The sequence below is a fragment of the Chelmon rostratus genome, chromosome 15 (genome assembly GCF_017976325.1).
Source record: "Chelmon rostratus isolate fCheRos1 chromosome 15, fCheRos1.pri, whole genome shotgun sequence".
Taxonomy (NCBI): Eukaryota; Metazoa; Chordata; class Actinopteri; order Chaetodontiformes; family Chaetodontidae; genus Chelmon; species Chelmon rostratus.
Genome location: NC_055672.1, coordinates 25,668,634 through 25,812,812, shown reverse-complemented (window position 1 = coordinate 25,812,812; position 144,179 = coordinate 25,668,634). Strand labels below are relative to the sequence as shown.

The 144,179-nt window shown below is 41.5% G+C and overlaps 3 protein-coding genes across 7 annotated transcripts; all 3 read left to right on the top strand.

Annotated features, from left to right (window-relative positions):
• Positions 1 to 4,075: 4,075 nt before the first annotated feature.
• On the top strand, positions 4,076 to 16,889 carry kcnk5a (potassium channel, subfamily K, member 5a). The gene is made up of 5 exons (XM_041953866.1): positions 4,076 to 4,517; positions 12,805 to 12,916; positions 13,391 to 13,557; positions 13,668 to 13,836; positions 14,114 to 16,889. The coding sequence occupies exons 1-5, from the start codon at positions 4,332 to 4,334 to the stop codon at positions 15,067 to 15,069; spliced, it is 1,590 nt and encodes a 529-aa protein (XP_041809800.1). The 5' UTR covers positions 4,076 to 4,331; the 3' UTR covers positions 15,070 to 16,889.
• A 5,309-nt stretch (positions 16,890 to 22,198) lies between these two features.
• Positions 22,199 to 57,557, top strand: rab3gap2 (RAB3 GTPase activating protein subunit 2 (non-catalytic)). 4 transcript variants are annotated; one of them, XM_041953868.1, is made up of 36 exons: positions 22,215 to 22,292; positions 22,451 to 22,571; positions 23,998 to 24,083; positions 24,172 to 24,286; positions 24,371 to 24,452; positions 24,755 to 24,802; positions 24,968 to 25,043; positions 25,213 to 25,314; positions 25,917 to 26,016; positions 27,720 to 27,818; positions 28,650 to 28,798; positions 28,978 to 29,057; positions 29,572 to 29,664; positions 29,786 to 29,925; positions 30,224 to 30,419; positions 30,648 to 30,791; positions 31,205 to 31,287; positions 31,399 to 31,463; positions 31,571 to 31,661; positions 33,189 to 33,310; positions 33,509 to 33,722; positions 34,035 to 34,132; positions 34,289 to 34,397; positions 34,527 to 34,687; positions 34,935 to 35,109; positions 49,692 to 49,871; positions 50,118 to 50,224; positions 50,533 to 50,599; positions 50,856 to 50,926; positions 51,030 to 51,065; positions 51,643 to 51,771; positions 53,678 to 53,893; positions 54,684 to 54,773; positions 54,902 to 55,126; positions 55,281 to 55,445; positions 56,973 to 57,557. In XM_041953868.1, the coding sequence occupies exons 2-36, from the start codon at positions 22,463 to 22,465 to the stop codon at positions 57,123 to 57,125; spliced, it is 4,176 nt and encodes a 1,391-aa protein (XP_041809802.1). In that variant the 5' UTR covers positions 22,215 to 22,292; positions 22,451 to 22,462; the 3' UTR covers positions 57,126 to 57,557. The 4 variants fall into 4 exon arrangements, with proteins under 4 accessions (XP_041809805.1, XP_041809803.1, XP_041809804.1 ...); XM_041953871.1 differs by having other exon boundaries at positions 22,199 to 22,571; positions 33,512 to 33,722; positions 51,643 to 51,717; XM_041953869.1 differs by having other exon boundaries at positions 22,199 to 22,571; positions 33,512 to 33,722.
• Positions 57,558 to 78,902: 21,345 nt separating this feature from the next.
• Positions 78,903 to 143,536, top strand: gabrb1 (gamma-aminobutyric acid type A receptor subunit beta1). 2 transcript variants are annotated; one of them, XM_041953259.1, is made up of 9 exons: positions 78,903 to 78,982; positions 79,076 to 79,167; positions 79,268 to 79,335; positions 104,773 to 104,993; positions 122,590 to 122,672; positions 130,015 to 130,158; positions 134,816 to 134,968; positions 141,387 to 141,634; positions 143,195 to 143,536. In XM_041953259.1, exons 1-9 carry the CDS (start codon positions 78,903 to 78,905, stop codon positions 143,534 to 143,536), a joined length of 1,431 nt encoding a protein of 476 aa, XP_041809193.1. The 2 variants fall into 2 exon arrangements, with proteins under 2 accessions (XP_041809193.1, XP_041809192.1); XM_041953258.1 differs by having other exon boundaries at positions 141,387 to 141,640.
• The last annotated feature ends 643 nt before the right edge of the window (positions 143,537 to 144,179 follow it).

Here is a 144,179-nt window from a genome sequence, read left to right as displayed (position 1 = left end):
AAGCAAATTTGCCGTCTGATTGTGCGGGTTTCCTTCCCACCGAGAAGCTCGGAAAGAACCACGACACAAACATAAAACAATGGGACTAGGAAGCATGGTCAAATCACTGTACACACCTTCACACGCTAAAAATAATCCTTTACAAAGAGATGGCATACAATATTACTTAACAAACAGGAAGCACGCACTATAAACACTTAGACATTTCAGTGATTGAGAGAAAACAATGACTATTATTGGCTATTTAAATACGAGGTATTATCAATGGGATCAGGGGCTTCTTTTTTAGCAAAATTTACTACAGTATAAATTCTTCATTATCATAATATCTCAAAAGCAAGATTTTCTCGCAATTTCTCACTACCTGTGAGAGGGCAGGCCCAGAGAGAACAGAATAAACCCAAAGCAGGTTTTGTTTGAGGTCATTCATTAAAAGTGTCTACTTTGGTTATACAACCCGACTTTTCCACCAAGTGAACAGTGTATCAATGCTTTACATCTCGTCTAGTATGATTGTCGCTGTTGTGTGAGTGTTTCTTCAGAGTATGATAGTAACTGAAACGAACAGATCACCTTCTTGCAAATATATACAAGTGAAATATCAGGCAACAGTGCAAACCTGTCCTGACCACCACTGAAGGCAGTGCCGGAGCGATACTCCATTCTCATGCAGCTGCAGCTCAGAAGCTCTCTTAAAAGATCCCGTCCTCATGTGTTCATGCATCCACAGACACTTTGTTCTGGTTGTCTTATCTGGCCTGCCAGAGACTGCGGAAGTCCCCTTGCATCCCAAAGGGCTTTTCACCAGACCACCGTGACGCCCTTCACTGGCTCTACAGCACAGTGGCATCTCTGGACATCTGTGGATGTTTGGCCTTAGACTGTATCTGACAGTCCAATGGGACAATATTCAGAAAAGATCCATCTTTTAGATGTATGTATAGTACTACATACAGTAGACAGGGGTCAGCACGCCCCCAGTCTGAAAAGGCTGCACAGAGGCTGAGCAATGTACTGCTGTGGATAAAGTCAGCAGCAAAACATATTTTAGGCCCATAAAATAATGAATATCAGTTCAAGTGTACACTATATTTATATATATTATATATTTACATAGTATATTTATATATTCATCTATATTTGCCATCAGACAGCCCTTTTCCTTTAGTCCTGTATTTTCTCGACTGTTAGCCACACTCCATGCACTGGTTCAGACTACTGTTAAATAAGACAGATAGGACTTGCTAAAGAGCATTGCTGTACTCAACCATCAGGTAGTCAGCTCTAAATACCTGCAGGTGCATGAAATGACTTACTCAACAACCAGTAAATAAATACAGCTTCCACAGAGGTCTGCCCTCTTTCTCTCTTTTGGCCCGTTCGGTCTCCATTTGCAAAAGTTCTTCTTCTGTATACCTTGGCTCATAAAGATAAAATAAGATAAGATAAAACTTTATTGATCCTAGTATGGGGACATTTAGTCGTTCCAGAGATCAAGAATAAAAAGGAGGGAGAAAATAAATCGACGATAATGATACAAAATAAAATCAACTATATACATTTGTACATTATACACAAAAAGAATGTAAAAAATAATATGCCTTGTGAAGGACAGCTTCACAATGCAAAATTCTGGGTTTGCACATTAGTGAGATATAGATAATAACATACAATGGTTTGCTACTATTGGATGGTAAAAAAAAATATTTTTAGCTCTGCAAAGTACAGTAAAACATACGTAACCACATTAAAAAATCTGTATTAAGTGCTAAGCTGTAATGGACATTAGCAAACGCTAACATAAAGGTATAAAGGTAACATCAGTCTCCAGCGTGAACAGCATTTCAATGGTACTGCTGTCATAATCACTCTGCTAATGGAATGTCTTTGTTGTTTCTGATCTATTGTTTGAAAAGCAGAATAAAATTATTTATTCATTAACAAAAATGATGACTTTGTAAAGTTCCATCATTTGAACTTCTTTTCCAGGTTGCATTTTGTTGTGACATGTGAATTTTCCCTGCAGGTGAGAAGGTCAAGTTTTCCTCTGGGTGTTGATACTACAAAGCAGGAATGGTTGTTATGCAAGAACGTGTGTAGTTGTTTAACATGCTGAGCTGCCTCGCAGTTCATCTCTGTTCTCAGACTCTGCCCGCCAGTGCCCCTGAAACCAGCACACGGCTGAGTCAGCTGATTTTAAAAGTGCCTGCTTTTGCATAAGTCTGTAAGAGCCTTTTTTTTAACTGTTTACACTACATTACACATCGCTGTTGAAAATCATTGCCCTAATTCCCTATCCTTGTGTGCTTTCTCGCCAAGAGTGTCAGCAGTAAACTTAGCTTCGCAAAAACGAAACAAGGCAATAAAATAAAGTGAATTTCACAAAATGTCAAACTATTACTTTCATTTAATTTGATCTCTGCTTTATTAAATGCAGATCATCGGGGCTCCAGAGAAGGTTGAAATGAACTTCATAAAGTAAGGCAAGTAAAAGCAGACACACACAGCAAAAATCAAAGTGTGTACATGTCAAATTCAAGCTCTCAGAATCTGAAAAACTCCTGTAAATGGATCTAAATGACTCAGGTAGTTATCTTCCTTTGTTTTCTGTGTTTTCTTGGATTATGATTGGTGTGATTATTGTTCCTTACTTACTAAATGCAAAGCACTACAGAACTGTTAGGGAGTGCAATTATCTCTAAACGAGCAGCTTGAGTTTTTACCTGTATTTGTACACTGGTGATCATCTGGCGATATCTAACAACTTGCACTGTTAGACTTAAGGGAATTGACGTCTTGTGATAACAGTGATTTTGGTATAATAAATCAATCATTTTTTTTCTTTTTCTCACATCTTCTAATGCAAACTAGTGCAAGTGACACACAGCTCTGAACTTTGATTGACAGCTACTCTAATAAACCGTGCTATCTCTGTCTCAGGATCTGTGGCTCTACTTAAACACTGATCAATATATTTGTTCCTTTGTTTGATCTTTGCTCCTCACAGCATTGCAAACATTTGAGCAGTTGAGTTCTGGACATTGACTCAGGTTGCCTTTAGGTGCATCTGCTGCGTCTAATCACCACCTTTTAACTCCACCTCCTCATTTGCATGTTTAGAAATGCTATCACTGATTAGATACTTTGGCCACGCCTGGTTTTGACATGTCATGCATGTTCTTGGCAGTGCACTGAGTTTCTTTAGAAACCGCTAAGGTATTTATAGCATACAATCTTTTATCATCTATGGTGGCATTCTTTAAAGTAATGTGACAACATTTGCAACCATGAGCATTTGAAATCTCACCGTGACTCACCATGGCTGCACGAAAATGAAGCGAAAATATAAAACCTGTATTTTTGTGGGGAGATGCATATACAGTGGCACGACAAGCCAGTGTTTGCCTGGTTTTCAAGTCAGTCTGGTGGGAGTTTTTAATCAGTTCAACCAAAGACAGATCAAAAATCTGGCATCTGCACTCTATTGAATACAGAACATTTATGGATTAAACCACACCATCATCTCCTGAAGTTACGGTTGGTGTTAATCCTGAGGCACATGATAAAAAGTAGTAGACAATATTTCAAAAATATGCAGCTACGATATGTTTAGAAGAAAAAAAAAGAAAGCCTCTCTAAACTCAAGAAACTCAAGAAAATGTCAATGATAGCATAGGAACAGCACACACACACACACACACACACACACACACACTCACACGCACAGAATTTTATGACTAATTGTGCATGAGTGAGTCTTGGAATTGTTTTACTTGTCTTCTCTTGTCTTTTCTCGAATGTAAATCTAATTTTGACTCATGATTTGAGTCATTTCTCTCTTTTGAATGGTATCACATGTTATATTAGGCTTAAAATGTGAAGCAAACACTGTGGAGTTGAATCACCCAGTGTTCCTGGATGCCACAGCAGGACACCTGTGCTGAAATGAAAGCAGTGTCCCCACCGCCCCTCCCTCCCTCCCTCCCTCCGCGCGTGGGCGGGCCCTCGCGCTCCCGTCCCCTCCCCTCACTGGAGGAATCGAGCAGCTTTATTGTCCGGATGCGCACGTGGAGACGGCACTACTGCGGCTCGGCTTCCACGCGCGCTCGTGCAGCTGTCTCCTCGCGCTCGTCTTGTTATGTTGGAGGCCAATGCTGCTACCTTCCACTCATCATCACAGCCCTCGCGCGGAAGGAGAAGCCTTTTGTAAGCTGCAAGCCTTGCTGAGAATGAGTCCCGCATAACTCCGGCTGTTGTCGCTGTCTGCCCCCTCCTTTCTCTTTCTTTTTCCCCTCTCCCGCGCTCTCCAAGTTGAGTCATTGTACCTAAGTATGGTAGATAAAGGCCCCTTGTTGACTTCTGCCGTTATTTTTTACCTGTCCATTGGGGCGGCAATTTTTCAAGTCCTGGAGGAGCCCAACTGGAAACTGGCTGTAGCTCAGTACAGTGCCCAGAAGGATAAAATACTTGAGGACTATCCCTGTCTGACGAAAGCTGATTTGGACAGAATATTAGAGGTATGGACAGCGTCTTAAACTCAACACTTTTCCTCTCTGACTTCATGAAACACATCCCAGTGCAGAGCTTCTGTCAGGCCACATGAGGATGTGAATCATCTGATCTGCCTTAAATGATTGTATTGCTGCAGTGTGACTTGAAACGGGTGGCACATGAGGGCTAAATGAGCCTCAGCTGGTAAGTAAGCTTTCACCAGACACTAACCAAATTCTTGAGGCTTCGTCGGTCCACGGGTCATCTTTGTGGGTCAGCACAGCCGCAGTTTATATGCAAGAAGGCTGAATCTTGACTATTGTAACAGCATGAAGTCATGAAGGCAGCTATCATTGAAATTCCCTGCACTGTTAGAAGGCCCCTGGACAGACTTGTGGATGTACTGTGGTGTTCTCTTTGGAGGGGGGGTCCTTGTGTCACTGCCTCATGATGAGATGTTGTAATACCTGCCTGAATTCAGTTTCTGTTGTAAAACAGGCAGCCTGTATGTCTGGAGCAGTGATTATGATACAGGGTGTGGAGGGCCAATCTGTAACCTCGGCCCTTTAAAATCTGCTATACACGGTGTTCTATTGCCAGTTACTTGTCAGGATGACAATTCCTTACCCAGCAGTAAAGCCGGTGCTGTTGACCTCTGCGGTTTTACCATCGGCACTGAATGAACGTAGTAAGTCAACACTCCTGTGATTTCACAGGTGTTTGCCCCATCGCATGTTGTTTGTTCACTTCCCTGCAAATGTGGAGGCTTTCCGACCTTGATGCTCTGTTTGTTTGCGATGTTTGAGTGTGACAAGCAGACATAATCTTCACGTCTCAAGGAGGAATCCTTCCCCAGGCTAGATAAGTGCAACACACTATCTCTGAGGAGTCCTTGCTGCGCTAATAACTCTAACGCAGGAATTATTGCAGTGCTGCTTTTTTAAAGCTTTTTGCACTTGTGAGCATGACCAAAACATGTCTCAACCTGTGCCCCTTTTTGGGCCCACATCAGTATGAGGGAGGTTTATTACCCCCCATCCCCCCTTCTGCTTCCCTGTGCTTTTCCTTTTTGTGTTTGAGGGGACTGAAAGGGATATGCCCACCAACCTCCCCCCATTCAAATCACCTCTGTGACCGCCCAGCCCCTGCAGTGGCAGAGTTTGCTTCTGAATGTAGTGGAGAGGATGGGGGGGGGGGTGGGGGGTGGGGGGGGGGGGGGGGGGGGGGGGGGGGGGGTTGGGAGAGTGTGAGAAGCTGCTGATTTTGGTTGAACTCTTGAGGCGCCTCAACTAGTACTGAAACATTTCCTGCTCGTGCATGCTCTCTGAGGGACAGAGCCCACATTATGCCATATGTGGGGGCTTTTTGTTCATTTGTGTGAACAAGAAAAGTGTATATGTGTATGTATAAGCTTAGTTTTTTCTATCTACTTCAGATGAAGCTGTCTGCTTCTGTATGACCAAAGCCCTGAACGCGTTTGACAGCTGCAGTAGCTTGGAAAACGACGATATGCGGCATATAATGGTGAAACTGGATCACTGAACACAGAGCACACACCATAGCACTCGACCCCAGCCACCCCCCCAACCCACACTCTGTGCTCCTCCCATCTGGTCGTCGGCATAGAAAAAAGTTTCATCCAGCAGGAGTTTTGTCCCCTCTGCCGTAACAGAACTGAATAGAACATCCACGTTGTAATGAGCCTTGAGATTGTGTGTTCGTGCATGTGGAGTTAGAGAACCTGATGCTGGTGGGTGTGTGTTGTTGGATCCATGTATGTATCTGTCCAGTATGATGTACTGGTGTATTCTTGAGGCTGCGTGGAAGGTGGAAACCATTTTCCTTGCTAAGGACAAATCTAAATGTAACCGGCCTCAGCAGCCTCCCAGTGAACACGGCCATCAACTTCAGTGCCCCATATGACTCTTTTCCAGGCTGCTGTAACTGTCATAAACCATCCAGGCTTTCATCATATGGAGGTTGGTGTGGTTCATCTAAAGTAGGCTACCAAGGTTATCGATCAGTGCTTGATGTAGCAAAACATGACCTTTTATATGTATATTATTTCTGTCTATGGCCGCTCCAGGGCTCCGTTTCTAAAACAGATGAACATACAGTATCACCCTTGAGTCGCCTTAATCAGCTTTACTAGTGGCAGGAGCTGAGATTCTACAAGGTTTCCGTCGTGGAAACTTTTCTCAGCTCGTTAACAGTTAAAAAATATAAGCAGACTTTAACGAGAGAAGGCAGGGCTCTTGTAAAAGTTAGTCCTCTCTGTTTTATTAACAAGGAGTGCAATATTAACACTGCAAGCCTTGAAGTGGTCACAGTTTACAGATTAGATTTTATGGTCCATCGATGCCAGCTCTCGAGAGGCTGTTTGTAAAAGTTCAGTGACGGGGGTGGCTGCACATCTCTGCTGCAAGGAAGAATGCAGGACTGAGTCGCTCTGGTCGCAGCATGTAGTGTGAGCGGCGTGCTCTTTGTTTCAGTGCTGCCCAGAAGCACAGTGAACACAGGCGGGAGAAGAGTTTCCAGCATCGCACATACTCCTCCAGTCTATACTTGAATGCATGGAACTTTTAGCAATTATCTACACACATTTCTCTGGACAGGGACACCGTAAAGATAGACCCTTTCAAAACACACAGAAACTTTGTTAATGTGATCAATTAGCACCATGTAATCAGTCATTTCATGTATTTAAAGTACTAATTAACATTTCAAATCAACAGTAAAAATGTAAAATAACCTTAAATATGAGCAGTTTCCCATATCAGTTATTCATCTGTGTTATACAACATGAAACTCATACACAGCACGACATGTCAGTGGACATGCTGATGGCATGGGTTATACAAATACCTCATACTGTGGCTACATACTGTGTGTCGCATTCAGTTCTGTAAAGAAAGATCAGCAGCGGTGTGTTCAAGTTTTCAGCTGAAGGAGAAATGTGACCATTTTTATGATGTTGGAAAAATAGTTTTTTTCCCAGCCCAGAATATCCGGGCCAAGAGGTGCCTGTAGTGAATCAAACTGTGAGGGCACTTAAAATGTGCCTTTCCACAGCGAAAGCACTGGCTTCTTTGATTTCACTTTTTGTGTTACTGTCCTGTTCCACATTACTCAAAGATCATGTTTGTGTGGCCAAATGAGAAGCTCGCAAACACACTACTGTCACATGCGTGAAGTGAAACATGGCCCCTGGTAAGAATGCAAAAAGCACGAATGAATGAAGTAGCACTCTGTTTTCAGAGATATCTAACTTTGTCATGTGCCCAAGCCTGAAATAGCCAAGTCTTTCTTTCCCTTTTGAAATGTGGAAAAAAAAAATACACTGAAGTCATGGAAGGTAGCCATGTATTTTAATGTCATGAGTTTGGGTTTACGCAATTAGTTAACAAGACAGAAATGTCCTTCTTGCCTTGTATGCCTAATTAGATTTGACTTCAGCCCCAGATGGCTGACTGCACTGTACATCGTCAGTACAATGTGACAGTTTAAGTCAGTATATCAATGCAACCAGTCTACACTGTTTAAGGTTAACCTAGTTTCACCCTGCAACAAGTCCGAACCAAGTTTCACTTGAGTGTAAGTTACTTAAAGGTTAATTTACAAAGAAAAGTCCCATTCGTGATGTTAATGAGGTCAGTCTTTGAATCTCGTGCGTATTCTGTGAATAGTGTAATATGATCCGATTAATCCTTCTGCTGGAATTTCACAGCTTGCTTCTTCGTGTCTTCACCAAATCCAGAAAAAGCTGTAAGATGGACAAACGTCTGTACTTTGTCTTAATCCGCATCTGTTTCTTCTCATTTGAATTTGTTGAGGTGGTTGTTTTTTGTGTTGAAATAAATGAGGCAAACAGCACCTGCACCCTCTCAGATTCTCTTCTATCGCCCCCACACTCTGTGGCAGCTCTTTGATTTGTTTGCTCAGTGAAATCTCTTTGTTTTTGTGCGCATTGTTTGGAACCCATGCATCTTGTATCAGAAATCAATAGTGACATAGTCAGTCCTTCCCACAGGCTGCAGTGTTGTGCTCATGTGCTGGAAGTGGAAAAATACCTAGGAGCTGGAGTGGTATGCTGGGCCGCCAGCTGTCCTGATTACAGTTGGAGTTTGTCTTTGTGGTTTTTACCGTTCTTTGGCTACCAGAGTGTTGCAGTGGCAGATTGCTCTGCCTGCAGTTTGGCAATATTTTAGGCTTCTACGGAAGTAAGGGAGTCGTTTGACGTGGAAGAGTGTAGCACACACTGTGTTATGGTCATGTGATTTGTGTGATATTGTGTTTTTGCTTTTGTTGCTTTTTATGGCATCACGTTGTGATTTTCAATATGAATGTAAGTCAATATGATGAAGGTTTTATCACAGCTTAGTACAATCCTTCTTATGGCTGTATAAGGCTGTATAAAGTGGACACATTGAGTGTCTCTAGCTCTATAGCTGATGTCTGTTTCAGTATAACCACATCAAAAACATGTATAATCACATAATAAGTGATTGCTGATTTAGTAATTGTTAATTTCAGATCAGTAAAACATTTCCAAAGGTCTTCAGAGATCTTGCAGAAATGTTCTTCCACCCTTCGTTCTCTCTCTCTGACACTGTAACCTGCAGCTGACAGCATGTGCTTATGGCATAAATTGTGTTTTAGTTGCATTCTGTCATGCTGTGCCTACACTAGAGCTGCACGATATATCGTTTGAGCATGGTCATCGTGATGTGTGCATGTACAATAGCCACATTGCAAGATGTGCAATATGAAATGCATGTCGCGGGCTCTGCGGAGTATAGTGTGGGACCAGACAGGGGAGCTCTGGGGGAGAGAGCTGAGGGCGGAGCGGAGCTTCTGGATGCATAAACAACCAGAGTCACATCGGATTCTGCTCTAAGAGAGCTCAGAGTTCATTTTTCAAACTTTTGGGATTAAAAAGTGGATTTATCCCCACTTCAACCTGTCTGCTGCAACGTGCCACAGAGGTGCCGACCTGATCTGTAATTAGTCTCTCTTCACTGACTACTTACTGAAAGGGAAATATACCTTACTTCATAAACGTACAGAGAGGAGAGGGGAAAGAGAAAAGACTGTCAGGAAATAACTGAAAAAATTGGGAATCTGGCGAGTGCCAAGTTCAAACAGCATGTAGAGCTGGATTATTTTCACATTGATCTGGGTGAATAAAGGGTTCCTTTCCAGAAAACCAGAGTTAGTGATGGAACGATGGCAAGAGGGTCACAAAACAAAAAACAAAACCAAAAACCGTCCATCACAGTCTGACAAGGAGCACTACCTGTTTTGGTAATTTGATAAGATGATTGAGTGCACACAACAAACCGATGGCTGTGAATGCAGTCTGCGTATCACCTGTCTGGAAATATGCACATGAGGCGGCTCTACAGGGCCTTTATTCCCACTATCAGCAACGCCTCAACCCGGTGCTGGGAGTAGGAGTAGGAAGACTGGCTGTTTTCCACTATTTTTGTTTGAAAAATGACGGAAATGATTGACTGATTATCAAAATAGTTAGTCAAGTAATTCTCTCAGCTCTAGTCACATTGACAGAAAATGTTTCAGAAAGGTTGCTCATTGTAGGCATATTTAACACAATATTTTCTGAGATTTTCTCTCTGTTTCATTTGTCAGACACTGGGTGAGATTTGAGATTTAAAACAGCAATGTTTCTTGACCAAGATTGGTGCATTATTTTATGTTTTATTTATTATTTAACTTCAAAAGTCATTTCTATACAAAGTGTTTCCTAAGGTTGGGGTCATTTTTTCCAATGCTGTATTGGTTTCTAATTAGCTGCTCTTAAGCACTCAGTTCCACCCAGTCTATTTTTCCTAAACTGTCCAACAGAGCATGTCCATGTTGGTGGCCTTGGTCTGATAGCCAGTTGTCCACTGTTTCAGCTTGCAGAGAAGCCAGTTTAACAACTTCCTCCTTAACTGGTTTTGGCTCAGTATGACACAAAGTGTCTTTTATCTTTCTACCCCAGTGTTCAAGCTTTTTGTGTTGTTCTCAGGGTCATTTGTGACCCGAAGCAACCACGAGTTGACCAGTGGCTGACCCTTTAACCTCTAATGGACCTCATGCATTGCGAAGCCTGTTCAGTCACATATGAGCATCTTTTCCTGATAAATGCTTTGTGGACACAGAAAAAAACAATACTTCTCTTTCCTAGCTTGTGTAGGTGAAAGACAAGGCAGTTGAATGGCAGCAGTACTGGATATTTAAAGATTTTCAATAACAGCAAACATGTTAACCTCTAAAGGCTGTCTTGGTTTTAAAGGTTACAACCCTTGTCCTCTATTTAAGTGACATGCACTGAGGGCACAACACTCACTCCCATGATTTAGCTTGCACTCTGCCCTCATTGTATTCCTGTGAATCAGCGTTTTGAATGTCTCAAACTTCAGCACTTTTTATCTGGCAGACAGACTGTGAACATGTGCAAATCACCCTCATTAGGCTGGAATAAGGTGCAGAGCTGACCACACACAGGCCACAGACATGACGTACAAACATAACATTTGTCCCTTTTTTCACTTTTTCCACAATGGAAACTGACCTCAAACAACCGAAACTGTTACAGTTACAGCCAGTAGGGTTAAAAAAAAAAAAAAAAAATCATATTGGCCACACAAGGAATGAAATCAGTTTTTGTTTGCGGGATTTACCAAAAGCAGTCTGTCATTTGAATATTAAATGTACTTTCATTTAAATCTTGTGCAGCTCTGTTGCTGTAAACACCTTATCACTTTCCATTAGTACAAGCCACATGGCTGGAAACCGAGTGCACGTGTGATGCCATTCCTGCCCTTTAGCCTTTTTGTTGTGGGCAGATTTGAGGAATGAGCATGCATGTTCTTTATCAAGTTTCCAGCGTGACCTGCTTTTGGTCTCTGCTTGTTTCACTACTGGTTTCACCATTTGTGGATGTATAGGAACATTTTGATGGTAAGAAATACATTGCATAGATTACAATAAAAAAATAGATATGCCTGTCCGTTGTCTTCATCAGATGTAGCTACTTCTACACAGTTGGAGGGCAAATCAAGTGTATCTATGTACTTGTTCAGCAGGTCAAAGGGGGATATGCTGCAGTGGGCTATCAAAGGTTCCTGCAATCTGCTTATACCAAGTAAGATTTAAGGCTAAACATGGACAATAATGAGGTTATGCATATAAATGTAACCAGTAATTATAGATGCTGTGGACTGTCAGGGGGGCTGTCAAATGTGAAAGTGCGCAAGCAGGACAGTTGTGTGAGGTTTTTTGAAGTGAGGTTTTCCCTCTTTAATTTCTAGTCATGGTTGGAACACAAACTTGGTCATCCTAAAGCCCAGCGGAGGAACTGTGTTGTTTCAGCAGACAAAAGAATGGCCTCCCCTTGTGCTGGTAATTACAGAGAACTGTCACAGACGTGTTATTATTAAAGAACCAAGCATCTTCCAGTACTTAAGGGCTTATGTGAATTTTGCCAACCCCTGCACATTTCCCCCGTTCAGACACATTTGGAGAAACACAAACGTTGGCGTGGGGGGAATGCATTGTCCCACGACACATGGTCGGGTGTTTGAGTATCCAACAGGGGGAGTTCAGTTTCTGTTGTGGCTGTTCAAGCACACATATGGTTGGGAATGATTGATTAGGCATTTTCTGTCTCCTCTGGATGTCAACAACACTAAAGCTTCCTTGCGAGAGTGAGCTGATGTATCCCATGCTCTAAGTCAAGGAGGCCAATGGGCCCCACTTGTGGCCCTGCTCTAAGGTGGTTAGAAACATATTGCCTGTAGATTCAGCACAAAATAACACCCCTTTCCTGAAGAATTTCTTGTGTTGTACATATTCAGTACAAGCTTGGGATATTAAAAATGAAAAACAAGAAGCAGCACAATGAAGAAGCACCTGGGTTTTTTTTTTCTTTTTAAATCCTTGCATCATCATGTTATGAAATAGCTAATTAAGGATGTGCCACTTGTCTTCCTGTTTCCCTATCAATGTAAGCAGTGGTTGGAACCATAAAGCCCTCAGGTTAACAGCAATTCTCTAAGGGTTTCAGCTCATCAGTACCACTGCAGATACCATCAACATATCACAGGAAGGATGTGGTGGAAGAAATGAAGCTTACACACGACAAACTTCCTGTCTTCCTTAATCTTCTAAGCCAGATCGGAGTCTTTAATTACCAACAATTGATAGCATACGTTTGTTTAGCATCCACTCATCTCTTTTTGAGTGAGTTGAATCTGAACTCAAGCTTATATGTACTCAGCTGTGCTCTTTGCTCTTCTTTGTCCTCAGGTGGTGTCCGATGCTGCAGGCCAAGGCGTCACTATAACTGGCAGCAAGACCTTCAACAACTGGAACTGGCCAAATGCTGTTATCTTTGCAGCCACTGTTATCACTACTATCGGTAAGTAATGTTGGACGTTCAGCAGTTTTGGATCTAGTTCTGATGGGAAACAAGCCTTTTTTTTAAGTTTTGTCAAACTTTACTTGTTTGAGAGAAAGCGACTGAGTAATGTTACAGCTGCTGAGCTGTCAGGCAGACTTTTAAAATTGTTCTTTGTTCCGTTGAGACAAATTCTGTTACGGTCAAAAAAAAAAACCCATCTGTATTGGTTGCATGGTTTTTGCACGACAGCTGCACTGCATCAGCCATCCCAGAGACATGGTGCGGGGGACGTTGCTGTGGGGGGAGTTGACCTCAATTGTGTCCGTGGGGAAACAGCGTGTCATATTACCTTTTTAACCTAAGGAAAGAAAAATCCTTCACAGTGTCTTTATCCCTCTGTAAAGCCGTACTACAGATACATACAGAACACAGCTGTAGATGGCTGAAACGACCTAACCCTAACCACTTTGTTTTCACTGTACGTTCTTAAAGGATATGGGAACATTGCCCCTAAAACCTCAGCAGGCCGTGGATTTTGCATCTTCTATGGATTGTTTGGTGTGCCTTTATGTCTTACCTGGATCAGTGAGCTAGGAAAATTCTTCGGTGGTAGAGCCAAGCACCTAGGCCAGTACCTAACCAAAAAAGGATTTTCACTGGTAAGTTAATATGAGCTTTTTTCCCTCTTCTTGGACAAGTACTTGAATCTCTCTGTGGTGTCACAAAACTTTGACCTGAAGCAATGTTGTTGTATTTTTTTCTTTTCCAGAGAAAGGCTCAATTTACCTGCACAGCTCTTTTTCTCCTCTGGGGTGTGCTGGTCCATTTAGTCCTTCCACCTTTTGTGTTTATGTACCAAGAGGGTTGGTCATATATTGAAGGCTTGTACTTCTCATTTGTCACCTTGACCACAATTGGTTTTGGGGACTTGGTAGCAGGTAAGATGAAATATACATACTTCTATACATACATACTTTAAGTTTATTAAGTTTGGACAGAAAACCTGCATATACAAGCATAAATAAAAGGCATCCCTTGATCGCTTTGAACATATCACATTTACAAGACAGTTTTTATATAAATGATTTAATCACATCAAAGTTGCACATGGATACCAGGGTCTTTATGGGCTCTTAAAGGATTCTTTTGATTGAGCTAATCAAATTAGACCAGGTCAGGACTTTAAATTCAAATGGTCTTTGCTGGTCCTTGCAGGTGTGGAGCCGAATAAAGAATACCCAGCTCTCTACCGTTACTTTGTGGAAGTGTGGATTTATCTGGGGTTGGCTTGGCTTTCTTTGTTCTTCAACTGGAAAGTGCGGATGGTGATTGAGGCCCACAAGGCACTGAAGAAACGGCGCAAGATGCGCAAGCTATCTCTCGATGAGCTCCGACACTACAAAGAGTCTCACAAGGCTACTCCTCGTTTGTCTCCCACTCCCAATGATGTCAACATCTTCAGCTTCCTGTCCAAGAAGCAAGAAGGTTACAATGACTTGATTAAGCAGATTGGCAGCAAAAAAGATGTCAGACACAACGGCACCAGTGACAACGCCATCAATAAAGCTAAAGAGATTAGTCGCTCTAAAAGTTGCAATGATGCGCCCATGTTTAATAGTCACACCATCCTCAGTCTGGACCGTTCACCACGGCAAAAGAGACGCTATAGTTTCAGTGACCGCGTCACTGTTGCCTTTTCAAAGTCCAAGAACTACCTCCTGGGCTCGGATAATGGTTTGCTGCTAACAGAGGACCATGTAGAGGGTGACCTAGAACTCGACCAGGACCAAATGTATGAGAACCAGCTTGACAAGGATGTCGACCTAGAGAACGGAGGAGTGGGAGACTGTGGAGCAGGTGGTCGCAGGACATGGGACTCTAAAGAGTACCACCCCTTAACGTTCCAAAATGCAAACATCACTTTTATAGACGAGGAGAACTTTCTCAGCAATAACTTGGAGGAGGAGAATGACGACGATGATGATGATGATGACGATTCTAAAGCAAAACTGTCCATTACCACATGTGATGAAAACATTGAAACAAACTCCAAAGAGGAAGAGAGTTCTGAATCTGAAGGGTCTGTGTTCACCAGTGACTGCTCTGAGCACAGCCACTCCTATGAGAAACTTGTAGAGGAATATGCAAAGGAAGAAAACACAGACTCTTGATCTCTGGCTGTTGGTATTGAAGTGTATGTATTCGAATTAGAATTGTTGGAACGAATACCAGAATTCCCATTGCACTTTTCAGACCAAGATGAAACTCCAAATGGATGTTCTGTTTTTATCTGAGAAATGATAATAGACATTATTTTAACTATTTCTAAGAGCTGAGCTTCTTATAAACTCTCCAACAAACCTTGGTATGGACAACAGAGAATGGCATGTAACCCTATGAGTATTTCACATCTGCTCTATTTATGTCTTTTCATATGGTTTAAGAAACCAATAACTATTTTCCACAAGTCCTTTTTTCTACTCATAGGTTGATAAGAAATTATGTGTGGAAATGTATTCAGTTTCCCATAGTTTCTTCTATGCATATTCACCATATTGGTGTTTTTCTAATATTTATTAAAATGAAGGACATAGTAGCTTTTATTCACTGGCTACATGGGTTCTCCCATTGCACAATTCCACCAAATTAGAACAGTTCAAAGTTCATTTCAGTGCAGATTGTCTTTTAAAACCTGAGCCAAAAGTTTGTCCTTAGAGAAAAATGAGGTTAAGGGTCAGTTCTTCTCCTTGGGTGTTTCTTGGGTGAAGTCCTTGATAACTTTTATTTTGACTGTAAGGAACAGAATTGTGAGTGCACAAGAGGTCATTAGTGATGCATAGGCACCCGGGAGTCGAGAACCAGCAAAAGTAAACTTTATGGCAAAATCTGAACGTCCTGCCAGAGAGACACACTAAGCTTAGATTTATTTTCCTGTTTTTAACACCTCTGTTCCAAGCAACGGTTGTAAACCGTTGTCTGCTTTGGAAATGATCCTCCCATTGTAACGTACAATAGACATCTGTCAGAATGGGAGCTGGTTTAGTGGGCACATACTTTACTGTTGTGTTTTGCTGCTGACAGCATGTCAGATGTCAATCCTGAGCCATCTACCATGGCAGTGCATAACAAAACCTTGACAGCCACGATATTCTCACTTTTTGTCTCTGTAGCACCCTTTCACTTCATTGTATTTGCCATGTAAATATTGGCTGAAAGTCCATCAGTAGTCACAAACACAGCTCTGCTCAGGACATGGCCTTGCTACTCATGTTTGCCTTTGGGGGTTTGTACCGGCGTGAATGACTGAAGTACCGCTAATGCCGGGCTGCCAAGGTTATCTTGTAACAGATCGATGCTCTCTTGACGTATGTTTTAGTCATGAGACATAAAGTCAGCAGTTGGTGCCCTCAGTTACTGTAAAATATTTCCCTGTGCTCTCATGTGACACACATCTGTTGTTAGATGTCAGCTGATGGCTGTGAGGTGCCTTAAATCCACTGCAATATAGAGGGATATACTGCACAATGTAACATCTGTTGAATGTACTTTGACTCATTCACTATAGGGTTAAATCTTGCATACATGGTGTTTATGTTTTCTCTTCTCCTCGTCTTTTATTTGATCACAGGGCCACCACTCTTTTCTATGTAACATTCTCCCTGTCTCTCGATCTCGTATTTTCACCGGTAGTTCTTAATGTCTTTGTGCAGCATTGTTATGCAGCCATGGTACTTATCTGGACTAAATTTCAAGCATGTCTCTAGATTATTGACTAAGAACAGGTAAGACTGGTTGAACCCATTGTCCCAAGTTTTCCTCTTGGTGTTGCTTCATTGTGTAAAACTCCAGTACAGTTGTTTTTAGTGTACTCTTTTTTTAATGATTTAAATTATTTGTTTGTACAAATGTGGATATGAATTTCAAACAAAATGGTATATTTCATGTAAATAAACATTTAATAAAACTTGTGTTTTTGTGATCAATATTTCAATGAGCTTGTAAGCTTTAATGACTCCATTTGACAAATGAAATCCCATTTAAGTCTTGATACTTGAGTACAGATGCTGACAGCTGCGGACTTGTAAACACATGTTTCTATACATACTACAATCAGGGGTCTGCATACTAACAAGCATTACAACAATCGAGCTTAACGAGCATCGGACCAAAGATGGGAAAGACATGAAAGAAGCTTTTCTACCGCCAGGTGCAGTCAGTGCACTTGGAGTGCTTACAAATGTTTGAGAACTATATGATAACTATGATAATGTCACCAGGGTTATCTCACTTATACAAATCTAGATATTAGATGGATTACCATGAAATTTTATGCAGACAATCATGGTCTCCAGAGGATGAATCCTGACTGATTATTCCCTGACTTTCAAGTGTCATCAGTGTGTTCCAATTGTTTGATTTATGACTGAATATTTTCTAAATTGCATTTACATCAGCCTTGGTATTCATTTTTAATGCTTATTAATGAATGTTAGCATGTTAACATGCTAAACTAAGATAGTGATCATGGTAAAAAAATGTACCTGCTGGCATCTCTTGTTGTGTAGTCGAACCTACATTACTGAATGTGACTCTGAGTAACATCTAAATTAAAGATTTAATGGAGATGCAAAGGCACCTGCCTTTCTGTGTGGATATTCTTATGGAATTAGAGTCCTAGTTCCTGCAACTTGTTCAAAATTTGCATGGAGCACTTAGTGGCACCTGGCATTGCTCATTATGCACAGAAACGTCAAGGTCATCCTTTCAGACAGGTCAAGTCCACTGCAAAGGAGGAGAAAGCTGATATGCAAGCCTATAACAATAATGACGCTGGATAAACAAATAATGAGTCAGATGCTACACAAACAGAATTCTTGCACATTATCTCTTCTTGTTTAAAAGCCACCTGAACACTTTATGTTAGAGTATCAGTTACTGATTGAATGCAGGTGAAAGTGTGGAGCCACTGGACCCAGACTGTTGATGTGTCCTGATTTGGCAAAAAGACGTGAGATTAGCCTGTGTGTAACAGTCCGCTGTTTGTGGCACAGGCTGAAAATGAATAGCACTGCCAGAGTGGATTCACCACAATAACTCTGGCTCTGCCCTGAGTGAAGAAATGTCAACATTAACGTTCTCCATGCCTTCAGTAAAAGATGAAATTGAACAACAACGCCTTGGTGCTTTTATAACTTTCTGAAACACGTACATGATGTTATTGCCTCTCAGTCTGATGGCATGAGAAATTCTCATTCATACACATATAGGATACATATTTACCTGCATTTCCGCCATCATCGTTTCACTAGAAAGGGGTGGTGTCGGGGAAGCTTTGCCCGTATAAACGTCAACTCAACTGATGATGGTTCCTGAACCAAACCAAGGAGAGGGCTCACTGTGAAAATGTGCTGAGCCTGGTGGAAACAAGACTTTCTCCTGTTGCTGTGGGATTTCAGGCACTACAGATATCAGCCCTCTCTTACGTCTTCAAGTCATGTACCAAATGACAATGTGACATTGTGAAAGGGGTCTCTCGTCGTGATGAAATGATTACTTGACTCTACACCTCCCATCTGCCTTACTAAGCTTTCTACCTCGTTTCAACTGATTATTTAGCTGTCCAGCCCTCAACGTTCCTGTTTTACTTCACTCTCAGCGCTCTCAAACACTCTCAAAGGGTTTGGTCTTAAAGCTTACACTCAACTGGACTGTGCAGGTTTGGTTTGAGTCACTTAATTGACAGTAGCCTGGTAACAGAAACAAACTGTCATCAGATTTAGTTTAAATATTGTTAAACCTTGACTGCTTCGCTGGAGTATGTGTGCATCACCTTTTGCAGCAGAACGCCACCCACTTCAAACCAGTGATAAGAGCATAGAGCAAATCTTTCAATTAAAATAAACAGAGCTATTTGGACCTCATAACTCATAGTGCGAAACTGATTGAGAAAGAGGGTTTTCAGGGCCGTTAATCATGGTGACAGCTTTCAAAAGCTCAGGCCAACAAAATATTCCACTGCTTCTTAATGCAGCTTCATTCACGTCATAATTTGTAAAAATTTTAATTTGACCGTGGACATGTAAGGCAAAAACACACGAAACAAATGAATGTCCTTCTCATGAAATAAGTGCAATTTGGGAGATGCCTCGGGCCAGTGAAAATTGGCATTTGATCTCCAACTAGTCTCAGTCACTCTCTGTGATGGGACTCAAAGGGATGATTCAGAGCCAGTGTTATCTGCTGGTTAACTCAAAAAAGGAGCCACAGTGCATATGCTTGTTTCATGGTTGTGAATCCCCTCATGCTCATTTTGCGATACCCACAGGTACAGGAGGATCAGAGGGTCTCGTGTCTGCAGTTTCACAGCACTTAAATTCACACATTCTACCACAGCGTCAGCAGTGATGATTTTGCTTGGTTGGGGGATTTTTAAGAGCGAGATAAGATGAGGATAACAGATCAGGAGATGTTTGCTTTTCTCAGATAATGTTCCTCCTTTCACTTTAATGACTTCTAATCTAGTGAGAGAATCTGGAAACCAAAACCACACAATGCTGACCATCATAAACTGGCTATTGAACATCGAGAAACTCCCACTGCAAAACTCCGCCGACAGATTTTATTTGTCATAAAAGAGTCAGCACATGACTGACCTTTGAATTTATATTACTGTCTTATAGGCTTGAAGTTATTCCTCAGGTTATATAGAACTGGTTTCACACATTTCAAACATTCACATCAGGATATACTGATTGCAGCAGCAAACAATGACCACATTTCTATAAGATGCATGTTAATAAGTGGGTCAAGTGCAAAAGCAGAACTATTTTCACACAAGTTTTCAGTTTCAAAGAATCACAATGTGGAGTTTTTCTGGTATGCAGTTATGCACATTTAATGTTCCCCTCCCAAGCACTGCTAACTATGCACTGTCCACTGACGCAGAAAATGAACCCTTGGTGCGATGACCTGCTGAAATTTTACACAGATATGTTGAATGGCGTAACACGGCCAGCCACCATGGGCCAAAGCTAAGATATTGTCCTGCCATATTCAGTGAGAATAGTCAAAAGGGCTTTTTTATTTTTGTTATTCTTAGCTTTACATTTTCTGTTGATGAATTTATTACGCTCAAAAATCTAATCTCTTCCTACCGTAAGTTTAAGACAAGCAGCCCAACGCTGAACTCCCAGTGACCTGCAGGGCTGTCAGACTGTGTGGGTGTGTGCCTGTGTACTATTCATTTAGAGAGTCATATTATGCAAGGAGCTCTGCAAGTATTCTGGCCTCCGTTTCTCACACTGCACTACCTTCTTCAAAGTTTGTGTTTCCCAGACACAGAGTGCACTTGTGAAAAGATTAAAGCGAGGCAGTGTTAAGCCTGCTTGGCAAACGCAGCGAACACAATTAAAATCTGATCATACAGCAACCCAGTCGCTTAATGTTGGTTCCCATTGTGTCTTACATGCCAAAAAAGAATAAAATGAATAATAATAGATCATCTTCTTAACTTGATTTAAGCTAATTCCACCATATGAATCTCAATAGGACCATATGACGTGCACACTACTCAGCTGTTTCTTTGAATACCTATCAGGCCTTAAAACAGTTACTAATGCCCAGTGTGTCAGAATAAATCAACCACTCTCAACCACTTGTCCATCCCGGGACAGAAAGATGGCAGCACTTTGCCAGCACTGTCAACAAAGGAAGAGGAGGAACCAGATGGAGAGTTGTTTCTGTGGACTGTAAAACAGCTGACGCAACAACAGCTCAACAAATGTGACCGAGACGGGCCCAAGGACCTTTCTGACACCCAATTGTTTCCTGAGTTTTTGTGTCCGGCCTTCCTGACCAGAAACCTTTGGGCAACCCACCAGAGGTGAGTTTGTGTTTGCGTATTTATGTGTGCATACATTGTACTGTTCGTTTGTGAGTGTGCGTTTTGGATGTCTGGAGGGATTGTGAGTGAAGATGTGGGAAGTACACTGGCAAAATGCCCATTGCTTTTTAAAGAACGTTGGAAAGGATGAGAAAGAAAGCAGCACTGAACGATGCCACCAACAACTGGTCATGTTGACTACAAGTAGTGTCCTTGACCTCTGACCCCTCAAGACTCCACCAGTATGAAACTCTATGTGGGGTTGAGGGAATCCAGGGGTCACAAACTACTGTGAAAGGATGGAGTTTTGGCCTTGGAAACATTTACACTGAAGTTTAGAGTAAAGGATGTAATAAACCGCCAATGTCGGGCAACAAGACAGTGTTAAATCGGCTGTGACTTGTTTAATGTAACCAGTTAGTCAGTAAGAAGGATCACAAGATGCAATTGTGCACATCATTTAATGAAATCTTCCCTAAAACACCTTCTCTTGGCAAAGTAGCTTGCAGTTCTTTTTGTTAAGTTGTACAGTGGTGTATAAAAGCCTGGAAATGACGTCCTTAGCATTTAGAACCACAGGCCTTTTTTTGTCAGAGCTGTCTTTTTTATACTGAGCACATTAAAGAAGAGGATGAGGAACCAGTTTCTCACAGTTGCTTCAAAAGACCAAAATACAAACAACCGCAAGACTTACAACATAACAATGAACAAACTCAGGGGAAATGCCACAAATTGACAGATAGAAATATATGAAACTTTTCACAAAACAGTACTTGTATGTATGTTTTGTAACCTTTATAAGCAGTTCTTGGCTACACGGTGTGATTGTGTAATGAGTGCATGAAATCAATCCCACACCTGTTTAGAAAAAAAAACTCATCCTACTTCATAAACCCCCATTATCATATTGTACTCCTGCAATATATATACCCTAAATACAGTTGCTGTATACAGTAGCAATAAAAATGTATAATTAAGATATAACCACAAAGAATTAAAACTAAGTTTGATCTTCTTCTTTTTTTCAGCTTTGAGTTTTACTTGACATACAATGGAAAAATACACCTCAACGTTCTGGTACAAGTTCAGAAAACTGCAGTTGAGCTTTGGGGGGACACATGCAAGACCTGTGAGGACTAAGAGGCTGAAGCTCCAGCAAGAAGACAGAAAAATGTTCTTCTGTCGCCCTCTGGTGAAAAAACTATACTAATACAAATTTTCAAATGGCTCACCAATAAATCATATTGTAAGTTTAAAATGTAGACTTTGTATAGGTACTATAAAATATATGTTGTCCTGTCGTATTATTTGAGTTCTCATTCGTAAACAAAGTAATTTGAAGTGCTTTTATTTCGAAAGTTTCGACTCACCGCTAACCCGGAAGCACATCAGTGTTATTATGCCTGTGGCTTGTGACCAACACATCAGGACTAGGGTGGGAACTGCAAATATTGGGAAAAATAACAATACTAAAGTCGTGGTAATATTTTTTTGTGGGACGATTGAAGATAAGTAAGAAATAGTGTTTCTGTGAACAAGCTGTCATAAAGGTAACACGATAGCGATACTTGCAAACGGACTAAAACTGCTAAGCTACGTTGATCCTCCAAAACGGGGCTGTTAGCAAGCAGGCGAACGGGCTGATTCCCTGTATACTTCGGTCCTGACAGGACACGACAGAGATGTCCTGCAGCTTGGTGGAGTTTTGTCGGCTCCAAGAGCTAAAAACGGTCAGGGACTACTTGTTCAACAGCCAGAAAACCGAGCCGGGGGAGGAGAAGAATCAAACAGGTTAGCTATCAAGCAGAGACAAGACAGATGCATGCCTGTAGCATGCTACAGCATATAACTGGTAACTACAGGGACAGCAGCCCTGTAGCTACCTTTGGAACTAGCCAGTCACCGCATCAAGTTTAAGTAATTGCTAGCTAAGCTAAGGGCTATACATTATACTATATAGACTACACAGGACTATTATAGCTAAATAACATTATAGCAAGGCAGATAATGGTCGCAAGACTCGGGGAAAAGTTCGGTTTGTCGTGAACTAACATTAACGACATTCTTTTTAGCTACAGGCTACAGTTGGGAGAATCAAATGATCTTGTGCGACATCGATCAGCCACCCTCTTCATGCATAGCAGTTTTCTGTTGTTTAATGTGCTCTTTTTAAGTGTGGAACAAAATAGCGCCATGCATATGTGAGATAACTGAAAAAAAACATCTTGCATGAACTCCATTAAGATCAACTGGTTCTAATGGCCTGACTGTTTTAACAAAGACAACTCATTTGATGACAAGGCTTTGCAAAGCGAATGACAGAGTGAGCTTCATTTGTCCAGTCCGCAGGACCAGCAGGGCGCTGAAAGGCGGCCATGAGAAATGTGCCTGCCGTTTGTGCAATGACTCATCCCACCTGAACACATCACTGCAGGGTGCTCAACAGAAGAGGACAGCTATATTCACACACAAACACAGAAGGGGCACTTGCATGTTTTGTGCTCAGTTGCCTTCATTTGTGTTCTTCATTTCATGCTGAGGTGGTCAGACATCCAGAGTGTGTCATCATTCTTCATCAGTCTTGTGGCAAAGTGTCATTGACTAGTACACACACTGCACCAGGCCATAATGCATTGTAAATGTCCACGGCAGTGCTATCTCACCCTTTCGCTACTTTTTCTGTCACTTTGTCTGCCACCCACTGTGCTTTTCAGTAAAACATATAAGAATTCAACAAATGAGATAGAAAACATGTATAAATCCTGCACCTATATAAAATAACATTTCAGCCACCCATATAATGCATAGGAAATATAGTGTCACAAATGTATTGTAATGGTAAATAGACTGTATTTATATAGCACTTTCTAGTCTGACGGCCACTCAAAGTGCTTTTACAACACAAGCCTGCATTCACCCATTCACACATGGTAGCTAGGCCACCTGCTCAGTCCAATTATTAATGCACAGCATCGGGAGCAATTTGGAGTTCAGTATCTTGCCCAAGGACACTTCGACATGTAGGCTGCCGACCGCTCTACCTCCTGAGCCACAGTTGGCCCAATTATTATATAAATGCTAATCATATAAATGTTATTTGTCGATAAAGAGTTTGGTCTGTACCTGCTCAATAAGTGTCCTGAGACAACTTGTTGTGATTTGTTGCTATATAAATAAAACTGAATTGAAAAATTTCTGTTTCCCTTTTCCCTTACAGAAAATGAGCTGTCTTGGGATAACTCTGAGTGGGAATCAGCATGGGATAGTGGTGACAGCAAAGAGGAAGCCACTTCTGCCACAGTGGTCTGCCCTTTTGTATTTCATCATCTGTTCTCATATTGTCATTTCCCTGGCATTGCAAAACCCACTGACTTTCCTCGTTACCCTCCAGGTGGAGGAGACCACAGGGCAGAGTGCACCCTGGCTGCAGGACTGTGTAGTGTCCCTGTCACCTTGCGCTGACCTGCTGGTCGTGGCTCGAGAACAGAAGGCTGTCTTTCTCTCAGGTCAGATATTTAAACAGACACGCACTTATATCTAAGTTCACAGAGGAGGTCTATATTACTGTTCATGTTTTTTGATCGTTACAGCGAAGTGGCGTTCAGATGACCGCGGCAGGGAGGAGATGACCCTGGCAGTGTCTTGGACCGGAACCCTCAGCACTGATGAAGGGTAAGAGTCGAACTACACATGAGAAGGACTGAAAATGCATCTAAGGAGAAGTGATTAATCATGACACTATGATATTGACACTGGAAGACAAAAGCCAACAAACTTGAAAGTGAACCTCAGAGTGATGAGAAGTCATAATATAATTGTGATAAATACAGTATATTGTCATCAATGTAGTGGGTGAACAAAATGAACCATGAGATAATTGACAGGTTCAGGTCTCTTGCAAGAGGAGGGAGCTGTAAAGTGAGCTCAGTCACACAGACACTACATCCTACTTTGTGTGTGTTTTCTCACTACAGAGAGTGTGTGAGCAGCTCTATCTGTATACCACTGGCAAGTCAGAAAAGGTAAGAATTACTTTTGTATGAAACTGTCTGTGAAAGTGCAAAATGCTTCTGTGCATGTACATATGTCATAATGTCATAATAGCTGTTTTTACATTGTGTGTGTGTGTGTGTGTGTGTGTGTGTGTGTGTGTGTGTGTGTGTGTGTGTGTGTGTGTGTGTGTGTAGGAGCTCCACAGGGCGGCCTGACTGGACATGTGTAGTAGTGGGTTTCAGTTCTGGCTATGTCCGCTTCTACACAGAGGTACCTCATCAGTCTAAATTACAATGCTATCTCTCCTTTTTGTGTACTACAGTGCAACAATTTATTTTGTCAGATAATCGGCAGAAAAAATAACATGAAGCCAATCAGTGTGGTCTAGACATAGTCAGGAATGACAGTAGTAAATGTAAAACTGATTGTTTCTTGTCAGACTGGGGTTCTGCTCCTAGCCCAGTTGCTGCATGAGGACCCTGTGTTGAGGCTCAAGTGTCGGACATACGAGATCCCTCGTCATCCTGGGATAACTGAGCAGGTAATACACACTTTGAATAGTCCTATCAGAACTGTGTATGAGAAATTATGCTCAGATTTAAAGGAAGACATTTGACATTTTGGAAAATTTCTTGCAAAGTGTGAGAAAATCAATATTACTTTCATGTCTGCACCATAAATAAGGAAACTGCTGGCTGCATCCAGAAATAGTCTGGCAGATAAATCCCTGTGAAAAGTTTCATTTTTGCACTTTGTTTTGTGCTGACTAAATAAATGGGATATAACATGTCAATAAGTGAGCTTTAAAGGTGCTGGTCAGTCAATTTTGTTTTTTGACAGAGCCAGGACAGCTGTTACCCCTCTGGTTGCAGTCTTTATTATAAGCTAAGCTCAGCCAACTTCCTGCTGGTATGAGCTACATATTTACCATCCAGATATGAGAGTGATATCTTTCAGTGTGACTCTTGACTAAAAAGTGAATTTCCCAAAACGCTGAACATGAAATGTGTTAGTGAATGTGGAGATCAATTCTTAAACAATTCTGTCATCCAATATTCTGAAGTTAAGGTTCACTTACTAGCTTTTCCTGAGCTTTTGGCCACATCCCAAAAATGTGTAATTATGTATTTGATCCCATCACAGCATGAAGAGCTAAGTATCCTCTACCCTGCTGCTCTGGTCACCATCGATGGCTTCAGCCTCTTTCAGTCTCTGCGTGCCTGTAGGAACCAGGTTGCAAGAGGTACTGTTGCTTGTGTGTGCATGTGTGTAATTGCGTGTGTATGTGTGCACCAAACTTGCGAGTATTTACACAACGTTTATATTCAGGGGTACACATAACTGGTATATAGGTACACACGTGTGACAAATATGAGAAATGTGTAGCATTAGTTGTTTCAAAACACAACTTAGGGCACCGTGCATGCGTGACAGTGTTTAGTATACCTCAGACTTCCTTGGATTGACTGAATTGGGTGCTGACCAAACTGTACAGGCCATAATGGATGTGAAGCTCTTCATGATGCAGGCTTAGAAGACTGGATGATCGCCATGTGCACAGACGTCAACATCAGTACAATTGAATTTTACCAAAACTAGCGCACTGCACACATCATCGAACTGCGTCAATTCAGCTCATTTCAAGGTTCTGTTGTCAAGCTACTGCAGTTTCATTTAAATTTCACAATATCAGATGACCTGCATGGGGGCATGAGACACTGTTGAAAATATCAAGACTCTTGTGAGGCGTACAAATGCAACCGGCTACAATTGATAACCTCGGCCTGCAGTATCTGCACAAAGTGTTTTCAGTGTTTTCTGGCCAACATGAATGGCAACATTTTGAAGACCGAATCCAAGAGGTTTCAGAGGGAACAGGTGACCATTTGTGAATGCAAAGAAAACCTTATGGTAACCACTGGACAGTTCACACTTCTGCTTGATGGTGAGAGCCACAGGACACAGTTTATAAAGGTGATGCTGACAGGGACAAGACAGATTCACTCAGGGGTTTAATTGACATTAATTGACATAATTTTTGAGTTTTTTAACTTTAAACCTGGCCTCAGGAAATGCAAGACCTCCACAGTTTTTGCAACACAGTTGATGTGCACCATTCTTCAGAAATACGAGGCCATCTTGACTCCAGTGTGAAAGAATGAATGCGCTTTGGACACTTAGCAGCTTCCTCTGTGTATGACTTCATGTATGGTCGTCATACCACGTGGCTCAACAGGGGACTGGGAGGTGTTCTTTTTATCATCTACCATGCGGGAAGCTAAAGAGGAGGACAATAAGGGAGACATCAAGGAGGACAGCGAGGAAGATAACTTTTTAAGGACTAGTGTGTAAGATTCAGGGGAGACTTTTGGCAGAATATGGCAGAAATGGAATTTGATAATCATGAATATGTTTTATAATCACAATTGTAAAATCGACTGAAAACAAGAGTCGTGTTTTACTTACGTTAGAACGAGCTATTTATATCTATCTGCCATGTTGCACTGCCAAGTTAGAGAAAACACTGACTGCAGAGAGTGCCTTTTGCGTTTTTTGGCCATAGGTTTCTCCAACATGCTTAGAAAGGGAGGGGTGAGGTGAGGGATGTTCAGTTGGTTTCAATTTGCAGCCTCATTGACAACCCACAGGTACCCACAACATACACACAACTACCACTGTACCACTGCCGCACACACACCCTCATACAGTGTCTAGACGGTTAATAGCCAAGCTTCAGCAGGGTTATTCTAAGCGTCTAGTAGTGCTTTGTGCGTGTGTGTGGGTGTGTGTCCTCCTACCCGTGAAAGTGTTTTGTGGCCTAAAGTGATCTTGTTACTATTAAAGCTCAGCACCCAGTTTTACATACTAGCTAAAGGCAATAGTTGATGAAATCCCCTGTCAGAGATTTGGTGATCAAATGGCACATCAACTGTACTTTGCATCCAGCGGCAGCAGCAGGTAGTGATGTGATCCAGCCTCCTCCCCTGGCCTATAAGAAGTGGGGTCTGCAGGACATGGAAACCATTGTGGACCACAGCAGTGTGGGTAAGCAACTTTTTTTAATCCACTTTCTTCACCTTAAGCTCAAACAATGCTGTGTGATAGGAAATAGCCATGTACTTTGATGCGCAAGCCAAAAACTACAGGCTGAATGACTAATGGACAACGTCTCTACAGGTTTATACAGCTTTAATTTCCCATATGCAGAAATCAGGTGGCCCATGACGTGGTCAGAGTGACCCAGTGCAGTGACGTGTGATAGGTGTGATTGATTGTCGAGTAATAGTGATCCAAATTATTCTCCCTGGTCAGGTATTTAATAAGATGTATTTCTGAGGACAATAACTATGGAGTACAGGTTCCACATACATTATCTGGTCGGCAAGCATGCGCTGCACCTCCTGCATGTTGGTCTGCTGTGGAGTGTTAACACCAAACAAAATGAATGAAACAACTCACAGGGGGAGTGGAAAGGTTTGCAGTTTATGAAAAATGATTCTAACTAAAATCATTTTGTTGACTAGAATAAGAAACCAACAAGATAGACTTTTTGTGGTTCTTTACTTCATATTGTACAGTCACACAGCATTTATAGCCTAGGTTACATTACCACCTGGTGGAGATGCCAATACACCACAAAGCAGTCACTCTGACCCATGATATTGCTGTACCAACAATAGGTATCGGCTGACATAGCTCATAGACAATACAATACAATCGATATTGGTGGCAAAAAAATGTGATCGGGTACCTCTAATGCTAGGAAGACATTCATAGTTTCACAGTACAGCGCTGTATTTACTGCTCTAATTCCTATCAATGTCTTTTCCTACATCTGATTCATCCCTGTTCTCTCTTCATCTCGCCTGCTGTTAGGCATTATGACGCTGTGTGTGTTTGACCAGATGAAAAATGCATCTATCCTGGGGGGATTTAATGCTTCCGTCAAGGGAAGCCCCCCTGCCATGAGCCAGTATGTCACTGTGGGAGGTGGGCCATACACAGGCTTTTACTATGCTGTAGAGGTGAGTGAGGCTGTTTATTTCCAATAAGAATTACTGCATTTTTGTTAAGTACTTAGTATTATCTACCCACACAAGTGGTGAAAATGACACGCAATGCATAATGTAAGACAACAGTGTGCCAATAAAAGCATTTTGGACGGTAAATTCAACTGTTTTTGTGCTTCTCTGTCTGTCTTTAGGGAAGCTCCCAGCCTCTCCTCTCTCACGTGGCTCTGGCTGTGGCCAGTAAACTCACCTCCGCCCTCTTCAGTGCTGCCAGGTGTGTGTGTGTGTGCATTGCTTGTGTGTGTGCGAGTAAAACCAAGCTTCCTTTTGTGTAAAAGCAAGATAATCTGAATTAATTAACAGTAATTTTACCAAAAATGATTCCAATTTAATAGCACTTTCCAAAAACATACAGGAATTAAGACAAACAGTAAAAAATAGTGATGACACTAACAAGCACATCTCAAAGTGTGCGCTGCATTGTTTGTAAGATAAATAGGATTGTCCAGTGAGCCTGTTTATGGCAGACTGTTGATGCTGCTCCAACAGCACAAGGAATGCAAAGAATTTGCCAGGCTTAATCAGTACAGGAGGGTAGTTTGTCTCCTTTCACTCTCTTTCTTGTGTATCCAAGTGCATGTTGTCAATTGCCTCCTCTCTTTATTACGTTTTCTTACACTCTAGTCTCCCTTAATCCTCTCTTTACATGGATTCACCATTATTATTTGTCTCTTGTTCACTGTCTCTGTCTATTTTTCACCATTGCTGTCTTGCTGTTTTCCTCTCAGTGGATGGTTAGGTTGGAACAAGAATAAGAATGAAGAAGAGGTTGTTCAGAAACAGAAGCCCAAGGTGGAACCTGCGACGTCCTTGGGGATCAGGTACCAATCATGACATCTCAACACAAATGCAGCAATCCTCTATTGTGCCCAATATTGGCAACAGAAGCTTGCTGATGTCCTTTCGTCGTCCTTCGTCTTAAATCTGGCCTTTCATGTCCAGATTTGGTCTCCCAGACTCTCGCCGCCACGGTGAGTCCATCTGTCTGTCCCCCTGCAACACGCTGGCTGGAGTGACGGATGATTTTGGTCGAGTAACGCTGCTGGACTTGGCCAGAGGAATTTCCATTCGAATGTGGAAAGGTGAGGAGAAAGTAGAGAGAAAAAACCAAGGGCTAAGAACTGAGTAATATAGAGGTTTTGTAAAGAACTGAATAGGTTCAGCATGGCCATGCTAAGAACGTAGAGCATTCATATCTTACCTGTATATTGTCTTTCTCTTTTCTCTTTTTAGAATTGAGTGTATAAACAACAATGCGTTGTTTGTCAAACTCAGTTCAGTCTTTAAATTCAGTTGTGATGCCAAGTCATGCATTCAGCTCGAAAGTTGTTCATTGTGAGCCTTTAATGTAAAATAAAACAAACATTAATTTAACTGCAGGTTACCGAGATGCTCAGTTGGGTTGGCTGCAGATTCCAGAGGAACGAGGTGACCGGGAGTTCTCCCCCTCCGCCTCCCTCCCCAGACGCCACGCTCTGTTCCTGGTCATCTACGCCCCCCGCAGGGGAATCCTGGAGGTGTGGGGGATGCAGCAGGGGCCTCGAGTCGGAGCCTTCACTGTGGGCAAACACTGCAGGTATAAACCATGTACTCTCAAAATGAAATTGTCCAAGGTTTCATACAGCTGTTTCTTCACAAACAAAGCAACACCTGTGCATCTTCATAGTTAACATACACTGTACACTGACACAGGACAGACACACTGGGGCTGCAAACAATTAAATATAAGTAACATGATGTGTGTGTGTGTGTGTGTGTGTGTGTGTGTGCGCGCACGCGCGTGTGTGTGTGTGCGCACTTCCAGGTTGCTGTATGCTGGTTATCGTCTGATGGGGGTGAATAGTGTGACCAGTCAGGGTTGGCAACTCCACACCCAGCAGGTGTGTCTGCTTGATCCCATCACAGGAGCATTGAGGACAGTGAACATCCCCTTCCACCTGGCCCTCAGGTAGGTACACAGACACAGAAGCTCAAAGACACCGCAGACCAGCTGGCATCTTTAGATCACTAATTAACATGTCATATCTCACTTGTCTAAACTGTACAAAGAACAATAAGTCAATTAGTGCACTTTGTGCAGTTGCTTGCAGATGTGGGGTGAGGGTACTATTGCTTACCACCGAAGTTGGTCCCTGCATTTGTATAGTATTTTTCACATTTAAATCAGCTTAACAGCTTTAGTAGCATCATTCTAGAGACTGTTTAGGGAGGGGAATTTAATGGCAACTGGACTGGTCATTTATTTTTACAGCCAAAGGTTTCCACTGCAGTGATTCCTTGTCCCCAGTCTACAAGTTGTTAAAGGCAGCCTTGTAATGCGGGCCACCAGCAGTGCATCTTTCTGTGTTGTCCTCATTTCAGTGACAAGAAAAGCGAGCGAGCCAAAGATATGCACCTCCTAAAGAGACTGACTACTGTACTAAGGAGCAGAGAAGTGGAGCCGGGTAAGAGATACAGGAGTGAGAGCCGGATGGAGATGTACATACAATGGTATGAGATGAGAGACGGGTCAATCTATGTTTTTCTGTGTGTGTTTAATCTAATTTTCATTTCAGATATTTTGGAGTGTGAAGCCAGAAATGTGCTGCTGGATATCAAACACCCTGCCATTAAGAAGCAGGTATAACCAAAGATTCAGTACTGGCCTCACACATAGATCATGAAAGGCATATTGTCTTCAGTGCTAACAGTCACATTTGTACCTGCACTCTTCACATCCCCTTTCAGGCTTTGGAGTCTCTGCTGGCAAATAAGAATGTTCCTGTCTCATGTCTTACTAGCATCACACGAGCCTTGTATGATACTCTGAAGCAACAAGGTAAAGTATCAATTTATTATCAAGAAGAAAAGATGTTGTTCTGTTCTGTGATGAACTACATTAAAACTAAAGTGTCATGAACTCGTTTTCTGAAATATTTGCTTGGGGAAATGTTTGAAATGTGAAGTAAAATCTAATGTACATGTACTTATCATTAGGAGTGGGAAGGGATGGGAGTAACTCCATAATAGTGATAATACCATAATATCACAATACATTGCCACAATAATGATGGTATCAGGATTCAGCGATTCTGCAATAGCTGATACATTATAAGACAGTCGACATCTACAATACATCCTGATGTCCTCATAACTGAAGAAGAAAAAAATGACCCAAGAAAGAAAGAAAGAAAGAAAAAATAAAATCTTATTGTGAAAAGAAACAAATGAAACACTGCCAATTGAAAATAAGGATGAACTGGTAGGGAAAAAGTTTTGATTTGTGAGTTTTGACTGAGTGGAAAAAGGATTCCTTCATCATGATGAAATTTGACGCTTAATTGTCACCATAGATAAATAAATCCCCCAAAATGAGACATTAAATACATAAATGTTAAATGTATTGTTATTGTTTATTAATTTGTAGATATTTATGTAGCTACACATTTGTATGTTTATGTATTAATTTATTCTATCTATCTATCTATCTATCTATCTATCTATCTATCTATCTATCTATCTATCTATCCATCCATCCATCCATCCATCCATCCATCCATCCATCCATCCATCCTTCACTGCATGGATGGGAATGATATCAACCCTGATTAACACAGAAATTATTCATGAAGTTGTAGGTTGTCTGCTTGTTGTAATAACCATTATATTCACTCCAGCTTTAACACTGACGGACATTAATATGTTAATAACATTGATTTTGGAATGTATTCAATATTTTAAATTTCAAAGTAATTTTAAAGTTAGCATGTTTTGACAGAACTAATAAATAAGCTAACCTGGCTCACTCTTTATGATAGGTGATGTTGCTCATCAGCTGTCAGTAACAGAAAGTTACACTATAGATATATAGAAGTATTCATTTAAGCACTTTATTTTATAATATGTTAAGCATCGTTGTTTGTTTGTATAAGCATTTAATTATGTGATAACATATGTATTAATTTATTGAAGCATTTCATCATGTAATTATTTATGTTTTCATATATCTAGTTATATCTTAACTCCCTTAATATTTGTGGCAGATAGTTTAAATCTGTTCCATTCTGTTAAAGAATGAAGCTTCTTTCGGATTCTAGTCTTTACTGCTGTTGGTTTGTGTAAATCATTAGTAACAGAACAAAATGTCCTTTTCCAGTCACATTGCCTGTTTAAGTGATGAACTGCACTACTTGTGGTTGATTTTAAAGATGGTGCCAGACATTTATACGTGTGGCACGTTTTTGTGGCCTGTGCTACAAAACTTTCAACCTCTGTAGCAGCAGTGCTATGTTCAAAAAATGATAACATACAGCTCTGCCTATATGTACCAAGGTTTTTTTTCTCTCTTTGTGCTTCTGCATTACAGACCCTGAGGAAGTGGATACAGCGTTAGTCCAGCTCTGCTCTTCACAGCTGAAGCTGCTTCAGCTCTACACTGACATCCAGCACCTGCACTCTGCTGCTGACCCAGAGGCCTGCTCTGAAAATGTGAGAACACACACATGCACACACGGACACGTACGCATACAGAAAACCTGTCCTCCCATTAACGTTTTCTAACTGCATAATATAACACAGGGCAACTTAAGATTCGTGGTAAAGCTACCAGTTAGGCAGTGCTGATCCTTGGTGGTCACCTTAAACCTCAGAACTCTACGATAAACTCTCTCATATTCTCCCATACAGCAGGACTCCCTCAAAGGCATAGAGGATGAATTGTCCCGAGTTCGGCCCACCTTGCAACGCTACGCCCAGCTCACTTCGAGACCCAGTGTTTCCTTTGCCCAGGACTCGCCCAACTCACCCCTGCCTGCCCAAGCCTTCCTCTCCCAAATGGAGTACACCGAGGACGGGCAGTTGAGGGTGATCCGCGTGTCTGAACCTGAATGGAATAAGTTAGGTATGTCAACATATGTATGCACATTATATGTTATATATATATATATATATATATATATTAATCTTTACCCAGTTACCCCCATAGGTATGATGACACAGTGAGAGGTTATGTGTAGCATTTTGTTCATCTCAGTGTGGCACATTGGCATTAATGATATGTAAAGAACAAATGGGCATGTGTAAAAGTCCTTATGGAGCAGAAAAGAAACCCAATTTAACCATTAATATAGAGAAATCCAAATGACATCAGACATAGAGGGAGCATACCACACAAATCCAAAATTAGTACTTTGCTTTTGTGTGTCCTTTACAGGGAACTTTATGTTCTGGGCCTGTCTGTGTGGAAAAAGCCCACTCCATAAAGTCTGTGACACACTGCAGGAGGCTGGTATCAGCCCACAGCAGCTACTGGTAAGAAATTAAGATGAGTTGTGCTAATGGAGGTAAAAGTCTGGTTAATACATGAAAATGTCTAGAGGGGAAAAGGAAATGAAATGGCTACCAATGTAAATTGATATTTTTCTTTAATATTGTATTTTTATGCCTCCTGTTCCTCCTGTCTGTCAGTCTCTATTGCTAAGTGTGTGGTTGCAAAGAGAGAAGGAGATGCTTCAGAAACCAGAGGAAACTGTTGGAAACTTACACACACTACTCATCGCCCTCAGCAACATGAAAGGTACGTGTGCGTGGCCAGCATAGGCTGACTTCTTCGCATAAGTGTCTGTCAGTCTGTCTGTCAACCAATAAAAGTCAAAGAAAAAGAAAGGTGAGAGGATCGTTACCACTTCTTCCTCCTCCTCTTTAGGTGCAGTTGAAGAGTCATGGGACCCCCAGTCTGTATCCCCCTGGTGGCAGCAAGTTCGATGCACATGCATCCAGTCCCACAATGCTGCCGCTGCTCTGCTGGCTGCCTTCGTAGCTCACCATGCTGCCAAGGCTAGCATCACTAGCCGGGCTGACAGCAAGGTATAAAAGTCTCATGCACGCACACGAGTGTGCTAGGGATTGATTGTGAAGCAACAGATGTTATTGTATGTGTTTTTTGCTGGTTCTGCCCCACCCTCTTACCCAACTGAAGAAGTTCAAGGAAACCACTTGTAGTTACAGAAATGTCCCACATAAATATGACATTGTCTTACTGTAAAGTTAATCAGTTCTAAAGCAATATAACTTCACACTGACTCAGCCTATTTTCTGTTTTTCTATGTGACAGCTACAGTCAGAATGGGAGGCAGTGTCCTTAGAGTTGGAGCAGTGGGTGGTGTGTGTTCGCCAGCTAGAGGACGTGCTGGTGCTGCAGACCCTGCTGTTAGTGCCTCCTCCTCAGGGAGCAGCAGGGGGCGCTGCAGCACAGTGCTCTATCAAAACGCTGCTGGAGGGAGGTACAGGTAGGCTGTAAAGAAGAACATCCTCTGGAATACATATAGGCAGACAGACAAGCTTACAACAAAGGGAGACTTTTTTGATGAATTTCATCTAAATGAGCTGTAAGTCTTTCACTCCCTTCATGTTTTTTCCTGCCTCGGAGCGTGCCCCGAGTCACTTATTACTATCCCGCGCGTTTCTTCTTCTTCTTCTTCTTATTAGGGACACGGGGCAACGTCCCGAGTCACTGGCTCCTACAGCTATGAAATAGCTGCAGCCCCGAGTCACTTATTACTATCCCGCGCGTTTCTTCTTCTTCTTCTTCTTCTTCTTATTATTATTAGGGACACGGGGCAACGTCCCGAGTCACTGGCTCCTACAGCTATTTCATAGCTGCAGGAGCCAGTGACTCGGGGCGTAGCCCCGAGTCACTTATTACTATCCCGCGCGTTTCTTCTTATTAGGGACACGGGGCACGCTCCGAGGCACTGGCTCCTGCAGCTCTGCTGCAGGAGCCAGTGACTCGGGGCATAGCCCCGAGTCACTTATTACTATCCCGCGCGTTTCTTCTTCTTCTTATTAGGGACACGGGGCAACGTCCCGAGTCACTGGCTCCTACAGCTATGAAATAGCTGCAGGAGCCAGTGACTCGGGGCGTAGCCCCGAGTCACTTATTACTATCCCGCGCGTTTCTTCTTCTTCTTCTTATTATTATTTTCATCTTCCTCCAAGTTTTCGTCCCTTAACTCGCCCCGCAGCTTTGAGAAAACCCTCGCAAATTATATATCAAAACGTGCGTATTGTTCGGGATCGGTGTGCTATTACTTTTCTCAAATTTATCGCAGTTTTTCGCGTCGTAAGACGCGAAAAACTGCGATAAATTTCCCATAAGAAATGAATGGGACGGGCGAAAAAAACAAGATTGAAATTGGAGTTTTTCAAACATCTGTAGCTCAGGCATACATTCACCGAGAGACTTCATTTCAACTTTAAAATGTAGACCCAAGTCTGGTCTATTGGTGTGTTCATCCACATTTTGATTGGTCCTATAGTTTTTGATCAGTCACTGTTCAATGACAGTGATCGTTTGGCGGGAAATTTTGAGATTATAATGGGTGTGTATTGCGCGGAATGTTCGTGCTAGAGTGCGTGCTAGAGTGGCACAGAGTCTAAAAACGATCTGAAAATCTTCTCTTTTTTCGTCGCTACGGCCACAAATTACACTCTACACGCATAATTTTGGGATCTTTTGTAGACAAACTTGTCCTCTTTCGTGTGATGTCCTCGAAAAAGCCGAGAGACTTACTGAATTTAAATAGTGAGACGTTTTGTGCAGCCAGCGCCCTCCTGTTCTCCCATTAAGTCCCATGTTAAAATTCAGAGCTGTTTTGTGAGCAAAGCAGAAATGCCTCCTGTCTTTAGATCGCCATAAAACGAAAGTTGTTGTGTCAGGAATAAAACGAGGAGATGGTCGGACTCAGGAAGTTCTCGGGAGTCCGATGATCTATAGTACACTCTGATACGAGGTACGGTTCTCTCACCAGAGGATTTAGTTCAGGAGGTTCGCCGAACCCAAATCTCACTGCATACAATACAAACTCCTGTTCTCTGAGTCGCAGAGTCTTTTTAAGTCGACCATTTTGTCATTTTTCTAAAGAATATCTGGACATAAAACACACGTACATCTGGCCCAGACTTGTCCGCATCTCACAGTGTAATCGTTTTTTTGATAGCAGCTACGGTTTAAAAAAAAAAAAGAAAAAAGCCGCTTTTCAGTTAACAGGTGTAACTGTCATTTACACACACACACCGGTCAATAACCCACGCACACACATCTGCAGGACAACAAGCCTGAGAATGATTATCTTAACGAGCTCAGTCAAAACAAGGGCATTGTTTGAAAACAATCTCCGTCCAACAAACAGTTAAACTCAGCTTCACCAAGCGCTTTGCCAAAAAGGTTGAGACAGTAGTCACACAAACGCACACACAAGCAGGGCTAACCAACAGCTAAAAAGTGATTAAAAACAAGCACGTCAAAACTGAACAGGAACAGGTAAAAAGTGGGAGAGGTAGAGAGGTAATTATCAGCAGGTGGGGCAGAAGTTACACACGCACACAAACAAACACACACACACACACATTCAGACACACATATACCAGACACATCTCCATGTAGGAGCTGGTTGGGCTGCTTGTGTAGTTCAAGCAGACACACACACACAAACAGACGAAGACACACACATACGCAGTCACACACAATGACAGATACATAAACACACACACACAGACAAATGCATAATGAAAACCCCATCCACCCGCCCCCTTGTTAACGCCGTTAGCTCTATTAGCTCTGTTAGCACAGTTAGCTCTGTTAGCGTTAGCACCGTTAGCTCTATTCGCGCTGTTAGCTCCGTTAGTGTTAGCTCTGTTAGCTCCGTTAGCATTAGCTCCATTCATGTTTATTGATTCAGTTCATTAATTCATGTTAACAGAGACATGAAGCAGAGGAGAGAAGCAGACACAGACAGCTGAGGTGATCAACAGAGACAGACAAGGAGAAAGCCACAGAAACACAGCTGGGACCAGTTCATTAATCAGGGACTGACTACCTCTGATATCTGCTGTTTTCTCAAATTGCAGCCTTTTTCAATTGTCCGCTGCTTCGCCATAGTTTCTCCTAGAGACTTCATTCAAACTTTAAAACGTAGATAATTTTGTCGGCTCAAAATGACCCTCGGCACATTTTGATATCTCTTACGGTTTTCGAGCTATGACCATCGAAGGCCGACGTAAGACGCGAACAACTGCGATAAATTTCCCATAAGAAATGAATGGGGACGTCCTCAAATTTCAGCCTTTTTCAATTGTCCGCTGCTCTGCCATACTTTCTCCTAGAGACGTCATTCAAACTTTAAAACGTAGATAATTTTGTCGGCTCCAAATGACCCTTGGCACATTTTGAGAAATCTTACGGTTTTCGAGCTATGACCATCGAAGGCCGACGTAAGACGCGAACAACTGCGATAAATTTCCCATAAGAAATGAATGGGGAAATTTCCTCAAATTTCAGCCTTTTTCAATTGTCCGCAGCTCGGCCATACTTTGTCCTAGAGACTTCATTCAAAGTTTAAAACGTAGATAAATTTGTCAGCTCAAAATTAATACCGGCACATTTTTTGATATCTCTTACGGTTTTCGAGCTACGACCATCTGAAGACCATCAAGTTTCTCACAAAAATGCTCAGAATTTCTCCCCTAGAGTGGATAAATTCAAAGTTAGAGTGAGACAGCCGTGAGAAATCGCCTGAAATGTGTTTCTAAAATTGCCGTAAAATCCAAACGGTGAATAGGAGACACATAATTTTGGGATCTTTTGTAGACAAACTTGTCCTCTTTCGTGTGATGTCCTCGAAAAAGCCGAGAGACTTACTGAATTTAAATAGTGAGACGTTTTGTGCAGCCAGCGCCTCCTGTTCTCCCATTAAGTCCCATGTAAAATTCAGAGCTGTTTTGTGAGCAAAGCATAAATGCCTCCTGTCTTTAGATCGCCATAAAACGAAAAGTTGTTGTGTCAGGAATAAAACGAGGAGATGGACGGACTCAGGAAGTTCTCGGAGTCCTATGATCTATAGTACACTCTGATACGAGGTACGGTTCTCTCACCAGAGGATTTAGTTCGGGAGGTTCGCCGAACCCAAATCTCACTGCATACAATACAACTCCTGTTCTCTGAGTCGCAGAGTCTTTTTAAGTCGACCATTTTGTCATTTTTCTAAAGAATATCTGGACATAAACACACGTACATCTGGCCCAGACTTGTCCGCATCTCACAGTGTAATCGTTTTTTTGATAGCAGCTACGGTTTTGACACAATCGCAAGTTGTTCGGAAAGAAACCGACAGCGAAAAAGCCGCTTTTCAGGGAAGAGTTTAACAGGTGCAACTGTCATTTACACACACACCGTCAATAACCCACGCACACACATCTGCAGGACAACAAGCCTGAGAATGATTATCTTAACGAGCTCAGTCAAAACAAGGGCATTGTTTGAAAACAATCTCCATCCAACAAACAGTTAAACTCAGCTTCACCAAGCGCTTGCCAAAAACGTTGAGACAGTAGTCACACAAACACACACACAAGCAGGGCTAACCAACAGCTAAAAAGTGATTAAAAACAAGCACGTCAAAACTGACAGGAACAGGTAAAAAGTGGGAGAGGTAGAGAGGTAATATCAGCAGGTGGGGCAGAAGTTACACACGCACACAAACACACCACACACACACACACATTCAGACACACATATACCAGACACATCTCCATGTAGGAGCTGTTGGGCTGCTTGTGTAGTTCAAGCAGACACACACACACAAACAGACGAAGACACACACATACGCAGTCACACACAACGACAGATACATAAACACCCACACACAGACAAATGCATAATGAAAACCCCATCCCCCCGCCCCCTTGTTAACGCCGTTAGCTCTGTTAGCTCTGTCAGCACAGTTAGCTCTGTTAGCGCTAGCGCCGTTAGCTATATTCGCACCTTTAGCTGTTAGCTCAGTTAGTGTTAGCTCCGTTAGTGTTAGCTCTGTTAGCTCTGTTAGCATTAACTCCATTCATGCTTATTGATTCAGTTCATTAATTCATGTTAACAGAGACATGAAGCAGAGGAGAGAAGCAGACACAGACAGCTGAGGTGATCAACAGAGACAGACAAGGAGAAAGCCACAGAAACAGACGAAGACACACACATACGCAGTCACACACAACGACAGATACATAAACACACCACACAGACAAATGCATAATGAAAACCCCATCCCCCCGCCCCCTTGTTAACGCCGCTAGCTCTATTAGCTCTGTTAGCACAGTTAGCTCTGTTTGCGTTAGCGCCGTTAGCTCTATTCGCACCGTTAGCTGTTCGCTCCATTAGTGTTAGCTCTGTTAGCTCCGTTAGCATTAGCTCCATTCATGTTTATTGATTCAGTTCATTAATTCATGTTAACAGAGACATGAAGCAGAGGAGAGAAGCAGACACAGACAGCTGAGGTGATCAACAGAGACAGACAAGGAGAAAGCCACAGAAACACAGCTGAGAGCAATTCATTAATCAGGGACTGACTACCTCTGATATCTGCCGTTTTCTCACATTGCAGCCTTTTTCAATTGTCCGCTGCTTCGCCATAGTTTCTCCTAGAGACTTCATTCAAACTTTAAAACGTAGATAATTTTGTCGGCTCCAAATGACCCTCGGCACATTTTGATATCTCTTACGGTTTTCGAGCTATGACCATCGAAGGCCGACGTAAGACGCAACAACTGCGATAAATTTCCCATAAGAAATGAATGGGGAAATTTCCTCAAATTTCAGCCTTTTTCAATTGTCCGCTGCTCGGCCATACTTTGTCCTAGAGACTTCATTCAAACTTTAAAACGTAGATAATTTTGTCAGCTCCAACACACCCCGTGTCCCTTTCAAAATTTCCCAGGGGGAATTTTCTAGTTAGGGACACGGGGCAACGTCCCGAGTCACTGGCTCCTACAGCTATTTCATAGCTGCAGGAGCCAGTGACTCGGGGCGTAGCCCCGAGTCACTTATTACTATCCCGCGCGTTCTTCTTCTTCTTCTTCTTCTTCTTATTAGGGACACGGGGCACGCTCCGAGGCACTGGCTCCTGCAGCTCTGCAGCAGGAGCCAGTGACTCGGGGCGTAGCCCCGAGTCACTATTACTATCCCGCGTGTTTCTTCTTATTATTATTATTTTTCATCATCCTCCAAATTTTTGTCCCTGAACTCGCCCCGCAGCTTTGAGAAAACCCTTGCAAATTATATATCAAAACGTGCGGTTTGATCAGGATCGGTGTGCTATTACTTTTCCAAATTTATCGCAGTTTTTCGCGTCGTAAGACGCGAAAAACTGCGATAAATTTCCCATAAGAATGAATGGGACGGGCGAAAAAAAAAGATGGAAATTGGAGTTTTTCAAACGTCTGTAGCTCAGGCATACATTCACCGAGAGACTTCATTTGAACTTTAAAACGTAGATAATTTTGTCGGCTCCAAATGACCTCGGCACATTTTGATATCTCTTACGGTTTCGAACTATGACCATCGAAGGCCGACGTAAGCGCGAACAACTGCGAAGACTTTCCCATAAGAAATGAATGGGGAAATTTCCTCAAATTTCAGCCTTTTTCAATTGTCCGCAGCTCGGCCATACTTTGTCCTAGAGACTTCATTCAAAGTTTAAAACGTAGATAAATTGTCAGCTCAAAATTAATACCAGCACATTTTTGATATCTCTTACGGTTTTCGAGCTATGACCATCTGAAGACCATCAAGTTTCTCACAAAAATGCTCAGAATCTCTCCCTCTACAGTGGTGATGTCATAAGTTAGAGTGAGACAGCCGGTGAAAAATCGCCTGAAATGTGTTTCTAAAATTGCCGTAAATACAAACGGTGAATAGGAGACACATAATTTTGGGATCTTTTGTAGACAAACTTGTCCTCTTTCATGTGATGTCCTCGAAAAAGCCGAGAGACTTACTGAATTTAAATAGTGAGGCTTTTTGTGTAGCCACCTCCCTCTAGCTCTCCCATTGACTCCAATGTAAAAATTCAGAGCTGTTTTGTGAGAAAAGCATAAATGCCTCCTGTCTTTACATCGCCATAAAACGAAAAGTTGTTGTCTCAGGAATAAAACGAGATGATATTCGGACTCAGGAAGTTCTCGGGAGTCCGATGATCTATAGTACACTCTGATACGAGGTACGGTTCTCTCACCAGAGGATTTAGTTCAGGAGGTTCGCCGAACCCAAATCTCACTGCATACAATACAAACTCCTGTTCTCTGAGTCGCAGAGTCTTTTTAAGTCGACCATTTTGTCATTTTTCTAAAGAATATCTGGACATAAAACACACGTACATCTGGCCCAGACTTGTCCGCATCTCACAGTGTAATCGTTTTTTTGATAGCAGCTACGGTTTTGACACAATCGCAAGTTGTTCGGAAGAAACCGACAGCGAAAAAGCCGCTTTTCAAGGGAAGAGTTTAACAGGTGCAACTGTCATTTACACACACACCGGTCAATAACCCACGCACACACATCTGCAGGACAACAAGCCTGAGAATGATTATCTTAACGAGCTCAGTCAAAACAAGGGCATTGTTTGAAAACAATCTCCATCCAACAAACAGTTAAACTCAGCTTCACCAAGCGCTTTGCCAAAAAGGTTGAGACAGTAGTCACACAAACACACACACAAGCAGGGCTAACCAACAGCTAAAAAGTGATTAAAAGCAAGCACGTCAAAACTGAACAGGAACAGGTAAAAAGTGGGAGAGGTAGAGAGGTAATTATCAGCAGGTGGGGCAGAAGTTACACACGCACACAAACAAACACACACACACACACACATTCAGACACACGTATACCAGACACATCTCCATGTAGGAGCTGGTTGGGCTGCTTGTGTAGTTCAAGCAGACACACACACACAAACAGACGAAGACACACACATACGCAGTCACACACAACGACAGATACATAAACACACACACAGACAAATGCATAATGAAAACCCCATCCCCCCGCCCCCTTGTTAACGCCGTTAGCTCTGTTAGCTCTGTTAGCACAGTTAGCTCTGTTAGCGCTAGCGCCGTTAGCTATATTCGCACCTTTAGCTGTTAGCTCAGTTAGTGTTAGCTCTGTTAGCTCTGTTAGCATTAGCTCCATTCATGTTTATTGATTCAGTTCATTAATTCATGTTAACAGAGACATGAAGCAGAGGAGAGAAGCAGACACAGACAGCTGAGGTGATCAACAGAGACAGACAAGGAGAAAGCCACAGAAACACAGCTGAGAGCAATTCATTAATCAGGGACTGACTACCTCTGATATCTGCCGTTTTCTCAAATTGCAGCCTTTTTCAATTGTCCGCTGCTTCGCCATAGTTTCTCCTAGAGACTTCATTCAAACTTTAAAACGTAGATAATTTTGTCGGCTCGAACGCACCCCGTGTCCCTTTCAAAATTTCCCAGGGGAATTTTCTAGTTATTATTTTTCATCTTCCTCCAAGTTTTCGTCCTCAAACTCGCCCCGCAGCTTTGAGAAAACCCTCGCAAATTATATATCAAAACGTGCGTATTGTTCGGGATCGGTGTGCTATTACTTTTCTCAAATTTATCGCAGTTTTTCGCGTCGTAAGACGCGAAAAACTGCGATAAATTTCCCATAAGAAATGAATGGGACGGGCGAAAAAAACAAGATGAAATTGGAGTTTTTCAAACATCTGTAGCTCAGGCATACATTCACCGAGAGACTTCATTTCAACTTTAAAATGTAGACCCAAGTCTGGTCTATTGGTGTGTTCATCCACATTTTGATTGGTCCTATAGTTTTTGATCAGTCACTGTTCAATGACAGTGATCGTTTGGCGGGAAATTTTGAGATTATAATGGGTGTGTATTGCGCGGAATGTTCGTGCTAGAGTGCGTGCTAGAGTGGCACAGAGTCTAAAAACGATCTGAAAATCTTCTCTTTTTCTCGTCGCTACGGCCACAAATTACACTCTACACGCATAATTTTGGGATCAGTTTGTAGACAAACTTGTCCTCTTTCGTGTGATGTCCTCGAAAAAGCCGAGAGACTTACTGAATTTAAATAGTGAGACGTTTTGTGCAGCCAGCGCCCTCCTGTTCTCCCATTAAGTCCCATGTTAAAATTCAGAGCTGTTTTGTGAGCAAAGCAGAAATGCCTCCTGTCTTTAGATCGCCATAAAACGAAAAGTTGTTGTGTCAGAAATAAAACGAGGAGATGGCCGGACTCAGGAAGTTCTCGGGAGTCCGATGATCTATAGTACACTCTGATACGAGGTACGGTTCTCTCACCAGAGGATTTAGTTCAGGAGGTTCGCCGAACCCAAATCTCACTGCATACAATACAAACTCCTGTTCTCTGAGTCGCAGAGTCTTTTTAAGTCGACCATTTTGTCATTTTTCTAAAGAATATCTGGACATAAACACACGTACATCTGGCCCAGACTTGTCCGCATCTCACAGTGTAATCGGTTTTTTGATAGCAGCTACGGTTTTGACACAATCGCAAGTTGTTCGGAAGAAACCGACAGCGAAAAAGCCGCTTTTCAAGGGAAGAGTTTAACAGGTGCAACTGTCATTTACACACACACCGGTCAATAACCCACGCACACACATCTGCAGGACAACCAACTTGAGAGTGATTATCTTAACGAGCTCAGTCAAAACAAGGGCATTGTTTGAAAACAATCTCTGTCCAACAAGCAGTTAAACTCAGCTTCAGAAAGCTCTTTGCCAAAGAGGTTGAGACAGTAGTCACACAAATGCACACACAAAAAGGGCTAACCAACAGCTAAAAGTGATTAAAAACAAGCACGTCAAAACTGAACAGGAACAGGTAAACAGTGGGAGAGGTGCAGAGGTAATTATCAGCAGGTGGGGCAGAAGTTACACACGCACACAAACACACACACGCACACACACACACACACACACACATTCAGACACACATATACCAGACACATCTCCATGTAGGAGCTGGTTGGGCTGCTTGTGTAGTTCAAGCAGACACACACACACAAACAGACGAAGACACACACATACGCAGTCACACACAATGACAGATACATAAACACACACACACAGACAAATGCATAATGAAAACCCCATCCCCCCGCCCCCTTGTTAACGCCGTTATTAGCTCTGTTAGCACAGTTAGCTCTGTTAGCGTTAGCGCCGTTAGCTCTATTCGCACCGCTAGCTGTTAGCTCCGTTAGTGTTAGCTCTGTTAGCTCCGTCAGCATTAGCTCCATTCATGTTTATTGATTCAGTTCATTAATTCATGTTAACAGAGACATGAAGCAGAGGAGAGAAGCAGACACAGACAGCTGAGGTGATCAACAGAGACAGACAAGGAGAAAGCCACAGAAACACAGCTGAGAGCAATTCATTAATCAGGGACTGACTACCTCTGATATCTGCAGTTTTCTCACATTGCAGCCTTTTTCAATTGTCCGCTGCTTCGCCATAGTTTCTCCTAGAGACTTCATTCAAACTTTAAAACGTAGATAATTTTGTCGGCTCGAACGCACCCCGTGTCCCTTTCAAAATTTCCCAGGGGGAATTTTCTAGTTATTATTTTTCATCATCCTCCAAATTTTCGTCCCTAAACTCGCCCCGCAGCTTTGAGAAAACCCTCGCAAATTATATATCAAAACGTGCGTATTGTTCGGGATCGGTGTGCTATTACTTTTCTCAAATTTATCGCAGTTTTTCGCGTCGTAAGACGCGAAAAACTGCGATAAATTTCCCATAAGAAATGAATGGGACGGGCGAAAAAAACAGATTGAAATTGGAGTTTTTCAAACATCTGTAGCTCAGGCATACATTCACCGAGAGACTTCATTTCAACTTTAAAATGTAGACCCAAGTCTGGTCTATTGGTGTGTTCATCCACATTTTGATTGGTCCTATAGTTTTTGATCAGTCACTGTTCAATGACAGTGATCGTTTGGCGGGAAATTTTGAGATTATAATGGTGTGTATTGCGCGGAATGTTCGTGCTAGAGTGCGTGCTAGAGTGGCACAGAGTCTAAAAACGATCTGAAAATCTTCTCTTTTTCTCGTCGCTACGGCCACAAATTACACTCTACACGCATAATTTTGGGATCAGTTTGTAGACAAACTTGTCCTCTTTCGTGTGATGTCCTCGAAAAAGCCGAGAGACTTACTGAATTTAAATAGTGAGACGTTTTGTGCAGCCAGCGCCCTCCTGTTCTCCCATTAAGTCCCATGTTAAAATTCAGAGCTGTTTTGTGAGCAAAGCAGAAATGCCTCCTGTCTTTAGATCGCCATAAAACAAAAAGTTGTTGTGTCAGGAATAAAACGAGGAGATGGTCGGACTCAGGAAGTTCTCGGGAGTCCGATGATCTATAGTACACTCTGATACGAGGTACGGTTCTCTCACAGAGGATTTAGTTCAGGAGGTTCGCCGAACCCAAATCTCACTGCATACAATACAAACTCCTGTTCTCTGAGTCGCAGAGTCTTTTTAAGTCGACCATTTTGTCATTTTTCTAAAGAATATCTGGACATAAAACACACGTACATCTGGCCCAGACTTGTCCGCATCTCACAGTGTAATCGTTTTTTTGATAGCAGCTACGGTTTTGACACAATCGCAAGTTGTTCGGAAGAAACCGACAGCGAAAAAGCCGCTTTTCAGTTAACAGGTGTAACTGTCATTTACACACACACCGGTCAATAACCCACGCACACACATCTGCAGGACAACAAGCCTGAGAATGATTATCTTAACGAGCTCAGTCAAAACAAGGGCATTGTTTGAAAACAATCTCCGTCCAACAAACAGTTAAACTCAGCTTCACCAAGCGCTTTGCCAAAAAGGTTGAGACAGTAGTCACACAAACGCACACACAAGCAGGGCTAACCAACAGCTAAAAAGTGATTAAAAACAAGCACGTCAAAACTGAACAGGAACAGGTAAAAAGTGGGAGAGGTAGAGAGGTAATTATCAGCAGGTGGGGCAGAAGTTACACACGCACACAAACAAACACAGACACACACACATTCAGACACACATATACCAGACACATCTCCATGTAGGAGCTGGTTGGGCTGCTTGTGTAGTTCAAGCAGACACACACACACAAACAGACGAAGACACACACATACGCAGTCACACACAATGACAGATACATAAACACACACACACAGACAAATGCATAATGAAAACCCCATCCCCCCGCCCCCTTGTTAACGCCGTTAGCTCTATTAGCTCTGTTAGTACAGTTAGCTCTGTTAGCGTTAGAGCTGTTAGCTGTATTCGCGCTGTTAGCTCCGTTAGTGTTAGCTCTGTTAGCTCCGTTAGCATTAGCTCCATTCATGTTTATTGATTCAGTTCATTAATTCATGTTAACAGAGACATGAAGCAGAGGAGAGAAGCAGACACAGACAGCTGAGGTGATCAACAGAGACAGACAAGGAGAAAGCCACAGAAACACAGCTGGGACCAGTTCATTAATCAGGGACTGACTACCTCTGATATCTGCTGTTTTCTCAAATTGCAGCCTTTTTCAATTGTCCGCTGCTTCGCCATAGTTTCTCCTAGAGACTTCATTCAAACTTTAAAACGTAGATAATTTTGGCGGCTCAAAATGACCCTCGGCACATTTTGATATCTCTTACGGTTTTCGAGCTATGACCATCGAAGGCCGACGTAAGACGCAAACAACTGCGATAAATTTCCCATAAGAAATGAATGGGGAAATTTCCTCAAATTTCAGCCTTTTTCAATTGTCCGCTGCTCGGCCATACTTTGTCCTAGAGACTTCATTCAAACTTTAAAACGTAGATAATTTTGTCGGCTCAAACACACCCCGTGTCCCTTTCAAAATTTCCCAGGGGGAATTTTCTAGTTATTATTTTTCATCCTCCTCCAAGTTTTCGTCCCTTAACTCGTCCCGCAGCTTTGAGAAAACCCTCGCAAATTATATATCAAAATGTGCGTATTGTTCGGGATCGGTGTGCTATTACTTTTCTCAAATTTAAATTTCCCATAAGAAATGAATGGGACGGGTGAAAAAAACAAGATTGAAATTGGAGTTTTTCAAACATCTGTAGCTCAGGCATACATTCACCGAGAGACTTCATTTCAACTTTAAAATGTAGACCCAAGTCTGGTCTATTGGTGTGTTCATCCACATTTTGATTGGTCCTATAGTTTTTGATCAGTCACTGTTCAATGACAGTGATCGTTTGGAGGGTAATTTTGAGATTATAATGGGTGTGTATTGCGCGGAATGTTCGTGCTAGAGTGCGTGCTAGAGTGGCACAGAGTCTAAAAACGATCTGAAAATCTTCTCTTTTTCTCGTCGCTACGGCCACAAATTACACTCTACACGCATAATTTTGGGATCAGTTTGTAGACAAACTTGTCCTCTTTCGTGTGATGTCCTCGAAAAAGCCGAGAGACTTACTGAATTTAAATAGTGAGACTTTTTGTGCAGCCAGCTCCCTCCTGCTCTCCCATTAAGTCCCATGTTAAAATTCAGAGCTGTTTTGTGAGCAAAGCAGAAATGCCTCCTGTCTTTAGATCGCCATAAAACGAAAAGTTGTTGTCTCAGGAATAAAACGAGGAGATGGTCGGACTCAGGAAGTTCTCGGGAGTCCGATGATCTAGAGTACACTCTGATACGAGGTACGGTTCTCTCACCAGAGGATTTAGTTCGGGAGGTTCGCCGAACCCAAATCTCACTGCATACAATACAAACTCCTGTTCTCTGAGTCGCAGAGTCTTTTTAAGTCGACCATTTTGTCATTTTTCTAAAGAATATCTGGACATAAAACACACGTACATCTGGCCCAGACTTGTCCGCATCTCACAGTGTAATCGGTTTTTTGATAGCAGCTACGGTTTTGACACAATCGCAAGTTGTTCGGAAGAAACCGACAGCGAAAAAGCCGCTTTTCAAGGGAAGAGTTTAACAGGTGCAACTGTCATTTACACACACACCGGTCAATAACCCACGCACACACATCTGCAGGACAACCAGCCTGAGAATGATTATCTTAACGAGCTCAGTCAAAACAAGGGCATTGTTTGAAAACAATCTCCGTCCAACAAGCAGTTAAACTCAGCTTCAGAAAGCTCTTGCCAAAGAGGTTGAGACAGTAGTCACACAAACACACACAAAAAGGGCTAACCAACAGCTAAAAAGTGATTAAAAACAAGCACGTCAAAACTGAACAGGAACAGGTAAAAAGTGGGAGAGGTAGAGAGGTAATTATCAGCAGGTGGGGCAGAAGTTACACACGCACACAAACACACACACACACACACACACACACACACACATTCAGACACACATATACCAGACACATCTCCATGTAGGAGCTGGTTGGGCTGCTTGTGTAGTTCAAGCAGACACACACACACAAACAGACGAAGACACACACATACGCAGTCACACACAATGACAGATACATAAACACACACACACAGACAAATGCATAATGAAAACCCCATCCCCCCGCCCCCTTGTTAACGCCGTTAGCTCTATTAGCTCTGTTAGCACAGTTAGCTCTGTTAGCGTTAGCGCCGTTAGCTCTATTCGCACCGTTAGCTGTTTGCTCCGTTAGTGTTAGCTCTGTTAGCTCCGTTCGCATTAGCTCCATTCATGTTTATTGATTCAGTTCATTAATTCATGTTAACAGAGACATGAAGCAGAGGAGAGAAGCAGACACAGACAGCTGAGGTGATCAACAGAGACAGACAAGGAGAAAGCCACAGAAACACAGCTGAGAGCAATTCATTAATCAGGGACTGACTACCTCTGATATCTGCTGTTTTCTCACATTGCAGCCTTTTTCAATTGTCCGCTGCTTCGCCATAGTTTCTCCTAGAGACTTCATTCAAACTTTAAAACGTAGATAATTTTGTCGGCTCGAACGCACCCCGTGTCCCTTTCAAAATTTCCCAGGGGGAATTTTCTAGTTTATTTTTATTGCTTTACTTTTGTGTCTCGCTGTAAAGGTGGTGTTGCTGACAGTGTCTCCAAGTGGGTGTTCAGGCACAGCTTGGCCCCTGAGAGACTGAAGGAAATTCTCCAAAAGAAAGAAGACAAAGAGGGAAATGACAAACTAGAGCAGAAGGCAGGAGAGGACCACAAAGAGCAGGAGGAGAAGTGCCAAGAGGACGCAGACAGGACAGCAGGTCAGGACAAATAAATGTCAGACAAGAACTGATCAAAACGTTTTCTTTCATGTTCATGAGTTTGGATATTAAGTTATACATTTGCTCTTGTGTTTAAGAGCTTTATCAGTGCTTTACCTGTTAATCGTGTTACTAACGTTTTGTATACTAATACAGCATTACTTGAGCAATGTAATGACTGCTGCAGTGCACACTATTTCATAACCTCAACTCAAATCCTCATCAAAGACTGTCCACTTTTTCCAGAGCTGTTGGTGGCAGTTTGCCAGCGGTTCCCACACTCCCTCTCACCTGACTTGCTCTTTGCCCACTGCTGCTGGGAATATGTAGTGCAGTGGAACAAAGACCCTGAGGTACACATTCACACATGCATGCACCCAGTCTATTGCATTCATGATAAACATAAAAAGATGTGTTTAAAAGTACTATTTTATCATTCTGCTGGATTCTGTTTTTGTTTATCTGTCACATAGTGTTATCAGTTTTGGTATCACCCCTTCTCTGCCAGTTTCCTATTTCTGTTCATTTGGTGTATATTATCACTTCTTGCTGCAACAAGCCAGTTTCACCAAAAGGGGAAACCCTCACAACCAAGGAACATGCATGAAGACTCAATCTCCTTTGTTCTTTAATCTGTTCTCACACTGGCTTCTCTTCCTAGGAGGGTCGGTACTTATGCTGGGCTGTGGAACATTTGAAACTGGTCTCCAGTCCACATATCCAACTAGGTACAGAGCTTTTTTAGTATGCTTGCAAATATTTTTTATGCAGTAATATGTCTAATCTATCTACTAATGTATTTGTAAATGTGGACAAGGGTGTAATTTTCTTCAAGTGTGTGTAAAATACCAGCTCAAATGTGTCCTCAGTGTGAGAGTACTACATCACTAGTAGTGATGTCTCTGTCCCTACGAAAATCAGTCCCCTCTGAAAGTGACAGGTATTGCTGTGCTATTGGACCTCCTCACTGAATCTTCCTCACAGGTATTTGTACAATGATGTGGAGTACGTTCATTGTGAAGCGTTTGTCAGCAACAGCCTTCCTCATGGAAAAGGTAAGTCATGCACAGATAACATAGAGTATGCCCGCATATCTGAGGGAAGGCACTGTTCAGTCTGTGAGACAGTACATCAAATATTTACACTTCTTCTTCCTAGGTGGGGAAAGCACCGAAAGATCGCTTATGTCGACGGGTAAGTCTGTGTTTCAGTATAAATTCTAAAGCATCATCCTAGATTCAGTACAGCCCTGATTCCAAAAAAGTTGGGATGCTGTGTAAAACATTATTGAAGACATAATTTGAAAAATCGCTGATCCTTTTTGACATATGCTCAATTGAAAACAGTACAAAGACAATATATTTAATGTTTGACCTCATCAACTTCATTGATTTTTGTTAATATATGTTTGTTATGAATTTGATGGCAGCAACACATTTCAAACTAGTTGAGATAGGACCAACCAAAGACTGGGAAAGATGAGGAATGCTCCAGAAACACCTGTTTGGAACGTTCCTCAGGTAAACAGGTTGATTGGTAACAGGTGATAGTATCATGATTGGGTATAAAAGAAGCATCCTGGAAAGGCTCAGTCGTTCACAAGCGAGGATGGAGCTAGGTTCACCACTTTGTTTTTTTATTTCCATGTGTTGTCCCAGCCTTTTTGGAATCAAGGTTGATGTATTGATTCCTAATTTTATGGTTTGATAAGATTATTTCAGATATGAAGTATTAAGCTGCATATATTAAGGACATGTGTGCATGTATGCAGGATGTCGGGATGGGAGACAAAGCTGTGACGTCTTTCCTCGGCTGCTGTGTGCAGCTTCTGCAGATCCTCATGGAGGTGACTGGAGTATTGGTTAATAATCAGTGCCCTTTGTCTTTTATGAGTCACTATGTAAGTAAAGCATTTCCAGAAAAAAAGCATGGAGAAACCTGTCACTGCTATCACAGCCACTACTAACCACACCTACACATGAGATGCATTTGCTTTGTTAGCTAGCTAGGTTATTCACAGGTACAATGTGTAATTTGTGGCCAAAACTTTACTTTAAAACGTTTAATAAATTAACAAATACTATTAACAGAATGTGAAGAAGTAACAGCTCGGATGTTATGATGTCTGTGTATTGTGTTGCAGAGACATCTACTGAAGTTAGCATGCTAACCAGCTAGCCACACAACATTCTGTCTCATGATACCGCTTTGTACCTCAAGAGGAGATTGATTGACTGATTGTATAGCCCTCTGTAGTTTCAGCTGGGAGCTGTATGAGTTTGCTATGTTTCACAAGCCCTCTTAGTTTTTTTTAGTTAAGTAAAGCTGAACAAACAAAATGTCAAGAAGGGAAATATTTACCTATTTTCCTCATTAAACAAAAAAATATAACTGCTCACCTTCTGAATTCAAGTTTCTCTCTTTTACCGAACTAGGATGAGCTTGCAAAGTTAACTCATTGTAAAACACACCTCATTCAAACTTGACAGAAAAAAATACCAGTAAAACTCACCAAAACCATCTTGTATTTGCACTATTACAACAATCACTAACTCTGGTTTGATTCTCCGAGTTAGATAAAATATTCCGGCTCGACCCTGCTTTTGCATGCTGCTGATGCACGACCTTCCTCTTGCTTCTCTCCCATGTCTCGGCTCTCCTGTCCCACCATGTTTTCATTGTCCCCGGAGTCAGAGTCTGGGTAGGAGCTGCAGCAAATCACCTCAGTACTATACTGCCTGTTGTCAAACTGACCTACGTCGGTCTTGCAGGCTGTGTTCGGTCCAGATCATTGAGAGGCTGCTGTGCCTGGTTCTGTTGCCCCCAGTGTAAACATCAGCATCTCTGTGCTTTGAGCTGTCGGTCCAGGCAGTGCCACTAGCTGCATGGTTAACTGCTGAACTAAGTAGCTAACGGCAGCTAGTAGCTACAGCCAAACATAGCTACAGCAAAGAGTCACACCAGGCTGGAATCAATTCATCAGCTGATCTCAGTCTTCAGCCTATAACTAAGTGATCCCTTGATGTTGATTGGTTGGCTTGGTGTGCTCCTCCTTGGTTGGAAAGAAAACCTGCAGCCACACGGCCCTTTATGGAATCGGTTTGACATGCCTGGTAATGAGCCACAATTAGCAGTTACCTTGGTGATATGCTGCCCCCTAGTTGTTTGGGGCAACCCTAAACAGATGGCAGATTCTTACACATTGTACCTTTTAAAGATCCCCTGCAGCCAAGTTTATGACATATAAAAACACTCACAGTAATGAGTTGTGTCTGATATGGTTTTTCCACAAAATAGTTCAAACACCCAGTCCCCCTCTTCTCCCCCAAGTTTAACTGCTAGACGTAACATATCCTGCTTAATTGAAGAGTCCATTCTTAGTGTATGCTAACTGGAGGTTTCACATTTCCACACTCGCGTCAGTTGTGTACTTAACCATGATTAGCTTCCTAACTCCGTGTCAAAATTCCTGCTGGTATGTATACGTTAAACTCTGATTTTAAGTGAGCACAGAGCTACTTTCCTCCTTCAGCAAATATATGTGAATGCAGCCTTCTAGTGTAAAACTCTGCACATTCATCATTCTGTACACTGAAGCCTAAACATCCAACTGAAGTAACAGTAAGAAAAACACATTTTTGACTGGAGGGGGACTTTAAAATTTGCGCATGTGTCGTACTCTGCACTTGACTGCATCAACTGTGAACTAAACTGTGAGTTGTGATCATTACTTGAATTAGCCAAGTGTTCTTTACAAGCACACAGCCCTTTCTCCTCATCGTCTCTTCTGTTCCTTCTTCATGCAGGCGGACTCGGCAGTGGAGGAGATTTCTGCTCCGGAGCTGTCTGTAGAGGAGGCGTGGTGCGGTGCGGAGGGCCCTGCATCCATAGCAGAGCTAGCCCTGGAGCAGAAAGGCGTCCACTACCCCCTGGTGCAACACCACTGCCTGTTGGCCTCCCTGTTACATGCTGCTTTGACCTTTACTCTGAAGGTCAAACCACTCAGCCTGTTTGACAGCAAGGTGAGATGGACTGACACACACACGCAGACAAACCCTCATTTTGACTGTGAAGGAAAGCATATATACAAAAGAGCCACCAAAGTTTAACATCTGGACAAGTCTTTAGACATCATTTAATAGTTTCCAGATACAATCCGGTCTCCAAAAAAGATGAGACTCTGTTTAAATTGTAAATAAATAATGCAAAACACTGAAACCTCATATTTTGTTGAAAATAGCACTGACTGAGTCCCTAGCTCAGTGTTAGCTTGGAGCAGGAGCAGTCCATATTGAGAAGAGAGCAATTAGCTCATTAATCCCCAGCAAAACTCAAACCCACTGCCGCAAGTGTAACGCTGCTTACTCTTAGCATTAACTATGAACTAGATTGTTACTGAATGAAAACTGCTCTTGGGCTGTAGGTAAAGCACGAGCATGGGGACAGATTCATCTTGCAGCTTGGTCCACTTTAATGTCCGCTTCATCGTAGGACAACTGAAACATGTGATCACCTCACTGTTTTACATCATAACACTCTGCCAGTCTTATCATCACTCACATTACAGGCAAGGTGCACCATGTTATTTAGTTCATAATCTAAATGAAAGAACAGAATACTGTGTGTGTGTGTGTGTGTGTCTATGTGTGTGTGTAATAGACTGATAGATATGTATCAACAAACCAATTGGCTGTCAGCTTTTTCCTGCACCAAAATAATTTGATATCACCCTCTTAAAATCCACTGTTGGTCGACTTCTACACTGTAGTCTTGATTTATTTATGATTTTGTGTGTGCTTGTGTGTTTTCCAGGGTAAGAATGCTTTCTTCAGAGATCTGACAACCATCCAGCTGATGCCCAGTGGAGACATGGACCCATGCCTGGTCTCACTACGACAGGAGGTGAGAGGTCTCTAGAAGTCAATCGAAATTTAAGATATTGAAACAAATGCTTTGTTGTCTCAACAGTCTTCTCATCCCATCTCTTCACTCTTAATTGTCTCATCTGTCTTTCCCACATTCCGACTCAGTTCCTCCTGCGAGTGTTGACCGGCTGGGTGCAGGCTATAGATGATTCTTTCAGCTCAGCCTCTGGCACCGGGTCCCCCCCTCTCCCCTCTAGTGGTCCCAAAGCTGAGTGGTGGCCCTCACTGTGTCTGGAGCTGGGCTGCCTGCTGCAGGTCAACCCCGACATCCTGAGACGGCACCTTGTCTGCGAGCTCTACAACCAGGGCCTGGATCTGCGTGCTGAAGACGTAAGAGGTTTTCTTTTTGGCAGACAGAAGCTAAAACTGGAGTGATACCAGTTTTGTTTAACCTTTATGTCGACCACAGTGCTTGACAAGTCACACGATGAAATACCTGCTGGCTTTTCATCTTAAGTGTGTGGTTCTGCATCTCATCATCCAGGTGATGTTAGAGGTGGAAGATAAGGATGTGCTGGGCTCCCAGCTGCTGGTCCTGACTGGCCAAAGGCTGAGCTACTCACTGCTCCACAGCCAGAGCCAGACACAGGCTGCCATGGAGCTGCTGGCGCGCCTGCCCCCCACCCTCTGCACATGGCTCAAGGCTATGGTAAGAGACCAAAAAAAAGCCATTTTATATGCTGGAAACGTTCCAGTCATAGGTTCTGAGAAGCTAGATGCTCTTAACAGGTTACAGGTCAGATCTGAAACCTACCCTAGGTTCTGATCTGAAACCCTACATGCATGAATTCATTTTCAAAAGAGAGACCCATCATAGTCAGACCCGCCAGACCAGCTGATGATAATTAGGCCTGATACAAAATATTGTCAACCCAAATGCACACAAAGAGAGTCATCACTAATGCCAGAAGCAGCATGATGCATTTTTGAGATACGCATTTTGTCTGATGCAAATGACTAAATATTTGTTCATTTGTCACTAGTCATATTGTCATCGCAATATTGAACAATGAACATCGCAGAGTATCCCCTTATCACGCAGGCCTACTGGCCACTGCCTGTATTTACCTCTTCAAAGGACCATGTGGTTTGGTCTTCACTGAAGAGATGTATTTTAGGACCAGTTTCTGTCAGATAAATGTTGAATAGAAAAAAAGCACAGTGTGGGCAGTGCAAGTGTAGTGAAGTGTGGTATGATATGGTTATTTTAAACAATTTCTTTATTGAATTTATTGAATTTGTTACTATTTTGGCCATATTGCCCAACCCTAATATACACATGTAACTCTTGTAGTGCAGGAATAATAATAATGTATATTTGTGTATTAAAGGATAACTTTCGTTTTTTACAACCTGGACCTTATTTCTAGCATTAAATACGACCATTTACTCACCCAGACAACTTTGGTGGCATTTGGAGTCGTTTTGAAGAAATTAGCCCCAGAGGAGCGGCGCGTATATCCGTGTAATGCGAGTACTCAGGGCATCCATGCACAGCCTCTATATAACGCATAATCTGCGGCGAAACTCGTTCATATTCCAATATTTTTTTATGATATGCTGGTGCTATTCCCCACTGAGCCGGTGGTCAGCTAGTTTAGCTGTAGTTTGGCACAGCTATGGTTCGTTATTGAGTATTCGTAGCCGACCGCCGCAGAGTTAAACACCAGCCTACATTAGCATGTCCTGATACTACGTTCACTGCGTGGGCTAAATCTGAACACCCGTCTATTTCCTGTTTGTTTTGTCCCTTCAGCCAAACCATTTTTCACATCCACATAGCAACTTTTCAAAAACGGTTTCCAGAGTAGATGAACTGAAAAATGTTATTTATCTTAGCATTTCAGTGTGGACAAAGAACTTTTCAGAAATGAACTGAAATGCCAATGTAGACACATTGTTTTTTTTACACATTGCCGCAGATTATGAGTTATATAGAGGCTGTGCATTGGTGCCCCGACTACCCACATTATACGGATATACGCACCGCTCCTCTGGGGCTTATTTCTTCAAAACGACTCCAAATGCCACCAAAGTTGTCTGGGTGAGTAAATGGTCGTATTTAATGCTACAAATAAAGTCCAGGTTGTAAAAAACTAAAGTTATCCTTTAAGGTGTATATAAGATGGGACACACAAACTGTTTGTAATGTGTACATATGTCTTGTGTGGTGCAGGACCCCAGTGAGCTGCGGTGCCCCTTGGTCCCCCTGCCGCAGACGAGCAGACTGGTTGGCCGTCTGATTGAAATCCTCCCGGAGAACCATGCTCAGTACAGCCTGGCCCTGCACCTTCTGGAGGCTGTGGAGGTCCTCACCACAGAGAACTGACCTTGAATGGGGACTGGCGGACGGAGACACCTTTGAAGGCCATAGTGGACAGATAGAAACATGGGAAAATAAAAGAGAAATGGAAAGAGGGAAGATGTGCTGGAGGGAGAGGGTGATATATCCCCTTCCCCCATGAATGGCTTTCTCACCCTCTTTTGTCATTATAATGCAGGAGAGTTTGTGTTTTGTTATCCAGCTCATGTTAATCTGATAAATTCAACCTCACAACTTAATTGTATAAAGCTGTGTTAAACATAAAACATGTGATAACTTGCTAATCCTTTTTGAGAAATACTGAATAGAAAACAGTTCATAGATATATTTAATGTTTGACCTCATCAACTTCATCTATTTTTGTAAATATCTGTTTATTCTGAATCCGATGCAGCAACATGTTTCAAACAAGTTGGGACAGGAGCAACAAAAGACTGGGGAAGTTGTAGAATGCTCCAAAAATACCTGTTTGGAACATTCCCAGGTGAACAGGTTGATTGGTAACAGGTTGTGGGCGACTGTGGCTCAGGAGGTAGAGCGGTCGTCCACCTAGCGTTTACCATTTACCATTTTATGACAGGGGCATGGAGCGTTTTTGGAATCGGGTTGTACAAATCCATCCAAAAAGTAGGGATGCTGTGTAAAACAGCATTTGGGAAGCAAGGGCCTTTTAAATTTTTATAACATCCTTCGAAGGCCATACTAAATTATTTAACACGTATCACGCTAACCTCTGCGATGGCTAGAACTGCTTCTCTTTGGCAAGGCATCTGATGTCAGATGATAGCGGTGATGAGTGATGCTGCTTGCCACTGGTTTTGTAGGTTTGGGTCAGTCATTCTTGAGCAGAAGTGAGTGTTTTTTAAGACTCAGTTTAGATAAGAGTTGCTAACAGCTGTAGGTTGTTCCAAACAGATGCAAAATTAAGTGTTAATCTTCTCAGAATGGGAAAATCTGTGTCTCAGGACGTAAGTATAGTTTATAGAACTGGAGCAGAGGGAAGTTGTTGTACCCAGCTTTGAACTCAGTGATTTCATGTTCTGGGTTGTCAGGCACATCAGCTTTCTATCACTGAGTGTCCACGTCAGGTTTTCTCTTCATCTCTATGAAGTTTTCCAGACAAACTGAAACTTTGTCTGGTGCTAGCAGCTCCACAGCATCATCAAGGCTGTTCTTCATAAATTCTCCTTCTGAATGAGGTTTCAGCTTCTTCACTATTAGCTCACTCACCACAAAACTTGCCTTCACAACACTGTCGCTGTCAGAATGCGGTCTGTGAAAGCTGCTTGTTGGGCATCCAAACTCCACCAAAGAGCATTGACTTTATCTAAGTGCACCTGTTCAATCCAGCATGTTTCAGGATGGACTGACTCTTGAGCCTTTTTCATCACTGCGAACACGTCCCCATAAACCAACTCAGAGACATTGGCTTGCCTTTTACTTTTACTTACTATTATTGTTTGTTCATTTGTCCTGGAAAGTGTGACACTCCACATCTACTTTCCTGTTCTTGACAATTGCTATGATTCGTTGACGTGACATCAGTATGACTGCTATGTGTGTATTTATGAATTGTCTCGCAGACCACATACAGCCTGGAAGCCAGACATTCCCCACCACTGGTGTAAAATGTAAAAGACAGAATTCAATGATCTGCAAATCATGTTAGTCAGTTCAAATGAATACAGTACAATGACAACATATTTCATGTCAAACTGAAACTTTTTTGTAAATATACTTCATAGACAGAAAAATTGGGGTGGAGCATGTTTACTACCGTCTTACAACCGATATGTCTGGACTGCAGGCAGGTCGGTCCAGTACCAGCACTCTTTTACTACAAAGCCAAGTTATAATTTGCGAAAGTGGTTTGGCATTATCTTGCTGAGATAAGCAAGGGCATCCCTGAAAATGACGCCGTCTGGATGGCAGCGTTTGTTGCTGTTTGTACCTTTCAGCAGTAATGTAGCCTTCACAGTTAAATGTACTGTATTTATTTAACGCTTTTCTAGTCGTACGGACTACTCAAAACACTTAATAGCATCCACCCATTCAAACACTGGTGACAAGGTCATACCTGCACCTGCTCATCATGAGCGATAACTATTTTCCATCGATGCTCAAGAATACTTCAGCATGTAGACTGCAGGTGCAGAACCACCAACCTTCTTATAAGACGACTGCTCTATTCCCTGAGCCACATCCACCAGTTGTGCCAGTTGGCCATGCCATGGTCACTACCATGGCACTAACCATTACAGTTGCTGGCTTTTGGACTTTGCACTGGTAACAATGTGGATGTTCCTTTTCCTCCATGATTTCCAGAAACATAGAAATGTTCCTAAACTATTGCACTATTTTCCTCACATTTTCTCACAAAGTGGTGAACCTCACTCAATCCTTGCTTCAATCAATTTTGATTCCAATCATGATACTATCACCTGTGACCAATCAACCTGTTTACTTGTGGAATGTTCCAAACAGGTGTTTTTCCCAGTCTTTTGTTGCCTCGACCAAGTTTTCTGAAAAGTGTTGCTGGCATCAAATTCAGAATAAGTATATATTTTTATAAAATGATGTAAAATGAAATGAATGAAGTTGACGAGGTCACACATTAAATATATTGTCTTTGAGCTGTTTTCAATTGAATATTCCGTGAAAAAGGATGAGCGAATTCTTACATTCTGTTTTCTTTGCATTTCACACCGTCTCAACCTTTATGGATACATGGTTGTACTGAGTGGACAAAATGGGCTTTAACTTTGATCTGTCAAATTTTTGTGCATGGTACATAAATTATATTGAATACTTGTGTAATTGAAGAGTATTGTAGGGTGATGGTTGCTGAGGAATCATGCATGTCTTTGTCAATTCACCTTCATTTTCAGTCAGATTAACTTTAAAAGTCAGATGTCAGTGGGTGGTTGTCCTATGTGCCATATCAGAGTTCTGTTTGACATTTCTCCTTCCTCTTTCCCTTTAATGGACAAGAGCTGTATCATAAAGAAATATGGACCTTATTTTTTATTTATATATGCAGACAGTACTGTACTAGTTGTGCCTGTACGCCTCCTATTCTGTAGTCCCACATCAGCTGCTCCGACTGGGCTGATCCTTGCAAAATAAAGAGGTTTCTCAAAAGCTAAGAGATTGTTTCTGTTTAGATAACTCAGTGTTACTGGTAATGTGTTTATTTCTGCTGACTCTCATAACATGTTCAAGGATAAAACTTAGTTTATTTAAAATTTAGATATTTATCATTTGTATGCACAATCATTTTATTAGAAAGCTTAAAAGGAGCAGGTGGGCTTTCATACACATGCACTGTGTGTGTACCATGGCCATCCTGGACAATTAGGCTTGCAAACCTGTTGTTCTAGGAGAGTGAGAGTGCATAACAACAGTGAAGTCTGAAGCAATATTCTTTTTTTTTTCTTTTTTTTTTTTTTTGCCAAATTGTGCAATGTGTGAAATGTACTTTTTTGAACTCCTCGACTCTGAGTCACATCTGCATAAAAGTTTGCTAAGCTATTTCGAGAATTGAAAATAACAATGCAAAAATAACAAGTTATTAAAGAATGACTTCCTGTAGGTTGCAGTCAGTGTTTACTGCTCACATCTATTGACTAGTACTATCTGAACTCAGCTTCAACAGGCGGGAACTACCTGCTCTCAGTCATCTCAAGTTTGCACACTGCTATGCATCCCCCTGTGCAGGCATGGCTTCTGCTTCTTCCATGTCGAGGTTGGCCACGATGAAAGATTCTGGTGAGCTTATGGCACATCCATGCTTTTGTCTTTAAAGCCTCCCATTGGTTAAAACTCCAAACTCCACCCACTGGATACTCATAAAGCCTGTGGAAACCCTAACTGGACTTTTGTGAAAACAGCCACTAGGTCCAGAAGAACACAACACTGCACATGATGAAGAAAAGAACATAACATCGTCATGTTTTCTATTCTTCAGTGAGAAAAACAGCAATTTTTGGTTAAACTTCTCATTCACTGCCATGAAGCACAGACTGATGGCAGACTCACCACCACGTGTCTTCCCTTCTCCTAATTGCATGTGTATTCGCAGACACACATACTCTCCTCTTTAGAGTGGTTCATGTTTTGCCTGGTGTCAGAGCAGTTGCCATGGAGATGGGCAACATGCTGAAAAGAGAGAGAGATCTGTCAGAGATGTTTTTAGCTTTCAGAGAGACGTCACAAGTCTGCATGTCTGTGCCTCTGAGTTTGAGGCAAGCACTGTTGTGAATAATACAATAAATTGTGTCTAATTACCATTTCACTGCTTCAGTTTCAGAGTCCTGGTGTTGTGCATCCAGGTTCACTGTCACACTATCATGGCTTGCTGGGACGTCATTAAAGTCAAAATGCCTGCTGGGAAGTGAGACGTTGTCTCCTCTGTACAATGGATGAGAGTTTTGTATGTGGTACTGAGAGCTGTGGACCGTGGTGCAATTCCACTACATAACAGCAGGGTAAGAGAGAAAAATATGTCATTTCTTTAATCTGGGTGAACTGGTCCTTTAAAGCAGTGGCTACCATCCTGGGGGCCTGAACCACCAACCCCCCATAAAAGCTAAATTTGAGTAGAGATTAGAAAATCAAAATAGAAAACATAAACATTTCTTGCAGAGCTTTCAGACACTTCATGGCTTTCACAAAGGCATGATATTATTTCCTAACTACTATCTGCAAGGTCAGTAATTTACCTTAAAACTTAAAATTATATTTTGTTTCCCAGACTTCTCTCAAATCTTTGCTTTCAATCTTCTGAAATGATTAATCACCAAAGAACTATTTGAAGTAAAATGAATATCAGTCTTTGGTTGAACTGCTCACAGCTCGTAGACATCAGCTATAGGCTTTAAGGCCAGGAAACTGGAACAGGTCAGTGATTGTTCTCTTTTGGCACTCTTCATTACGTTGAAAAATATAATCCAAGTAGACCTAACATGACTGTTATACCTTTAAACCTTTCAAGACATGTTTGGGGAGGGGTAACACTGGGGCTTATATAAGTGACTCTCAGTTTGTTTATATGTGTGTGTGCACCAGGTGGTCCATGCTTGTGAACAGACAAGTCATGTTTATGACACAGTAGCGTGTGAGTTCAGTGCTCTGGGTGATAAGCATTAATGTTTGATGTGAACAATAATCCCAGCTGGAAGGATGTGTGTGTGTGGGTGTGTGTCTGTGTGTGTGGGTGTGTGTGTGGAGGACACATTTTGCCCTCTCGCTCTCCACTGGGAGTTATCAGAAGAAAAAGCACATACTGTATGATTCGATTTACACATCATCTGTGTGCACAGGTGAATATCAGCGAGTACCAAAATGTCTTCTAAGTCTATGTGGGTGAACATAATAAATGTGAGGAGTTACTCATGTGTAAGCACTAATTCAATTACAATGAGTCTCAATATATAAATACATGTATTGTACCTGTTGAAGGTTATACTTGACATGTATATTCCAATTCATGAAATTAATAATTTACTCAGTCTGTGATGATGCCAAACCAGAGGTAAACTGGTTGGCATTCAAAGTTAACCTTAGAAGTGTTTGTTTTCTGAATATTTGATGCTTTGTGATTGCAGAAGAATAACAGGCACAAACACTTTGGCTTCCACCTTCCTGAGTGTGCAGATACTTATAGTAGTGTAAGGTAAATAGAATGAGAGTAAATGATAGTCTGTCACACAGAATACTAGAGATAGATATAAATTAAATACTTTGATTATACTGTAGGGAACCCTTTCTGCCACTAGATGGTACCAAAGCACATATTACAGTAAAACAGCACTGTGAATTTTTGTGTATAATTCAGTAAACTTAGTATGTAATATTACACATATATTGAACCTAACCATTAGGTTAAACTCTAATCCCTCAGCTCAAAAACGTGACAAACTTCTGCTCTTGTGCTGAACTGTTGAATATCTGTGTACTGATAATATTTCTCTTTATTATCAAATTTACAATAGGGATAAATAATGCAAATAATGCATCAGTTGGACTCTAAAATTAAAGTGAAAATGAAATTAAAGTAAGCCTGTTAATAATGTATCCCTACCACCTCCTCATTTCTCTTTTAATGATTTAGTCATCAACATCAATAATAAACTGATGGCTTAATATTTGAAGGACCAGTTAAACTCAAGGAGACTGTGTCCAAACAAAAACATGAAAGAAAGCTAAGCTCAAATAAGTGAAGCATCTGTTTTACTTCTTCTTTTTTTTGTGTTTATTAAAAACAAAGCTTATTTCCCCAAACTGTTCAACCAAAATCAGTACAATCCTTTCATTCTCTTAATTATCACTCCAAAAAGTCTCTCTGACAGCATTTCAACATTAAAATTGGATGACTTGGTAAAATTTGACAGGCGTCCTATCCACATAAATGTAAATGGATATGATAATACAACAATGCTCACACGTGGAAGTGTAATGGGTACTCCAAATGTGACTTTATACACATCCAAAGGCGTGCTTTCTTACTATAAGGGGACCTCATGATTTAGTAGTCTACCTGCTTGTCATGCAGCATGCATGACTGCACTTCACTCAAAATCTGGATTCTAATGAGTCTCCATGCTGAGACAAGATGAGCATCCTGATTTTGCACCTAAAATGCAATCACACTCTCAAACAACACTTATAGTTTACTGCATTATAGCAACCCCCTTATGCCATTATTTGCACAGGACGTTTTAGAGATTACAGCCATGAGAGAAAGCAGCATAACCAAGCACAGACACGGATGTGGTGTCAGATGTGAACCAATCAGAGGAGAATCCACTCTAAACAGGTAGGAACAATTGATTACACTGAAAAAGAATAGATAGATAGATTTAAGATAAAATAATACTTTATTAATCCCACAGTGGGGAAATGTACTGTGTTACAGCTGTAATAGTAAAAAGCATCAGTAATAAGAATAAAGCAGGATATGATACACAAGTAAGATTCAAGATTCAGATTCAAGAGTCTTTATTGTCATTGAGCATGTCAATGAAATTTTCATTGCAACCCCCATGTAAGGAACAGATAGTAAGAAAGATAAGAAGACAAGAAAAAATAAAATTAAGATAACTACAATAAAATAAAATAAACCAACATGCAATAAAAATATTCGGAAAGCAATTAAAAAATATAACAGAATGACAATATACTAAGGCAACAAAATATACTAAACAATAAACAATAAAATATGGAAGTGAAATGTGCAACAGAATAAAATATACAAGCAGAATAAAATATACACAGTGAAATGTGCTAACAGAATAAAATATACAAGCAGAATAAAATATACACAGTGAAATGTTATAAAATATACCAATGAAAATGAAATGTGCAATATACTAAAATGTATATAATTTAGTTAAGTGTGTGTGTGTACTAAAAGTTGAGTACACAGAAGGTGCAGGTGGAGGTAGAGGTGTAGGTGTAAAGTGCAGTGTGCAGTGGTTCACAGTTCTCACAGTCTCTCACTGCAGTGAGGGGCTGCTGGGGGTGATAGCTCTAACAGCTCTGGGGAAGAAGCTGTCCCTCAGTCTGTTAGTGGTGGTGCGGATGTTCCTGTACCGCTTTCCTGATGGTAGCGGTACAAACAGTCTGTGGCCCGGGTGGCTGGGGTCCGTGGCGATGGATCTCGCCCTCTTCCTGACCCAGCCTTCATATATAGAGTCTAGGTCAGGAAGGGGGCAGCCCACGATGCCCTGTGCAGTTTTAACCACCCGTGCCAGTTGTTTCCTCTCCTGTGCCGTGCAGCTGCCATACCACACTGTCACACTGAGGCAGAGGATGCTTTCAATTGTGGCCCTGTAGAAATTGACGAGCAACCGAGAGGAGAGTCCAGCCCGTTTCAGTTTCCTGAGGAAGAAGAGCCTTTGTTGTGCCTTCTTCACCAGGCGGGAGGTGTTCATGGACCAGGAGAGGTCAGATGTGATGTGGAGGCCCAGGAACCTGATGTTGTCCACACGCTCCACCACTTCTCCGTCCATGAGGAGGGGGGCGTGATCCGTCTTCCTGGACCTCCTGAAGTCCACAATGACCTCCTTGGTCTTCCCTGTGTTCAGCACCAGGTTGTTGGCTGAACACCACTGGGTGAGCTGGTGTATCTCCTCTCTGTAGTGGGTCTCGTTGTTATCTGAGATGAGACCCACTACTGTAGTGTCGTCCGCAAACACAACCCTGTGGCGTGCCCGTGCTGAGGACCAGAGGGGATGATGTGATGTTCCCTATTCTCACCACCTGAGGCCTGTTGGTGAGAAAGTCTCTGATCCAGTGGCACAGTGACGCAGGCAGACCCACTGCGTGTAGCTTCAGCGCCAGCTTGTCTGGGATGACGGTGTTAAAAGCTGAGCTAAAGCCTACAAATAGCATCCTGACGTAGGTGTTGGGCTGCTGCAGGTGGGTCAGGGCTGTGTGCAGGGTGATGGAGACAGCATCCTCTGTGGACCGATTCCCTCTGTAGGCAAACTGAAGGCTGTTTAGGTCCGAGGGGATGAAGTCTCTGATGTACCTGAGAATAATCCGCTCAAAGCATTTCATGATTACCGGGGTCAGAGCAACAGGCCGGTAGTCATTCAGGCAGGTGATGGATGTCTTCTTCGGTACCGGAATGATGGTGGAGGACTTGAGGCACTCAGGAACCATAGACAGCTGCAGGGACAGGTTGAAAATGTCCAGGAACACTCCTGCTAGCTGGTCAGCGCATGTCCTCAAAGTCTTGCCTGACACCTTATCCGGTCCTGCAGCCCTGCGGGTGTTGATCCTCCTCAGGGTGGATGTCACCTGGTGCTGCTGCAGGACGAGGGGCTGGTGCTGCTCCTCCAGCCGGGGTAGGTGTGTGACTTCTCTGCTGCCTGATGTGTCGAAGCGGGCAAAGAAGCTGTTTAAGGTGTCAGGCAGGGTGGGGTCGTGGCTGGCGAGCTGGGTGTTAGGCTTGTAGTCCGTTATGGTTCTGATGCCTCTCCACATGTTCTGGGGGTTGTTGTTATTGAAGTGATCTTCAATTTTGTTTTTGTACTGGAGCTTCGCCTGCTTAATTCCCTTCTTCAACTCTGCTCAAGCCCCCAGCCTGTCTCCAGATCTGTAGGCAGTATCCCGGGCTTTCAGCAGGGACCGCACTGTGCTTTCCAGCCATGGTTTCTGGTTGGGAAACACTGTGATGGTCTTGACTGGGAGGACAGCATCAGTGCAGAACTGAACATAGGACAATACAGATGATGTGTACTCCTCAAGGTCTGCCTCTTCTCTGAACACAGTCCAGTCTGTCAGCTCGAAGCAGTCCTGAAGTGCAGAGGAGGCCTCCTCAGTCCATATCTGTACTGTCCTGGTGGTCGGCTTTGTTCTGCAGGCCAGAGGCTTGTAGGCAGGAATGAGTTTAACTGAGATGTGGTCTGACATGCCCAGGTGTGGAGCTGCTACAGTCTTGTAAGCAGCAGGGATGTTGCAGTAAGTAAGTAAACATTATAAGAAAAGCAAGACAAGCTGAGGGAATATTAGGCAATTGTTGTTGGGGAATATTAATATTGCACATGAGCCAATTTGTTAGTTTCAGTGTGTGTGTGCTCTGCTGGGAGTGGTGTGGATTGTATAGTGTGACAGCAGCAGGAAGGAAAGACCTGTGGAATCTCTCCTGTCCCGTTGCCTGTCACTGAGGGAGCTGTCCAGTGCTGTCAAAGTGTCCTGTATGGGCTGCGACATGTTCTCCATCAGGGATGATAGCCTAGCCGTCGTCCTCCTTTGTCCCACCACTTCCACTGTGTCAAGTCAGAGCAACCCAAGCATCCGAAGAGAGAGCTGGCCATTAACCAGTCCGTTAATGGCCAGTCTCTTCCTATCAACAGTCAAGATGCCGCAGCAAAGATTGCTGGTGTCACCACAGAGTCAAAAAGGGTTCTCGGTAGTGCCCCTTGCACTCCAAAAGGCCTGAGTCTCCTCAGCAGAAACAGTGTGCTCAGGCCTTTCTTATACACTCTGTAAGATTCCACCATCTCAATGTTGCAGTGTAGAGGATGCAGAAGAAGTGAGCCAGGACAGTCCCCTGTGGGTCCCCTGCCAGCCCCCCGTGCTACACACAACCATGTCGGACTCACCATCTCGTATCCTCACATACTATGGTCGTTTGGTGATCTATATAGGAGGTAGATGACATTGCTATCCACCCCTATGCCTGGTTGCTAGGCAAACTGTCGCAGATGCATTAACAAGGACCAGCCTCTCCAGGGTCTTCATCAGGCCTGAGGTCAAGGCCACCGGATGGCTGGCAGGCTCAGGTTGGAAATGTGTTGAACTGGTCTGATGCCATCTGGACCAGCAGCCTTTCTCGCCTTAATTCTCCTGAGTTCTTTCCTCTCCTGGTTTGTTGTGAGGGACAAATTGGAGCAGGGGTGCTGTGAGCTGAATGTTGTGGGAAGAGGGGTGCATGTCTGGGTGGGGCGGTATACAGGGGCTGCAGATGACGGGGGTTTCAGCAGGGAGGACTGGACGGGTGGAGGGGCAGATGTCATTTAGCTCATTCACTATCTTTCAGGCCCCCACAGGATGCGAGTTGGGTTAGCGTTTCTTACCCATCCATCCTATTGGGGAGAGATCTCACATTCCCCACGACGATCTCCTCCTCAGGCATGGCTTTCCCATATCTTCTTCCTCAGCTCACAGGGAACAGTAAGCATGAATGGTGTAATAAATCAAAGTGCAGGGTAATGGTTACTACATTATGTTACAAATTACAAGCAGTATAAAAACTGTACAGGAAAGTTACTATCATACAAATGTTACAAATGATGTATAGTACGATTAAGAATGAAAAGCTGCACTATTAAAGGTGTACAGCAACAACATAAAAACTGTAGAAATAAGATTTAAAGACTGTGGATAGTTGATGCATATGATGATAATAGTGCAGGATAAAAGTCCTAGTTCATGTCAAACAGTGAGAGAGTTGTATCATGGGTGATCAACCCTGATGATGACCGATAGATCAGTACTAATGAATTTCTGCTACACTCCCTCTCACTTGACCTCTGGATCATAAAATAGGTCCAACCCAAACTCAAGGACAGCAATAACGAGACGTGATAAGTGGACAAATTTACGACCGTGGTGCCTGGCGGGCCTTGCAACCATCTCAACCATTCCAACTGGTCAAGGCAGATGGCTGCCCAGCTAGTGCCTGGTTCTGCTTGAGGTATAGGTTTCAGCCTGCAATGCATGAGACAAAAGACAGAGAGGAAACTGTCGGAACCGTTATATCTCTTGATACTGTTTTGTACTGTATTACTGACAATGTACATTCTGCACCAGAGCTAAAAATATCAATTATGATAATCTCATCTCAACTATGAATGGTGTCAATATTGAAAGAGTCACAGAGTACAAATATCTTGGAATGATGAGCATATTGAGGGGGAAAATGGTTTCTTCTATAGGAGTAAAATGTGTTTTTCTCTTACTTGCAGAAAGATGATTGAGGCAACTTTCCCCATCAGTCTTGGATCATGGTGACATTTTAAACATGCATGCTTCAGCTGCGACTTTGCAAGCTGGATGCTGATTATCACTGTGCACTAAGATGTATTACTGGTGATAATTAAAGTACTGATTGTTGTAGGCTAAGGTTGGGTGGCCCTCTCTCTGTAAGGCGTGGTAGACACTGAGTTTTATTTATTTTATAAAGGCACTTACTGTTTTTTCTCCCCTTACATTACTTATTTGCTGTCTTTAAGATCAGTCTGTTTCTGGATAGTGTATACGTATTACTCAATTTTGATGTGTGAGGATAGCTTCAGTCTGTCCTCTCTTCATCTGTTGCAGCTAGTCACAATGTAGTCAGGTGAGGGTCAAAACCAACGTAAAAGTCCAAATCAACAAACAAAACCCAAACAGCGGGGTTTTCAACTCGCACCGCCGGGAGAGCTTTGACCAGATCCCGAGGGAGGTTGGAGACATTGAATCCGAATGGACCATGTTCTCCACCTCCATTGTTGACGCAGCTGTTCAGAGCTGTGGCCGTAAGGTCTCTGGTGCCACCAGCGGGTTCGGCAATCCCCGAACCCGGTGGTGGACACTGGAAGTAAGGGATGCCGTCAAGCTGAAGAAGGAGTCCTATCGAGCGTGGTTGGTTTGTGGGACTCCTGAGGCAGCTGACGGGTACCGGCAGGCCAAGCGTGCTGGGCCCGGGCGGTTCTGGAAGCAAAAACTCAGGTATGGGAAAAGTTCGGGAAGGCCATGGAGGAGGATTATTGGTTGGCCACAAAGATATTCTGGCAAACTGTCTGGCGCCTCAGAAGGGGGAAGCAGTACCCTGCCTATACTGTTTACAGTGGAGGTGGGGGCTGTTGACTTCGACTGGGGATATTGTCGGGCAGTGGAAAGAATACTTTGAGGATCTCCTCAATCCCATTGCCACGCCTTCTGTAGAGGAAGCAGGGGCTGGGGACCCAGAGGTTGGCTCATTGATCACTCAGGCTGAAGTCACCAAGGTAGTTCGGAAGCTCCTCGGTGGCAAGGGACCGGGGTTGGATGAGATCTGCCCTGAGTACCTCAAGTCTCTGGATGTTGTAGGGGTGTCTTGGCTGACACGCCTCTGCAACATCGTGTGGCAGTTGGGGACAGTGCCCCTGGACTGGCAGACCGGGGTGGTGGTCCCTCTATTTAAGAAGGGGGACCGGAGGGTGTGCTCCTACTACAGGGGGATCACACTCCTCAGTGGACTTGGAGAAGGCATTCGACCGTGTCCCTTGTTCCCAGTTCATGTTGGACTCCGGCAGGGCTGCCCTTTGTCACCGGTTCTGTTCATTATATTTCTAGGTGCAGCCAAGGGCCGGAGGGAGTCTGGTTTGGGGACAACAGGATCTCATCTCTGCTTTTTGCAGATAATGTTGTCCTGTTGGCTTCTTTGAACCAGGACCTCCAGCATGTGTTGGGGCGCTTTGCAGCTGGGATGAGAATCAGCACCTCTAAGTCCGAGGCCATGGTTCTCAACAGGAAAAGGGTGGCTTGCCCCCTCTGGGTTGGAGGAGAGCTCCTGCCTCAAGTGGAGTATCTTGGGATCTTGTTCACGAGTGAGGGAAGGATGGAGCGTGAGAGGTGCGGCGGCAGCAGTAATGAGGTCGTTGTATCGTCTGTCATGGTGAAGAAGGAGCTGAGCTGAAAGGCAAAGCTCTCGATTTACCAGTCAATCTACGTTCCTACCCTCACCTATGGTCATGAACTTTGGGTCATGGCCGAAAGAACGTGATTCTCAAGGTGGTGGGGCGCTCCCTTAGAAATAGGGTGAGGAGCTCTGTCACTAGGGAGGAGCTCAGAGTAGCTGAGGTGGCTCGGGCATCTTTATCGGATGCCTCCTGTAACTTCCTGGAAGGGTGTTCTGGGGATGCCCCACCTGGAAGAGGCCCCGGGGAAGACCCAGGACACGCTGGAGGGACTATGTCACTCGGCTGGCCTGGGAACGCCTCGGAATCCCCCCAGAAGAGCTGGAGGAAGTGTCTGGGGAGAGGGAAGTCTGTGCATCCCTGCTTAGACTGCTGCCCCCGTGACCCGGCCCCTGATAAGTGGAAGAAAATGGATGGATTGATGGAGGAAGCAGAAGACCAAAAATGAGAAAACAACCAAAGTTTGTGGAAAAACAAAGAAAGTCCAAAATCTCAGGAAACACTGGGGACACACTCACGAAGGCGGGAACACTTGACATAAAGGTATAAAGATGATCTGGCACAGATTGAGGGAAACACACTGGCTTTAAGACACAGAAAAATAAACTTGTGGTAAACTTGTAATTCTTTAGGAAAGAAATTGGAAGAAACAAAAGACTTAATACAAAATTTAGATTTCGAGGGAGGTGTGGTGAAGCACTGGACATCAAACACCTCTCAACAGAAGACTACAAAGCAAGAGGAAGCCAAAGTTCCTTCAGTTCAATTTATTGATTTCAAAGCTTCCGACCCACTGCCCAGGGCGATGTGGGCCACCAGCCCGTCTACCTGAAGACCAGTTTGCAATTGAAAAAGCTCTAGGTTCACTGCAAGCGAACAAATCACCAGGAGAAGATGGTTTTCCTCCAGAATTTTACAGGGAATTTAAGGATTTACTCATCCCTCTTCTCATGAATGTTATTAACCTAGCTTCTAAGACCCGAACACTTCCTGAATCATTCTCTACAGCCATAATTACTGTAATTTACAAAAAAAATAGAGATCCACTGAAATGTTCTTCATATCGGCCAATTTCATTGTTGAATACAGACTATAAATTGATTTCCAAGGCCCTGGCTAACAGACTTGGCCAATACCTGCCACAATTAATTAATCCAGACCAGTGCGGCTTTATTTCAAAGCGTTCATCAGCTAATAACTTATGCAGGCTCTTTAATATTATACACTTAACAAAATCTGAAACGGAACCCAGTATAGCTGTGTCTCTAGATGCTGAAAAAGCCTTCGATAGGTTAGAATGGCCATATTTATTCAAAGTGTTGGCCAGGTTTGGATTTGGCCCAGTATTTATTAATTGGGTTCAAACTCTTTATAATAAACCCCAGGCAAAAATCAGCACCAATGGACAGATGTCATCTATATTTCCTTTAAGCAGATCGAGTCGACAGGGATGCCCTCTGTCCCCAGCACTTTTTGTCTTGGCAATTGAGCCTTTAGCTGAAGCAATTAGACAAGATCCTGATGTGAAGGGCTTTCAGGTGGGCCAGACAGTTCATAAAATTAATCTCCTGGCAGATGATGTTATTTTGTACCTAAAAGAGCCTGATAATTCTCTTTCCAAACTACAAACTATATTAAATACTTATGGTAGTATTTCAGGTTATAAGGTGAATTTGGAAAAAAGTGAAATTATTCCATTGACCAACTTTGAGCATTCCAAACTCCAACGCACCAGTCCATTTAGATGGCCTATGGACGGTATAAAATATCTCGGGATATTTGTCGACAACAACCTCAAAAATCTATATAAATTGAATTACATCCCACTGCTCACTAAGATTGAAGAGGATTTACGTAGGTGGATGGGTTTGCCTCTCACCTTAATTGGCAGGGTCAATTGTATTAAAATGAATGTACAACCAAGACTGCAATATCTGTTTCAATCCCTACCCATTCCATTACCTCAATCCTTTTTTAAAACTCTCAATAGGTGTGTCAGACAATTTTTATGGAATTGTAAAATACCCCGGATATCCATGGGAAAGTTAACATGGGACTATGGTTCAGGAGGACTTCGGCTACCAAGTTTCAAAAACTACTACTTGGCAGCTCAAATGAGGTTCATCTCATCTTTGTTTGAGAGTAGTGACGCCCCCTCCTGGACACAAATCGGACTGTACCCCCTGAAAGAAAAGACCCAGAGTGACTTCATTTATAAGCATAATTCTGGAACTGTAAACAGCAAGACGGACAACCCTATACTGAGGCATCTGATTAAAATTTGGTATGAGGTTCACAAAGCTCTCGGATTGAAGGTGGGACTATCACCTAAAACACCTTTAAAACAGAATGATCTTATTCCCATGACTCTGGACAATAAGATCCTGGATACATGGCATCATAAAGGAATCCAACACTTGGAGGACTGCTTCGATAAAGGACTTTTCATGTCATTTGAACATTTAAAGAGGAAATATAACTTGTCCAATCAAACCTTTTTCTGTTATCTCCAACTAAGATCCTTTCTGAGAGCTAATTTGGGTCCTGAAATGACTTTACCTGTCATGAATGATGTTGAGAGATTTCTTTATGAGGGGAACACACACAAATTTATTTCTAAAATGTATCGCCTGTTGTTGGATGAGGGCCCAAGACCAGGTTTGCATAAGTCTAGAAGAAGATGGGAGTCAGATCTTAATGTTACAATTGATGAACAGTTTTGGACGGATTTATGCCAAGGCAGCTTGTCAACTATTATCAATGCCCGGTATAGATTGATTAACTATAATATTTTGCATCAATTATACCTTACCCCAGAAAAATTACACTCATTTAAACCTAGCCTGCCAGACACGTGCTTCAGGTGTGGTACTGAAGTTGGTTCCTTTCTACACTGTACCTGGCTCTGTGCGAAAGTGAGGCCCTTTTGGCATGATATTTGCTCCACTTTGACCAGGATCATAGGAGTTAATGTTCCAGTAGACCCTGGACTGTGTTTGTTGGGGAACTTGAAGAGTGTTCGCAGTTCTCTAAACAATGCACAACTTAAATTTGTGGAAATTGCTCTATGCGTGGCCAAGAAGTGCATTGCGGTATCATGGAAATCTGATTCCCCCCTCTTCATAGACAGGTGGTCTTTGGAGATGAATAGTTGCATTCCCCTGGAAAAAAATCACATATTGTCTCAGAAAACAATATACCACCTTTTGGAAAATTTGGCAGCCATATTTAGATTATATTTCTTGCACCAAACAATTAATGTAATAATTTGTATTGAGTTTACACACTGACCTTTCATTTTTATTTTTATTTTTATTTTTATTTTTATTTTTATTTTCATTTTTTTTTTTTTTTTGGCGGGGTGATGAGTACTTTTACCCTCTTGTTTGTTATGTCTGTATACTGTTGGTATATCGGCATGTTTATGTATGTTTCTATATGTTGCATATAAAAAAACTGAAAATAAAGTAGTTTAAAAAAAAAAAAAGACCAGTTTGCATCCCCAGGATGGAGGTCAACCAAGTCCAAGCCTACAACCAAATGTACTGAAACGACATCCTGCTAAATATGAAAGCAAGGACTTTCTGCAAGAAGTAAGTAAACTGTTGGTCAATCAATTGTCAAGCATTAATTTTTGAAATAACAATTACCTTTGAAAAAAAATCTTCTTAAATTGTTGAGCTATTTGCCAGCACAGTCTGTCACAGAGTAGTGAACCACTTCCCATCTTTACGTCAGGAAGACTTAGCCTCTCTGGGACGCTATTTTTATACCTAATCATGTTATTAACCTGTGTGAGACCTTCCACCAGGTATTTTCTTTCAGCATTTCACAACTTTTCCAGTCTTTTGTTGCTACTGTCCAAACTTTAGCAGTGAATTAGCAGCTTCACTTCTGAGTTTAACGTTCATCTAAACCAAAAGTACCACAGGTAAGTACACTTTCAGTATTCATCATTACAAACTGAAACCAGCTCAAGAAGAGCCTGATCTAATGCAACAATAGCTTAATATAAAGAGTCCAAACTTTCATGGGCCAAACAAACATCTTCTCTGACTTCTGTATAGGCAACCACCATAATGAAAGGAAACACAAGATATTTGAGAAGCAGATGTCCAATTTAAACAATATAATCACACAGTCACAGTAACAGTACCAATAACAACAACAACAACAACAATAAAAAAAACCAACGGCAATAATAACAATAATACTTGTTGACGATCCCATAACTAGATGTGATGTGCAAGTGCATCCCAAGAAATATGATCCCATTGCCGTACTTAAGGCCCTAATCTTTAATCTTGGAAAGGACCCATAGGGCATGTCTGTAGACTTTGCGAGGGAGGCAGTCCAGTAACAAAATCCAGCATGTTGTGTGTGTTGGTGGCATGTCATCAACAACAACGTCTCCAGACAACTACCTCTGACGTGGATGATGTCATTACCGAACGCCGCTCGCTGCGAGCAGCCAGCCACAACACGGCTGACTCTGCGGCGGTCGGCTACGAATACGCAATAACGAACTATAGCTGTGCCAAACTACAGCTAAACTAGCCGTCGCCGGCTCAGAGGGGAATAGCACCAGCATATCATAACAAAATATTGGAATATGAACGAGTTTCACCGCAGTTATGCGTTATATAGAGGCTACGCACGGGTGCCCCGAGCACTCGCATTTTATGGATATACACGCCGCTCTTCTGGGGCTAATTTCTTCAAAACGACTCCAAATGCCACCAAAGTTGTCTGTGTGAGTAAATGGGCGTATTTAATGCTACAAATAAGGTCCAGGTTGTAAAAAAAACGAAAGTTATCCTTTAATGAGTGATTCGTTCTCCCAAGCAGCCACACAGGATGAGGAAAGGATCGTGTCCCTGTTGAAGGGAGCTTCATTGGGAACAGATAACATTGAATGGACCTAAGAACCTCGGCCACCAGGCATAATGGGACTTAAGGGGTTTGGCTACTTGGACATAAGATATGTTCTTATAATCTGTCCACACAACAAAAGGCTGCTCAGCCCCTACCAGCCAGTATCTCCATTCCTCCGAGGCTAGTTTCACAGCGAGGAGCTCACAGTTCCCAATGTCATAGCTTGGACATTGGTGAGAGAAGAAAGCACAAGGGTGGAGTTTTTGGTCTGACAAAGCTTGTTGAGAGAGAACAGCAGTAACCTCAGAATCAGAGGCACCCACCTCCACAGTGAACTGATGAGAAGAGTCTGCTTGAATGAGGACCGGTGTTAAGGTGAAGCACCCCTTGAGTTCATTGAGGGATGGGGTTGAAGGTGAGATGAGTTTAATGAGAGGTCAAGGTCATCGTGTTTCATTTCATCTTGTCTCACCTGGTCTCACCTGGTCTGCTCTAATCAAACTGCCTTCCCTGTGAATAAGAGCTGAGAGAAACAAAAAAGCAGGTGTTGTAAATGTTGTAAAATGACAATAAAATGAACCTTAATGATACATCTTATCTTACGTCATCTCATCTAATTTTACAGGATCTTATTCCAGTGCTTGTACATTACTCAACTCCTTGGGCTCTGGGCAAAATGGTTGAAAATGTGTGTGTCCCCATGGCAGGTTTATCCAGTCCTGTAACAGTGAAGAGCATCTATTTATAGATTTATTGGTATTGGCTGAAACTTCCTGATTTGTTCTCATGTAACTACATTATTACAGCCTGTAATTGTTTTATGAGTGCCCCATAATTACATCAGAATTGCACCAGAATTAGCCCTGCACTTGACCAAGACTGTAATCTGACGTGTTACTGAGCGAGCCAGCCTGTAACTGCTCACACTGCAATGCAACAGCAATAATGCAAAATAATGCATAATTGACACACTGACCATATTTTTTTAGTTCCAGGAGTAGGACTTTCCCAGGAACACTTTCTCACAGTGTCCATAGACAGAGGGAGGACAGGAGGCAGATGGATGGAAAGTTGGAGCAGATGGGGGAGTAGAGGGGGGCAGGAGCACACGAGGAGCATCAGGGGGTGTTATCTGCTTATGTGGGTGACACCTTTTGCTGCCCCACAGTGATGTGGAGTAGAGAATCCAGAGAGATGGGGGAATGTTATACTATAAAGTACAATGCAAAATACACACTGGATGCCATAAAATCAATACAATGTACGTATGTCACAGAAGTTGATAAATAAATATACTGTTTGTGGTTGTTTGGTGAGATTTTGTGTTAGTTTGTGTGGTTGTGTGTTCTTGTTTCTGTTTGGGTGTTTTTTGTCTTGTTTTACCTTTATTTGTTTTGTTGTTTTGATTTTCACAGATACACTATGCATGTGCTAATTTGCACCCATTTGAAATGCCTCTAACCCTCTCATCACTGTGATCCCCCCAGCAGCCAGCAGCTAACCAAGTTGCTGCTGTTCAACTTTGTTCTCAGTCATTTGTTCTGAGCAGAGCCTTTACTCCAACAACAAGCTACTGCAAACACTTTGACATCACCACCTGAGAGAAACAACAAACACCAACAACGTTGTGACCAAAGCTGTATGAGGCAACGAAAGGCCGTAATGAGTCTTACAGGCATCATAATTGAATACTTAATGTTCTTATCAAAGTACCACTGAGCTTTCAGGTATTCTATTTTAAACCATCTATCTGAATATCAGTGGTTTGAATTCTTCTCCTAGAGTACAAGATGTCTTTAATCCAATCCAATACACAGTTAACCTCAACTCATAAAATACCTGTGAGGACAGAAGTCAGTGGGGGCCCAACAATGTGTTCAAATGTGTTCTGGTGGGGTGGTTTAGTTTCATGATAGTTGGGATTTAGTGAATCTGAAAGCCATAATAATAATAATAATAATAATAATAATAATAATAATAATAATAGCCACAAGTGCTGATTCCGGAGTTCAGGCCCTTTGTCCTTCAACAGGTGCAAGCAGCTCAATCGGCCCAAAACTAAAGCAGGCTTTCCCGAGCAAACTCACTACACCATGTTTCATACTGTTAACAGAAGGGGCGAGGCCAATCACACACTTGTTTCATCATCACAAAATCTGCAGCATTTCAATAATTGCAAACTTGGAGAAATTTTGAGGTTCATGCTTTTGGTATTTGTGGTGCCCTCGATAGCTTCAAGATTCAAGATTCAAGATCGTCTTTATTATCACTGAGCAAAGCATGTCAATGAGATTTATATTGCAACCCCCATGTTAGAAACACTAAGAAGTATAAGAGAGTAATAATAAAATAAAATAAAGATACTAGAATAAACTAAACTAACATGCAGATAAAAATATGTGTAAATGCAATAAAAATATACCAGAAATGAAAATATACTAAGGCAATAAGAATATACTAGAACAATAAACAGTCAAATATACCACAGCATACAATATACCAGAAGCATAAAATACACCAGCAGCACAGAATATACTATACTCAACAGCAGCTGAAAAAAATATACTAAAATGTATGTAGTGCAAAATGGCTGACCATTTAGTTTAGCGTGTGTGTACCTAAATGTTAAGTACACAGAAAGTGCAGGTGAAGGTGGAGGTGAAGGTGGAAAAGGTTGGGCTCAAGAAGATATGTACCCAGATTTATGATGATTAAATAAATCATTAACAATGAATGGTACAGTGATCATATAGTGTGGTATGTTTTGGTATGGTTTGGTATGGTATGGTATGGTTAGGTTTGGTTTGGTATGATATGGTTTGGTTTGGTACAGTACGGTATGGTATGTTTGGTATAGTATGACATGATATGTTTGGCATGGTATGTTTTGTATGGTATATTTGGTTTGGTATAGTATGTTTTGTATGGTAGTCAGTTAGAGTGATGTGAGAGGGGCGTGGTCTCTACAAATTGAACTTTTGGATCTTAATTAGTGCCACCATGAGGTAGGTGTAGACCTAATTCTGAGACCAGTGTCATGACTGATTAAACGTAGAGTAGTTCCTCTCCATTCCCTTCACGCCCTCACTGCAGTCTGAGCAGAAGCCATTTCTGCTCCCACACAGCGCATCTTGTCACCTCGCTCATCAGCTAGCCGTGCGTTGCGTTTTGAGCGCATTTTCTGGCTTTTTAAACAATTAATTAAGATGGTGGGCAGTCCGTGACGCAACCTGACTGCGATCCAGTGCCTGGCGGAGCCTCCAAATGCGCAGCTCGTCAGATGTGCTTGTGTTGCACCTCTCTCTCTCTCCCCCCCGGCTTACTAAAGGTGACCGGGGAGCCGCTCTCACTGCTCATTATTTAACGTCTCAAACTGAGCGGCAGCGGGAGGACGAGCTTGACGCAGATCTGCTACGGACACTGTTGCGACTGCTGGAATAAGCTGAGAGGGCTGCCGGATGGGGGGGGGGGGGACTCTTTGTATTGACATCTGAAGTTCTGAGAGACTGCATGTACCGCTTCATGCGCCAACCTTTCGTCCTCAGGTGAAGCCTCCACACCTATGGGTTGTATTTTTTATCGCGGCTACATTTTCACTCCAGTTGGTTTTGTCTCACCTCGCCGCTGACGCTTGGATGTTGGTTAAACGACGCGCATGCGTTGATCCTGGAATAATTTTGCAGGCGAAGTTGCATCCCTGAGATCTTGTGTCAAAGTCGCTGGCAGGACCAGAGTGATGTGGAGGACTCTGGACCGCGGATGCTGGGGGATCTGCTGCTTATCCCTGCTGGCGACTGTAGTCTGCGGAGCGCAAAGGTATGACCCGATAAATAACATCCTGCATCATGTCTTACCGGAGACGGGCCCTCTAAGATTTCCCTCTTTCTGAATTGAAATATCTGTCCTCAGTGCCAACGAACCTAGCAACATGTCATATGTGAAAGCCACCGTGGACAAGCTGCTGAAGGGCTATGACATCCGTCTGCGGCCTGATTTTGGAGGTAAAAGCCCCCCAGTTCTGATGGTGTGTAGAGAACCTAATGTGATGCTCAGCGGGCTGCTGTAATGCTTACTAATACTGTGCTGTCATATTTTCCATAGGCGCCCCTGTGGATGTTGGCATGAGCATAGACATCGCTAGTATTGACATGGTGTCTGAAGTCAATATGGTAAGTTACCGTCCTCGTTCTCACTATTGCGATCACTACGGAATGCGGACTGCTGCCACGCGACAGTTGTGGGGCGAGTTTTCAGCGCGCTGTCCACAAACAGATGGAGAGGCTGAAATCCGTGTCAGTCCGGTTCGCCTCTTTACTTGCTGCAGCGCATCTCCTGAAGGAAACTAAATAGACCCCCCCCCGCTCCCTTTTAAGCGCTACAGAGAGATCCGCAATGTGTCAAACAAATCCGTATGCATCAAGTACTTCCCCGCGGTGTCACAACCTGCGAAGGCTAACAATTAACAAGACGGACACCGACAAACACAGAGAATGAGCTGAGAGAGGCAGGACGAGGGAGAGAGGCTGTTTAGTGATTCCACACACGCGTCTGTGGCCCCAGCATGCATGGAGAGCCCGGTGTCAGAGCGGCTTCAGCCAGCCACAAAAGGAGGAAATAAGACATCTGTGTGCATGTTTTGGTCGGTTTTTTTTTTGGCCTGGGTTCAGTAATTACATAACGGCTGTCAGTGAGTCAACAGGAGAAAGGAGGCCCAGAAAAGCAGAGTGTCTGCAGAGTGCGATTTAACCACTTGATACAGGGTGTCAATGCAGTGCTGCCAAGGTGTGCAAGGGACACACACATCAGTGTTTTATAACAGGGCTGCAGAGGAAGTGTGTGTCAGAGAGAGACTCCTTTTATCTACCTGTTTAATATATTGCACCTTTTTGTTTAGGATAATCAGCGCAGTCTAACCTTCAGTGATTTAGGCCTGTATATACATGGGTGTGCATGTGTGCATGCACGTGTGTGTTGAGATTAGCGTCAATTACTAAGATCCAGTTCAATTCACAGTCAGCCCACTGCACAGCAGCATGGCAAAGCCTGAGAGTATCTGGAACTTGGATTAGCAGCAGCTCCTGAGCAATGCTCACATGTAGCTCCGAGAACTTGTCTTCAGCGTGGAAGCAGAGTGGTTGAAAGAAAAGCAGGACCTGCATGTATACATGTAGGTTGCACTGGTTAACTTCCTGCAGCATGACTAAGACCATTGCTCTGTGAATGATCTTTTGTCACCGGCTTGCAGGATGGAGTTGCTTTCTTGCTGCTCACAGATACTCTCACATTGAGCATTGGAATAACTGTTATGGTGCTGTCTTCTTTCACAGCATGAAACTGCTATTTGTAATTGTGTCTCAGAATCTAGGACAGCTACCTGTATTATAAGGCCAGTATTATGCTTAGTTGTCTTCAATGGATATGACTCTGCTTCTCATATCCCTCCCACTCCTTATACAGGAGCACAAGTTTAGGTGTGTCTTTGTCTGCAAGTGGCTTTATTAAATAATACTATATACTGGAAGTCAGCAGTCTGTATGAGGACAAAGCCTGCTGCATTATTTACATTCATAGCAATCATACATAAGTCATCTTTACATGAGACTGTGAATTTGCTCAAGTAAATACACTGTTTGTGGAGTTAATAATGTGCTGTCACCGTGAGCCCAGATTTTGAATTGTTTATTAGCTTGACTCAGATCTTTTAAAACTTGTGATGGGAGATGAACAAAGCCCAGTGCCCGGATCTGATTTAACTTGTGTTATTCATACCTGTCTTTATGGGACACCGATTGGACTGTGGTGCCCTGTCTGGCCAAAAAAACGGATTAATGCAGCTTTAACAGCTGCACTGCATCTCATAGGAATTGGGCCATCGGTAGCGTTAGTATTTTCACCTGTGGGTGTAATAAGGAAGCAAGAGTGTCCTGATGTCAAAGGGCTCTCAAGATTCAGCTAGCAAGATTTATTCAGGGAGCAACGTTACATGCAGAGTACATAATGGACAAACTGATGATGCTCATTATTCTAACAAGTTAGTCAAATCCAAAATATGATGTTTGCCTTGTTCTTGAGAACTCTATATAAAAGGAGTGTCTTTGAGTGTAAAATTATGAGAGTTGGGGGAGAAGTATTAGCAACATTTCAGGTACGCTCACTTTAAGGCATATCTCCAAATAAAACGATTTAATCTGGGTAAACACCCTTATATCATCAGCTCATACTTGTAGCCCCCTCAGACTAGCGATGTCACCATGTTCTCAGATGTCAGGATATTAACTATTTGCTTATTAAAAAAACAAAACTACGACCTAAATTGTAATAAATCAAGGTTATTCTGAGAGACTTCATGCACATGCACAAAGTGAATTTGTATGTGAGGGGCAATGCAGAGTTCAGCTGACATCTTCTGGTCACCTCTCCTCCCTCTTTAACTGATGAACCTCTCAGTTCCTGCTTTGTCTGTCACTTCCCTTGCATCTTCCAGCCACCATTTCTCCGTCACCTCACATCTGGTAGCATGTACCACAATCCCTCAAATGACTTTCCTCACACTTCTTCATGGTGGGGTACACTTCATTGTTCTCATCTCTGATGGAAGAAAATGTGTTTCCATCATCATCACACAGTCTCAGTGCACCTTTATCATACACAGTAAAACATGATTTCACTGACGAACTGACTCTGCCACACTCCTCACTCTTTTCCCTCAGAGGGTCTTTTCTTGTGTTTCTGAGCATAAGATGACTTCAAGGTCAGACACTGTTATCAGTTACAGGTACACAGCTTCAGCAGTGTGGATTCAGCAATCCTGCAGAGATGACAGAGTACACCATGGTTCTGGCAATAAAGTGTTTAGGAGGAAGAGTGTCTCGAGATTCATTACATTGGAATGCTAACACTCTCAAAGTTTATAATGCTGGATTGGACACTGTAAGTAGCCTATCAACCAGAATAACTTGATTTAAACCTAACTGAGTAAGATGCTGATTGAGCCTAAATGGATTACCATGGCATATATGCATGGTTACAGAATGAGTTTGTCTTTCCCATACATCCGTGCCATTCTCTGCAACACAAGCAGCAGGCCTTCATGATCAATTTAAAATTGAGCAAAACAAGAGAAGTTATTTGCGGCTGTCCAAGATTCTGGCACATGCATTTAAGCATTTATCCACCTCTAAAAAATAACCAGTTAGTGAGAAATTTGAAAACTGTTTGTACTCTCTTCTACTCTTATGGGGTGGCTGTAGGAACAGCAGTTGTCCACTAAGCAAAAGGTCAGTGGGTCAATACCTGGCCCCTGTAGTCTACATGTCCAGGCGGCCTTGGACAAGATACTGAACCCCAAATTGCTCCTGATAGCTGTGCCATCGGTGTGTTAGTGTGAATGGTTATCCCTCCTGATGAGCAGGTGGGGCTTTACGTGGTGACCTCTGACACCAGTGTATGAATATGTGTTAGAATGGGTGAATGCTGGCTTGTGTTGTAAATAGCTTGCTCAGTATATTGCTTGCTATAGAAATACAACCATTTTACCATTTGTGAGAGAGAGGCGGCTGAACCAAATGTGCTGGCAGGAGGTGCCCTCCAGTAGCCAGTTATTGAGAATTGCTGATGCGACAATAAATCCAAGCACAATAATTGCACATAGATGTACAGAACAAAGTAGCCCATGAGCCATGATGCTTAAAAATGTCTTGATTAATCATCTTGCATGTTACACACATTATAAAGCCATCATGCATTTAAAATTATATTTGACAAAGTATTAGATTATATGTAATCGGATCATTTATATTTCTATTAAATCATTCATTTGCACATTAGAAAACCATTAGAAATGCACATGGTTATTTATTAATCTTTGAAGATCACTACAAAGTTGAGATTTTGTTGTTCCTTGGGGAGCTCCTAGGGGACTCTTTTAGGAGAGAGTGTCTTCAGTGTGTCTAAATCTTACTCAAACCCTCATCCTCTGGATACCACACTATCCTACTGTGGAGGGCAAACATAATTAACATTAGCAGTGTTTTCTAAATGATTAATTAAACATGTCAGTGCATTGTACTTTTGGTTGCTCTCCAGATTAGATTATTTTGTAAAAGCAACCTGACTCAAAAATCATTGTCTCTACAATGCTCTAAAGTAATCTCCTTTATTATCCCCTGGTACATTTAGATTAAGATTATACTGTAGATACTTTACAAACCAGGGAGTGCCAAACCATATACCCCCTAAACCAGGCATGTCAAACTGATTCCATAAAGGGCCGTGTGGCTGCAGGTTTTCGTTCCAACCAAGGAGGAGCACACCAGGCTGGAATCAATTAATCAGCTGATCTCAGTCTTCAGCTGATAACTAAGTGATCCCATGATGTTGATTGGTTGGCTTGGTGTGTTCCTCCTTGGTTGGAACGAAAACCTGCAGCCACACGGCCCTTTATGGAATCAGTTTGACATGCCTGCCCTAAACCATGGAGGAGAAATTAAAGTTCACTTCAGTGAGGCACCAAAGTCAATATACAATACAATATAAATACAATAATACAACACCCAAATGAAAATGTACAACACATCAAATGGTCTGGATTTTGGAACCTCGGCAAGATGACACCCCAGATCACAGGCTGGTTGTATGGATGTGGAATGTCACCTCTCTAGCAGGGAAGGAATCAGAACCTGGTGGTGGAACCAAATAAGGGCTGAACTCTCTCCTTTTCTGGACTTGCCCAGAGTGAGAGGTGCTGGGCAGGTGTGGGGATACGCACAAGCCCCCACCAGAGCACTACCATGTCACTACCCTATGCAGCTGTGAGTTGCTGAGGGGAAGGCTCTGACTGTTCTGTGTACTGTGTATTGAACAGCAGCTCAGAGTAACCGGTCTTCTGGAAGGGACAATGATGTTTGTGTGTAAAAGAGTGTGAGAACTTTGCTAATTGTTTTTGATATATACTCAATTTGTAACAGTACAAAAATAATATATTTAATCTTTTATCATGTTTTACAGTATTTTTTCTGTAAATATATACTTATTCTGAATTTGATGCCAGCAACATGTTTCAAACAAGTTGGGTTAGGAGCAACAACAGCAACAAATAAACCCACCTGTTTCGGTTTTTATTTACACTTTACACAACATCCCAGCTTTTTCAGAATCAAGGTTGTATAAAAAAACAACAAACAGCTGTGTCTATCTTCACTTTCTTTTTTTTGTAAAAATAGTGACCAATATATGGCATTAACTTTCATATAGATTTCTACAAACATGCTTGGTCATACAAACATAGCATTCAGTTATATAAATACTTGTGTATTTGTCCTCATGTTCCTCTGGCATTAGCATCAGGCTGTATGGTTGTAGTGGAGCTGCTCTCCAGCCAAAGCAGATGATAATACCTCTGCCTCTCTGTGTTGCATTTCCTCAGCAGTGTGACAGTCATTTTAGCTCTAATACAACACAGTTGAGTGAGCTTTAGTGATGTCCCTGAGGTTGCCTGCAGGCAGAGAGGAGAGAACCAAACTTATCTCAGCCAAAATTCAAAATATGGCAGTGGATGTTAAAAGTAGATGTCGCTGCTACAGCTACTGCTAATGTTCCTTTAATGTTTACAGTTTTGGAGATCCAAGTTGCAGTACCAAATGATGTTGAATCGAATGAAAGCCTCTTTCTTTCATGTTTGTCTAATTTCGAATACTGACAGAATATATGAAGCATTATAGGAATGCTTGGTCTTCAGGCCTGAAGGTATTTCCCCAAGTCCAGTCAGAAGTTTATTTCAACATTCTCCATTGGCCCTCTCCACGCTTGGGAACATAATAGTGCAGTTGCAAGCAAAATTATTAGGGACTTTAAACAGCGACAGTTTGACACAATTTCCCAGGCATAAGAGTCAGGACTCAAAATGCACGACACAGACAGGATGAGAGTAAGAGGCTTCAGGCCGGTTTAATAACAAAAGATACTATATAAAAAAGGATGAACAAAAGGCGCACGGCTCAAAAATACCAATTATGAGGCTAAGGTTTTCAGTTCTCAAAAGGCAAGGCAAAAAAAAAGCTCTCGCAATGACAAGACGATGGCTATAGTTAACACTGGACTGATGTGAGAGGAGGCACATGACAATCTGGCACAGGACGAGGGAAGACGCCGACTATATATGCACAAGGTAACAAGGAACAGGTGGAGACAATCAGGGCGGGGCAGACAATCAGAGAGGCGGGAAAACACACCAGGAAGTCGGGGTCTGAAAGAGAGGAGAGTCAGGGTTTCACAATAAAACAGGAAGTGCAAAACCAGACTAGACGCTCGTGAAACAAACAGCTTAACAGACAGGACGAGACATAATACAGTTGAAGGGATGGCTAAGGCATTTGAGAAAAAGTTCCACTTTGCACATGCACGATTCTATCTCAACACTTCCTGATGTTGCAGCCCGATTGTCTACTATGGAAGAACAACTGGTTTGGCACACCCAGCAATAGTACATGAAGTAGGCTTTTTTAGGGGTTAAGTGTCGCTTAGTGATATTGATTTCCACTACTGCAGTGATGCATCATGGACGTGGAATGTTTTACTGACACCGTCGCCAATTTAGTACCCATGTTATTCAACAGGCAGAAATTATTTGAATGTAGCGCTAGATCAAAGTTCAGGGGGTCATTAGAATGATAAGGATTCCTTCTCTGGAGACCATGAATATCAACACCAAATGTGATGATGGTCTGTCCAGTAGTGTACCTTTGTAATTCTGGATGGAAGCTTTGGATGGGCCTACTTGACTTATCGCTTTGAGTGTGTGCTTTCTGCTTGTTGCGTTTGGATAAAGAGCTAAGTGGAAGAGGCGGCCTCCTTCAGATTTCCTGGAGGACATTTCTCATGTCACATCAAGGGACAAATCAAGTGACGTTGTCCCTGACATTGACACGAGGCCAGCGGACAGGGCCTGTATGCTTGGCAGTTAGTGGACAGATTACAGGGAGATTTCAGATCATTGTCAGGCCTGTACTGGCCTTAGTCATCAGACATGCTGTGCTGTCAGAAGCGAGAGCAGCTGGTGAGGTAAAACGACAGTGACATGAGGTTTTGCTGCTCACTCGCTGAGGTCTGGCTTCTTCTCTCAGGATACAGACTGATCAGCTGTGGTATCATTTATGCTCGGGTGATGCACAGCGCTCTCTGTATTCAAGTCTGCAGATACGTTATTATTTGTCTTGTGAATGTGAAACACTGGCGGTGCAGCTAGAGTTCGACCATTTGCTCTCCCAGAATTCCCTGCAAGTGCAAGGGGTTCTCTGCTCAGAAGGACCGACTTCACAGTACAAATTGTTGGATTGCATTTGTATTCTGTGAGATGTTTTTGGTCTGTTAAATAGCGTCATTGCTGTTTATAGTTCAGCAGCTCCACAAAGATGGCTAATTCTTGGCTAGCTCACTGCAAGTAGCAGTATGTTGTGTATATTTTTGTCCCAATATAATAGATTATAACAAAAACATTAAGATATAGCTTAAGGTTACCCAACTTTTTTTCACGTCAGCAAAATAACTTGTGCTTCCTGACAAAATTTAGCAGTGACAGCAACATTCTTGAGATGCTTTAAGCAGAGCGTGGGTAGAAGGCCGAATTAATAACATAATAAAATAATAATAATAGAAATTAATATTTAAAAATTTAAAATATTAATCTAATCAGTTAGGGTATCAGATATGTCAGATATGTTAAAACTATAACAACATTGCATACAATACAACAATAACCAGCTGAGGTTGTCTAAGGAAGGATCCCTTACCTTTTAGATTTAATGTTTTCTAAAATCACCCTTAATTACCATAGTGCACTATAATTACCTCCCACTATTTAATTTTAGTGTCTAAACTCTGAGTGTGAAATGTAAAAAAAGAAAAGAAATGGCATATATGCTGCTTTCTGCTAACAGTCTCACAATGCAGTGTGTCACAAAGAGATGCAAAATAACCCTTGTATGACTCCACACCTGTCAGTGATGACATAATACAACCGTGTCGATGTATACATAAGAATCTCATTTTACTCCTGACTATAGAGTACACTGCCTAGTGTCTGTTATATATAGGGGGTAGTGGATGAGTGAAACAGGGTGAGATTCACAGCTTTACAGACACAGCTTTTATATTTGTGCCACCGAACTAACTAGCCTAAGAGCTAAACTAAGACTTGCCTAACCCAGCTGACCAGACTAACATATTTTTGCAAAACCAGGGTGAATTTGTCTCAACTTTCACCTTCCACTTTACGGTTGGATTACTTTGATTCTTCAATGTGAAAGTGACTTTAGGAACCCTGTGTTGTACTTTACTTTGCTTTTGTTTTACTGTGCTTAAGAGAAATATACCAGGTCAGGCCACCCTTGAGACTTTGGGTTTTGCCACACCTGAACGATCTGGTCTCTTTATTTCTGCAGCACCACCTTGCACATCCAGCACTGCCCTGGGTGTTAGCTGAACGGTTTGAATTGTGTTTTGTTGCTGATGAGGTTTTGTTTTTAGCCTGACTCAGTGTCACAGTGTACTTCCTTGGTGATTTTTAAGCATCTTTTTATGAATTTTATGAGTGCTGTGTGCTTTGATGACACACCTTCTGATAGAAAACACCCCAAGGCTTTAGGAAACTTGATGCTGCCAAAACCAATCAATAGCATCAAGCAGCCCATCAGCTTTTAATGAAAATGTGCACATTGCCTTCAGTCCCATCAACATCTATCAGTGTATCACAACAAACTAATAAGACTGCATATCGTCATTGGATCTGATATCGTTGTCTGTCAGTAGCCTTTTCTTAAATGCATCTAGTAACTAGCCTGTGAATACTTTGGAGTGGCTTTCATCTACAGACTTGGTATTACTGCTCTCTAATGAGCACTTATTTTGTATTGGCTAATATGAAAACATTCAATTGATCATGCAGTATACATTTGGGAACTTGACAAGGCTTAAGCAACATCATATTAAATCCAATTTTCAATTAAATTTTCATTTGTATAACGTCAAATTACAACAAAAGTGTCTCAGGACACTTTTCATATAGAGTAGGTCAAGATAATACTCTATAATCTACAGAGACCCAACAGTTCCCCCATGAGCAAGCACTTGGTGGCAGTGATGAGAAGAAACATCAGCAGTTGCAGTGGGTGTTAGCGGGGTCACGGCAGGAGGAGCAAACATGATCCACGATGCAGGTGCAGCCACGACCCATGAGAACCTGAGAGAAAGCACAAAGACTCCTGGGAAGAAGCCAAGTTAGTCACATGCATTAATGGACATGAATGCGTACAGAATAAGAGGGAGAGAAGACGAGAAGAGCTTGAAGTGTCATGGGAGGTCCCACAGTCTGATCCTATAGCAGCATAACTAGGGGCTGATTCAAGCCTGAGACAGCCCTAACTGTGAGCTTTATCCAAAAGGTAAGTTTGGAACTTTCTCTTAAATGTAGAGCGGGTGTCTGCCTCCTGGATTGAGACTGGAATATGGTTCCACGGGAGAGGATCTTAATAGCTGAAGGCTACTTTTGGAGACTTTAAGAATCATAAGTAGGTCTGCATGCTGGGAACACAGGGCTCTAGTGGGGTAAAAGGGTACTATGAGCTCCTTAAAATATGATGCATGACTGTTTAGGCTTTTGTGGGTAACAAGAAGGATTTTAAATTCTGTTCTATATTTGACACTGAACCAGTGCAGAGAGGCTTATATTGGAGAAATAATATCTATTAACATTTTCAAACTTACTAACTTGATTTTGCAAAAGAAAATTGACAAAAGAACCCCACCCCCATGGTTGTTTAGAGAGAGTCATGTGTTATCAGTGGATGTCCTCCTAGCAGCTGTTATCGATCAGCTTGCCAGAGTGATGTGTCCAGCACCACCTTAGGATTAGGATTTATGAGAAGCCCTGCAGACAGCACTTCATCTCTGCACTGAGAAGATATCAAGGTGTCAGGACGTGTCCTGCTTTCCAGCAGGACAGCTTATTCTGATCTGGGGTCAACGGGGGTCACACAGCTCCAATGCTCCTCATTAGTATGGACAGTTTAACTTAATAGAGGCCTGTAATTCAATTCAACTGCTTATAACTGAAAAGTGACAATGACATAATCAGACTAACTGTAACAATGCTAGAAGGTCACCTATGAAAACAAATGGGGTTTTCAAACAGGACCACGATAGTGGAACATTAAAGACTTCGCTCACACAAATTGTAAAACATGCTTTGTCACTTCCCGCTAGTGCTATCTAACCATGCAGATAATTTTGCTGTTATTTGCCCTCTCTGTGATTTCTCTCCACCCCAGTACAGTGCAGGAGAATGGAATTTTATTTGCGGTGTTCGCGGTATTGAAAAATGGAAAGTCTCAGCATTTATTTGATTCCATTCCTTTACTCTGGGTAACCATAGACCTCGTTGTCAACAGTTTTCATTGGGACTGTTTTTCAGGAGAGTGTATGTTGTAGAGCCAATGAAACATGCTGCTATGTTATAGGTGTATGTGTATACTCAATTCTGATTGGTTGCAGGATGTCCTTTAATTCCTGATAATGGACACCTAAGAAGTAGTTCCAGTGAAACTTTCTGTTGGCCATTCTAAATTAATGTAGAATAACCATTCTACCATTCCGAGGCTTTGACTGCAACAGGGATGCAGCAGGGTTTCCAGTGTCAGGAGTCCGAGGGCTGGTATTGATCGTCATTTAACTGAATTTTACTAAAAGGTTACTGAAAAAGCAGTAAAGATACCAGCCTAAAGGCAAAAAAAATCTGAATACCTGTATCTTCAGTGCCACATCCTCTGACCACCACAGCACGGTGACTGTAACACACAAGCTGCAGGAAATACCCTGCCCCTCTGAACTTACTGGTACTTCTATCACATCAGCCATCATCATTACATCCAGGGCTGTCAACAGACTTGCTGGGGCCTGGGGGCAAGAGACCATCATAGTTTCATAATTTCCCGCTTCAGGGCATGTATGTAGTGTAGCCTTAAGTGCGCCAGAGCGAGAACCATTCTCTGCTAAGACGGGGGGTAGGGGTGTTGTGCAAAAAAAGGAAAATATATATATTTGAAATATTTAATATGTTAAAGTTTTTATGTATATGCTGAGTAGAAAATAATATTTAATTCATCAGGCAATGATTTAATTAAAAAGAAATATGTGAATGTAAAGTAAAAAAAATTAAGGGTCATTCAGGGGCATCTATGGTCCTGAGGCCCGGGACAACATACCCCGTTGCCCCCCCCTGTCAACGGGCTTGATCACATCACACTTGATATTCAGTTCGCTACTTCAGGCTGGCCGACGGTACAAATGGCCTATCATTTGTATGTGAAAATCCTGATATTGATTTGGGGACAGCGACATGGCTCGATAGCTAGCTAGTCTTGTTAAACATACTGTCAAATTACATTTACTGTGTGTCAACCCTACACAGTATTGACTTTAGAGTCTTGCTAGCAAAACGCTAGCTTCCTGTCTGACAGCTGAGCCGAAGGGTTCCATGAGCTGAGGACTACAAATATCTCCTGTTGCCAAGTCAGATCTTTTTTATTTATTATTTTATTCTTTTAATGGAGTAGTGAACATTTTTGTTTTGTAAGAACCTTATAGATGGTAATAATTGTTCCAGGCATTAGTCAGATCCTCAGGCATTACCATGGAAACTGAGTTATGGCTTGTGAAAAAATTTGATACTGATTGCAAATCACATGAAAATATAATTTTTTTTTCTTTGGCAAGTGACTGTGGTATAAGTGAGATAATGCCCTTCAAGGTGTCCATAATCAGGAATTAATTGACTCCATCGAAGCAACGGTCCCCCACTTCATGTCAATGGGTCTGGCCTCCACATCATCCAGTAATGGCTGATAATATACACCTCAGCATGCATAACCCCTTACATATTCACTATATTTTTGTGAAAATTAGTTTGTAGAATTCCCAGTAAGCATTTTACAGTGATTTGCAGTGAGAGTTTAAACTGTAAAATGTTCATCCCTCCACAGAATAATGTTCTGTTTATCTATTACAACACTGGTAAAACAGGGTTTTACAAACAGTGACAATGCTTTTTGACGATCTTTTTAACTTTAATTTCATGAAGGATTGGACTCTGCAAAGACCTCTTGATACAATACTCTCTCCTTCGTTCAATCAATATTTTCACATTAATAATGAATAATTAATGAATCCACTGACTATTTGTGGTAACAAACCCTTAGAATCCTCGATTATCCTCCAATTTTACAGCTTTACATGGCCGAGTTTAGATTGCTTTGGCATTATTCCACATTTATAGCAACAAAGCTTTGGTAAAGCCATCATACCTGCTCATCACCAAATCATAGATAGGCACAGTAAGATAAATAAGACTTTATTAGTCTCAAAGTGGAGAAATTCATGTTACAGAAGCTCTTTAGAACACACAAGGTTTTGGAAGGTGCAAATAAGAACAATGCAATTGTACAAATAAGTAACAATAAAAAGAATTTAAAAAAATTAAAAAATAAGGTATAGTATGTACAATGAATTTAAGAAAAAATAGAAAATGTGTTAGTGTTAGTAGCTGGTGAAGAAAATGAAACGCGGGCTTCAGACTTCTAAGAAAAAATGGCTATGCAGCTGTTTTATGAGGGCAAAAATGCATTCCACTTGTTTGTGGAGTTCAAAGATACTCAGTGTATTTTGGTCAGAAACAAGGAATGTAAACAGAAGCTTGTGTTTGTTTACAAGAAAACTGAGTGTGCCTTTAACTGTCCATCTAGTGCCATCATCAGGTCAAATTTTTAATGTGTCCGGACTGCCTGCTAACTAATAACTTTTACATCAGGCTCAACTGTACCTGTTTGGCTACAAATTAAGATAAGGTCTACAGTGCAATCGATGGGTCTCTTATACCTGTTCGTGCCCCAAGTAATTGGTATCGCAACTACGTCAACAGGAAGGGCTGGACATCAATTGTCGGCTGTCGTTGATGATCGGTTAATGATCAGGGACATCTGTGTGGGATCACCTGGATGCGCTCATGATGCTGCTGTTTTTGACACATCACATCTGTTTAGGTAAAACTCCATATCTTATATTTGTCTAATTTTATTCAAATTTCTCATATTAGTCAAAACTTGTTACATTTAAGTGAGGTATGTAGAGTTTAACGCTGGAAAACGGGATTCCAGAGAAATATCTGAAGATGTTTTATTGATTTATCTTTTTTATACACAGAACATATTAAAATAAATACTCAGAAAAATGTAAGGCAACAGTTTACTGTCATAAAACATGCAGCAGATATGTGTGTGCGTGCGGTGCGTCGGTAAAACTTAACACAAAGCCCTACAATTAAAAAGCACATGCATGCTCCTGGCCTTGTAGGATTGCGCATACTCTAATATACAAATGCTGAAGATGAAATAAAGAAATGAGCTGTTAACTTAGAGTAATCACTGATACTAATGGCCTACTATTTATCACTTTGTTATTACACGAGGCTGACCTAAAAATAAAATGCGAAAAAAGTGTTTCCATTACACTTTTGCGATACACTGTTATATTGACACGTCTGAAAAACCACCTCATGAGAGTGTAAAAATGTTTTAGCGATATTTGAGAGGATTTTCGAAATATAGGTGTTTCCATTACGTTTTTTATTGTGATATGTAGGATTTACGCATTTCTAGGGGCAATGGAAATGCAGCTACTCATTCTAAAAAAGTTGGGGCTCTGTGTCAACCTAAAGCAGAAACAAAACAGAATGACGTATTCTAAATTGTAAACAGCACAAAGATGATGCTGCAACACTTTTGGGAATTGTGGGAATTAAGTCTATACAGAGAACACAGAAACAGATATTCACTGCAAAAAAAAAAACTTCTATACCGTAACATTGAGCTTAGACATGAAGAATCACAGGCAGTGATATTATCAAGGTTTTAACTATTAAATTAAATCAAGCTATAAAATTTATGAGTGAACCATGGCAAAACTATACAAATGAAAAAAAAAAGGCTTGCATTGCATTAGCGTGAATAATAATGCTACAGTCTGCACTATTAAAAACCTGAAGTTACACTTCCTCATACTTCACAGGGTATTTATTTACAATACTCACATTATCCTCATGAACGCACAAACAGGACAATGGTGATTAAGTGACAGAGTCCATTATCCCTTTGAGAAGTTGAAGTTAATTGAGGAGCACTGCTGTAGTCTGAATGCTGTGGCCGTGGACAAGCCCCCTAACAGACGGGGAAACACCTCCCATGCACACACTCTCCCTGTGGCTGCTAAGAGACTCAGATTTGCCCTTTCAACTTGCAAAGTTTCTTATTGGAAGCTATGACCAATTCACTTGTTTTTTATATTGATCCTGTTTTATGTATTAAATGAGACCACACATCTGATCTTTTCTTTTTTCTTATATTCAAGTTTGCACTAGAGAGTAAGTTCCTTTGTTCCATTGCTGGTTCCCAAAAATGACCCCAGATGGCCAGTCCTTGATGGATTCCAGAGCAAATCTTTGACTGCGGAATATTGGCCCTGAAAAGGGTCGGTGCTAGATTGGTGCCATGACCTGTGAAAGCAGGTCATAAATGAATAAACTGGCGTAGGTTTGTCACCAATTGGAACACAGCTGTCTGTTGTTCATCCTCCGTAAGCCCTGCAGGACATTGTCTTGGGAACAGGAAGGTTAAGAAAAGTCCACTGGGTTGTCTGTGAAGGGAGGAGCAATCCTTTTCATCACGCTACACTACGTTCATTGAGTTGCTCTGTGGTGTTTACCCAAATTACCCAAAAAACTGCTAATTAAACAGAAATGATATAAAGACAATACTAATAGTAATGCAAAAACAGCACAAAATCTGTTCATGTAAAAAATTCATAGAAAATACTGTAAAAGCACATTATAATAACAAGAAAATGTAACTTTATAAAGTAAAAAACTTGTGGTTTCAGTCAGTCCCTTTAACAAAGACGTCAAACTCTCTCTGTTCTGGTTTTTGGTGGTGGGAGTCATCCCTCTCGACTTTGTGTTCACTCCTGCCAGAATCCTGACTTGTATTGAATTGTCACTTTCTACCTGTATGTGAGTGCATGCTGGGGTTGGCATGGAAACAAGGGGAGGGATGCGAGCATGCTGCTTGGTTTGGCAACTGCAAAAGGCTGATTGGTCACAGAGCGTCAGGGTCTGTGTTTTTGTGGATGATCATGTGATCTGTTGTTATTAATATTATTATATTAACACTGGAAATGTGTACATCCATATGATGCAGTGTTTGTAATCTAAGAATAGTCCATGAGAGGTTTCCTTTATTGGACAGTTTTCTGCTGAGTCAGAGAGACATTTTGTTCCATATCATTACAAAACAGCATGGTGAAACTAGTTTGTGATTGGCTGGCAGGTGCCCATCAGAAGCATAGATCAGGACACCTCAAAGTTGGTCAGTGGTTTCATTCATATTGGCGTTACTGTAGGTAACCATAGCAACAATACTGATGAATCATGTTAAATTGCCAGGTGAAGAAGACCGTTGAGGTCAAAGGTGCTTAAAATGACTAGAAAGAGACTCACTAACAATCAGTGACAGTTTAAACACAGCCTACCCTTTTCCTTCACTAATTGAGCATGGTATAATGGATTCTGGCATTATTCTATATTTTTCCCACAGTCAGCAAATCCCATGAAAAAAACAAAACCAACAATATGTTTGTCCATCTCTCAATACTTTTTAACTTCCCATCTTTAAAAATGGCATACAAATATATTGTTTCATTTTTTTTAATATTGCTTGTTCATGGTAATGAAGGAACATGTCATCCAATGCAACACTGTGGCTCACTGATGTGTTTTTAATAGTTTTTGAACAGAAAATTGAGCTCTATAGCACACAGGAATAAGATCAGACTGTGGATACACACACAGTATTTGTTAGTACAGACACTATTCCGTCAGTTCATTGTCGGTTTGGTTCCGCACTGAATTGTTGACAATTACAAAAGCAGAGAAGAACCTTGACAGGGTCTACTTGGAGCATTAAGGCTGCAATAATTGATTTTTTTGCTACCTGTGAGAAACTATAAAGCACAACATTTACTTCACTTTACACAGTTATGTTGCGAACACTTACCTATTTACACATCCAGTGGCATTCACCGTATTTGGAATTTGTCCACCTGATGAATGTAATTATAATTTTCACTCTTTAATTCTAGCTTGGTCTCCACCAACTCCTGAGAACAATACCTCCATAGCTGCAAATACTCCTCTATGTTCACCGGCTTGTCACTGGCTGTGTCAATGTGCTGTTTGGTGGTGGGAAGGTAGTGCACAGCGAGTTTATCTGACGTTTCTCACTGAAAACAGCTGCCTGTTGATGCTGGAAATGAGGTCACATGGAGCACTGAGACTGAACCAAATCAGGAATGCTGTGGACTGTAAAACCAAAAAAATGATCTAAAAGAGGCTAAAAAGCACTGTAGAGCTGAGAAGTTGGTGGGTTTGTCACTACATTACACACAGTCATTGGATTCTTTGCAAACATCAAGAGTCAGATCAAATCACAGGATCCTATCAGTATCAGTGGCCCCACTGCCTGCACTTTCAGGTTTTTTACGTCAGAAGTTACCGGTTAGTTAAAAGGGCTACAGAAGGACTGCACCACTACCCCACCACCTAACTCACCCCCTTTCTTTATGGTGTCTTCCAGGCTGCACCCAGAGATGGCTGTGGGTAGAGAAGAATTAGGTCAGGCAGGAGCACACTGCAGTGGGGTTAGCATAGGTGTCCGTGATCTGCGGTGCTGCTCGTTTGTTTGCTACTGTAGAATATGGACGGAGAGAGGTAGACAGATACTGTACGTAAGAGAAGACGTGTAGCAGCACAGAAGAGATCACCTTTCACACATCGACGCAGACTACTGGACAGGGAAACAAACCAAGGGCATTTGCTGGCTCTGTTCTCCTGTCTGCCTGGAGTGCAGTGCAGTGTGGTGCAGCAGCAGTGGAGCTCTGCCTCTCGCTGCCACTGTGCTTTAGCACAGCTCATATGCATAACAGTATTCAGCTCACGTTTAGGCCATCGCTCTGCCGTGGAAACACCAAGATGCCATAACGATGATGGTGAAGTGGGTGCTGAGGGGAACAGCTGCTTCTAATAATAGTCTCTTAGAAAGTCTTCATCCCCAATGGGACTGTAACTCCCACACATACAACACACACACACACACGCAGGTTGTCCTCCTTCTGATTCTGTGTTCCCAGCTTTATGAGGCAGCAGCGAGAAACTGCTGCCTCATGAGAGGTGATGTCATCTCCAGTTTATTATTGGCCACTAACAGTTCCAGTGGCTGACTAAATGGCTAATCCTTCTGTTTTATTACTCAGTGCTCTGCTGCTGCACTGCACAGAGCAGGACACTTGTACAATCCAGATTCCAAAAATTTTGGGACGCTGTGTGATATGTAAGTAAAAACTGAATGCAATGATTTGCAAATGCTTTTCAACTACTGTAAATTCAATTGAGTACAGTGCAAAGGCAAGCTATTTAATGTTCTAACGATGCACTGTTTTTCGTAAATAAATACTCATTCTGAATTTGATGCCAAGTATGGCAAGGCTAGGAAACTGCAGGTCTGTGACGAGACCTGCATGAAAGTCAAACACACTTCATACCCATCCACCATCACTTCCTCCACACTCTTACTTTCCTCTTTGCTTCATAAAGGACATGCTGCTTCCTGCATTGGCACTAAATGTTGGCAATGAACATTAATCATGAGGGGCTGAATTGTCTGATATTGAAGATACTGGGCACTGAAAATACGTATTGTATCTGGTACACATCCCTTCAACAGGGGGCACGCCAACTATAGCAGTAAAGGGGCAGAAATATTGTTTATTGTATATTAACTATTCTATATTCTTTAACAGAGTGTGGTTTGGTACACCAAATGTCGTGAAAAGATTTCCAAAACTACCAAACGTCTCATCAAAATAGAGGTTACAAAGAGAGTTAAGGATATTCTTCTTCCATATTGTAAAAGCTGGATCTTGAGTACAGGTTGAAAGTAGGCGAGTGTTGCAAACAGGGGTGAGGACAGTAGAGAGTTAGTCAATCTATAAGATCTTTAAGCAGATTTTTAATGAGGAAAGTTGCACTATTTGTTAATCTTTTGGAGGTTGGTGGCTCATTAACATAGCGGCATGTTGGGTAAGGCAAAGTCTCTGTGATTTGCTTTTGGATCTTGGGGGGCTGACCAGCCCAGATGGAATATAGTACAGTGTCATTAATTGAGTTAGGAAAAGATTTAGGGAGAAAAAGAGGCACTCATCACGTGGACACTTGGTCAGTGGCACTACGCTTTAAACTATGACACTCCGAGTACGCCCCTTAGCATCAGTTTTCCACATGCAGGGCTCCAGGGCTAAATTTGCCAATAATAAATATGCAAGAGTCCAGTCAGACAGACTCAACAATAACAAATACTTGTTTTACATCGTGAAACAATCGCAGTTTGGTGAGGATTAGGCACCAAGATTACTTGGTTAGGATTAGGAAAAGATCATGGTTTGGATTAAAATAAATTCATTAATTACATACATTACATTATGTCACTTCAGTTAGTTACATTATGTTAATTGTTTTCTTCTAGTGAATCATTAAATACATCGAACAATAAAGGTCTTATAAATGTCTTATAAAATCCACCAGGAAACTGTCCAGGCTGTCGGTTTTATTATTCTGCATCAGAGAGATGCAGGAAATGATTTCTTCTAAGGCCAGTGGTTCATCTAAATTTTTGGCCATTTCTTCAGGTTCTGAGAAGAGTCAAGTATTTGTGATGTGGCATATCGATGCCTGAGCTGCAAGGCTAAGCGACGACTAGCCCTGTCCCCATGCTCATAATAAGTTGCTCTTGTTCGTTGAAGCAGGTGTTCTGCTGGGCTTGCCGACAACAGGATAAATTCAATTTGCAGCTGCAGACACGTAGATGCCAGAACAGGATTCGGTGAACAGGCCTGTTTGCTATCAACTGTATGTCTAAGACAGTGTCCATGAGTTGTTGCTGTCTCACCTGTCTGGCTTTGGCCCAGTTTTCAATGAAAGAAATGATATGCTCATGGTTAAAAGCTTTCAACATTTTCCATAAAAGTGATGTGGGGATATGTGATCAGACCTGTTCGTCTCTAAAAAGAAACCAATGCTTGTAGATACAGAGTCACAGAACTGTGTGTTGGCCAGCCATCTCGTGTTCAGTTTCACCCTCCTTGATGTCTTTGTAAACCTGAAGGGAGGAGGATGTCTAGTATGTGAGGGGCATGATTGGAAATGATCATGGCAGTGTATTCTGTAGATCTGATAAAAGGTAGAAGGGCCTGTTAATAATAATAAAAAAAATCAATATGCGAGTAGACTTGATGGACAGTGGAGAAGTAAGAAAATCTTTAGAGCTGGAGTGAAAGAAGCACTGATCCATAAGTGCTGATAAGGTCTTAGACATTGCTGCTGTTGGTATGGTTGATTTGAATTGTGAACAGTCAGGGCTTGGATTTACAACACAGTTGAGATCCCCTTCTAATATTAAGGTTTTCAGATTTGGCAGGTAGGAACATTTTGTAGATGAAGTATTTTGACTATCGCAGCTTGGTGCATACACACTAGCTAATACAAAGAATACCAGGAAAATGTGTGAACCTGATTCATTTATGTATTGAAATTGAAGTGCCTCTGGATTTGTTATAGAAATTGGAATAAAAAATGTGTCCAGCCCATGGTTTCAGAGAATGTAACACAGTGTCTGGTGTGTGCTCACTGAGACTGGTTTCAATAAAGCACAGGGGGCAAAGTCTGTGTTCCCCCCTCTGCATCTCCTGCATATCAGATACAGAGCTGCTGCGCCTCCAGCAAGAAATTCGGAAAAACTTTTGTTTTATACATGTATACGTCAGATTACAAAGGAAATTGTCTCGGGACACTTCGCATATGTATGGAATATACAGAGACCCAGCAGTTCCCCCATGAGCAAGCACTTGGCGATAGTGGCGGGGAAAAACTTCCTTTTCAGGTAGATGGAGAGAGACGTAGAGAGAGAAAGAGAGAGAGGGATGCACAGCAATGACAATAATAATGACAGCTGTAATAACAGACTTTGACAAATAATGAAATAGAGTATGATATAAAGCATAGTATATAAGTATATATTTTATGATATGCGTATAGTATATGTATATATTAGTCTCAAATGCAGCCACAATGCAGGTGCGGCCACGATCCATGAGAGCCTGCGAGAAGAAGCCAAGTTAGTGACATGCATTAATGTGTACAGATTAAGAGGGAGAGAAGACGAGAAGAGCTTGAAGTGTCATGGGAAGTCCCAATGACAGTCTGATCCTATAGCAGCATAACTAGGGACTGATTCAAGCCTTAGCCAGCCCTAACTGTGAGCTTTATCAAAAAGGAAAGTTTTAACCTTGTCTTAAATGTAAAGAGGGAGCTCCCGGGCAATCTTGAGTTTGAACATCTGTTTATAAAATGCCTTCTATGATCTAAGACTGAATGCTCCAGGTACAGCATTTAGTAGGCTAAAGAACTAGGAGTGGTTGTCTTTATATTTAAACCACTCATGCCTTTGTTTTTGCGTTGTTCTATGACCACAGAGGGAAAGTGTTCTGATCTGCCTCAAGTACATGCTTGACTTTTTTCAGAAAGTTTGTTTCCCTCCAGCTTGCTGGGAAAGGCATGCATAAGCATCTTTACAAACTGCAACGAATGCTGTAAAGCCATGAGAGCTGAGTGGAATCTTAACTGCACCTTTGCACCTCAGATTAGCTCAGTGGAAGAGCAGTGATGCGGCATTCTCCTGGCAGCTTTCTCCAAAGGTTACCTGCAGTCAACTGAAGCATTTTGATAAGTGGTTTGTCAGAACACCTGCAAGGCCTTTAGAAGTTAGTATAAATTATTTAAATTAAGTCCCTTTTTTTTTTTTTACTTTTACCATTATTTTTATGCTCTGTTTCTGCTTGTTTTATTACCTCCATCATGTTTTTTTCTCAGTGGCATTGTGCAGATTTTGAAGACCTCCACCATTGTTAGCTAATGATCAGCTTTGTTCTTTTGATTCTGCATCTGTCCTTGTCTCTTGCTCCATCCACAGAACCAATCAATATGCAAGTGAAGGTGATCAGGGATCTTACCTACTCCACTTAAAATGCCTTCATATGGTGTTTGTGGTACCTGGACATGTCAGTGATTCTTCTTATGAGAGAAATCATTTTACATTATCAGAATTATTTGAATAGAATAAAATTTGAGGTGACATCACCAATGTATATACCATCAGTTTACTATAAAGCCAATTAATTTGACAAATATGGAGAGGCATTATAATCACTGTTGCATCGTTCCACATGCTGTAAGAGCAGTCCCACAGGAAAATGTTTCAGATGATTTCTACCTTAAAGGACAATGTACAGTTGAGAATGTCTGTAAAGAGAGCATGAGTGCTGTGCCTCCATGTTGAGGATTATGCAGGCCATCCTAATGTGCTGTGACACAATGCATTTCACACACTGTATAGTGGTATTGTTGAAATGCAGTCTGAGAGCAAGGGACGGCAGCAGAAACACATGTTCCCTTAGGCTCAGACATCACACATCAGCTTGCAGAGCGGCAAAACAACAACACTACAAAGAGACAATTCAGCATGTTAAAGCTCTTGAAAATCCTGTTTCTACCCTTATTTTGTCTCCATGTTTGGAGCCAAGCACAGAGGTATTTTTGAACTGCACTGCCTGACATCACAGTCAGTCAAGACCAGTGCATACTGGGTTTGTACCATACGCTGTTCTTCCAACAAGAATATTCTGGCAATACGAGCAGTGTTTTCAAGTGGTTTGCACGATTTGTTGTAGCAATTAGAATGTAATATCTCAATGTTTTGAAGATTAATAATACAAACAGAACCCAACTGACAATGGATTTGAGGCTGACACAATATTGATTCTTGGCAGTCAAAACATTTAGGATGATATACTGCCAATAATTTGTCAACAAATACACAAGACATTGTTAGCAAGGATCCCTTAAAGTAAAACTACAGTTTATGGGTGATAGGTCTATCGACAAAGTAATTGCTAAATTCTGGGAACACAGTGACATGACTACAGCCAAGTCCAACAAGAAAGAAACACAAGGAGTCAGACAATCTGATATCTAGAAAATAAATTTTTATCCAGATTACGTGAATAACCTTATTTGGTTTAGATTATATTAGATAGAACAGGATATGTTATGTTGTATATATATGTATATGTTTTATTGCTGTTTATTTCATAAGAGATATGATATCACGGTAGATCTTTCTGCTCAGTGCTGGGGCTATTTGACTGTGAGCCAACTGTATTACTGACCAATCATCTATCTTATCCAGCTAATAAACAGCAGCACAGAAAGAGATGCAATCCTGCCGTCCATCATTCCTCCACCAACACCCATGGTGCTGTGTCTGGCTGAGCTCAGTTACATCATACATACATATAGTACATGCAGAGTATGACACCTCCAGTGTTACACAAACACAATAGGAATACAGATACATTTGCAAAATGAACAGATGCAGAAAGTATCTTTGTGTTCCTCCCCTAGTACAAAAAACACGTCAAAAACACATGTTGTATTTGTACTACAATTTTTACCACATCTCTATGTGAGTATTATGGACTACTGTGAGGAAAACAGAGCTCTCATCACTACAGCTACAGATGAAGCAAATCAATACTTTGTGCCTCTATTTAAATGTGATGTTTGTTGGTTTATTAAATGTAAAACTTGTTTGACCGTGCAGTATTGACATTTTACAAGTCGTTGTAAAGCATTATTGGTTGTGCTGTGATGCAGAATGTGGTGCAGGAGACAGCTGTCAGATCAAGCGGAGGACATGAAGCTTTATTGTTATGGTAACACTGGCTCGAGAACAGATGCTTCGTCAAATCACATGAGCTGTCATAACTTTCTGATGGGATGAAGATGTGCAGGAGCTGCAGCAGTTGCAGTGGAGTTTGTGAGTGGGCGGATGTGCTGACCGCAGGGCTCCAGCAGGAGCAGTTGAAGGCTTTGGGCTGACGTGGTGACAGGAGCCACTGAAGGGCAGGTGAAGGAGGGAGCTCCGGCTCTCTAAGGAGAAGTGGAAAGAATTGGAGCGAGCAGACCGGTGACTGTTCCTGCTGCTTAATAAGAACTGACGTTACACAACATAATCCACCTCAGCAGTCTGTGCTGCGGCTGGAGCAGTTATTTTTGAAAAGAATGTACAGCCTGCATGGAAAGCTGCGGCACTCTGCCTTCTGACAGCCCAGACTGTGAATCATAGTGCACAGCTCAACCGTGCACAGACATCCTTTCTCTCACACACACACAGGAGCAAGAGCCCTACTGTTCAGGCACTGTCACACTGCAACACACACATACATGGACACAGACATGCACACACACACACACACACAGCTATCCTAATACTTGTGTTGCCAAATCTTGCAACTTTCTCACTTTCATACTCTACCGTGGTCTCTTGTTTTACAGTAGGGTAGTGCGGTGGTGTGCCAGCAGAACAAAACAAGAATTCGTAAGTCAGTGTGAGAGGCCAAAACAACCAGCAGCCATATTCACAAACATACTGATAGTAGTAAACATAGTCCTTTACAATTAGCTATCTGCTGATACTGAGTCCAAACCAAAACCTACATTTACCTTACTGCTTCAATATCTCCTCTGACACATTGAAATAACAGGTCTACCAACCCGGGCACACCTTATTATTCAAAAGCTATTTGATACAAATACTGAACGTTCCATTAAATATTACGTTTGTAAACTTAAATTATTGATTCAGTGTGAATAAAAACTGTGACAGCGTGTCCTCTGAAACTGATGTGATGTGATCAGTTGGAGAGAAGACATGTCACTCTGTTGGAGTTGCGGGAGCTGGAGTCCACTAATAATTCTACAGTGGTTTCACACAGTGGAGCATCGCCCCTTCCAAATTTTTTTTGGCTGAAGTACAGACAGCAGCTGCAGAAAACACTTTAACCACACTATCGTTCTGCTGCTCTAAGGAATAACGTTAATTAGCTACAGCTGATGTGACCTGCCGTGTGCAGCAGTCGACTCATCCAGCCCAGTGAACAGCAGATTGCTGCTGCCACAGCTTTACTGGCTGTTACTGCCAGGGAGACCAGTTTATTTACAATCCTCAAGATCTGGATTCTATCAAGCCCCAATCTTCCATATTATTTAGAGCCATTTTCCCCAACAACTATTTGTTGTTTTACATTTGGTAATTGCCTACCAATACCAGTACTTTTACAGCGTCTCATGGAGTCCACCTTTCCCACAAGGGAATCATATTGCGCACCCACACACAAGGGATTCACATGAAACTGTTCCATTTTTGTACAAGCACAAACAGACCCAAAGGCTGAAACTCAGACACTGAGGCAGGGATGTGTGAAAAAAGGCAAAAGTTCTACCTGGACCTGATGAAGTTGAAAGCTGTTCGATTCACTCATTTTACACATGTAAAAAATTATATCAGAAGCTCAGCAATACAGTATCACATCTGACAACATTGTAGTCTGTTTTTTAAAATTCTTTATTTAAACATGACATAATTAATCCTCTCAGCCCACAGCTACCGTGAACCTTAATAACAGCCGTCTCACTTCTGTGGTGGAGTTTTGAAAACCTAGGGACCACATGACAAACCCAAGCAGAGACAGCTTAAGTAATCTAACTTGCTGGAAATTTAAGTGTAAACAAATTTTTGAACACAAGTTCTCTGGGGTGATGATACAATGCTGACCTAGTTATTGATTTGATGCGTCTTTTAAAGTTTTACTCTGAGTCAGAGTTTCACTATATTCACTGTATTCACTAGGCAACAGAATAAGGAACATTTGGGTATTGTCTGCATAATTTTGATAATTGATTTTAGTGTTTTACATAACTTGGCCTGATGGAAGACTGCAAGTGGTAATTAAAACGGACCCAAGGATTGAGCCCTGGGGAACTCTACAATTCATGTTCGTCCGCTCGGATGCATACTGGCCAATCGAGACCAACCAGTTCCTGTCCTGCTGATAGGATGTGAACTACTTTTGGACTGTGTCAGAGAGTCAGAGAGAAGTTTTCCAGTCTGTCCAGCAGTATTGTATAGTCAGAGGTGTCAAAGCCAGCAATAAGATTCAAGACAACTAAGACTGAAACTTTGCACAGATCAGTTTCTAAATGAATATGATTCCAGACCTTAATAAGAGCAGTCTCAGTACTGTGATAGGGATTAATTGCCATTAATGAAAAATGAATTGCCAAAGTAACCATTAAACAGTCCATTACTGTTACACAACCTTTGCAATAATTTTACTAACCAAAGGAAGGTTTGATGTAGTTGCTAATCACAGATGTCACAATCTGAAGGCCTTAACTCAAACTCAACTCACAGCACACTGCACAGGGCAGGAGAGATGCATGAATCATTGGCCAGTTCATGTTGATGTGCTAACCTTCCTTTGACCCTGTGTTGTTCCTGCAGGACTACACCATCACCATGTACTTCCAGCAGTCGTGGAGAGACAAGCGCCTCTCCTACACAGGCATTCCTCTCAACCTCACTCTGGACAACCGGGTGGCAGACCAGCTGTGGGTCCCTGACACCTACTTCATTAATGACAAGAAGTCCTTTGTCCACGGGGTGACGGTGAAGAACCGGATGATCAGACTGCACCCTGATGGAACTGTGCTCTATGGTCTCAGGTGGGAGCTGTTTCCACTCTTCACTTTATAGCCCCTTTCATCTGTCCTATAAACTGAACTGTTAAAACTTAGGTTTTTGGTATGAGGTTCTTTCTGTATTTACAAACTTGGACCTTGAGGATGTGAACCATTAGGGTAAAGCAATCAATAGATTAGATGAAAAAAAAGACTATTATTTGTATCACCAGGGACGTAGTACTGAAACTTCCGTTAGAAGCAACAAGAGTTCTGAGAGACTTTTTGAAAAACACGTGTTCATGGCTTGCTGCGGCTCAGTTACAGTAGGCAGTGAGAACACTCATGTATCAGTTAGGATCTGTAAATGCAGGTTCATGAAGATACTTCTACATAAGCATGAGTATCATGGGGGTCACAAGCCAAACAGTTGGGAACCACTGATTTAATCTGAACATCTTTGTTGTATTTTATGAGCTTATGAGCTTTATGAGCTATGGTATGTTTTTTATATTTATTTGTAAAGTAACTCCTAACCATACCAAATAAATATGGTGAAGGTACAAAAAGTGCAATATTTCACAAATTGTAGTTGAGTAGAAATATGAAATAGCATGAAATGGATATATCGAGTAAAGTACATTTATCTCAAAATTTAACTTCAACGTAGTAGAGTACCTACGTACAGTACAGTACAGTAAAGTACCTGAGTAAATCTGTTAGTTACTTACCACCCCTGCAGAGCGACACCTATGCTGGAAGGCAGATGTATTTTTGCATGCAGCCTTTAAAATGCTTGGAGAAATAAATGACGCACAACTTACTGATGTTCTTCATTCAACTTGCTTCACCATTTAGAAAGTAGACGACTGGACTTTTCAGCTTGGCTAGGTTACTTGTTGGCAATAGCTTGAACCACATTCATGTGCTTCTTACTATTTCATTTTATCAAATAATGGATTTTTTGAAATTCTTTCAGCCTGTATAAAACACACCTGTTTGGTCTGCTAGATATACTGTACATGTGAACGACATACTGTACAGTACATACATGTCAAAAAAGACAAGTACTTTATACTCAAGTCATGCTGAACTGTAGCATGATATGTAAATATACAGAGCAAACAACCAATTTCACAGAGTGGTAGGTTTTAACACTCATATTTCATTATAACGCAGGCCGCCGTTAATACTGCTCACCTTACAGGGCATGGAAAAGTAAACTTCAAACATGGTGTCCAACAAGGAATGAGTTTCACCCCCAGTGTCCTGTAAGGAACATAACATTTAGCATTGCTAAATGCGGCGTGGGTTACCAAGCACAACCGTGACACGTAGCAACTGATTCAAGCTACTGCCTTACACTTACATGACTCATTTTAAAACTTATTGTTTTTTTCAAGTGGCAAGAACAGAGCTTCATTCCTCACACAACTTGTGTGCGTACATGCTTTTCTAATTAGAATATTTCTTTTGGCCATGTTTTTATACAAAAGCACTGCAGAATTCAGTAGAAGCTGAGTAGCATGGAGAACATTCCCCAAAGGCTTCCATCAGAGGCTAAGTGTTGCTCTGTCTGTGTCTCCTCTGGAACTTTGAGGTAGAACCGGCGGGTAAATCATTTATGAGGCCTCTCTTGGTGCAGTGTACACATGGCAGTGCCCTCTGCAGCAGAGCATACGATGAAGTGAGCTGCGTGGAGTTAGCTGAGGAAACAGTGGGCTGGTCACTGTCAATAATTCAGTCCTCTGAGTTCAAAGGCAAGAGAGGAATGATGACTTGACAGTTTTCAGCTGAGAGATTTTTTTTTTAGCTTTGAGGCAAAGCTGCACATTTTCTTAAGGTGTTTTGGCATACATTGAGGCCTGTCCTGAAGCATCTAATTCTGATTTCAAATCACTGTAACATATAGTGGGTGTCAGTGTTTACTGTGTCTCTGATCACATGACTTATTGGTGTTTTTGTATGGACTTTCCTTGGCTTTCTCCCATGGACATAAGACAGGGGATAAAGCTGAGAGGGGTTTGCACAGGCCCCAAACTATAAAAATTAACTACCTGCCATGAGAAAGAGAAAAAAGGGAATACTATGATATTTCAACTATTGAAATGACAATTGCCACTAAAATTTGTTTTTGCTGTGAATCCACTATTGCTGTTGCTTTTGGTTAATAGACAGAAGGAAAAGAAATACTATCAGTGATTATAATAATTAAATAGGATCCATATCAATATGTCACATTTTTCCTTTATCAATCTATCTGTGTGTGTGTGTGTGTGTGTGTGTGTTGTATAGACTCATACAAAAAATATGTTTTCAAATATGTTTATTGTGAAACATTTCTTCCTTCCAACAAGACATAGAGTCTGACATTCATATGTTTTCATACAAAAAATAATCCCTCTCAATCATCACTTTTGTAGAAGCGTGTGGCAGTGTCTGTTTTTGCAGAAACCATGCCCTCTGCCTGTATTTTCTTATTTCGCAGTGTTCAGGATGTTTCTGGGCATCAACCTTTGGGCAGTGGGTGTGTTGCCCCCTGCCAAATATAGCACGCAGGGTGTGATGGCTGCAGGTGGCACACTGTTCTGGCAACCGTGGTCAGTGTGCATGCACTGACCACTCCTCCAGAGAGGAGGGGCCAACTTTGAATGTTGTGTTTATAAACAGCAACCAATAAATCCTTCTGCCCGAAACATATCTTTCACATTTCTCATCTTCCTGAAATGAACAGCTGGTTTTCAATTTTGGCTGTTTTGCCAGATCTCCTGGGGCAATTTTTATGTGCCTTTAACCCTGATATGCCACTTGTCTTTTTCTATGATACATCAAGTATTTCATAGTTGCTAAATCCAGCAGCCTGTTCCATAAACTCACCATGCTGGCCCTCAATCTAATCTCACAGTATTCACACCTCACATCTTCAGCAACTGCCAGAGTAGGTGCACATTTTTGAATGCCCACAAAGAATGTAGCTGTCATATAACAGACAGACTTTTTAAACATAACATTTACTGTATAAACCATGACACAGTCTACAATATAACAGGAACACATTTCATGTAGCTTGGAATATACGTAGTAACCTATTTCTCTTTATCTCATCACTTTGGTTTGGTGTACATTGAGAAAGACTAACACATGTCTCATGGTGTCCAATATGTTTACCACAGGTGTGTTATGTGATCTGATCATCCTTTACATTGGTGTATATTCATATCTGGTTGACAGAAACAGTGTGAGTTGACGGTTTTGGCTTGCTTTGGTCAGCACCATGATGACGCACAGGATTTGGTTATGGTGTGGCAGGTGGCTGAGCAGCAGGCCTCTGACATGGAGCAGCACAGGACCAGATAACCAACATGGTTATCATAGCAACACTTTATTTAGAGAAAGACACTATAGTGACTGTAAATCATGTAGTGCACAGCATCTGCCACTGCACCACAAGGTACAAAATGAGATATGGTGTAATGATTTACTGTTGGACATCGACATAGTAGCGTTGGACATAGTAGCGTATATAGTGTGATTCAGTGTACAATGTCCTCACTTTCTTGCCTGTCCTCCTCACTTTCCAGCCCTAATCCATATGAAAGGACCACCAATACAGATATCTTTATCTAGGTTGCTTTCAATTATGACCTTACTCTCAAAGCAGTAAGCTTTAGCAGCATCAACTGCCCTGTGGACAGTTTATGCCATGGGTATCACGTCTAAGGCTACAGATTGGCAGCCCTTCTCTCTGATTGACGGAGTGACACGGTGCTCAGGCTCACTGAAAGGCAATCAAAAAGGCTTGAGGCCGGTTTAATAACAAAAATGCTCAATTACAAAAATACAACAAATGGTGTAGGGTGAAAATGGTAACTAAAGGCGCTAAGGTTTCTCAAAATGCAAACAAAGAACAAAAGACTCTTGAATAACTAGGCAGGGAATGAATACAAGGTAGCAAGACAGGACTGACGTGAACCAGCGACTATACAGGACAATCTGGCACAGGACAGGGGAAAACGCAGACAATATATACACAAGGTAACAAGCAACAGGTGGAGTCGGGAAACACACCAGGAAGTGAAGGGCCTGAAACGAGAGGAGAGTTAGGTTTCACAATAAAACAGGAAGTGCAAGACACAACATGACGCCAGTGAACAAAACCTCAAACACGACGAGACATGACACGGAGCTTGTTGGAGCCATAGCCACCCTGACAGGAAAATCTCCAGATTATTTTCTACTGTACCACTGCTATGTTTCAGTGAAAATGTTTAATGTAATCTATATTTTTAAAAGGTGAGTGTGTAATTGTAATATTGTCTAAAACAGACACTAAAATTAAAACTCCATCCAAGATAAGACAGTAAAGGATAATAATTAATAAATTAAAGTTGATGTTTACAAAAAGCACCTTTGATTTGCCATTTTACAAAACCCGTCATAGACTGCAAAATAATAATACAATGAATGTCTAAAACCATATGTACACCTGGAGCATGGCTCAACATGGCTGGAGATAAGGACCAGTGGCAGGGAATCTGAGCTGGAGGCTGGCCACAAGGCAGCAGGGCTGGGAGGTGGGGCTGGGAGGCTGTCATGGGAGCCGGTGGGGCCAGTGACACAGGAGACTGCTGCAGTGCAGGAGCAGGTGTTGACCAGGCTCCTGATGGGGAACCATGAGCAGGTCTCAGCTGAGAGGCACAACATTGATGAAAGCCACACTTTCTTCAGAGGGGTTCCCAGGAGGTACTTCACCGTAGCATCAGGCAGAGAACTGGCTGGGTTCATGCTAGCCAAGTGGTCAACTACCTGAAGGCTAGCAGTGTGTAGGCTGTCTAGCTCTAGAGCAAAGTCCAACAGAAAAGCCAGGGAACGTGATAGGGAGACTCAGCCTCATCAGGAACCTTGGAGACTGCTGGGAATCGTTGGTGGAGTACGGCCCATGGCTAGCCAACTCAGGAACAGGAACTGGAAGGAGGTTAGCCAGCCTCAGGACAGGAAGTCTTCAAGCTCACAAACCTGAGACTAATCGACTGGAGTGCAGGCTAGGAGCTAGCTTGCTGAAGGCTAGCAGACTGGAGGCTCGCAGGCTGGATGCTCGCAGGCGGGAGTGAAAGTTATTTTCTAGCGGACTAGATGCTAGGAGGCTGAGGGGCAGACTGGAAGCTAGCATGCTGCAGGCTCGCTGGCTGGGAACCCAGCTGGATGCTAAGCCCAGCATGGGAGCCAGTGGAAAAATCCAGAATAGTCAGCATTGTCTTTTTATGATTATCAGTCCCAGATAACAGTTCAACCATGTCTGCATCTTCAAAAACCAGAGCCTAGAGTCAATTGCTACCTCGAAGGAGGTTATGGCCCTCATGTTATCCTTCATGTCCATTGAACTGAACTGAAACAGACAGAAATTGTCCGTGGTGCATCTCAAATCAAAACCATAACAGTAACATTGTTAAAACCATTCATTTCTTAGATCGTGTCTTAAACATGGAGTTGCTGAATTATTTGTCCAGAACAGGGTAGAGCACATTGTTGTTGTGTTGTTTTTGCAGTGATTTTCCTTCCTCTAATGTGAGCTGTAATGGCTGTTGTGAAAAAATGAAGTTTTCTTGCATTGCCTGTTTTCATTATTATATCAGTAAATGACAGTGGTCATTTCAGAGTCCTCTTGGTTGGTCTACTGTAGCTCTGGGCCTGGTTGACCTGGCCTGTGTATGGCGGTATACTGTATGTGGGTAATTTGTTAGTTTTACCCTACAAAGAGCTGCATGTCTGCAGAGATAAGGTGCATCACCCTGCAGTTCCAGTTGAGAGCTGGAGTTCAGCAGATAAACTCAGGTGGCACACACACACACACAGAAGGAGAGAGACACAATGACAGAGAGAGGGAGAGAGTGCAGAGTGTTGGAGTGCTTTTCATTTAGGCCCAAACAGCAAAGAGCATGTTGAAAAGGACAGAGAGCAGTCGCTTGATTTGTCCAAAAACAACACTGGCTGGCCCTGACTTCATGGCTGAGTGAACACAGGCCTTGTGGGCTGTCCTCACCATTCCCTCTCTCCTCCAAAGTAAACACTCCTCTGTGTGTCCAGATAACAGGGCTTGATTCCCCCTAAGTCACTTCACACACAACATATCCGTTCTGCCTCACCCAAATCTCTTTCAGTTTCCCCCCTTTCTATGTTGCTTATTTGACTCCCCTTGAATTTTCATTCTACTGAAGAGGCTGTTTCCCAATTGAGAGCAAACATTATATGGATAGTGAAAACGCAGATATTTGGCAGAACACAATGTCAGTCCTTTTTGTGGTGACATTGTCATTTTTTTTTGCAAATAGATGCCTGAAGGTGATTATATCTGGGTCTGATTAGCTAAAAAACGCAATGGGACCACAGCTCAAAGCCTTGCCCTAGTCCAAGTCCAAGTCAGTACAAATTGATGACAATCCCATAGAGAATAAATAATTTACATAAGTTTTTCAAATACTATTTCTAGGGGTTCTCCAAAGAAAGGCCATTTACTGTATTAATCTAGATAAATATCTATATTTATACTCAGGCAATAAATATTTAGGCGATGTGTATATACAGTATATTGAGGCTACCACATTTCACAATATATCTTTTGAGAAAAAAAATACTTGTTAACTAGAATGTGCACTGCCTAAACACAATGCATGTGAGAGCTGGAAGCTGTTAGCTGCTGCTACAGTATCATTTTTTTTACAAGTTTTAGCGCCACCAACAGGTGAAATTGTGTTAAATGTTAAAGACTTGTTCAGCATTCCCAGCTGTACAACATTTAACAGTGCACACTTGTGCAGTGCGACTGTATGTACATTTTCTTGTTTGGTTGCAATCCAATATACTGTAGCATTGAAGAGTTAAGACCTGTTCAATACATAAGGTCACCCCTTCTGAATTTTGGCAACCAATTACAGATAAACACTAAGTGATACTCATTAACAAACTCATACGTGTTGTTTGGGGTCAGTACATATGGCATGTACAGAGTGTGGTGAGGAATATGGAAGAATTTTACAGGCGCAAATGTTGAGAGTTGAACTTTCAAACATTCCTCACATAAACTTCCATTATTAATGTTAATACTAAACAATGTGGATAAAATCACTGGACTAAAGAAAAAGTATTGGCAAACAGACTTATTCAGCATCCCCATCTCTATGAATTTGATGAATTTAGCTATTGTAGAATCACGTCATTGGCATATATCAATAAAATCAGCAACACCCAAAGAACACACTGCAAATATTGCTTTGCTACCCTGCATTGTTCATGAGTTATTAGCCAAAACATAAACCATGTAGTGCAATGTCGGTATCACATTCTAGCATCTTTAGGCGATAAAGTGTGAATACTTCAGCATTTGTAGTTGTTTAGATTTCGACTTTCAAACAATTCTCCCATAGACTTCAATCATTAGTTTTAATACTTGAAAAAAATATTGAAAACTGCTGAAATATATTTCCATAAAGAAATCTGACAAAGATAGAGAGCACTATAACCATAATGATAACTGGAAATTGCTTGAATTTTCTGCAGCAAATGCTGCATGAATGATGATTGGAAAAATAAACTTAAAACGTTGCTGGAAGTTTCAGCACTGCTGAAAAACCTGCAAGGTGGACTGTAAAACTGGCAGAATTGGAACTGAACTGAATTGCCTAAAAAAGTTCGAACAGAAAAGGCACTGGTCTAAAGAGCTGAGAGTTGCAAAGCAATGATGAGAAATGCAAAAAAGTGAAATGAATTGCTAGAGTTGGAAGCTAAACGGCATTAACAAAAGAAACTATGAGCTGAAATACATGGCTAAGAAAGCTAAAAGCTAAACTGTAATATTGTGAAAGACGCTATTTTTTTTACAATAGAAGTTCGCTTCTAGTGTAAAAAAAAATTTAAAAAGCTAAATATTTGAAAAAGTAGAAAAGGTAGAAAAAAGTTGATTAGAAGCATAAATGTCACCACAAAGCAAGAGAGATGAGAGACAGAAAAAGACTGAAAGATACATTTTGAAAACAGTGTAACTGGCACTATTAAAGTTGAATAGAAGCATAAATATCCTCATGTATGTGTATGTGTCAGTATGTATGTGTGTTGTGTGTCAGTAAAAATCCCCACAAAGATGGTAAAACCAGTGTGTCTGCGTGTGTGTGTGTAAAGGTGTTTCTATGTAAATGTGTGAACATGTGCATGTTTGTGTTTGTGTTTGTGTGTGTGTGTGTGGTGGTGTGGTGTGGTGTGGTGGTGGGGGGGGTACGTGTTTGTCTGAGACAGATGTACTTTTGAATCATGAATTGAACCTCAAACAGCTGAAAGCCACTAACAGTTAAAAACGGCCGAGGTCTAACTGCCAAAAATAGCTTAAGATCAATCCACTAATCACAACAGAGGAAGAGAGAGCGAGACACACAGACAGGTAAGAGACAGAGAGAGTGAAAGAGACATTCTGAAAACAGTATAAAATGTAGAATAAAAGGTAAATAGATGCATAAATGTACCACTCGAACAAGACACACTAAATTCAAAACTGTAGGTTGTACTGTTGAAATAATCCTAATATACTGCTGAAGATGTGTAATTTGTGTGGATAAAGTTAAAAATGACTGAGAAATCACAGTTTCAGAAGTCGGATGTTTTGTGTCTTTGACTCAGACGTCAGAGGTAAAATAATGTGGCAGTCAATGAGACTGAAGGGCAACTTTGAAGCTGAGAATTCAAAACCTGTCAGTCTTATTACTTAAAGAGGCACATCACCTGAGAGAAGATGCATTTTTCCTGCTTTCTGAGGTAAACATAAAGAATGAGGAGTGAAATTTATGGGAGTAAGATCCAGTTTTAGAGAATATTTTTAGAAGAATTTCCATCTGATCTCCACTCTCTGCGATGATGTCTCTGAACATTCTGTTCCACATAAACCTACACAAAGACTGAAAAACATAAAACAAAAACAGTGATACTTCAAAAACTATGAATGAGATTTCAAAAAGTTGAATAGTTTAAGACCTGTTTAAGTTTAAATGAAGACTGTAGCTGAAAGTATGAAGACCAAGATGCATTTCAAAGCAGCGTGGGTTTGAAGAGGATTTGAAGATTGCTCCCATTTACTTTACATTACTAAAAACATGTTGACAAAAGCTGAATATTTTAAAGTATGAAAGGCAAAAATAAGGGATGTAACAGTATAAATACCCTGAAACAACATTTTGATATCTGGTTCCTGCAGCTGAAAGTATGCAGGAGTAGAAGCAAAAATAACTACAAAATACAGAAATACGAAAAGAATAGCCTCAAAATTTTAAATCTACATTACATTGCACTGTACTTTGAAGAATCTAGAAGTTGAAATTTTCAACTGGCAGAATTGGAAGCTGAACTATATGCCCTAAAGAAGCTAAGCATTAAAATACATTGCTAGAAAAGCAGGAAGTCCAACTTTTATACTGTCAAAGGTGGAAGTTGAAGTTAATTGCCTGAAAAGAAGTAAGAAGAAAGAGGAGGAGAAATGGGAGGAGGGGTGATGTGAAAGAACAGGAGGAGCGGAAGATGGAGAGGGAAACGTGGAAAAATGGAAAAGGAAGATAGAAAAGGAAAAAGGAGGAGAGAGCGCTGAGAGGACGAGGAGAAGATGTGAGCAAGTGTGTTTATCCCTCACATGCCCGCGCAACACTAAAAAACTTTTATCGACACCCACCTGCAGAATGGGCCCACTCATGGTCCCACCTCGAGGATAAACCAGACAGTTGGCTCCCGTTTCTTCAGCCTGCAGGCACTGTCATGCAACTGTGATGTCTTTGTAGATCGGTGTCCAGATCCGCCCAGTATGCCAGACTGGCTACATTACGTCTTTTGCCTGGGTTCGTAGCATACCGGCCTGCCTCTGACTCTCCAGGTGTCGTGTTTATACTGCGCCCACCTGCCTCAGAGAATCAGCAGAGATGCTTTCGCGGCAGCAGTGCAGGAGGTGTGGCCCGTGCAGGACACAACCCTGGATCCTCTCAGTGGCATTTAGTGCTGGGTTTTATGCGCTGGCTGAGGTTCCGTTTGAGCTGTTGGATCAGGTCCCGGTCAAGTTTCTGTTGACCAAAACAGCCCAGTGCGTGGCCTTGTCTCCTTGCGCATTACCCAGCACATGTTTGTGCATTTCAGGGACAGTTCTTTCGGGTTTCCCTTGTCTACTCAGCGCCTGTCACACTGGCAGTTTTAGGCTGTTTCAGAGGCATATCTCTCTTCCAGTTTGGATCCCCTGGAGAGCATCAGTGCACACTCCACCTGGGGGGTTTCGTCCTCCATGACTCTGCAAGGAGGGATGTCAGTGGGTGACATTTGTACTCCAGTTTCTTGGTCTTCCCCCCTTTTCTTTTGTCTGTTTTTATCTGAAGTAGGACATTAGTTACATATCATAACCCGAGATTCAATGAGTATACTACGTACTGAATCAGCATGACGCTATGACACACTATGTAACACACTCATGTAGCTTGAACTCCTCCCATGGAGTACAACAGCAAAAAGGGAGCATATGTTACATTCAATACATTGAAGGCCCAATCCCTGGGTCAACTGTTATCATGTAACTTGAGCTCCTCTACAAATTATTTGACAGCATATGTTGGTGTACTACCCAGCAAGTTTACGCTAACAAGTAATTCAAAACAGCTAAAATGAACTTTAAAGCTAGAACACGGATATTTTCACTTTGTCGCTTACCTCTCCCATGGAGTACCATAGCAGAAGGGGAGAGATAAAGACAGGAGGTGTGATTTATAGCATTACAGAACCGAGTCTCAAGTCTTCCACATACTGACTCTGGAGGAACAACATGCCAGGCTATAGCTATCTGAACAGATTTTGCACAATTATAATACTACATATTACTAATGCATATTGTTACGCATATTACTGTTGTATGATTGACTCTGTTTCACAAAGACAATCTCTCTGGATTCCTCTCATGGACTACATACACAGGCACATCCTAATCCAGGCAACAACCTGCCCCTGGAAGTGGTTTTCCTTTTCTTGTACATTTTATCTTCATTTCTATCATTGTTATATCTGTAAAATAGCTACAATTTTGTTTTTGCACTAATAAAAAAACAGAAAAAGAAAAATTTGATAAGACTTAAATCGTCAGAAGAACATGCTTCCAGTGTTCACACCAATGAAGAGCAAAGATAACTTAGGTGTGAGAGCTGTACCAGCTCCACAAATACTAATAATAAAGCATAAAGAGCAAAGATAAGAGTGTGAGAGCTGTGACAACTTCCTGTACTTCTCTATCTCCTCGGCCCTGACATCATTTTTTCAATCATTTTTTGGGACGTGGTACTGACATGATTCAGACATGGGAGGATATACCTCTTTCCTCCACCACCTGGCCTTGGTTTTCTCAGATTCTGAAGTAGCTGAGAAGCGTTCTTTCACACTGACATGCTGCAGAATCATTATCCCCTGCAGGTTTCCACAGTCATTCATCCAGTGTGCTCATTGCTGACACCAGGGTTATATTTAGGTTTGCCAAAATGACTTCACCACTGACTGACCCACACACATTTTGGATGTCAGTAGCTCAACACCTTGGTTTGGCAAAGAAGACATAAAAGAGACCTGTTTAACTCTGACTGATGGTGGATTTCTGTCCTCAACAACAAAAAAGATTACAGATAAAGTTTATTCTGTGATATTGGGCCTGTGCTGGCACTGTTTATAAAGCTGCTTGTCATGGTGGTGATACAGTCATGTGTGATGGTATCACATTAAAACACATTTTGACATGATAGATGAGCATCTACTATGAGCATATGTGTTTTGGAAATTCCACGTCCGGGAAGGGTGTGAAGACAAACACATAGAATTAGACATTGCTTGTTCTTTGCAGTGAGTGAATAAACTGTTTTCTGTTTTATCAGTGTTTTTATTTCTCAATCAAGGAGTTTGTTTAAGCTGTACCAATGAAGCTCAGTCAAAACTATTAAACCACCATAACCATTTCACCATCACTCAGCTGTCTATCAGAAGTGAGACAGACCCCTTGCTACTTCTTTAAACATACTCATAATCATGAACAGTGACATGGTCAATTGCACTGTATTGTTCACAGACCGTCTGGTACCTGTCTCACTAATCTTCAGGTGGTCAAAATTCAGCCATAGGCAGTCTTTCTCGTCAGAGAATCCCTCCAGCTGAAATGAGCTATTTTTAATGTAAAGTCATTGGTGAACAAATCTTTTTTTGGTTAGTGATCTGGTGAGTGAAAGGGATGAATTTGCATTCAATGTTTTTAATTGCATCAATGTTTTTAATTTAATCTTAACAAAGACTTAAAGGGAATTGTTGGTTCTAAAGAGATTCCTAGACAGCAAGACTGCAGCAAAGTTGTGTAATATTATGAGCTCATTTGAATCACACAGCTATGACTGCTGTAAATGACATGGTTGAACATTTCAACAGCTGAAGGAAAATGGAAATAGTTCACTGCAACATATACAAAGAAGCCTGTGACTGTCTACAACAAAACAGTATGTCTGGAAAGAAAGGATTATTTTTCCAATATTATTACAGAGAATGATGGGAACTCTGGAATATTATTCTCCACTATGGAGGCGCTACTAAACGTCGTCCCCCTCATCGTCTCTGCATCTGTGAAGAACTTGCTTTGTTTTTCAATAACAAAATAACTCCAGTTAGAGCCAGCATTGCTGCTGATGTGAACACACATTACCTCAACAAACCCTGTAAAACAGATGTAACCATGGGAAAATTCACCTGTATTACAGTAACTGAGCTCGGCAAGACTGTCACAGAGTCAAAGTCGCTGACCTTATGCATGCAGCATTCTTAAAGCGACTAATCAACAGCGTTTCAAGTCATGTCCTGAAGAGTATGAATACATCTTTGTGAACTGGCATCTCCCCAGATGCCTTCAAAAATAGCTGTTGTAAAACCTTTCTTTAAGAACATCATACCCTCAATTAGGTTTAAGAAATGTCACAGCACTGAAGCTGCTCTGACTAAAAGAATCAGCGACCTCAGACCTGGTGACATCATTAGTGAGCATGATGTATGGTTCCATAGTTATGCAGATGACACACAGCTGTGCATCTCTGTTGAAACAAATGAGACTGCAGCTGTCGACTCCATATCTAACTGTCATTGCAATCTGTCATATATGGATGAGCAATAATTTATTGTCAAAGTCAAATGAGGACAAAATTGAAATCCTACTGGTCAGTCCTTAAACAAAAACAGAAATGCTGTTTAATAATGTGGGGAAATTAACTGAAAACTGAGAGAAAAAAAAAAAAAAACACTGAGAGACTTCAGCTCATTCAAAACTCTGCAGCTCGGCTATTGAATAGAACCAGGAGGAGAGAGCACATTAGTCCAGGTTTAGCTGCTCTGCACTGGCGTCTTGTAACATTTAGAATTGATTTTAAGATCCTCCTCCTTGTATATAAAGCCCTTAATGGGCTAGGACCAAGCTACATTGCTGAATCTCTTGTTCACTATTTGCCTTTAAAAATACTGCAGTGATCTGCTGCTGGTTTATTGGAGTTTTCCAGCAACAGCCGAAAGAAAATCAGGGATTGTCAGTTACGCCCCAAAGTTCTGCAACACACTACCTACACACATCAGGGAAGCCAGCTCACTAAATATTTCTAAAAGAAATCGTTTGTCTTTTTCACCTTAGCCACTCCTGATCTAGGTCTGAAACAGCAGCACTTATGCACTGCTGCATGCCTTTTCCAATGTGGTATTTTGCTTGATTTTATGCGTTCTGTTGTCTATTTTTAACTTTTATTGATGTCTTATCTTATGTAATGTATTGTCTAGTCTATTTTCATTATTACTCTATTTTTACTATTATTATCATCTTGTTTTACATTAATTTTCAATCCCTGTTTTTATGTTAATTTTGTCTTTTTTGTGTAAAGCATGAGATTTCTTTGTTGTAAAGCACTTTGAGTTGCATTTCTTGTATAAATACAATTCTTCTCTGGGCACTGAAATAGTACTTTCAACAAATCTCTGGATGCACAAACCCTTATCAAGTCTTGTGAAGTTTGTCTTAGTTTCTCTATTTCTGGTCTTTTGGTGTCAAGAGTTAGCCAGCTCATTCTAAGCTTTCTAGAGATACGCCAGTCATCTTCACTGTATTGTATATTTCCAGTAAAACAGAATTTGTATATAGTTATTATCTTCTGTTGTGTGTGGATTGCTATAGTATGTACCGATCTTAGTCCACAGAGGCAGCGCTATACTGGCTCATACTGGCCAATTGGCTCTCGCATCTCTGAAAACAAATGAAATGAAACAGGCAAATAAAATCAAATAGGTATCATTTGATAAATTTACTAGATGTTTGTAATGGTTAATTTCTCACCTGAGAAAATCAGCAGTTAGCTATGTTGAGTTCCACACAGGATAAAAGATGATTTTGAAAGGAGAACGCAGTGTGTTGGTACTTTTTTCGTCTACCCAGCACCTGAAAAGAATTTAAGGATATGTGTGCATGTGACTTTGAGACTGACTTAAGACTTGTTGGAAGATTCGTACATGTAAACGCAGTTGGTCCAGTGAAGACTGAATGATTGCCATTATGGAACGGTGAACGTGTCCTTCCTGACAGGTTACAGAGCAGACACTCGCTATTTTTACTATCCATCTAAGCTCTATGCACCTGCTTTATGATTAATCTAGTACTTCCTAATGCATTCAGTGTGTCCAAGACATGGATGTACAGCCCAGAATATTCAACAAGGTCATAAAATAATGAATATTCATGATGTGAGGGGCTTTTTATGTCCGGACACTGTACCTGCTGAGTATGGGGATATGTGTGTGCAGCTGGACACTCACTCTCAGCAGAGTGAAGAGAGATGATTTTCTTTGCTTCCTAAGTCACACTTGTTACCCCCTCTTACCCGTAAAGACTTGCTTATGAAGATTTATTTTCTAACATAATGTAAAATATACAAAAGTTTTCAAAAATATAGTTTAAGTGTTAAGTGTTAAATTTCTGCAGCACAGAGCACCACCATGATGAGAAGAAATTCAAACCACTGCCACATTCAGCACCAGGACTCCTTATTAAAGATGCAGATGATACAGATACATTTATATTTATGATTCATTTCCAACTACCTGTACATATTTCAAGTCTAAATAAAAAAAACATGCACTGGACCTTGATGTTAATGTGAGAATCTTTCAGCACTCATTCTAGAGAGTCCTACTGATGGCCAGTCAAGGTGGATTTATGCCTGTGGGCCACAGAGGCATAAACAGGTGACCAGCCTGAGGTGCCTATGTTATAGGAACTAATACAATCCAGTTTTGGATTTTACCCAATGATAGTACACCCCCCTTTCAACCACATCTCACAGCCTTCATTGCTCACTCAGACACTGCTGTATGAACACGACCTACCAGAAACATTCTTAGAGGAAGTCCCTAACAATGCTGGGCTGTGTGCAAAAAAATATGCCTTGTACGCAGCCCATCATACCATTTCATTTTTAAGTGTATTTACATAAAGCAGTAGCTGCTCAGATGTTGAACAGCTTTCCAGCTAGTGTCTCATTTTTTATCTTCAAATATGAACATTGTCTTGCACCAAGATACCAACCAAAAATCCACAGGGGTTCCCGAGCCCATGCAGAAATATCCTTTATACAGTCTTGTGTTTCACAGAGTGATGAACCTCATTCCACCCTGGCTTGTGAACGACGGAGCCTTTCCAGGATGCTCCTTTCATACCCAATCATGACACTATCGCCTGTTACCAATCAACCTGTTTACCTGTGGAATGATCCAAACAGGTGTTTTTGGAGCGTTCCACAACTTTCCCAGTCTTTAGTTGCGCCTTTTCCAACTTGTTTGAAATGTGTTGCTGGATCAAATTAAAAAAATATTTTCAAAAATCAATGAATTTGATGAGTTAAAACATTAAAAATAATGTCATGTACTGTTTTTTATTGAATATATGTCAAAAAGGATTGACAAATTATTCTGTTTTATTTATGTTTAACACAGCATCCCAACTGTTTCGGAATTTTCGTTATATATCAGCAAAAAGCATCGGTAATAAATCCCCTTTTATGGAGATTTTATTTCCTTTCAATAAATTCAATTCTAATTAAAACATAAAATATTTGCACTAAACATGTCCATTTTGCGACCCTTAAAAGATTTGTTCAGGTTGCTCTGTTGAGATATGCTGATGGGAGGCCATGTGCGGAGATTAAACAGGCAGCAGTTTGATGGAATTTGTTTGAAGTTTATAGCTGGGAGAAATATGTAGAACAGCAGGAGGGCCTGGGTCTGCTGTAGACGACACAGCTATAGCACTTTACACACACAAACTTCTGCATCCTGGTGACACATGACTAGATCCTGATAGGGTGGGGATGGAATATTTCATTTATTTTTCCAGGGTTTGTTTTCGAAAACTGATAAACAGCATAAACTGCAGAAAACATTGGAGATATCTGCTTTGGCAAATTAACCCTTGTAGTCCTTGACTGTAGTCCCCGACATTGTTTGACGTTCTGATAAATGACACGGCTCTTTTAGAAAAAAATAAAGGTCAAGATTTAAAGAGGAGTATAAGTGTAAGTGCAAAATAAGTAAAATCTAATTTTACAGTTCATCTGATGTTCCCTCACAGAGTATATTGCTGAACTCACATTGGTGCAGTATGCATACCTGTTACTAAAATATGTAAGTGCAGGGATCGTTTGACATGTATATCCAGTGTGCTGCCAAATTTGCAGTTTGAATGATTGTAACTGCAGGCAAACAGGACTATTTCTCCTCCATAACCCCTGTAATATATCTTTATAAGGGCTTTAGTGGTTAGCTAGGAAGAGGTTTAGCTGTGTCATCTGTTTGAAATGAATGTTTAAGATGACTGACCCTTTCACTAAACAGCAAACCCATAAGCAGCTGTATGTGGCCACAACCAGGCTTTTGTTCCAGGAGACCAACACACTAAACGACTACATCCTCTCTCACTCTCGCCAAGAAGTGTTAGTGGCTCTCATCAACACAGAGCTCAGAAATTAAAGAAAAAAAGACTCAATCTCTAATTCTTTCCTAAACTGTCAAGCTGGAGTGTTTCCTCTTTCAGATGTAAGACTTCAAAGGGGGGGAAGTCGCGGGTTTCACCCGATTGCCTGGATTTTAGTGTTAATTCTTAATTACTCATAGCTGTAATTAAGATTGAACACAAGGCTTTTCTCCCCTGCAGTCGTGACTTCAGCAGTGCAAAGGCAATTATGGGAAAGAAACAGATAGTTCAGTTCCAGTCCAGATGTAAAAGGATTTGTGTGATTGAAGGCTGAGTAGGTAGGAAGTGTACTGTGGAATTCAGCGTGTGTTAGAGGTAAACTGTATTTTTCATTCTTTTATAAAGTAAAGTGTTGCACCCAGGCATCAGGAAATGAAATGTTTTCCTCCTTTGAAACTTGTATGCTGAATGCATTATGGTGGGGTCTGAATCTGTGCATATTAATGAGGATTTGGGGTTGTGGAAGTGCAGTAATGTAACGCTGCAGTAGTTCATTAGAGCACATGAGGGATTTGTCATCAGTTATCAATATATTTCTTCAAATATTTTCTCTTTTAGGATCACGACGACAGCTGCCTGCATGATGGACCTGCGCAGATACCCACTGGATGAGCAGAACTGCACCTTGGAGATTGAGAGCTGTAAGTGGCACTGAGCTTGTGTATGTGTTTGTATTTGCATCAATGTTATAGCCCCAACACAAAGTTTGGCCTCAGGTACCAAGTATACTTAAAGTCTCTTTCACAGGAAAACAAACAATACAATGTTGCATTTCACTTCTGGTCCATTTTTTGTTCTGACTGACTGCAGAGGAGTAAAAATAAAGTCATATGGATTTACAGGTAACTCATTCATTGGACAGTTTTGTTGGTCTCATCAGGCATCAGGCTAGGCTGGTGACTGACAGCACGTCACGCTGCACTTTACTGAACCTAAACTTCTTTATCTCCTGTGGTGTCCCAAAGAGCTCACCCCCCCCCAAAAAAAAGAAATATTATGCATATTATTAATCCAGATTGTACCTTCACTCAGAATAGAAGATGAATCCTGCACACAGTTGTCAATAAATAAGATACAACATGTTAAGCAAATTAATATCAAACCTTTAAAGGAAATACAGTTAGATCTTCAAATCCGTCTCCCTCTAGCCTAGAAAAGTGTCTCTGGAAAGTTCAGAGCACAGCACCTATAGTCAGCTTGGTGTGGGAGACCCAGAATCCCAGCAAAAAGCCCAAGGCAAAGCTTCAAAGCCAGGGAATAGCATGACATGACTGAAAACCCTGAAGTGTGATTTGGTGGATAAAGATTGGTAGAATATGTTTTTATTTTTTTACAATGGCCCATGCCCTGTTCTGTGGGTGATGACTGGCCAGGATTAGACTGATGTGTTGTCCCGTTACGTTGTTAATTGCAACTCTACAAAATTAATGCAACCATTAATGTTTGTGCATATTTCCGGAGTAAGGAGGATCCTTAAGTTTGCGATTTAATTTCAAGAATGAATAGTTCAGCCTGGTTTCAAATCCAGGGCATCAAATACCAACCTGTTGTCTCAACCCTCAATGTATCATACAGATGCACGAGGTTCCCTTTAGTGTCTGTATGAGATGCAGCAGGCTTTCAACAAACCTGTGAAGTAGTAAAAAGAGCAAGAAAGTCTACAAATGGGAATGAGAACAAGTTGAATAGCTACGTATCTGGATTATTGGGAAGAGAAAACACCAAAATTGGAAAGGAAAGTAAAAGTTGGATAAATTATTTTCCTTCCTGTCAGCAAAGCACTGATAGTGTTGCATTATACAGTATATTGAAGAGACAACTTCTGTGGGGATAAACAAACTAAATATGGGTCAGTATTGACATGACACTTGTCAGCCTTGCTGTAAAATCAGCTGTTCCCTGGGACAGCATTTTATCACCAGAATAATGCCTTGAAGGTTTTTCATGGAGTGGAGGATTGCTTTCGAAATAAAAAAAAAGCTCTGATGTAGTCTACATTGCAAAATCTGATTTAAATTCTTTTGTGTATTTATGGTGTATTTACTGCCAGCACAGCCCCCTCCTGGCCTTGAAGTACAATTGCCATTTCAAGGGGGTTAACAGTTGTTTAGATTATTAGTAGGTAACTAATCACATGCACACAGATATTTTCAGCAACGTTGCCCTCAAATGATCAGAACTTACAGCTAGCCAAATTTCATCATTTAATTTTACCCTCAATGAGATCATAATCAGCATATTAACAATAACAGCAGTCTGTCATTTAAAAAAAGCAACATGAAACATTCTTTACCCAGATGATGTTTTTAATTCATCATGGAAACGTGCAACTAGTAGATTTGAAAGCCTAACACATTACGCCTGTTTTGCAAAAATTGAATAAATTTAAATATAGATTTAAGACATTTAAAATATCCATATAACCATATGAATTACATAACATTTTACACTAGAGCAGTCACCAAACTTCATTCACCATCATGGAGCTAATGCATGAGATCTGCATGGAGGTGAATAAGGACCAGTTTGTCAAAGTTTAGAATAATCCAGCACAGTGAGATTCAGACTTCCATAAAGGAGACGAGCATAGCCTAAATGCACATTTGTCTGTTTGACACTTCAGATTTTTGATTTCAACTGCTATGTCTTTGTGAAATGCACAAAGGTAAATGGATGGTATCTGCATGCGTGGTTCCCACCTTGAGGCATGGAGGAGGTGTGATGGTGTGAGGGTGCTTTCTGGTGACACTGTTTTATTTATTTTTATTATTTATTCAAAATTCAAAGTACACTTAACCAGCCTGGCGACCACAGCATTCTGCAGCAACATGCCATCCCATCTGATTATGCTTTATGGGACCATCGTTTCTCGACAGAACAATCACTTAAAACACACCTCCAGGCTATGTGAGGGCTATTTGACCAAGAAGGAGAGTGATGGAGTCTCCTCAATCATCCAACCTAAACCCAGCTGAGATGGTTTGGACTAAAGTAGATTTTCAGGAAACTGTTTGGGACATACTGAACAGCAATTCAATAGCAAACAAGTGGATTATGCTGTAGGACTGTTTTTTTTTTTTCTATTGTCGATTCTTCAACACATTTTTTGTCTTCACTCTGACTTCAAAAAGGAGCAAGCCACAGATATTTCAGGCCTTTTAAGATGAAAATTTGCGCCTGTCCCAATATGTGAAAATGTTGGTTCATATTAAACTTTGCCACCTCCGACAAGCTGCTGTCAGTAAAACACTTGCACACACTCTGAAATTTTCACTCACAGGGACAATATATGATTCACACTGATTTGTCCATTGTGTTTTAATATGATGACTAATTAACACACAGCCTAAGTAGACAGACTTATCAGCCACTCTGGGGATGTTAAATTTCATCTAGCTTTTAATAACTTTAAATGCTGCTCTTCCACAAATGTCCCCACCTATTGTTCATGTTCACACAGTACCTCAGGTTACAATCAGTGTGGTAGTTCTCCCTCGAAAGTCTCCTGAGATGCTGCTGTATGGGTTTGCGTTCCTTTGTAGGCCTTTGAAGGACACATCTGTAGTTTTTTGACTGGTAGTTGAGATAACAGGAAGAGGTGGAGTTTGTGCCCTTTCAGTTTATTGGGAAGATTTTTTTACCTCTTCAGTGAAAAAAATGTGTTTTGCTTGACAATTCACCTGTGTGAACCTGTTTGAGCTTGACTGTACATAGTTATGTATGGGTACTTAGCTTTCATATGTGCAGAAAGAGAAAAGTTCCTCAGGGCCCACCTTAAATCTGAGTTAAACATGTGCATGTACCAGCAGGAGTTTCTTAAATCACAACTAGTTTGAAGGCCAGTTTTCAGCATATACATGTTTGATGTGGAATCTTAATTTTGGGGGAAAAACTGTTCGGGTGACTGGTGGTCCTGGCACTGACAAAGCCGAACCTGCAGTCGGATGGAAGCTTTCTGAAGAGGCACTGAGCCAAGTGTGATGGGTCTGCCACTATCTTACTGGCCCACTGTGTGGCTCTGGCATCATGCATGGCACTCACTGGCACTGTCCTGTGAGCTGCTTGGCTGTTCACATGATGTGCTCCAGACTGTGTTTGGTGTGGGGGGAGGATGCAGGGTACCACACAGTGACACGCTCTCAGCAGTGACTCTGTAAAACTGGATGTGACCTTTTGGGGAGACGTTCATCCTCTGGAGTAGTATGAGGAAGAACATCCCCTGCTGAGATTGCTTGATGGCATGAGGCCTGTGCACCATGCTACCAACTGTGACACAGTGTTCCTACGTCCAACTCTTCATTGTCCTTCAAGAGGCCGAGGGCCATTGTGTCATTGGCAAACTCGACCGGATTGATGGAAGGATGGCTGGAGGTGCAGACATTTGTGTACAGGGACAACACATATGGGGAGAGGACACAACCTTGTGGAGCTCCCCCTCATATTGGTTGTGAGGGGGATAGACAGCTGGCTGTCAAGCTGCACCTGTGTATTCCTGTTGGTTCAGTTTGTAATTCACTCGCAGCTGGGGCGGGCTACCTGCTGCTACATCAGCTTTGTGTGCAGACAGCTGGGGAAGATAATATTAAAGACTGAAGTCCAGGAACAGAGCCCTGACCGAGGTGCTGGGTGTGTCCAAGTGCTAAAGTATGTTGTGGTGGCTGAGGTTAACAGCATCATTCACGAAGCAGTTAAGCACTGTAGTGCCTCAGTGTGGCAGGGGACACATCCTGGGGCTTTCCTTGGATTCAGCCATCCTCTTTCCTGAAGATGGAAGGGAAGAGAGGGTGGAAGGGGAGGGACAGTGGCCACCAGTGCATGTGGTAGAGGACCTCTGAAACCTAGTGTAGAAGGCGTTGAGTTCATCAGCTTGTCCAGGGGATGGGGTGATAGCAGGGCTTTTCTTATTGTAATTTGGGATTGTCTTGAGTGTGTTCCAGATGGCTGTAGGGTCATTGGTGTTCCAGCCATGCTGCATCCTAGCTTTCTATTCCTTCTTGGCAGATTTGCTGGCCTTCATGAGGTTCTGTCAAGTCAGCCTGAATGTATACATGTCACCCTCCTGAATGCCTGTGCACTCCATGCAGACAAGATTTCCCTCTGGGAGTAATATTGTTTGCACTCTATTAAACCTAATACCAGGATACTACAGCAATGTTGATATGTTTTTACTGTATCACTGATATAAAATCACATACCTTCCCCCTTTGATGTCCCACATGCCACAGTGTCCTGGTCAGCTCTCATATATTGATTGCCAGGTAAACCCCCAGCCTTGTCAGTAGTCTTGCCATTCATTTAGATTTTGCACGTATAAGGCAGAATTCCTTTGAATGTCTGTATTGGTCATGAAAGTTTAAAGTATTTCTGCAGCCATCCACTCAAAGTACACTGTGATATCTCAAAACCATCTCTAATGCCAAATTTGGAGGTCTTCACACCTACATTAAGTGGATAAGGAATAAAAACAAAAGACAAATCATAATGAAGCCCCTCCAGTAATGAGAAGTGGCTAATTCCCTAAAATCCTGCAGCTGCCTTCAGATAAGATGGAGAATCTGAATACAGAGACTAGCTGGCCCAATTAAATTGGTCTGATTACTGAAAGGGCAGCGGGGGCCTGTTTCACTCTTGTTCAGGCTGTAGACATAGCCCAGAGACCTGCCAGAAAAAGTAATGGGAAGGTTTATTGTTGTTCCAGTTCAGCCTGTGGGAAGCTGGAAGATGTTCAGCAGCTGAGCAGAAAATGAGAGGCCTACTTTCTGCTTTATCAGTCTCACACAAATGACTCAACAGTGATTTATTGTTTCTTCAGTTCGTCTTCTGGATGACAAAGTTGTGACATTTGCTGTGAGTGGATGATGTTACATCTTGTTCAGGACTAATATTTCACTGTACAGAGTTTTTGGTCAAATATTGCTGTTGTTGTCGCTGTGGCTCACTCCTTATCAACACAGAGACAGACCCTTTTTTTGTTAGGTAGAAGAGTAGTTAAGCACTTAAAATTGAAATGACAGTTGTATTACAGTGGAAAATTACATCATGAACTCTTTCAGAGAGTGGATGGGGAAGTTGTATTTTAATGTGTATTTGTGTTTAAATGACCATCCGTCCATGTATTTTCTGGGGGGAGGGCAGTGTGGAGCATGATGGGAAACCTGCCATCATGAAAAAAACTAAATTGAATCTGGTAACTTAACAGGGACCATCATCACCAGTAAAAACTGTAACCCTTAAATAATACGTTTTTTTCTGGCCACTTTGGGACAGCGGGAGGTTTCACTCATTGTCTGCATCAGAGCACATCACAGTGTAGTAAGAGCATTGTTTAAAACTTAATGAACAAACACAAGAATGTTGCTCACCAAAATGCTGTGGGGATAACAGGCCAGAGTTTGAATGGGTTTGTAATCTGTCCTGAACATCTTGAGAATCATTTGCCTTATTCCACAGCTTAGTGACCTGGGCCTCACATCACAGTTTCTAAATGTGCTCCCCAACACTCAGCACCAACAGTTTTTTTAAACTGCCGGACTCACTGAGGAAGAGCTGCAGGCAACACATCTCAGTGTGGAACCTCCTAAGGACCTTCTCCTTCCATTCATTCAGGCCTGTGTGTGTCACTTCTCTCAGCTGCACTAGCTGTGTCTTGTGTGCATGGTGCACAGACCGCCAGTGCTCACTGAAGACATCCTTCAATACTGAGAATGTGTTTTCAGAAACTGTAGTAGACGGAACAAGTGTTAATCCAAGTCTCATAGCAGACACTACACCTGATGTTTCCAGCATTTTTTGTCACGGATCAGGTTCAGAGGCCCAAACGCGGACAAAGACACAGCAGACAGTAGCGTCCAAATGAAAATCTTTATTCACAATCAAAATGTTAACACAGGGAGTGGTGGTCAAAACTACAAAACAAAGCTACCTGTGCTCACTAGCAACTAGGCGAAAAACTACCAGAAAACAATACTAAAATGGAGAACTGAACAGGTTAACAAGGCTAATAAACTAAGGATCATATAAAGGCTGAACTGAAACAATCAACAAGAGATCAGAGCTTACTGACAGACAGAAATGGGGAATGAGAGGGAGTACACCCAGGGCTGGGTGGCGTGGCAGTGTGGCTGTTGCTGGCTTGTAATTGAAGGTGAGAGAAGGCAGTTTCCAGGCAGGTCAACCAGAGGCAGATGAGTGTGGCAGGAGGGATCTTCAGGCGGCAGAGAGGGTCAGAATGGAGGTTGTTTACGGACTGGCGTCGAGTAGTGGTATGCTGGAGTCTTTTATACAGGCTGGAGAATGCTTCAATTGAGGTGACCACTCCCCGCCGCGGCTGGAAACAATCTGGTGATTGGGATGAGCTGCACCTGCCCTCCACCAGCGTGGCAGTCATGCTCACACTGCCAGGGAAAGAAGGGAGGGAGAGGTACTGGCACTAGATGGTGCCAGAGGTGGAGGGCATGACATTTTTGGTCTTTTAAGGGGAACTGCTTGGTAACCACACACTCTGTTTCAATGATGGTTGACTTTGTTAGTGTAGTGACATGCTCGAGTAAGTGGGAATTAAAAAAAACGTGTCGTTTTCTGGATTTAAAGCAGCAAGTGAGGGTGGTGGGAAAGTTGTGTATTCCAGCACAGTGTCAATTAAAGAAAATCCTCTGTGGTTTTGTCTAGTCATTGTTTTTTTGTCATGTAGACTCAAAAACTCCAAACTCTCCACCCATTCAAACAAGTCTGTTAGGGGCATCTAGGCAGGCTCAATTTCATTTTTCTTTGTTGAATTTGCTTTAGCATTCAGCCTTTTCCCTATACATCTCCATATACAAACTATTTTGCTGATGACAGCTCACAAAATGCAACCCCTTTTGATCACCCCCACCTCCCCAGTAATGGGCCTGTTCAGTGGGGATGAAGAGTTTCTTGAGGTGAATCTGCTTGTCCTTTTGTTTCTGTTGAGATTTACTTGTTGTGTTCCCCGGTCTCTCTCAGATGGATACACCACTGATGACATCGAGTTCTACTGGCAGGGAGGAAGCAACAGAGGTTCAGTCACTGGGGTCGAGAACATCGAACTGCCCCAGTTCTCCATCATAGACTACCAAACGCTCTCCAAGAAGGCCGTGTTTGCCACAGGTAACAGAGTCACAAAGTATCAGTTCAATCCTTTTGATCTATGAAGCTTAAATTAAAAAAAAAAAATGTTTAAATGAGTTCTCTGTGCTATAACTGTCATCATATGTTAATTTCAGCATGTATTTGCATATTTGCATAATTCTATCAGTACAATGACAGATTCATGACATACTTTCGGCTCTGCTGCCCTCCCCTCTAACATAAATCATGTTTTATTTAAAAATGAAGTCCAATCGCTTTAACTTTGCTGTTGTGTAATCTACTATTTCTGTGCAGGAAGTGTTTCACTGACGCAGACGAAAAAAACGACTAAGTAGAGCTGACTGCAATAACTATGGTCAATGCATATTAATCACATACATTCAGATACCTTAAAAAACAGGTCCTGGACCAACAGCAGATAGCACTGAGAACATGAAAAAAGGTCCGCACACTCTAGCTCCCTTTAGTGCAATCTAATGGTACATCCACCAGTGATGTTTTGAGCACATGCTCTTCTTCAGACTGTCTGAAGACGTAACTGAGACAACTTCAAGAATGTGGCATATGGATGCTATTTTTAAATGCGAAAGTAGCAGATTATTCATGGGAAAATGTGTACTTGAGCACCATCAGAGAAAGAGAGACATGCATTTGCATGTAGCCTGTCTTTTGTCTTGGGCATGGAATTACTGAAAGTGCAACTTTCAGGTTAGCAGCTTTCAGGAAAATGATGTAGAAACTTACATTGAAAATAATTGAGCACGACATCAAATAAGGAATCCCAGTGCTAGTTTTGACACTGAAGTGGTTATAAATGTACTCAGAAGCACATCACGGACCACAATCTAATAATAATTACATCATCTCTACCTACATCACAGTTTTTGATGATGGTAATAATAAGATAAAAATCATGTTTAACTGTACACATTGTGTCCCTATCCCTCAGCAATACTGCTACCCAGCTTACAGGCAGGTCACCTCGGATGCTTTCCAGAAGGAGGGGGACTTAATAGAGTTTTTGAGTAGCCTCATTTGGGGGACAATCAATAAGATTAATTACGATCACAAAGTGTCTTATTATATCGCAACATTTCATGCAATTAAAAACAAATACTGCATTAGTGGCTAGGCCTGCATGCAGCGGCAGCAGCCTAAGGCTAATAACAGACATGTCCTATAAATATAAGCTATCAATACATTCTTATATTCATGAATAATACAGTTAAAACATTAAAGCACATTCTGCAGTACAACGTTAACTGCAGTTTGTGGTGCTGTTGAATTATATTGTGTAATAGTAAAAAATGTTTCTTATGTTTTGTCCAGCCCGTTTATATGCATGCATTTCACACACGGTTGTGTGATCACCATCACGTATCAGGCCTTGTTCATGTGTTTTTACTTCTTATGGTGAAGTTTTTCATTTCTCACTGTACAAATACCTTTGATTTATTTCAGTACAAATTCTGGTGCATTGTATCTCCTTTATAGAATAACAACCTAAGCAATTCTTAGCACACTCTGGGTTATATATGGACGTGCACGAACATTTATCACTGGAATATTGTATGGCTCGAGTGCACTGGAACTACAATAAACCAAGCACCAACAAGCACCGTGAAGATGGACCACTTTAATATCCAGCCACATACTATGCAGGGTATATAGTAGCAGGTTCCAGCTACTCCTCCCAGCACAACAGTAAAATGCAGAAGTGCCATGTTCATGGGTGTCCTGAACATGGTTCACCATGCTTTGCTTCTTGGCCTCCATCACATTTGGACCTCCATTAGCAATGGAAGCTGCAGTCCAGTATAGGTGCTTAATAATGGCTGGTCTCCACAGCATCAGATTATAATTCTGTATTTTATATATATACACGTATATTAAAACATTAAAACAACATCCAACCTAAATGACACTACTAACATCGAGATGTGCCAGATGTCAAAGAAATGATGTGCACAGATTGTGCAATGATGGGCACAGATTGTGTGCATGTGTGGGTGTCTTTACCCAGAAATTTCTGGCTGTGATGAGGGCAGACACTAGCATGCAGTGGTCCTTAAGAAACTCTGTGCTGCGCTGCCGACCCTCTACCTCTTTTCTCTGAAAACAAAAAACGTTGTTAGGCTTTTCACTAACTGTGTTAAATCAGACAAAAGAACTAACTTGTGTGTCTGATAATGTTAATTTACCGTGACAAGCTGAAGATCCAAATGCTGGTTAATTTTGTCCACGATTAAGGAGTTGGTGCCATATTTGGCACATTGGCCTGGAGATTCTGACCCAGGAATGTTAAAAACAGCTTAATTCAGATGTCAAAATGCAATTCAACCTGTTTTCTATAGCAGTGATCCAGGCTGCAGTCACCAGCTAATTTATTGAGGTCATAGTGTTGGAGTTGTACCTGACTGCATCATACCATAATATTTTGCCCTCCATGATATAAATATGTAGAGTGTATGTATCTGTTTACTACAGAACATGTACAGCTAATGCTAGATATATGGGTAAAATTACACTACTTGGTGTACACTTCAGATGAACAGATCTGAGATTGCACTTTGAGCCACAGTGAGGCACAGATGGTGGTTGAGGAGCCAGTGGTGAGAAGGCCTCTTTCTCTGCATATACAAGCACTGCAGTACTGGCAGTAATTGCATCTGTCCATCTGTCATCACTGCTGTGTCTCCTAAAACCTGATAATATACCAACATGACACAACATGAACATAAATTATAAATGTGTTAGCCATGCTAATAAGTCACCACACTATGTAACTTTACAGCTTTACACCACACCAGCATTGTGCCATGCATTTGTCATCGCTTGGTGATGCGAGTTTTGCTGATGCTGACAGGGATTGCTCCCAAACAAATGATTTAAAGGACACAGACAGGTATTTCAGCTCCACGTTCCTGTGGTTGCCACAGTGTGACTGACTCGCTCACAAACCAGCTTGTTCCGCTAACCTGCATGCTGAAAGCGTACAGCTAAAGGTTTGCTGTATGTCAACTTCAGTCTCAGTACCTTGTAGTCTGCATGCGGCTGCGTGCACCACATTCACATTTCGACCCCTGTATCATTACAGTTCAGCACAAATACACAAACCAGTACAGCAATTCAGCCACACCCTTCAGCTTTTTCCTAGGCTGTGAGGTGGCTCAGACTCAGGTTTTTCTAACTTTCATGTTGACATCTTTACACCAAACAAACCAGGGTCAGATCATCCAGTAACCAAATATACCTCGAAAAGATAGATTCTCCAAAATCCTTGAAAAACTGTTTAATGACAGATTAGATACATTTCTAGAAAAACACAATTTACTCTCAGACTGTCAATACAGATTCAGAACTAACCGGTCAACATCCCTAGCATTAACTGAACTCATTGAAGAAATTACAAATTCCATAGACAGTAAAAAACTCACAGTTGGAGTTTTCATTGATTTAAAAAAGCATTTGATACCATTAACCATGAAATATTTATCAATAAACTGGAACCGTACAGGATCAGAGGAATTGTGCTAAACTGGGTGAGAAGCTATTTGGAGAACAGGAAACAATTTGTGATGGGAGATCATTACTCTGTGTGTTCGGATATTGTGTGTGGTGTCCTCCAGGGGTCAGTACTGGGACCAAAACTATTCATAATGTACATCAATGATGTATGTAAAGTGTTCAAGTCATGTTCAAATGTTCAAAACAAAATATCCAGAGGCCTTTCAGTCCTAGCAAAAACAAAACACATGTTGGATCAAAAATCACTTTACATTCTTTATAGTTCACTAGTGTTACCCTACTTAAATTACTGTGTGGAGGTATGGGGAAATACATACACAAGCTCATTACAGGCACTTTTTATTTTACAAAAGAGAGCAATGACAATTGTTAACAATGTGGGCTTTCGTGAACACACTGAGCCATTATTTTTAAAAACTAAAACGTTAAAATTCTTTAACATTGTTGAGTTCAAAACTATGCAAATAATGTATAAAGCAAGGAATAACTTACTGCCAGGTAATGTTCAGAAACGGTTTGTGATAGAGAGGGATGTTATAAATTAAGGGGTGAGTTAAAGTTAAAGATTCTTAAAGTGCGCACTACACTGAAAGGTTTTTGTGTTACGATCTGTGGAGTAAAACTATGGAACAAAGTGTGTGTAGAGATAAAAACAAATATCTAACATAAGTCAGTTTAAAAAAGGTATAAAGAATTGATTCTCGCGAGATAATGACTAATAGGTATTTGGGTGTGTGTTGTGAATCACAACACTTTTCTCTATACATAATGTAACTGTCAATGCCTGCATACTGTGCACGTTATTTATTGTAATTGCTGAATATATGGATCATGTATAGGTTGAGGATGAATCAGGATGTTTCAGTCATGAGGGGTTTTTTTTGTCTTTTGTTTTTGTGATAATAATGTAATAGTACTTTAGGGGTAGGGTTTAATAAGTTTACACTTCTTCCTACTCCCTTTCGCTTATGTAATCTGAGATCAGCATGAACTGAAGAAGGTGACTTTTTTTTTCTTCTTTATTCTTTATTATTATCACTTTTGTCTGTTTGCTATGTCTCTCTTTGTTTTTTTACATGTTCGAAATAAAGGAATCAATCAATCAATCATGTCTAGCCCACTTCAGCCTGTACGTTGTCTTTGACAGGTTCTTATCCACGTCTGTCCCTGAGCTTTAAGCTGAAGAGGAACATTGGCTATTTTATCCTGCAAACCTATATGCCCTCCACCCTGATCACCATCCTGTCCTGGGTCTCCTTCTGGATCAACTATGATGCCTCGGCTGCCAGAGTAGCCTTAGGTCAGTGACATTTACATTTTTACAGATTAACAATTGTTTTTGCTGATTCTTTACAGACATTCATGGATCCCAGGCGATGAATCCAAATAACTTGGTGATCTGTAATTTATCCAGTACTTGTGACCAAATACCTGTGAAACTAATGACCTTCTCGTCAGCCTCCGCTGTACTTTCATGCCTGCCTGTCTACACTGCTAACATGATGAACTAAGATGGTGAACATTATAGTAAACGTCATGCCTGCTAACATCAGTATGTTGGCATTGTCATTATGAGCATGTTATCATGTCAATATTTAGCTCAAAAGTGTTGAGCTCGAAGCAGTGCTGGGCCTATTGATTTTCTTTCCAGTGTAACAGTAACAGTGAATCAGCACTGTTTCACAGGCTCACAGTGTCAGCTTTGATTCCTGGCTCTATTTGCTCCAGTTTCCCAAATGTAAGACTTGAGCATCAGGTGGGCTGGGGACTCTAAGTTATCTGCAGGAATGAATGGGAGCATATCCCCAACATGGATCAAGGGTTTCTCTGCACTTTTCACCCAATGCAGTTTAAGAAAAGCTTGAATTATCAATTATTTGTGCAACATTTTTGTTTTTATTTGTTATTTTCCACACTTTATTACTGGAGTGTGTATTACCTATGAACACCTATTACATCGGAAAAGCAAGGGTTGATTAAGTGCAGTGAACCTAAAGACAATCACTGCCCACAACATCTTCAGACCACCCAGCCAGACCAGCTGACTGGGTGGAAACCACCTCAAGAAGAGTTTACAGAGATCCACAATAACAGCTAACCTAACCCAGCTTGGACTTGAGGCTACTCCGCTCCTTAGCCTACTCCTTGCTAATGTCTGGTTGGAGGAAAATAAAATGGATGAAATAAACCTCAGGCTAACACAGGGACATGGGAGACTTGGCTCCACCACGACATCTTGGATTAAGCTATTGCACTCTGCGTGCAATCTGTGTTTTGTGGCAACGGAACGCAAGACTCTGGTAAGATGAGGGGAGATGGACTCTGCGTCAGTGACGCTTGGTGCTCAAATGTAGTCGGTCTGTTGATGAACAATGTTTCCCAGATGTCCGATTTTTAAGATGCCGATCATATTATCTGCCCAGACAATTTGCCAGCGTCACCAGGAGCAATGATACCCTGGACTTTAGAAGATGGATAGAATGAAGCAGATTAGACAGCTTCTAATAACGAGCCACGAACATGTCTGCAGACAGACAAGGAACGAGCTGGGCAGCTATGACCACAGTGTGTTACTGCTACCGGTGCACAAAATCGATGACATAAGACGCTCTACCTACAACTGACAACAGTTAGCTCACCAGTGTGGGAGCTTTTTGGATTCTGTGTGGTAAACACCCCAGCCTGCAGGAAATCTGACCAACAGTGCCCCCAAAAAGGGACGGTACCACCAACCTGTTGGCCCATCTCATGCCTCTATCACTCTGCAGATTGGGCAGTTACTTTGCCAGCCCTGAAATGGGAAATGTTGCATTAAGGTCTTAGTTGTGTTGTTTGTTTTTTTTTAAACATATTTTTATTGAGATTTTCACATTGATTTAAACATGGACAATTTAACTAATAACATAGAAAAAATGTTATTCCCCAATCTGGCAAAAAAAAAAACAAACAAACAGAAAAACAGATAATAATAATAATAATAACAATAATAATTGTATTGATTACAATCCAAGGTCGTGAGTTTCCAAAAAGTCCATATAAGGCCTCCACAAATGAACAAAGTTCCATCCCTTCTTTTTTACAATATATGTTAGTCTCTCCAAAGCTAGACAGTTCATCAGTTCCTTTGTCCACATTCCGATAGAAGGTGTGTCCATACTTCTCCAAAATAATGCTATTACCCTTCTGGCTTGTAAAAGCCCAAAGTCAATAAGCAGTGATTGCTGTTGAGACACAACAAAGTTCTCAGGGTATATTCCCAATAAACATATTTTGGCGTGCAAAGGAACTTCCCTTCTAACCACGAGACCGATACAGTGTAATACACTTTTCCAGAATTGGTGTACTTTTGAACATTCCCATAAACAATGAATTAACGTGCCTTTTGCTTCTCTGCATTTCACACAAATATCAGGTACATTAGGGTAAATGTGGTTCAACCTGCAAGGTGTAAGATAGGTGCGCATCAACCATTTATATTGTAGCAGCTTAAATTTGGTATTAACAGACTGGGTCTGAGCCTTAAAACAAGCCCCCTCCCAGTCAGCTTCCTGAATTTGCTCCTTTATATCAGTTATCCATGCCTCCATCTTTCTGTAAGATGACTCTCTTGAGTGTGTTAACATTAACTTATAGAACAGTGAAAACTGACCTCTGCCATCCATGTGAGATAGAGTCACTTCCTCAATTTTTGATAGAGGAGGTACAGAAAACAATTGTTTATGCGTGGATAAGATAAAATGTTTCAGCTGGAGGTATTTAAAGAAATGTTTTCTTGGAATATCATATTTCTCACACAGTTGATTATATGACATCAAGTTCTTAGTTGTGTTGTTAAAGCTAAGTAATGATGCTGTTTTGAGAGAGCCGGGGATTCAGGTCAGCTAGAGCTGTTGTCAGTGGAGTCCCCTGCTCTCCACGACTGATTTGTTTCAGACGACATTGTATTGGTGGCAGATGTTTGGTCTCGTGAATCTTTTGTTTATCAGTTTATCTGGTCACATTTTCACTATTCATAAAGTGTAACAGTTATTTTTGTATGCTCTCCACCTCCCTTCACAGCTTTTCTTAAATATTATTTTATAGATATTTTGAAAATATCGTCAATATATCAACAATGCTTTTGGCCACAACAATCATGCAGTGAAAATCTGATATTGTAACAGTCCTAGTGCAAGCCCAGACAGCTTACATCTTGGTGCTTGGACCAAATAGGTCATGGTCATCAGTCCTATTGTGAGAGATGAAAACTTGCTACTGAGAGCCATGACCAGGACTGAATTACACTTCCTTGGCCATCTTCTACCAGAGCTGTTATATAATAATAATAAAAAACAAAGAAATCACAGGCACCAAGTTCTTGACATAAAAAGACATAGAATGAACATAAAAATAGGTATTAAAAAAGGAATGTAAAATAAGATGGAGAATTAAAGTCACTTGAAAACAAGTAATAAAAATTAGATTCAAAAAAGGATTCAAAAAGAATAAAGAGAATGCAACATTGGGTGGAAAATAAAACCTACTTAATAAAAGTAATAATACTTTTTAATAATAAAATGACAGTACACAGAATGAGAGCACAACATTTCAAGTGTGAGGCAAAGCACAAAGGTTTCGGGCCTGTATCAGGAAAGTCATTGCTAAGGCTAAATTGAAGAGATCAGTTTTAACTGTCTTATAAAAATATGTAGTAAATGCCTTCCCTGATATCTATAAGTAAATTGCTCCATAGCTTTGGGGAGTAATTGACAAAGGCTGCATCCCCAATTTTCTTTCAACTGTTGCTGGGAACCTCCAATAATCCAGCAGCAGCTGGCCACAGTGGTCTTGAACTGAGCCAGGTCTCAACTAAAAACATTGAATGCAAATTCTTTTCAGTTATCAGATCATTAACCGAAAAGGATTTGTTATCCAAGTGGTCTGATGTTAAAAAGAGTTTATTTCAGCTGCAGGGCTTCTGTGACAGGAAAGTAGACTGAACATTGACAAATGCTGATTAGGATCATGGACCCCAGCCTCTTAGATTAACACGCACTGGACTGTCCACACTATAACAGGCTATGGACAAATGATTCACTGTGGCAAGTTTAAAAGCCAGTCCACTACAAATGTGTTCAGATCAAAGGTCATCTAAGTGACTTTTCAAACAATGGAATACCTAAAAGCCAACAGAGCTCCACATGGACATGTGTGAACAGATAAAAGCAAGTTCATGTACATGTTCCTTTACAATCTATGACTGTGTTTTAGTGCTCATCTTCTCTGTGTCCATTTGCTCTACAGTGTGTGGTTTTACAAACAGTCAATGTTGCTCCTAAAATGTATGGATTTTGGCTGATGGATTCAAATTTTAAAAATAAAATATGTAATAGCAGAGAATGTCTGATGTAATTTGAATGTAGCATGTTTACACCCAAAATGTTGTGTTTGTTTGATGAAACTGAAACATTGACACATTTATCCAAACTTTTAGTCTCATTGTAAAAGTCAAGGTCCATTACATTCACAATGGACAGGCATCAACTACAGTTAAACACTATGCAAAGATTCAAAAATAGGTTGACAAGGACATAAATGCAAGTATTAAAAAAAAGTCTTAGTTCCTGCTCATGAAACATGAAATAGACAATGTTAGAACATGTAGTGCCGTGTAAAATGTCAGTGCAGCATTAATTATTGGTGTCAATCAAGAGCAATTCAAATAATTTACACATAAAAAGAAAACGATCCGACAGTTCGCCCATAATGAAACCCTCTACATGTACTGTGTGTGTAGCACACAGCTCAGTTCAATCTCTCTCACATTGTGAATGATTAGCTACCTTGTTAGTGAGTAATCCATCAGCACTAGACTTATAACAAATATTTTTCAATGCCCTGCAAACTGTCATCACATCATCCAGGACGTCTGTCTGAATAAGTAGAATAACAGATAAAATGGTTCGTTAAAATTCTGAAATTCTTTCCTCGTGTATTTTTACACTTAGCACCCTTCTCGATGTGCCAGCTTCATGAACAGAGGGCTGTTTCTTGTCATTTGTTAAGTGTGGGATATGAAGGGTGGCTCCAAATATGATGCAAGGTCCTCCCTAATCAAGAATGCTCAATCAGCAAACACCTTATCCTTTGGCTCCAGCAGTGGAAACAATCCTGATTTTGATGTTATTTCTTTTGTCATAAATGCAGCCACCCAACCTGGTGACAAAACAGAAATTGCTCTTGCTCGTGTTACCCCAACTAAGTAGTTAATAGCAAGTAAATAACAAGTATTATTATTAATAATAGAAAGTATTGTTATTACTATTATTGTCATTATGATTATTATTGTTATCAATGTTCATAACTGCACTGGGTGCAGAGCCCAAATTTAAATACTAGAGAACAGGTGGATAATTGGCTGATGAGTCTCAGGTGTGCTCTGGTGATGAGGAGGAGTTGTAGACAGGTGGAGCCAATCTTGCCATTGTGTATAACACACCCACGAACACACAGACCACACACACACACACAAGGAAAAAGGTTGAGTTTGCCTTTGTGTGCAATAAACAGTGGAGGAGACCTTGATGTGAAATGAACCCAGCTGAGTCAAGACCTCTGAATGATTTGTCAGTCCAGTCTGTCAGTTTAATAGCTTGCAACCTTACAGAGCTGTGTTTACCTTCAGAAGGTGTCTTCATGATGGTATTCTAAGAACATGTTTTCCTTATTTCGGGGATCTCCACTTCCAACTGCAGTGACATAACTGTGACGACCACTCCAGATTGGTCTGTTCTGTCCACAGAAACACTACAGGGTTTTCCATTTGAAACTGATTATTGGAAGTATTTAGTTTGTATTAACAGCATCATGCCATAAAAAGAAAGGGACACGGGAGTTTGAAATGAGACTTTTGTGGACTTTACTGTGGCTTTTTTGTGGACATTTATTACCAAATATGGCTTGTATGTGTGTATGAGTTTGCTTACTTTATTTATAAGATGTATGTGTTGTCCCTGTGTAAGTCTCAGTCTCCACAAAATAAAGAGAAGGAAAACCAAGAGTCTACATCCATATTAGTGGCACTGAGGGGCTGTACTTAAACTCCACAGTGTTGTGTATTAAATGCCAACATTAGCATGTTAACATGCTCACACTGACAATGTTACAGTAACATGCAGATGTTTGCCAGGAATTGTTAACAATGGTCACAACTCAGTATGTTAGCAGGCCAAGATTTCTTAATAAGCATGAAACACAAAGTGCAGCTTAGGCTGATGGGGAGTGATTTCTTTCGCTGGTGTTTGACAAATGAACCTTTCAACCTGATGATAGTGCTGGATGAAAAGTCAGCAGATCACCAAAATCATTAAGTTAGATCACTTGGGGCCCTTTTTATGTCAGTTTACTTGATATTTGTAAGAGCAGTGGACTCACCAACCCACTGAGCTTCATGTCCCTAGAGCCACAGCAGAGAAAAACAGAGAAAGAAAACGTTAGTCATGATAATGGGATTGATCACCTGTTGAACTTGTTTACCTGTGGAATGTTCAACTTGTTTGAAAAGTGTTGCTTCATCAAATTCAGAATAAGCAGATATTTACAAAAGTCAATGAACTTTCTTGGAATCAGGGTTGTATATGATGATTGTTTGATGATGGCTAACAAAAGCCCTACTTCTTCTGTAGCTATGGTCCCTCAATATGCAGACCTCTTTCTAAATGTCATCTGTTTGTCTGCAGGTATAACCACGGTGCTAACCATGACCACCATCAATACGCACCTGAGGGAGACTCTACCCAAGATCCCCTATGTCAAGGCCATTGACATTTACCTCATGGGTTGCTTTGTGTTTGTCTTTCTGGCCTTGCTGGAGTACGCCTTTGTCAACTACATCTTTTTCGGTCGAGGTCCTCACCTGCAGAAGAAGGTGGCAGAAAAGGCTGCCAAGTCCAACAACGAGAACAAGAGCAGACTGGAAAGCAACAAAGTGCAGGTGAGAAAGGGTCTTTGTTAATGACACCGAGCCAACATCTGGGCCTGTTGGGCCATTGTCATATCACTGATTACAGTGTAAGGTTACCTGTTATGGTCTATTCGTGGGCGAGTTTCATTCACAACAATGTCACCCATGAGTAAAACAAACTACATTTAAACTCAAAATGTGTTCACGTTAATGCTTTTCAAGTCCAGTTGTCTCCTTATTTTTCACCTTTATCATACCGTTCACTCAGGCATATTCTCAGCTAGTATTGCAACTATATGGTTCATGGTGTTGTGAGAATGGTAGCTTAGTTCATTTTTGGCTTGTCTTTCCATGTTCTTTGAAGAACAAATAGTGAGTAGTTCTTTCTCCTCACACAAATGCAGAATGTATGTGAACATATAGCTGTCAGCCATGTGGCGTGCATGTCCATGTATAATATTTAAGAAAAGACTTTAGGCAACTTTTAGTCATGATAGAAGGTCTTTAGGTAGTTGTGTCAGGGTCCTTAACGTAAGAATTATGACCAAGTTCTTCCAGTTCTGCAGAAATGCAAAAACCTAAGAATCCCAACTGTAAAGTGTTCCAGTTCCAAATGGTCCCAGTGAAAGGCAGGGTGGAAGGCTTGCCTTCCCAATGGAAAACTGACAGAGGTAGTTTTGTTAAGAATAAAAAAAAAAAAAGAAAGAAAAAGAGTGAAGGTCAGACCTGCCCACTGCAACACCTCTGTACATCTGGCCAATCTCTACATAAAGTGAATGTGGTTGTTGGATTATCAGTTTAGGCATGTTGCAAATATTGGAGGTGTGGAGGGATGGTGCATTAGATGCTATTTGATGATCGGACAAGTGCTTCTTTTTAAACATACAGCAGCTTGGCCCAGAAGCGAGGATCTCCTCCTCCAATAGCTCACACACTGACGCTGTGCACAGTAATGTGCTTCTTCAGGCTTTAAAATAGACCACTGTTTTAATCTCCATGGCCCAGAACTGACAGCCTTCACTGCTTCGGTTACTTTCTGCCATTCAACCTGTTTCATTTTGTTGGTAATGCTAAGGCTTACAAATACTTCTACTGTCAGTTTGAACAACCATTATTTCACATTCACAGTCAATTTAATTGCACTTCAGCTGTTTCATAGATGCTTCTGCCATGTCTCCTGGAAAATAAACTAAATTCTGGCCCTTTATATGCAAACCAGGCAATTGGGCTATTGTAAATTGTGGTGGTGGTCAGAAGGCTTATGCACATTCACGCAATTTCAGGATGATTGAGATGTATGAGAAAAAAATCATGGGAACAGACATATGTGAAGTTCTCATTTATAGATTTGGCCCCTAGAGTTTTGCTCTACTTCCACCTCTTAATAGTTGATCAAAGGTAATGTAATCATGTAATTTCCTTCCTTCAAAACTAACGGTTTTCGTAAAAGACAGATATCTATCTAGATCTATATCCCCTAAATAGGATGCAGCTTGTTTTTAGCGGCCGAGTCTTTGACTTTGCTGTCTATTTTGAGTTTTGTCTATAATCTCAATTTATTGATCTGCTGACCTCCTTCCTCAGGTTGATGCTCACGGCAACATTCTTCTAACCAACCTAACCAGCGAGATGGGTGGAGCAGATATGATGGGAGCGCTCAACGACCCTCGGGCTACCATGTTCTCTTACGATAGCGCCAGCATACAGTACCGCAAGCCCATGACCAGCCGAGACCTGTATGGACGACCGGCCATTGACCGGCCAATAGGCCACAAGAAGGGTCGCTTGCGGAGGAGGGCCTCGCAGCTCAAAGTCAAGATCCCCGACCTCACGGATGTCAACGCCATAGACAAATGGTCTCGTGTCGTCTTTCCAATCGCATTCACCTTCTTCAACCTAGTCTACTGGCTTTATTATGTCCACTAGGGTGGCTGTAGAGAGCCTGTGTGGCTGCACCAGTGCTCATGATTTGTTAGAAAAGCTACCTAGATCTTGTACAGTGATAAAACAGAGGAGGAGCATTCAGTCAGTTTATATTAATCACATTTTGGAATGAGTAGAACTGGATGTCTTTTCAATGTAAATAATATATATACACACACGCACACACACACACACAAAATACAAAATATATGTATATATATAAAACAGAGGTATAATTTATTAAAAATCCTATCACTTTTGCTGTACTTATCCATACAAAATAGATATAGATTAAAATAATATGGAAATAAAGACACAGTTAAGGTATGGTATTGTATGGTATCTGTCCAGACTTACCAAAAAGTCTTTGGTGACTCAAACATTAGGGGCAATGATCTTTAGTTTTCTTTTTTTTCATACCTTCTGTTATTTCACTTCTTGCATGTGAATGGAACACAACTTTTATTTGCTTATAAGATCAAAAAAAGATAAAAGGAAGCCCAGTGCAAAACAAGTAGGTAACTTAAATACTTTTTAAATGATCTTGTGACTGAAGATAATTCAGCTATTTAAACAAAATATGTTTGGTTGAATTCCACTGTAATAAGGTACTTCTTATTTGGTTTAAGCTCTGACTGAGGTCATT

Excerpts from the sequence above, each read along its gene's own strand:
- kcnk5a (XM_041953866.1), top strand. The coding sequence starts at position 4,332 with ATGGTAGATAAAGGCCCCTTGTTGACTTCTGCCGTTATTTTTTACCTG. Across the intron at positions 13,558-13,667 it reads CCAAAAAAGGATTTTCACTG|AGAAAGGCTCAATTTACCTG; the intron begins GTAAGTTAATAT and ends TTTCTTTTCCAG. Across the intron at positions 13,837-14,113 it reads TTTTGGGGACTTGGTAGCAG|GTGTGGAGCCGAATAAAGAA; the intron begins GTAAGATGAAAT and ends TGGTCCTTGCAG.
- rab3gap2 (XM_041953868.1), top strand. The coding sequence starts at position 22,463 with ATGTCCTGCAGCTTGGTGGAGTTTTGTCGGCTCCAAGAGCTAAAAACG. Across the intron at positions 24,453-24,754 it reads ACCCTCAGCACTGATGAAGG|AGAGTGTGTGAGCAGCTCTA; the intron begins GTAAGAGTCGAA and ends TTCTCACTACAG. Across the intron at positions 34,688-34,934 it reads CTAGCCGGGCTGACAGCAAG|CTACAGTCAGAATGGGAGGC; the intron begins GTATAAAAGTCT and ends TCTATGTGACAG.
- gabrb1 (XM_041953258.1), top strand. The coding sequence starts at position 78,903 with ATGTGGAGGACTCTGGACCGCGGATGCTGGGGGATCTGCTGCTTATCC. Across the intron at positions 79,168-79,267 it reads TCTGCGGCCTGATTTTGGAG|GCGCCCCTGTGGATGTTGGC; the intron begins GTAAAAGCCCCC and ends TATTTTCCATAG. Across the intron at positions 122,673-130,014 it reads CACCTTGGAGATTGAGAGCT|ATGGATACACCACTGATGAC; the intron begins GTAAGTGGCACT and ends GGTCTCTCTCAG.